This window comes from Carya illinoinensis, chromosome 3 (assembly GCF_018687715.1).
Source record: "Carya illinoinensis cultivar Pawnee chromosome 3, C.illinoinensisPawnee_v1, whole genome shotgun sequence".
Taxonomy (NCBI): domain Eukaryota; kingdom Viridiplantae; phylum Streptophyta; class Magnoliopsida; order Fagales; family Juglandaceae; genus Carya; species Carya illinoinensis.
The window spans coordinates 20,188,179-20,299,040 of NC_056754.1; the positions used below are offsets into that span (position 1 = coordinate 20,188,179).

At 34.2% G+C, this 110,862-nt stretch overlaps 7 protein-coding genes, 2 long non-coding RNA genes and 1 other non-coding gene across 23 annotated transcripts; 2 read left to right on the plus strand and 8 right to left on the minus strand.

Moving 5' to 3' along the window:
• Positions 1-12,803: 12,803 nt before the first annotated feature.
• On the plus strand, positions 12,804-14,858 carry LOC122303705. The gene is made up of 3 exons (XM_043115607.1): positions 12,804-13,013; positions 13,646-13,923; positions 14,452-14,858. The coding sequence occupies exons 1-3, from the start codon at positions 13,009-13,011 to the stop codon at positions 14,496-14,498; spliced, it is 330 nt and encodes a 109-aa protein (XP_042971541.1). The 5' UTR covers positions 12,804-13,008; the 3' UTR covers positions 14,499-14,858.
• A 132-nt stretch (positions 14,859-14,990) lies between these two features.
• LOC122303704 lies at positions 14,991-17,999 on the minus strand. 10 transcript variants are annotated; one of them, XR_006240796.1, is made up of 4 exons: positions 17,308-17,859; positions 16,860-17,086; positions 15,468-15,563; positions 14,991-15,358 (listed from the first exon to the last, which is right to left on the minus strand). XR_006240796.1 is itself a non-coding variant. In XM_043115606.1 (3 exons), the coding sequence occupies exons 1-3, from the start codon at positions 17,531-17,533 to the stop codon at positions 15,354-15,356; spliced, it is 342 nt and encodes a 113-aa protein (XP_042971540.1). In that variant the 5' UTR covers positions 17,534-17,855; the 3' UTR covers positions 14,991-15,353. The 10 variants fall into 10 exon arrangements, 1 of the variants encoding a protein (XP_042971540.1); XR_006240801.1 differs by having other exon boundaries at positions 16,860-16,974; positions 17,312-17,858; XR_006240799.1 differs by having other exon boundaries at positions 16,860-16,974; positions 17,308-17,857.
• An 838-nt stretch (positions 18,000-18,837) lies between these two features.
• On the minus strand, positions 18,838-29,229 carry LOC122303706 (transcriptional corepressor LEUNIG_HOMOLOG-like). Of its 3 annotated transcripts, none has more exons than XM_043115610.1 (19): positions 29,038-29,229; positions 28,766-28,872; positions 28,375-28,455; positions 28,138-28,235; positions 27,789-27,898; positions 27,402-27,691; positions 27,180-27,234; positions 26,949-27,060; positions 25,388-25,437; positions 25,028-25,291; positions 22,581-22,640; positions 22,182-22,403; positions 21,733-21,871; positions 21,537-21,646; positions 20,972-21,121; positions 20,619-20,774; positions 20,349-20,465; positions 19,988-20,185; positions 18,838-19,248 (listed from the first exon to the last, which is right to left on the minus strand). In XM_043115610.1, the coding sequence occupies exons 3-19, from the start codon at positions 28,404-28,406 to the stop codon at positions 19,105-19,107; spliced, it is 2,307 nt and encodes a 768-aa protein (XP_042971544.1). In that variant the 5' UTR covers positions 28,407-28,455; positions 28,766-28,872; positions 29,038-29,229; the 3' UTR covers positions 18,838-19,104. The 3 variants fall into 3 exon arrangements, with proteins under 3 accessions (XP_042971544.1, XP_042971543.1, XP_042971542.1); XM_043115609.1 differs by having other exon boundaries at positions 22,581-22,637; positions 27,159-27,234; XM_043115608.1 differs by having other exon boundaries at positions 27,159-27,234; positions 29,038-29,228.
• Positions 29,230-34,786: 5,557 nt separating this feature from the next.
• Positions 34,787-38,402, plus strand: LOC122303708 (desumoylating isopeptidase 1-like). 2 transcript variants are annotated; one of them, XM_043115611.1, is made up of 5 exons: positions 34,787-34,936; positions 35,973-36,054; positions 36,156-36,253; positions 36,842-37,158; positions 37,820-38,402. In XM_043115611.1, exons 2-5 carry the CDS (start codon positions 36,046-36,048, stop codon positions 38,230-38,232), a joined length of 837 nt encoding a protein of 278 aa, XP_042971545.1. In that variant the 5' UTR covers positions 34,787-34,936; positions 35,973-36,045; the 3' UTR covers positions 38,233-38,402. The 2 variants fall into 2 exon arrangements, with proteins under 2 accessions (XP_042971545.1, XP_042971546.1); XM_043115612.1 differs by having other exon boundaries at positions 34,829-34,936; positions 36,010-36,054.
• Positions 38,403-39,030: 628 nt separating this feature from the next.
• On the minus strand, positions 39,031-43,081 carry LOC122303709 (thiamine-repressible mitochondrial transport protein THI74). The gene is made up of 4 exons (XM_043115613.1): positions 42,880-43,081; positions 41,851-42,607; positions 41,337-41,754; positions 39,031-39,608 (listed from the first exon to the last, which is right to left on the minus strand). The coding sequence occupies exons 2-4, from the start codon at positions 42,415-42,417 to the stop codon at positions 39,289-39,291; spliced, it is 1,305 nt and encodes a 434-aa protein (XP_042971547.1). The 5' UTR covers positions 42,418-42,607; positions 42,880-43,081; the 3' UTR covers positions 39,031-39,288.
• An 11,783-nt stretch (positions 43,082-54,864) lies between these two features.
• Positions 54,865-55,898, minus strand: LOC122305593. The gene is made up of 2 exons (XR_006241170.1): positions 55,563-55,898; positions 54,865-55,428 (listed from the first exon to the last, which is right to left on the minus strand). It is a non-coding gene; the product is annotated as an uncharacterized LOC122305593 (long non-coding RNA).
• A 752-nt stretch (positions 55,899-56,650) lies between these two features.
• Positions 56,651-59,648, minus strand: LOC122303920 (probable serine/threonine-protein kinase PBL26). Its single transcript, XM_043115911.1, has 6 exons — positions 59,488-59,648; positions 58,849-59,021; positions 58,207-58,409; positions 57,917-58,106; positions 57,327-57,718; positions 56,651-57,191 (listed from the first exon to the last, which is right to left on the minus strand). The coding sequence occupies exons 2-6, from the start codon at positions 58,991-58,993 to the stop codon at positions 56,814-56,816; spliced, it is 1,308 nt and encodes a 435-aa protein (XP_042971845.1). The 5' UTR covers positions 58,994-59,021; positions 59,488-59,648; the 3' UTR covers positions 56,651-56,813.
• A 334-nt stretch (positions 59,649-59,982) lies between these two features.
• On the minus strand, positions 59,983-60,704 carry LOC122303498 (basic blue protein-like). The gene is made up of 2 exons (XM_043115303.1): positions 60,487-60,704; positions 59,983-60,379 (listed from the first exon to the last, which is right to left on the minus strand). Exons 1-2 carry the CDS (start codon positions 60,665-60,667, stop codon positions 60,180-60,182), a joined length of 381 nt encoding a protein of 126 aa, XP_042971237.1. The 5' UTR covers positions 60,668-60,704; the 3' UTR covers positions 59,983-60,179.
• A 4,658-nt stretch (positions 60,705-65,362) lies between these two features.
• Positions 65,363-82,924, minus strand: LOC122305660. 2 transcript variants are annotated; one of them, XR_006241194.1, is made up of 3 exons: positions 82,707-82,924; positions 82,406-82,593; positions 65,363-65,591 (listed from the first exon to the last, which is right to left on the minus strand). It is a non-coding gene; the product is annotated as an uncharacterized LOC122305660 (long non-coding RNA). The 2 variants fall into 2 exon arrangements; XR_006241195.1 differs by lacking the exon at positions 65,363-65,591 and adding an exon at positions 79,430-79,489.
• TRNAM-CAU lies at positions 82,875-82,960 on the minus strand. Its single transcript is given in 2 exon segments — positions 82,875-82,910; positions 82,923-82,960. It is a non-coding gene; the product is annotated as a tRNA-Met (tRNA).
• Positions 82,961-110,862: the final 27,902 nt, after the last annotated feature.

Genomic DNA, 110,862 nt, shown 5'->3' on the forward strand with positions numbered 1-110,862 from the left:
ATGTCAAACAAAATGAAGAAGCTAGGGCCTCCTGATGATCCTACAGTTGGCAAAGCTCAAGAGGCCTTAGACCTTGTATCAGCACTTAGGGCTCACTTGTCAATAGAAAGCGTGTGGGAAGGATTAGACCAGCTTGAAGAGTTGATGTTATACATGTTAAGGACGTGTTCTTCTATCACAAATGCAACCGCTCACTTGCAAATGTTAAGAAGGCTCCGGCATGCTACATAAACACCTCGATGCTTAAGTCAGTAAGTGTATTACTCAAGTAATTCAGAATTTAAAGATGAATAGTCTTTAGGATTAGCTAGTATATATAAAGGGTTCCTATTAAATTAAATCAACAATATATGAGACTACTTTCATGTGATGTCTATCATGTACTGTGTTTATCAACTTAAATAATCTCTAAGCAACCGAAACAATTACGTACGTGCATGAAACTCACTCCTTCCTAAGTAAAGAAGGGTGTAGTGTGCAGATCCCTACTGGGCCTGGGCTATTTAGTTTAGGCTTGCTTACAGAGGGCTTTTATATTGGTCTTAAATATAAGGATCCTCTAGCCACCCGCTAATTCCCTTCGCTCTATGACGTGGGGAATTTATGTTGATAAATTTTACAAACGTATTTTTATTATTTTTATAGATATTTTCTTGGCGTATACCTTGCTATGGACCCCTTTTCATTTCAAGCCCCATTTTTAAGCAGCCCATATCCCATCTGCAAACTGCGAAGTACCCCGCTATCCTTTCACATTTCTCTTTTTACGTTGTTTCACATTTTCAAAAATCGAAGAGCCCTCATGATTTACTGTTGACGTAGCGTCGATAAGGGTTTCGTGTGACGGTTACTTTTTTGTTCCAGTGTTAGGTCATGATGTCTACAGCTGGCGTTTCGTATTCACCCCTTTTAAATACCCGTATGCCAATCTCTTTTATTCTTCCCCTTACTTACTTCCTTTCCTTGTTCCCATTCTTGCTTGTGCTTTCTCTCTGTTCTTGTTCCTTGGCGTTTGTCCATCCCGTCTTCTTCATTTTCTTGTCATTCTCTCTCAAATTTCCATGGCCGAATACGATGGCAACTCTAAGCAACCTTCTCCAACACCAAACGCCCCAGTCTTTGATGGGTATGGATGGAGTTTAGCCCTAAGACAGAAGAATCTTCCAGCGATTCGAGATGAATTCTGCATCCCTGAAGATGTAGTGCTGGAGGTTCCTCCATCTGGATGCTGCGATGACGAAGGGTTCGTAGGCAAAGTTACTCTAACCACATTCCTTCTGTCTCATGGGCTGAGACTCCCTTTCTATCGCCCTTTTCGCAACGTTTTGGATTTACTCGGTTTGGAGCCTGCTCAACTACATCCCTTCGCATTGATGACTTATCTTTGCGCCTGCATAGTTTTTCATATGGTCTTGGAGCCCCTCAGGGATATTTAACCCGACTTGATTACTCAAGAATTCTTGTCCTTTTATAATGTGAGGCCCACCACCAAAGGTAATGTTGCTAGCTTTTGCAAGAAAAATAAAAGGCAGACGTTGGTTCGATTTGAGACTCGGCACTCGAATGTCAAAAACTAGACGAGTAGGTTTTTCTTCATCACTAGCCAGGGTTGGGAGGTTCCCTCCTTTGAAGCCCCTTTAAGAGATTTTCCAGTTGGGGTGATTTGGGGTGCCCTTCCTGATGAAAAGAGTTTGTGGGCAAATATGGAGCCTTTGTCAATTCGGGAGCTTACCCGAATTGAGACTGTCTGCTCCTGGGTTCAGGCTTACCCTGACCAGCTTTGGACTGATTTCCTGCTGACGCTCACCCACATTGATTGGTTCCTTATGTCCCAACCGCTCCCATGTTCAGGGGCGCTCATTCTTGATTTCAGCCACAATTCCTCTCCCTAAATTTGACAAACTTTTAGAGAAAGGTAAGAAGAATGGTCAAGCCGCACAAGAAAAGAAGGAAAATAAAAAGGCGGTCTGAAAAGGAAGAAGGCGAAGATAAAAAGGAGAAGATGAGCAAGAAAGATAGGGAGGAGAAAAAGGAAAAGAGAGAGAAGAAAGAGAGAAAGGAGAAAGAAAAAGAGAGAACAAGCAAAAGAAAAGGGCTCGTGCCAATGACTCCTCTCCCCTTGCGCCCAAGCAAAAGGAAACTCTGGCACCCTCAGAGGATGACCACATCTAAGCACCTACCCTGCCAGTCACTGCTACACTCCCCGTGCTTGGTGGTTCTCCCATGCGGCTACATTCTCCTAACTTGGGAGATGCTGAGGGCTTGGCTAGTTTGGCCCACTCAGATCTAGCCGCCACCTTCTAGCTTGAGCCCCCAACAGGTGCGCACCCTGGCGTCCAGCCCTATATTTGAATTCCCCATTTTTAAAAACCTGGTAGGGGAGGGCGAGTTGGACGCTAAAGTTGCGATTGCCCTCAAATTGGACCCTACCATGGGCGAGGAGGTTCGTTCACCTATGGCTAAGGGACAACAAGTGTCCTTCCTACTGATGGGGAGAACAGAGCTTCTGCCCCCACAGAAGACCTGGGAGATGCTGAAAACCTGGGTGACATGGTCGGGGGCACCCCCTTGCTATGAGGAAGTCTGCGACGAGGTGGGCGCCAGCTCACCCCTCTCAGAGACCCCGCCGATCATTGTCTCTGGGGGCAATACCCCATCGTTGACCGGCAGCAATGAATGCCTCTCACTTGCTTCTCTCTTCGCTCCATCCTTTGGCGGAGATACTGAATCCCTCCTTTTCGAGGGCTTGGGTGGTTTGCTGGGAGAAGACGTTCGCCTAATCGAGACTGACTTGGCCTTCACCAGGACCTGCCTCACATCTGCAAACCTTAGAGATCCCCCAGAAGGAGTGGTGGATTCAACACCGAGGTTTGACAAGATCTCCTTGCCAGGGGGTGTTCCTAGCCCTAAGGAGATCTTTGGCAGAGAGGCCAGCAAGAGTGCCTCCTCTTCTTCTGCCAACACCCAAGCTAAGGCCGCCGCCCAGATTGCTAGCTGTTTAAAAGATTTGCTTTCTAAGGTATCACTAGCAAGCGACTTGTTTTCCTTCTTTATATGCTCTTATGAAATTTCTTACTTGAGTGCCTTTTTTTTTTTAAACTTTTGTATGGCATTAATGATCTGGCGGCGCGAATTATGGTGGATCAAACCAGTCTTGAGGAGGAGGTCAGAAAGCAGAGAAAATTATGCTATATTGCCAAACTTGCTTTTGAAAATTGGCAGGTGGATTGATCGGAGATGGATATTTTGGCAGAGAAGAAGAAGGAGTTGAAGATAGATACTGCTAGAGCAGTTGGAGGGCTACTCCCACTCCTTGCATGTTGACATGGAGATTCTCAAAAGTGAAGTCCTCAACCTCCGCAATGATGTACGCGGTGCCCAAGAGGCGAAGACTATGGATGACTTCACCCTGAGGCTTCTTCAATCAGAAAGGGACTTTGCAAAGTCCCAACTTTCTGATGCTTGGAAAGATTTCGAGTCGGACCTCGCTCGCCTTAATTTTGACCTCCTCGTCCGCAGTAGGGAGTTGGGCTCAACCCGCGAGGAACTGACTCATTCACAGAAGCACAGTCAAGGGCTAGCTCGAGAGTTGGCGGCCGCCTTGAAGAAGACCAGCCTTACCGCCCATGACCTTTCTGAGGCACAGGGGGCCTTGGTAGAACTTCACGAATGCCACCAACAATACAAGGACAGCTACAAGAATTCAGATGAGCAGCTTAGAAAGTCAAATCTAACTTTCCTTGCCAAGGACCAGTAGCTGATCAAGAAGAAGAATGAGCTAGCTACTACTCAGGTGGAGATTGCCCACTTGCGTGGCCAACTAGCCCTGGCCTCTGCTACCAGGGATCATGCCTTTGCTTTTTGCTATGGAGCTGCCATTTTGAGGCTTAGGTCCCACCTCTTGACCGACCCTGCTATAGACCTCATGACTCTCAACCTAAACTTATTCTTCCTTGAAGCAGCTTCCCATCGCCGAGTTGATACCTTTGGGTGAGACGAGATGCTAGACACTTTCCTTCGCGTACCTCCATTGCCGCTGCCCACTGGGAATGATGCCTCCGCCCCTTAGCTTCCTGGCCCTTTCTTCTCGTTTCTTAAATATTTGTGTATTCTTAACATGTTATACGTACTCTTTGTATTTTTTACTTTTGACACTTTTTGTTAATAATAGACTTTGGTTTACCCAAGCCTTGGTGACGAGTATCTGTTATTTTTGTGTTGTGCATCCTTGGCCCTTGGCCTTTTGTTTTATTTGGATTGCTTGTTCTTTGCCTTCTGTTTTATTTGGATTGCTTGCTTTTGGCCTTCTATCTTACAAGCCGCTGAGACTCATGATAGGTACTTAGGGGGGACGTGTTCTAGTGACCTCTGCGCCCTTTTTCATGGCACCGCAAGTTGCTAAAACTTGTCATAGGCATTTAAAGGTGGCGTGGTCTAGTGACATCCGCTCTCATTTTTCATGGCACCGCAAACTGCTAAAACTTATCATAGGTGTTTAAGGGTGGCATGGTCCAGTGACCTCCCCTTATATCACCCTCTTCGCGACATCTTGGATTTACTTGGTCTGGCACCTGCTCAACTCCATCCGTTCGCATTGAGATCTTATCTTTATGCTTGAATAGTTTTTCATATGGTCTTGGAGCCCCTCCGGTATATTTAACTCGACTTGATTGCTCGGGAGTTATTGTCCTTTTACAATGTGAGGCCCACCACTAAGGGCAATGTTGCTAGCTTTCGTAAGAAAGATAAAGGGTAAAAGTTAGCACTCGAATGCCAAAAACTGGACGAGCAGGTTTTTCTTCATCACTGGCCAGGGTTGGGAGTTTCCTGCCCATGAAGCCCCTTTAAGAGATTTTCCAATTAGGGCGATCTAGGGCGCCCTTCCTAGGTTTGACTCTACATTGCACTGCACCTCTCCCTCACCTTGCTCACTATGACCTAGTACAGTGCCGCTGTGACCAGGTATGGTGGTGTCGTTAAATTCACCATTCTTCCGCCGCAAATCGTCGTTTTCTTTTTTCAGGATTTCCATGGCCTTCAACGCCTTTTTTAGTTTTTCCTCAGTTGCTGCTAGTCGTGCTTCCATGGCTGTTGGCAATATATCCATCTCTTGGTTTGCTAAGGAACGGGTTACAATCGGCATGTGAGAACCACGTTGGTCTGTAATGAGAAACCAAATTCCCCGATCCCACAGAAGGCGCCAATGTTAAGGACGTGTCCTACCACCACAAATGCAACCATTCACTTGCAAATGTTAAGAAGGCTCTAGCGTGCTACGTAAATACTTGGATGCTTAAGTCAGTAACTTAAGTAATTAAAAATTCAAAGATGAATCGTCTTTGGAGTTACTTGGTATATATAGAGGGTTCCTGTTGAATTAGATTATCACTATATGAGATTACCTTAATGTGATGTCTATCTTGTGCTACGTTATCGACTTAAATCATCTCTAAGTAACCGAAACAATCACGTACATGCATGAAAGTCGCTCCTTCCCAAGTAAAGTAGCATATAGTGTGCAGATCCTTGTTGGGACTAGACTCTTTAGTTTAAGCCTGCTTACATAGGGCTTTTATATTGGTTTTAAATACAAAATGGGCCCTCCAATGTATGTAGTCGTCAGAGAGAGTTTAACACGGTGCTGGGGCAGCTTATCTAGGGAGTGTGTGAGCTCTACATGCTAATTGGACGATGATGATTTTGAGCCTTTTATGAAATATTAGGGTTGATTTAGTTACATAAAATCAAGTTATCTCATCTTATATAATCATTATAATTTTTTAAAATTTTTACACAAGATTTAATAAATAATTCAACTTTTTCAAATTTTCAAACAAAAATAATATTAAAAAATAATATTATATAATAGGTTTACTTAGGCGTGGGCAACGGAGTCCCACCCCCGCTGCCCCGCTACTACACCACCCTACCCCCGTGTGGCGGGGTAGGGTAAGCTACCCCGCCCGGCCACACGGGGGCGGGATTTCCCCCGCCCATATTTTGGGTTGTGGGCGGGGACGGGGGCATTTTCTCCTTTATTAAAAAATCCCACTTATTCTTTCTTTACTTCCGTTATATTGTTTATGCCAACGTGAAAGAGTGGCTAAACTAATTGGAGAAAAAATAATAAAATTGCAAAGCAAAAGAATACCATTGATCGCAATAGAAACAGTTAGCCACCATTGATATAGACCTATTGGTTTAAATGGCACATAAATGGTTCTTCCCATGTGACCTCGAAGTCTGAGGTCAGTGGTTGGCTATGAACAAAGTGACATTATAGTTGTTATACAATTCATTAGTGTTCTTGTGTACCAAAAATGGTAAGAAAATATAATTCCCACAATGTCATATGCGTTCCTCAAAAGTGGCATTTTCTCCTTACTCCAAAAGGAAATATACCTTCTTGTCACGTCCAGCACTAGCAAGCAACTTCCCATCTGAAGAAAAATGACAGCAAGTAACTCTGCTGTTTCTTGTCCGTATGCAACCAACTTCACTGGTGGTAAAACCTGAAACACAGAATGTGGCCATGGGTACCTTGGAGAGCAAATCAATTGCCACAAGCCTTCATGGATGCAATATGATGATGAGTTACCTTCAGAAGACTCTTTTTGGTGTTCAGTTGGATTTTACTTCAACGTCCCATATAAGTTCCCTCCATCACCATCATGAGACAGAAATGACTCCACGTTATCATCTAAAGCACTGACATTTCCAATATAAATATTGTCTATTGGGATAACAATATAAATATTGCCTCTATCAATGAATTTAGAATAAACTAATAAGATCTACTCGTTTTCGTCAGAAATAATCATTTTGATTGTAAAATATTGATCACAAATACTAGTTTTCTTATAGCATCACTGCTCAAAAAAAAAAAAAATTATCACTATCACTCGAAAATCAAATAATTCAATAAAGAAATAAATTGCTACTGATTTTTTGTCCCTGCCTCTCTCTTCAATTTCTACTTGATGCAAAATTGGAAATAACATTTCATTATTTCTAGAGGCTTTAATCGGATATTTTAATGTCTAATTTATTTTAAGGTATTTATTATATTATTTGGTATGATTTTTTATTTTTTACAATAAATAATTACTTAAAATAGGTGAGATTATGCCATAGAAATGATAGCTCTTGAGAAGTAGGACAACCACATAGAATTTTTTTTAAAAATAAATTTATATAATAAGTTTATTTATTATTTAAAAATAAAAAATATATATTTATAAATCTTTTGGAAACATTTTCCCTCAACTTTTTAGGATGTTATTTAAGTTAAGTATTTCATCACTTGGTGGGGTTCTCTACTTCTATTGCATGAAATTATGAATCATCAAATACAATTACAAAATATCTATATTTCATTTTATTTTATTTTTATTTTTTTTTAAAAAGAAAGCAAAATCACAATAGTTTCTAATATGCATTGAAATGAATTAAGTGCAGGAAATAATTAATGTGGGCATGCATCATTTAGGTTGAATTAAAATCAAAGTCAAGAATATAAGATTTGGAGCAAATATTTCTTATTTTTAAATTAAACTAAATTTGTTTATCTGATTTAATAGCAAGTAACATCTACATATTAAATTAAATCATATTTATTTATAAATTAAATCATATTTAGTTGGCAATCAGTGAGATACAAGTTTAGAGGGTGGAGAAAGTTTTATTTTTCATCTTTAAATTAATTAAGCCATTTGGACAAACTCAAAATATTTTGATATTTTATTTAAAAAATTACATAGTTTTTTAGAGAGCAGTAGCAAATACTTGACTATGGTACGTACACAGGTACGCCTTTTATTTTATTTTCTTTTCTTTTCTTTTATTCGGTGTGTTTTGAGAAATTCTTTCTCGTCAACTAAACAAACTTTGATCCGTGTGTTTTGAGAAACTTCTTTTCTCATAAACTAAACAACTTTGATTCATATAAAGTTTCATTGATCATGGCTCTGGGTATATAAATTCTCTTTGAAAGGATCCCGGCACTAAAGTTTTGGCCAGAAATTTGAGGAGGAGACCCAAGGAAGATGAAGAATGGCCTTGGAACGAGGGAAACACCTATGGCCTACCAAACAAGCTTTTATATTTTCAATTATTTCTCTTTTCCAGAACGCAAAGGGTCAAGATAAGGTAGAGTTAGGTCACCAATAACCGTTTGCTTATAGCGAAGGCCGTAACGATCATTTTAGAAAGAGAAATGATATTTATAGTGATAATAATATAAGTGACGTACAGTTTTTTTTTAAAATAAATTAATACGAAATTTATATAAAAAAAATTAATTTTTTAATTGTGAATTTTATTTTTTTCAAAACGATTGCGTACGTTTACATTTTTTTTTCAATAAACAAAAAAAAGTCGGTGGTACCTAACAAGACTTATTTGTATAGCTAGGCAATAAGCTATATTGAATAAGCCTTGCGTAGTGTTTACTTAATTATGAAAGAGACTACGGTGGGAACAAGTCCAGTTTCACAAGACTAATACTTATATGAGAAGAAATTGTTTGATTTGTGTAACCAACCAAGCTTTAAAAATAGAGAAAGAAGAATATTTCTCTATCTTCTATATTAATTTGTAAATATTTTTAAATCTTGTCTTATTTAGTTACACGTGATGACGTGGCTTATTTTAAGTGGATATAATCATTGAGCATAATTGGAGATGACTCTAATTTAAGACGAAGAAGAAGTACATTACTCGTCAAGAAAAAAATGTTAAGGATTAAAGCCCAAGCTGCTAAGCACAATAGCCCACTGACGGGGACAATCTGCATAACAATCCACAGCCCAAAATACAAGGATATTGTCCTAAGCCATGGATAGATTACGAGAGTAATGTAACGTATAATTATAAAATATATAAATATTATATAATTATTTTAAAAATAGGTAAAATTTATTATTAAAAATTAATTTTTTTTAATATAAATATCATATTTATAAATTTTATTTTAAAAAAATTATACAATATTTATACACTTTATAATTATAAATATTATTTCTATTATGAGAAGAGGTGGACTTTCCATGATTATATGTCGGGCCAACGCTACTTTACTATCCAACATTTACTATTGGGCCTGCTGTCCAAGTTAAAAAAATGATAATATATTTAAATATTTTTAAAAAATAAAAAATATATATTAATATATTTAAAATTACTTTTTCAATCACTAAATATATATATAAAAAAAAAATTAACTAACAGTCAACAAAAAGGGTCAAATAGGAAGGCCATAGAAGCTTTATCCTTCTATGGCTGTCTATTCAGCAGGATGGTTGCAAGCCAAATCTTCGATAGTTGTGATGCAAAGGACGACCGTATCTACATCGAATTATACGCAGTGTTTGTACGTAGCTTCCATTATGTTGAAAGTACCACCATCTTCTCTTTCCTTAAACATTCAGCGTTTTCGTTGAATTATACGTCACCTTATATATTTTTAAAAGAATATAGATGGAACCATAATTATGTATTAATATATATATTAATTTAATATAATTAGTTAAAAAATAAATTTTATTAAAAATAATATTAAATTAAATTTTAAATATAAATAAATCAATATTTATATACAGATTAGTACTTGAATTTACTTATACATAATAAAACTTTATATTTTAAAGAAAAATCTAGTTACAAACACAACTGTAAACTAATATGTATATCAATTTAATGTGATTGATTAAAAAGTAAATTTTATTGAAAATAATACTAATTTAAATTTTAAATATGAAGAAATCAATATTAATATATAAATTAATACGTAATTTTATTTATAAGTAACAAAACTCATATTTTAATCAAAATACCCCATTTTAGTTAGGGTGGGTCTAGAGACCGTTAGGGCTTTCCCTGGGAGCTTTCATTAGGTTAAAAAAAATTATATTATTTTTAATATTTTTAAATATATTTTTTTAAAATTATGTTATTTTTTAGTATTTTTTAAATATTTTTTAAAAAATAAAAAAATTTATAATATTATTAAACAATATTTTCTTAACGACTAAGTTAAAAAAAAGATGGAGCAGTAGGTTGGAACGGAATCTCCCAGGATCCCTAGCTTTTTTTCCTTTTAGTTATTTACTTCGGTTTTATACTGCACTCCTAATACACCTGTATTACTAGAGTTTCAATTTTTTTTATGTTAAGCTTACCGCTAGACTTCACCACTTTTCTCATCGAGGAAGATGATAGATGATTTAGTAGACCTATTTCTTGGAAAAATAAAGATCAGAATATAGTGAGAAGTCCCGTTAGGGTATCGGTCTCATGGGTCGGCGAAAGACACATAAATCAAAAAGATATCTTATAGTTACACAAAGGGCTTTATATAGATCCATTGGCAACGGTTAACGACAGGCATAGCCGTTAGGATATAATCAAAACAGTTGTATCTCTCCACACACCTTCAAACATCACCCCCAATGACAAAACGTCACTATGAAGAGAATGTACATGCAGCTAGATGCACACTGTTATTGTGCTATCACTAGGGCTGAGCACCGACAAATCGGAGTCGGTATCTGGGTCCTCCGACTCCGACTCCGACTTTGTTGGAGGCCGAGTCCGACCTCCGACTCTAGCTCCGAAGGCTATATGCTCCGCTCCGGCTTCGGCTCCGACTCCGACTTGTCGAAGCGGAGTCGGGACGAAGTCGGTGAGACCGTGGGAGGGCAGTGGGCACCGTGCGATAACCCAGATCTACGATGGCGTGGGGACTCGGGGCGACGGCCGACGGGGACTACCAATTACCGACTGGGGCACCTAAAAACAGAGTTTCAAAAAAACCAAAAAACAAATCAACAACCAAAAGGTCCAAAACCATAACAGATAAAAGAGAAATCAAAGATTCAAAACAACTAAAACAGATTTCAAAGTTTCAAACCCAAGAACGAATCAAACGATTTCTGTTAGAGAGAGAGAGAGAGGAGATACCGGAGAAGCCGTCGGAGGCTAGGGCTGCGCCGTTTCGTGGTGGCTGAGAGGGTCGAAGGCTGGGGCTACCGCTGCGCCGTTTCAACTTCCGTGGACCGTGGGGGCTGCTGCTGAGTGGCTGAGTTTAAATATAAACCCTAGGTTCCTAACCAAAACGGCTAGACTTCAGTATTGGGGGGGGGTGAATAAACGGCCAGACTTCGTCCTGACTGAAGTAAACAGCGTCGTTTGCCTCCCAAACGGCGCCGTTTTACTAAAATTACTTTGTTTTGGCAACCAAAACAGAGTCCAACGACGCCGTTTGGGCTCCGTTTTGGTATATTCAGCCTCTTTTTTTTAACTCTAAATCAAATATTAATTTTGTTTTAATACTATATAATATAACTATATATTATATAAGTATAACTATATATATATATTATATAAGAGTATAGTTAATTAGTAAGTTAATATATATATATATATATATATATTATAGTATATAAGCATAACTATATATATTATAGTATATATATATTATATATACTATATAAGTTACTATATATATTATATATACTATATATAAGTTACTATATATAGTATATATCATATAAGCCCTTAATATATATAGTATATATATAATCTATAATTATATATAATATAACTATATATTATATATTAACTTATAGTAAACTAGTAATGTAAATTGTAAAATATAAAATAAGCTATAGTAACTTATATAGTAACTTATAGTAAATTAGTAATGTAAATTAACTAAATAAGGTATAGTAACTTATATAGTAACTATATTATTATATAGTAACTTATAGTAAATTAGTAATGTCAATTAACTATATAAGGTATAGTTATATAAAACATATAAATATATATGATTAATGCATAAAAAATACATATTATAGTAACTATATACTATATAAGCCCTTAATATATATAGTATATATATAACTATATATTATATATTGACTTATAGTAAACTAGTAATGTAAAATATAAAATAAGCTATAGTAACTTATATAGTAACTTATAGTAACTTATATAGTAATTTATAGTAAATTAGTCATGTAAATTAACTATATAAGGTATAGTAAATTATAGTAACTTATAGTAAATTAGTAATGTAAATTAACTATATAAGGTATAGTAGCTTATAGTAACTTATAGTAAATTAGTAATGTAAATTAAGGCACTAGGTATGGTAACTTATATATATTATATAAGTATAAATATATATTATATAAGAGTATAGTTAATTAGTAAGTTAACATATAACTATATATATTATAGAATATAAGTATAACTATATATATATTATATAAGTATAGTTAATTAGTAAGTTAATATATACCTATATATATTATAGTATATAAGTATAACTATATATATTATATAAGTATAGTTAATTAGTAAGTTAATATATACCTATATATATATATTATATTATATAAGTATAACTATATATATTATAGTATATATATTATATATACTATATAAGTTACTATATATACTATATATCATATAAGCCCTTAATATATATAGTATATATATAATCTATAATTATATATAATATAACTATATATTATATATTAACTTATAGTAAACTAGTAATGTAAATTGTAAAATATAAAATAAGCTATAGTAACTTACATAGTAACTTATATAGTAAATTAGTAATGTAAATTAACTAAATAAAGTATAGTAACTTATATAGTAATTATATTATTATGGAAAAGTCTGAATGCAGGCATGTAGCGGACGGATGTGCGCACCAATGCTGATGTGGATTAAATAAAACGATACGTTTTACTAAAGCGGGAAGGGTTGAAATTGCATTTTTTCTTTTTCGTTTCCCTCTTTTTTCGATCCGAGTTGCATCATCTTTGACTTTCCCCGTTTGAAACTCTTCATCCAGATCTCCTCCCACATCAATCTTCCCCCACACTCACTCTTGCTGAAGACTAACGTTGTAAGACTCCTCCCCCATTTGGTGGTTTCTTCTTCGGGATTGTTGTTGTTCGTGGACTCCGCAGCGTAGATCCGAGGAGTTTGGGTATGTGGTACGGTTCTCTTCCTCTTTTGCTTCTCTATTTTGGGTCCGTGTATTGCAAAGTTTGCCTTGGATTTCTCTTTCATTTGTTCCTCTATTTTCTAGGTTGTGTTTGGCTCTAGAGAAATTTGTAGATATTAGGGTTTTAAAACTAAAGATTTTATCTTTATTCAGATTTTATCTTTGTAGTGAGTTCCACACCTGCACATGCAGATTTTTAGTCACGTTCACGTTAAGATTCAGTGTTTGAATTTTTGAATTGTGTCCATCTGTTGGTACTTCTTCTGGATGGTTAATTTGGGTGTGGTACAATTCTCTTGCTCTGTGTTCTCTATTTTGGGTTTGTGTATTGCAATGTTTGGCTTCAATGTTTCTTTGTTTTGTTCCTCTATGGAGTATTACATAGTAAGCAAACTGATTATTTTCTTTATCAATGGATCATAATGATATCACCATCAATGTTAGAAATGGGTTAATTCATTTTCATGATTTGTGTGGAAGCGCATGGAGTGACATGAATTAAATTGCTTGCAGCATAATTGATTGAGTGCCATAAATATGTTGCTCATTGAAAAGAAGCTGGAAGCTATAGTACTGTATCCTAGAAGATAAATATCTGATTTTAATCTGTTCATCATGCAGTAAAGTAGACAAGTCTACCACAATAGAGCCTAAAAGAGCCCGAATGACAATATGCCAGGAAAGTAATCGTGTTCAACGAATTTCCATAAGGAAGTCGTGCTCTTTGCTAGCTGGGAAAGCTCTCAGAGCAATCCCAACAACTAGAATGCATTTGCTGCTTCTAAGTTGGCTAAGATTGATTCTAGCAGTTCAATTGGTACTAGCTCTAGTTCCTCCTAGCTTGGGCAACAAATCGATTCATGAACACATTCAACCGCCCCCTCAACCACTTGCTAATGGTAATTATTTCTTGTGATTACTAACTATTTCTTGGTACAAAAGATGGAATGTTCAAATCACTATGTTGAATATCATTTTAGAAGGATTCTTTGTCCCCATACGTTCTGCTGAATGTAGCTACTGATGTATCAAAGAAACTGGTTCATTAGTTATATTGGTTATTGGAGTCATTTACATATAAATACACAAACATACACACACACACACACAAAATGTTATTTTTTCAATTCTCAGTGGTGGGATTGACACATCCTTGATTGTCACCAAGAAGTTTTGTTGAATTAGTAGATTTGGGTCGGGTGGGGGTTTGGGTAGGTTTATGTTTTATAAGTCTTCCTTGATGAGATTGGTATTTTTCATCCTCGTATTATATCAAAAAGTGAAGGGGGAATTTTCTTATCAATTTAAAGTTTCTTTATGTCATCTCTGCTGCTGTACTCCATTTAAGCAAACTGAATAACAGTGACATTATAATGGTGTTTCAATGATTAATCTCTATTATTTTCTTTTTATGGCATTTTTAACAGGGTCACAACAAGAGCACCAAACCATTAGTAAACAAACAAGTCAGTAGCAGCCTCTCCCTCCAAGCTAGTCGAAAGCAAGTCATATGTTTATACTGGCTGCGCAATCACCAAACTAGTTTTAATCATATGTTTATACAGCCCACCAAAATTAAACAAAAGGATGAAAAGCTCGAATTATATTTGATTTATTCAGCATCCTTTGGATGTGTTTCCCTCTTCAGTATCGCTCCAGCAAAACTAGTCTTCTCGAGGCCTAACTTTTGATGATGAATCATAGTTGCTGTAATTATGTTTTAATGTGAGCATCTTTGTAACTGATAAATTTTGAATGAGTGAGACTAATTTACATTTTAACTGAGTCAATGGATGTCCATGTTTAACGCATGGGGAAATTATTTGTTGCAACATATTGCTGTGTATGAACCATGGGGTCTTTTTGGTTTTTGGCACTATCTCACATAGAAAATTGCACACTCTCAAAAGTTTGTATCCCCTAAATGGAAAAGAAATACCAAATCAATGTCACAAGAGCAGGAGAATATGCAATCAAAATGACGATCTCATTCCAAGTTCATATCTTTGCAAACTGACATCTACCAACCTGATAGCACTTCAGGATGAGAAGCTGTCAAATACAAAAGCACATCCACATCTATCAACCTCATACTCCTGATACTAATATAAAATCACACCCACATCTATTAAAATGAACTCATAAGTATTTTTTACAGCCCATGAAGCAAATGTAAAGTCCAAACCACACACTACATGGGAAAACAAATAAATATTTTTTACAGCCCATTATTCATGAAGTATATTTACAGAAATTAATAGTTCTATATCCCTGAATGCTTCACTCAGCTCTTGGTTGCTGTACTTGTAATTTCACCAACACTTGTACCTTAATCTGCAAGGTTAATATATTGCAATTAGCAAAATTGACGAAGTAAATAAATCAACTACTAATTTAAATGAGCAACTTTATACATTTTAAGTACATTTTTAAGAATACATACCAATGATAACAAAACCAAAATCCCCAACTATAGCTCAGGTTGTGTTCATCCACCCCTGGTTGTATTTCATCCACCCTAATTTGCATCTATGAATACCTGACTTGATGAATTCTCCATCATTTATACATTGTAGTAACTAGAATAAGGAACTCAAAACTCTTATTCTGCATCCTCTTTCTTTTTACTTTTGGCTGTATGAACACATTTAACTCTTTACAAAAACTAAAAGTGCATATACTCAATTTATTGAAACAGGTTGGCTACCAAATGGTGGGTCCAAAATGCTCTAGTGAGAAAAGATTAACAAGTGGGAGATTGGCTCTGATTAACCATACATCAGTGGCTACTTAATTTCCTATTGGATATTTGGCTGCATTGTGTTAAATATTCTTGACCATGAACCTGAAAATAGTTCATCTATTGAGACAAATTTCTTTGTTTTCAAATTAGTGGCTTTACCCGAACGCACAAGATCATCTAGAGAAATAGCATGATTAAGTAGTAGTACTACTACTACAGGCAACTAATTTTCTTCTTGGCATGATTAAGTCACAAATATTGGTTCTAGCGATACTATCCTATGTGTAATTGCTACCACATTCAATTTCATTTTATGACCGTACATGTATTCACAAATATAAGTCAATGATCTGCAGTTCATAGTGAAAAAACCAAAACAGAGATTACAAAAAAAAAAAAAAAGAAGGTAAAATCGAAAGGAGATCAGGAAAAATCACTTCTTTAAGCGCTGCACCATAAGCAGTGTAAACAAACAATTGTTTTACTTAGCAAGACCAGGTTGTTGGAGGTTTCAAATTCTCATATGTTCGTAACAATTTGGTTGACCAGATACATCAAGGATAAGAAGAAGAAGACAACATATAGGAGAATAAGAGCTCTGAAATTAAAATATATGTGGTTATTGACCACCTTGTATTACCTGTTAACCCAAACAAAATGGTTTTAGGAAGTTTTCCTCATTAGAGATGCGATAGTTTTACAGTGTAGAAGTTGAACCTCTTCCTTTTCTATCCATTCATGCAAAATATTGTGCCTTTTTTAAATAATAGCTTCTTAAGTACGTGGCGATGAGTCGTATGAAGAACTAGAAATCCTCAAAGATGTTAATGCTACCATGTTTTTTCATGAACTACCTCTTACTGAAGATAAAATCAGTAGAGTGCACGCCGCAAGGAGGTATTAACTAGTAACATTGCTTACAAATTTACCAATTACTCATAAAAAAAATAAATAAATAAGTTTACAAATTAGTCACTTGAAATACTGCAACAAAAAGTCAGTTGGTAAGTTGTTGAAGGCAAATCATGTTATTTTCTTACTAATTATTAAAAAGAAAAGGCTACATGTAGCGATAGGGATGGCAGGGAATACCAAGTTCAGATAGAGCATTTCCTTTGCTTTTTGTCATGTGCAGCTGAGAAGTCACAAATTTAATTCTTGAGGCTACATTCTCTTCTCCTCTCCCATCGATTCTCGTTCTCTCTACCTAAATCCATCCCACTCCCAGTTTTTCAGAACACCAAACTAAGGCAATTACAACAGATTTTAAGCAAATTGGTTGAGGTAGGTCTCTACATTGCAGCTTCAGGAGCGATCATCTATCAGGCTAAATGAGCATAGATCAGATCCCATACGAAGTCGAAGAAATGGGCATAAAACTTGGGCAAGAGAGGGCATATATGATGGAATGGACATAAATAAAACGAAAACAAGGGTATAAATCAACCAAATATGTTCGATAAAAAGCTAAATAAAATGCTACATCTCCAGGAATAAAATAAATTGGGTATCAAAAGAAAAATGCATAGATGGAGCATACCTACTAGAGATGACGCAGAGGAATTCACGTAGTGGCAGAGCCGCAGAGTAGTGTAGACGAGCTTCAGGATCTGACGCTTAGGAGGTAGGTTGCGGAGGAGATCGGCCAATTTGCAGTGGAGGGAGGAACAAGGGGAGACGAAGAACTTTGGTCGGCAAACTGCGGAGGAGATCGGCCAATCTGCAGTGGAGGGGAGACAAAAAATGGCTGAGGAGATTTGCGTCATATTTTCAAGTGGGGAGACAGATGAAAATGGTTGAGGTCGTCCAATCTTCTTCTCTTCGTTTTTTTCTAAATGAAAAAAAGTGTCTTATTGCAGGTGCACAGCGGACTAATCACAAAGACAAATGAGAGATGAAAATGGAGAAAGTGAGGCAAGAGTTGGTCGCGACACTAAAAATGGTGGAGAAGATCTGTGAAGTGAACTCGGAGGACGTGGTCGCGGAGGATGTGCTCGCAGAGGTGCTCAAAGAGGCTACAGCGGACGAACGGGAGAGATGAAACAAATCTTCTGAAGCACGTTTCGTGTTTTCCTCTTTTTATTGTTTTGCTTCCCTCCTTTTTTTTTTTTTTTTTTAAACTTGCCACATCATCAATAGTCCGCATTTTCGCCCGCGGTATGCTTGCATATAGAAAAACTCTATTATTATATAGTAACTTATAGTAAATTAGTAATGTCAATTAACTATATAAGGTATAGTTATATAAAACATATAAATATATATGATTAATGCATAAAAAATACATATTATAGTAACTATATACTATATAAGCCCTTAATATATATAGTATATATATAACTATATATTATATATTGACTTATAGTAAACTAGTAATGTAAAATATAAAATAAGCTATAGTAACTTATATAGTAACTTACAGTAAATTAGTAATGTAAATTAACTATATAAGGTATAGTAACTTATAGTAAATTAGTAATGTAAATTAAGGCACTAGGTATGGTAACTTATATAGTAACTATATTAACTTATAATAACTTATAGTAAATTAGTAATGTAAATTAACTATATAAGGTATAGTAATTAGTAACTTATAGTGTAACTAATAACTATATTAACTTATAGTAACTTATAGTAAATTAGTAATATAAATTAACTTATACTAACTATATTAACTTATATTATTCATTATAATGTTTATACATTATTATTTATTAGATGTTAATATATTGATAACACATATTTTTATAAAATATGCAAAATATCGAAGTCGGAGTCGGTGTGTCGAAGTCGGATCGGAACGGAATCGGAGTTGGGACACCTCTACCTCCGACTCCGACTTCTAGGGGAAAAAAAACTCCAACTCCGACTTCAATTCGTCAGAATCGGAGCGGATCAAAACCGGAGTCGGATTTTCAAATTTCTGCTCAGCCCTAACTGTCACCCCACGCATTCACACTATTAACACATGTTATATTATTAAAGAGGTTGGGCTCTTTAAGACTGTTAATCACTCTGTCTACTTGGACTTGTGTTCGGTCAAATAAACTCATTACAAAACTCGGGCCCAGAAAGCAAAAGCAACCGAATAAAATATCAGAATTCAGTTCATATTCATAGCTCCTCGATTTTCAGCTCATTCCAAGCAGAATAAGCACATTTCATATTTGAGTTACAAAATTAGCACATTTAACTTAAAACATATTTGGGAATCGGAACACAGAACTACTGCAATCATATCTGATTAAACATGCTGCTGCTATTTGGTTTTCCCGAGATTTTGTGGAGGATTGAAAGCTACGCCGCAAGCTCCAAAATATTTGGAGACTAGTTCGAGCTATTTCCATAACTTCACAGTGTTGTCATGACTTGCTGAGGCAACCATTCCGGTGACAGGTGATTGTGCCAAAGCCGAGATGATGTTCTCGTGTGCTGAAATTGTCATGCTTTTGTTCTCAGCCATGTTCCATAACTCCAATGACTGCAACCCATCACCCACGGTTTGCAAAACAACAAATAGTAATAAATTTAACCTTACTTGAAGCATGAAAGCTCCGTTCCATATGACTATGCATGCATTTTTACAAAACCAGAAGGCAGAATCACTTTGTCACAAGAATAAAATCATAGCAAGGAGACAAAAAGAACCAAGAAGCATATTACACACACTACATAGAGTCATGCGTATGCATTATACCTCGAAGGGATGCTCAAAGCTCAAAGAAAAATAGCCATTAGGTTGATAACCGGCCAAGTCGAAGTGAAGTGCAATACAAACTGTGCATGGTATTACTTCCATTTCCAAGGGATTTACAAACACCCAAGCAGAGTTAGTGTGAACGTTGCATAGGGATAAAAGTATACATTTTCACCAATAATTAAAACTAATCCCCACCTCCCGAAACCAATGGGTTCAATGTTTCAATGGTAAAGGGGTGGAACGGAATTGGGCATTAGGGCTGAGCCAATCTTAGCAACATAAAACTGCCAACAAACAAAAACAAAGAATCCAGGGTAGCAACCTCCTCATTACGATCTGAGGACTGGCAGCAAATGGAATGAAACCTTTGATGTGAGGAAAAAAAACATGATAATGATACTCCTGCAACTCTTTTATGACTATTTTATAACTTGTTTTACACTAATCTGTGTAGTTGTACCATCAATGCAAGTTATTTTATTTTCTAAAAATTTACTCCATGAAGAGTACTAGGAATTACCGAGATTCCTCCAATGACCAAGAGAGTTGAATAACTAGGGTGAAAGACACAAGAGTGGAACTGATTCCCATTAGAGCCGAGCTCCTGAATGCACTCTCCTGAAACTAATGACCAAATCTTCACCAAGTTCTGACTAACAGATGCCAAGTAATCTCCATTTGCATCCCAGCAAATATAATTTACCATTTCCGAATGTCCCTATGAGGAAGATGGAGGATTTAGATATATATATATATATATATATATAAAAACAATTAAACCAGGTGCTACCAAAAGAAGTGACACAATCAACATCTCAAGAGGAGGTTGTGTCAGTTAGTCAACCTCAGCCGATACTTGTCAGCAACCACATATCCCTTACCTGGAATGAATATGTTTGCCTGTTAGTTTCAACATCAAAGATGGACACCACTTGATCTGAAGCTGCTGCCAACAACTGTCCAATTCTTGGTTGAAATCTCACCTGTGTCATACCTCCCTATACCAAACAATGGAAGATTAGATGTTGCACCTCTTGTTTTTTGCTTGTCAAAAAAAAAAAAAAAAAAACAATGGAAGATTAGAACAAATTAATAACTTCAGTGCAGCTTTAACACTGAACATAGACCAAAAGTGGAAAGAAAGAACCAACCTTGGAGACATGAGTTCGGGAGAATGGATTAATGTTCCAATGGTGTATTTCATTGTTATTATCACAGAAACAGAACAGATCAGTCTTCTTTGGGTGGAAATCAAGGGACATAACAGCCGAAGCGTGTGCAGTATATGCATGCAGACAATAGCTTGGCTGCCAGGATATCTCTTGTAAGTTAATCTTGGGAGTAGAGTAGAAATTGAATATACAACTTATTGAATGAGAATACATATTATAAGAAAAACACACAGCACATGGAAAGCAATGCCTCTGAAGTCTAGAAAAATGTTGCAAATTAATATTAAACCAAAACCCACGTTTTAGGTGGAAGAGAAAGATGGTGACATTACATTTGCTGCATCCCATAATCGCACAGACTTATCCACTGAAGCTGTAGCCAGCTGAGATGAGTTCGGCCTAAAGCGAACATCTGTAATCAATGATTTGTGTTCTTCAGGGGTGCTTTCTGTATTTAGTGTGTCCATGTTCCAGAGGGCAACCTAATACATACAGCAATGTAAATATACTTTAGAATTTATTCTTTCTTTACTTCCATTATATTGTTTATTCCAAGGTGAAAGAGTGGCTAAACTAATTGGAGAACAAATAATAAAATTGCAAAGCAAAAGAATATCATTTTTTTTATGAGTAAACAAAAGAATATCATTGATCGCAACAGAAACAGGTAGCCATCATTGATATAGACCTGTTGGTTTAAATGGCATATAAATGGTTCTTCCTGTGTGACCTCCAAGTCTGAGGTCAGTGGTTGGCTATGAACAAAGTGACATTATAGTTGTTATACAATTCATTGGTGTTCTTGTGTACCAAAAATGGTAAGAAAATATAATTCCCACAATGTCATATGCGTTCCTCAAAACCGGCATTTTCTCCTCACTCCAAAAGGAAATATACCTTCTTGTCATGTCCAGCATAAGCAAGCAACTTCCCATCTGAAGAAAAATGACAGCAAGTAACCATGCCGTTTCTTGTCCGCATGCAACTAACTTCGCTGAAGGTAAAACCTGAAACACAGAATGTAGCCATAGGTACCTTCGAGAGCAAATCAATTGCCACAAGCCTTCATGGACGCAATATGATGATGAGATACCTTTAGAAGACTCTTTTTGGTGCTCAGTTGGACTTTGCTTCAATGTCCCATATAAGTTCCCTCCATCTCCATCATGAGACAGAAATGACTCCACATTATCATCTAAAGCACTGACATCTCCAAATCGTTCCATATCTTCCTGAAATAAAAATAACTTTCTCAGAAGCATACTAATATTCCACTCTATTTGGCTTCTATGTTATGGTACCTATATGGCAGATACATCTCTACAAACTCAATGCTCAAACATCTGTTTATATGAGAGCTCAATTGAAGATGATTTCCAAGAAGATGTCATATATTTATTGTGAAACAATAACCAATAAGTTACTTATACACTCAGAGATCAAGAAACCAGATCTACCATATATCTTAACTAAATTGATGAATAAGATGTCTACTGAATGGCTCTAAAATAGGTTAAAATCAAAAGCTTAATATCAACATACAAGCAGATTAGAAGATGATGCAAGGCCTGCCGTCCCCTCAGGACCATACATCATCAAGCTTTTAGGCACACTGTTAACATGCTGGATGCTACTTGCTGTTGTTATTCCATCGCCAGGTGTGTGGGTGGATGGTGGAGAACTAGGAGAAGGGCCAACCGTATTTCCTGTACCAGTGCTGTTTGCAGCTCCAGAAGAAGAATGCTGTTTTCTTTTTCTGGAATTCTGCAACCAAAAACAAAAAGCTAACGACACAAGTCTTCTAATTGAAAATGTGGCAGCAGGAATCCTTTGAATTGTAAACAGTATATTCCCAGGAAATAGATTACAGTGACAGTTAACAATTTAACCCAGACAAAAAGATATCTAGTTATCTGCATAATCTGAAAAATTAATTATAACCTGTTGCAATTGGTCCTGTTGTTGAGATGAAGAATGTTGCATCTGGCCCATCTTCATCTGCTGAATGCCCACCAAAGGCTCAGAAAGACTATTTACACAGATAACTAAGTGAAGTTGAAAATACTAAACTATTTCATATGGCCACTGATGACACAATTCAGAAAATCTAGAATAACATATAATCTGCTTGAAAGAGAGCTAGTATGGTTATGCATACACAGACAACAGACATAGGAATACTTATTTTCTCTGTTTCTGTTTTGGATGGGATGGTACATTCATAATCTTCTATAATTGAACGAACATTTAAACATAAGTAACATGGATGGAAGTGCCTTATATGCATGCACTAGAATAGGCACACACCCTTGCATTACAGAATCAATTAAATTATTGATCCACTCAGAAATTTCCTATGTGATCTCTCTCTCTCTCTCTCTCTCTCTCTCTCTCTCTCTCTCTCTCTCTCTCTCTCTCATACACGGGTGTGCATAGGCACCCATGCATATGGAGCTTGCAAATATAGATTTATCTTTTTGGTTGTAAATGCCTCTTCCTAGCAGTGAAAAAACCAATGCAAATTAGTTCGAAAATAAATCAGGGTCTACACTCAGGCTTCAGCTTCTACTCCTAACAAACAAACCCACTAGGCAAATTAGGCAATACGATGTATATTTGGTAATTTATTATATCTGGGAGTCATTCCCACCCTTTTGGTCTCCTTTACCTATATATAACATTTACATTGGCTGAGAAAAATGTTCCTTTGTGCTGAATTCTCACAAAGAGATGATAACTAACTCCAAACGATTTTCTTTATAAGCATAAATAACGCCAAATGTACAACCTAATTAATAAAGAAAATTACCAAAACTACAAAAATATTGAATTTATGATTAAGAAACATCTAGATTAGAAAAAAATGGTAGTAATAAAATCAACTATGCCCTGGACTGTGGAGTTCCAACTTCCAAAATCACATTTATCCCTTCTGGCCATTATAGAAGAAAGTTACTTTTATAATTCTTAAGGCTTTAAAAACAATTGATGGGTGACAAGTGATACTCTGGATTGTCATGAACGTGTTAGGTCACACATTGGGAGAGTAGATCATGAAGATGTTGCACAAGTGCTAAATCACACATTGGATATTTACTAGGTAGAACTAACATTATAAAATTTTTTTATTAAAAAAACATTTACAATATTCCAGAGAACTCCAATTAACTTTGATTAATCTTTTTGGAATATAACATAGATGAGACTGTTACCGTATACAATTTTAGGAATGTTTTATTATTAGCTATACATATTATCTTACCATGTATAGATGCTGAATATTAGGAATCAGTTAGACTTATACTTCCATGTATAGATGGAATTTACAATATATATAATGAAGGTGGCCAAATCAGATGGCAACTTTTCCAAAACCTCTCTTCGTATATTTCTGGTCTCTCTAGTATTTTGACAGAGACTAGCAGATCCCTAGTTCATCATATAATGTGGTATCATGGCACTACGCAATGAGAGCCTTGACAAGCACATCAAAGATTTGGGTAGGGTAGATTGTGAAACCAGGGATTATTATAGATGCGTTAAGTCCCACATTCGGTGGGTGGATTATGAAGGTGTTGCAATAGGTGTAATCCTCATACTGAATTTTCATTAGATGGAACTGGGCTTTAAAATATTATTAGGGTGTTGTTTGGAAAAGGTTTCATCTCATCCCATCTCATCTCATCTCAACTCATTCCCAGACATACTTAAACACAAATACTTTTCAATTTAAAATATTCAACATTTTCATCCAATCATTACAATGTTCCCAAACTTCCAAACAAAACACAAAAAACAATTCAACTTTCTCAAATCTCAAAACAAATATAAAATTATATTCTAAAAATATTTTAACTTTATAGTATTTTTATTCAAATTTTTCTCCCATTTCCCAAAACCCAATAAACATCATAACTCAAATCATTTCAGTAATATTCACAAACCATTTCACCACTATTCACAAATTTCTCATCTCATCTCATTCCCTAAGCATCCCCTAAGAGTTCCAATTGTAACTTTGACTCATTATTTTTTGGTATAGTGCAGATGAGACTAGTGCATCCCTAAGTTGTAACATGAAAAGTCTACATCTTCTAGATCAAGTTATTCAAGGCTATCATACCACATACAATGTAGTGCAGATGCTAAATAGCATCAAAAGCTTGCACATATTCCCTTTTGTAATTAGAGATGTTATCATAAACTGTGGAAAGAGAACTGCCCAGAGGAAAATCTCCAAAAATAAAAAGATAACAATTATGTATAAATATTTTAGAAGAGAAGAGCTTAGAGTCGATTGTACCAATATCCTTTGTGTTCACATTTTTGTGCATGTATTGAATGCTAGTCTACCTAAGTTTGCATCTGATTTAGTAAAGTATTCTAACCTTTGGTGAACTTGCTTGCGCTGGAGAGCATATAGACCCATCATTTCTAGTGGATTGACCATCTTTTGCATTCAAGCTACCCCTAGGCAGTCCACAAAATCGACGTGGATCCATATCTCCATAGTTAGATGAATTTCCAAGGTTGCTTTGTGCCTGAGCCTGTGCCATGACCTGCTGTTGTGATGCTAGAAGAAACTGACTTTGAGTTGGTAGATTAGGTTTCTGTACTTGTACGCCTAAACTTGGTCGTAGCTGGTCAAATCCCTAAATACAACTTGGCAACATTCAAGGAATAGCCCAAAATTCATACTAAATGGAAGACTAGAATGGGCAACATATAGAACACCATTTACAACTTACAGTTAAAGGCCAACCCTTTAGCGGAAGACCAGTGATGCCTTGACTCAATCCTGAAGGAAGCAGGGAAAGAACACCATTGGGAAACTTTAAAATGATGATGATTTTACTCATGACTTCAGAAAGTTTCCTAACCAATTCCCAATTATAATGACAGTTAAGTAAGCCTCCTCTTAAAATATTCATAAAGTTAACATGTGGGTGAGGAATTTTAAAGAAAGTCCAGATCATTGGGAATATTTGCTAAAGTTGAATCTCTCTAACGACTGGCTTCTCGTTTCTAATACCAACATTAAGAGAAAACAGGCACACGCATAAAATTAAAGCAAACACACAGGCGCGCGCACAAAACGTGCACGATATTTATTACATCTCACAACCACAGAATCAACAATTTTGATGTAAAATAAAACTGTATCATATTTGCATCTCATCTCCATATATGTGCTTCGATAATACCAAGATACATGGATGCAACAGTTTATCCACTAAGGGATAAATAACTAGGCATTCACACTTTCATAAATAGTTCCCCTTATATTTTAGAGACAAAGTAAGGGCATTCTAGATGCATCATCTTGGGCTGATGATAATTCACTTTTAAAGACTAACATAGAAGCTATCGACTAAACTATCAAACTTAAAACTTATTTTTAAAGGGATATTACCTGAAATGTGGATTGCTAGAAGATACAGGTTATGAGTTAGAACTTGGTATACTAGTTATCTCAAAATATGTCACAATGAGGGTAGCTTTTTATATTATACATAGATTTTTGATGCAGGAATGTCTTTTCGTTAGAAATTAGAAAAAGACAACATCCAATCTGAAATATTGACATGATTAAGATGCACCAAATCATAGCTGCTAAATGTTACCATAATATCCCATAATAAGGCATACTCATAATTTAGCCAAATGCAATTTGGTCTTATCACGAGTGATATCCACTTTCTAAACATGATTTTGTTTACATTATAGCCTTAAACTATGTGATGCAAATCTGGAGGCTGATACCAATGCGGAAACTGCTCCTTGAATCGTGGATGATGGAGACTCATCTAGTTGTTAAAATTCTTATCTATTTATTTCAAAATTCTGTTGCTAAGTTGGTAATTCTTTCCTAGTTTATTTCCTAAATTATAGCATCATATGTAATCCTTTTAAAGAAGTGGTAATGGAAGGAAGAGGGCAGTTGCCATTTTGTTGATCAATTCGAAGTTGGAGAGATTCTGTTTTTTTTTTTTCTTCCCTCTTGGTAGTCACGTGAGGTTGGCCTTGGAGGATTTGCACCACTATGTCTCCAAAAATATTTCATTTCAAGTTTAATCAATCCCTTCTTTCAAAGATGTCATTGGGGTCTCAAAGTTTACTGATTTGGAATAGAAAGTACCACAGCCAGGTTGGTACGGTATTCCTAAATGGTGTCACTAATACAAGCCCAATGAGTTCCCCTGGAGAGAGGGGGCAATGAGAATGACATTTCATGCACTAATATGAAAAGTGTGACAATGTAGCTATGGTATAGATTGTTTCAGTTAATAGAGGGCCAGGAAACCATACCTGCACCACCTACTCCAGATTTTGACTGAAAAATCGCTTGTCCATAAACTGATGAAGGATCCATTGGCAAGCTTTTTTGGCTTGCACCCAAACTGACCTCACTTTTGATGTCCTACAAACTCCACATATAAAACCCTCAGCATGTCTTGGGAGAAAGGGAGGGGAGAAGGAGAGCCAAATGTAACTAGTGCATATAGTCTGAGTAGTTACAGTTGTTAAAGGACTTCGTGCCTGGATTTGTTGCAAAGCTGCAGACATGTTCCCAGAAGTACCTTGTACCAACTGGCTGAATCAACAACAATAACCACAGATGTAAGAGCCGTACAACCATGCAGAAAGAGAGAATTAGAGATCTGGTAGATATATATATATATATATATATATATATATGCATTTACATGAATGCGTGAATGTACATATATACATGCATACATGCAAGTGAAAAAAATTTACCCAGGATGATTGGTTGCTGATTTGAGAAGTGCCATCCTATTTGTATCAATTGCTGGGGGTGTTTCTGAATCCATTGAATGAGGGTGTTTCATACGTTCCTCGTACATTTTCATGGCCAATATGCTGGCTGATGGCTGCCCCATCATTCCTTCAGAGTTCATACCATTCATAGAACTGCCAATGGCAGGATGATTAGGATCTCTGCGTTGTAGCTGTGCATTGCGCTGTTGGATGAGTTGCAATTGCTGCATTTGCAGTTGTTGTTGCTCCCTTGCCTTAATTTGCTGGGCCTAATATTAATGAAATAAAAACATAAAAAACACTGAAAAGCCAAAAACAAAAAGAAACAAACAAAGAAATCCAAGCAATCTACATAATGCAGAACACCTCAATGTAAGCAGCAGCAGGCTCAGAATGCTTCTCATTTGTCCTTGCAATGAATATGTCCCAAAAGACAGACCACCATTCAAAGAGAAATCCTCCAGGAGCATCAATTGCTGCACATCCACGATAAAACTTAAAAACCAGATCACTCTCTTCCTTACTAATATAGACCAAAACTTTTATTTTGGAATGGGTAAATTATAATGTAAACCGTGATTTTACTAACAATAAAATGAACCACAATAGTGTCATTATTAGCAAGCAGCGTGGATCAACAAATTTACAACAGTATGACAACCTAATACATCGGTAGTCAAACTAGGGTTTTGACAGGAATGAGCTTTCAACATACCTACTGGATCTGTGGCAACTTTCCCTTCAGTCATAAAAGCTTTTGCAGAAGCATGCAATTTTCTTTTCAACAAATAATCATGAATGTAAACATCGAGCCTACAGCAAGATAAGCAAAGCAAGGCAAACATAACTTTTCAGAGCCATGATTATTCCAAACCATTAAAACTACAAGAACAAAACTCAACGACGAATCAACAAATTGAACACCATGAAAACATACAAACAGTATACATACATCTTGTCGGCTTCCCAATTACTCTGTGCCATGTTTATTTCAAATACAGAACAAATAATTACAAATAACCTCCGTTAGTCCCTGCAATTGAGCCATCCATACCATCAGATCATTAAACATAATTCCAGAATAAATAAAACCACAAATGGTCCAATTGGTTCCCGAAGAAACAGTTGAAAAAAGCCGCAAACATTATATCTTTCGCTGTCTCAACAGTATCAGTTCAATTTTGTCTTGAGCCATTATATTGCTGAATTGAACCGAACCATCGGTGTTTTCACATAAGAGAATAAAGCAAGCACTCCAAAGTTATTTTCCTCTTGCTTCTACAGCTTTCTCTATAAACAAACACAGCGAAATTCAGGAACTAGATCGCAGGATTCAAACTCACCAATTCAAATTGAACGCAAAAAGTTGCCAAAAACCATAGCAGTGGAAAGGATCAAAGCCTACAACAACATCCCACAGGATCTCCACCTCACAAAAGCCTTACTTGAACTGACGCAAACAAAAGAAACTGAAATTAAACAAAATTCAAGTGCCAAAGAAATTAAAAACCTGCTCTTCCTAGAAATAGATTGTGCATTCCGCACAGAAACAGTGATCTAAAAACCATAAATGGTTACATATCATATGAATAATGCGAATTGTTAATACTCTTACAATGGTCTGGACAGGCTAAAATTTAGTTCTTCTCGAGAAAGTGACGGAATTTAGTGGAGTGTGGATGAAGCAGAACACAGCTGGAGCTTTAACACTGAAAGAGAAAAAGTGTACGGGAATCGGAACAACGCAACGGGGAGATATTTATGAGGGAGGCTTTATTTATACAGGGAGCCAAGTCTGAGGCTCGGAGTGAGTGAGAATTGACGAGGCTCGGTTGTCTATAAAGTTACCAGCGGTTATGGTGCGGTTTGTCTGAGATGAGATAAAAAATTTAAAAGTGAATAAAATATTATTATAATATTATTTATTTTTATTATTATTATTTTAAAATTAAAAGAATTAAAATATTTTTTATAATTTATATAAAAATTTATAATAATAAAATAAAAGAAGATGAAATAGTTTTATCATCTAAAACAGTGGCACATGTCGAACTAGTCTTGCCAGGGAGGAAAGGTATTGATGAGTAATATTGTATACAGTTATAAAGTGTATAAATATTATATAATTATTTTAAAAAATAGTATGATCTATTATTAAAAAATTAATTTTTTTCATATAGATTCTTTATTAATTTATTTTTTTAAAAAAAACTGCATCATACTTACACGATCACAATTATAAATATTATTTTTCTTTTATTTAACGTGTAAAGGATGCTGTGGGATAAAGTGTACGGTGCTTAATGGATATTCGAATTATAGGAAAGTTCGAGATTTCACATTTTTTTTTTCCATTTTCTTTTATTAGAAATGAGAAAATATACATCATTTGAGAAAAATAATTTTATTGTTTTCAATCGATGTATTATATTTTAAATAATTTCTTACTTAATAATTCATTTATAAAGTCATCAGTTTTAATTAAAAATTATATATACATATATATATATATATATATATATATATATATATAATAAAAAATAACATTACTCTCGACTTAGGTGTTGAAGACGCTTTCGTGTTTTTTATATAACATAAACTAGTTTATAATTAAAGATTAACATTTTAAAATTCAAATTTTCTCAATATAATTTGTAAATAATGGTGTGAGGGCATATCCTCAACCCACTATTAACCATCTATTTAACCATTTATCTGTTAATCCTCAACCGACACGATGTCATGTGATTGGAAATTTATTATTATTTTTTACTAATCTATTGATCAACTAATATCATATCAAAAAATTTAAAATGATAGTCATTTCGTTTGGTTATATATATAAGATAAAAGTTAAAAAATTAAATAAAATGTTATTAAAATTTTAATATTTTATATTATTTTTATTTTAAAATTTAAAAGAATTGAATTATTTATTATATTTTATATAAGAGTTTGAAAAAGTTATAATAATTATATGATATAAAATTATTTAGCTTGTTTATTATGAATAAGCAGAATCACTTACAATTAGATTTTACCATATAAATAAAAGAATATTTTGAGTAATGCTATATACAATCATTTTTGCATACTCTATGCACACTATATTGATGTGATTGACTGTATTAATTTTTTTAATATATAATCAATTATATCATTGAAGTCTATAAAAGATTACATAAAAATGACTGTACATAAAACATTTTACTCTAAATGAAAAAGAGTAATGCTATTTTACATTTCAAATCTTATCATATTAATTACACATGATAACGCGGCTTATATTAAGTGGATATAATCATTCAGTGTAATTGAAGATGACTCTAACTTAAGACGAAGAAGAAGTACATTACTCGTCAAGAAAAAATGTTTAGGAACAAAGCCCAAGCTGCTAAAGCACAATAGCCCACTGATGGAGATAATCTGCATAACAATCCATAGCCCAAAATAGTTTCTCTTTACGTGAATATCGTATTTTTCATATTTTTTGAAAAATTATACTGCATTTACATTTCTCTGCCACAGCTAGAGGTGGACTTTTCATGAATCTTCCACGAATGTTTGTCTATTCAGCATAGTGATGCGATGATGAACGCAGAACGTACAACAAGAGCCGGCAATGGTCAGTAATTGACACAAATTAAAGGGAAGGGAAAGAAAAACAGAAATCAGCTTCAAAGATAGACGTGGTGGTAAAGGCCGAGAGCTAGGGATGTATAGGAATCGAAGAAACTGGTTGAAAATCGATCAGATTGGCCATTGAAGCTGGAAACTGGACGAAACCGATGAAGAACCGATAGGCCGGCAATAGGATTTAAGTCAAACTGACGTCGGCCGGTTCGATCCCAGTTTGATTCAGGGAAAAATTGCCGAATTGGTTGACGTCTTTTCCTTTTTTTTTTTTCCATATATATAGGCCCAAAACAACTCCTTTTCACTTATTTTAGTGAAATGGTATGGCTAGATCCTACAGTTTTTAACTAACACTAATGAAACGGCGCCCTTTGGTTGATACCAATTGGCATCATTTTGGCTAGGATTAGGCTTCTTTGAATGAACCTTCATCTTTCTTTATTCTACGACTCCATCATCACTCACCCTTGTTCGCACAAAGACTTGCTCTTGACTCTCACCTCTATGCTCTCTCTCACCATCGTCATGAACTCAAGTCCTCCTCAGCTCCTCCTCCTTGATGTCACTCACTGCTACCAGCCACCATCTCCTCTACTCTCACCAACGAATTTCACTTCTAATGTAAGCCTTCGAAATTCCGAATCTCACTTCTTCAGTTCCACACTTCCACAATCATTCAGTTCCCATTGTCATCCCTAATTTCCTTCTAGGGTTTATAATGCCACACACAAACTTCCTCTCATCTCTCTATTGTTTGCCCGAAATTTGTTGATCTAATTGTTCATTGCTGAATGTTGAGAAATTTGTTGAATTTTATTGTTAAATTTTAAGAATCGATGGAATGCCGATGAATCAATAGCAACCGGCCGAAACTATGCCAGTTGGTCCCACCGTTTATCGATCTGTTTTTGGTTGGCATCCTCTCTTAAAAATCATGTTGGTTAGGTTTTAGTTAACACTAAAACCGAAACCAAACTGTGGTGATCGGTTTTCACCCATATGGGGGCCAGATGAAGGTCACGTGTACTCATGATATTGCATGTGCTGACACAAAAATCCAACAAGATTTTATAAAAAGTTTTTTTTTAATCAATAATTTTATAAAAAAGTTAAACCTAGATTATTGATGATATTATTACGAGAAATAAAAGTTGTAATTGTGACTGCGTAAGTGTCGTATAATTATTTTTAAAAAATGAATAAATATGAAATTTACATGAAAAAAATTAATTTTTTAATAGTAGACTCTATTTTTTTTTTTCAATGTGATACATAACACTTGCGTACTCTACAACTATATGTAGCATTACTCTAAGTGCATGTTTGAAATTATGGTGGAAAATATAACTTATACCTTTAAGGATTATAACTTGTAGTTTAAATAATAAGTTTTATTATTAAAAAATTATTTAATATTTGGTAACCATATGTTTAAAACACTTTTAAGAATATTATATTTGTTTGGAAATAAATTAAAAAAGTAATTTATAAGGTAGGAATAATGATTATTTGATTTTTTTAAAGATTATAACTATGTCTTTAAAAGTTTAAAAGTTGTGATTATGTTAAAGTTGCATGAATATTTTTGTACATTAACAGTCTTTTTAAAATTTGAACTACATTATAAATTATTTGGAAAAACATGTTTTTTTAAACGTACTTGTTAAGGATATATTTCACACCACCAACCATACGGATGATCTGCAACGAACAAATAGATAGTACTGGTTGCCTTGGGGATACTCTGATGACAAAGTTAGAATAATAATATGAGAATACTCCGATGACAAAGTTAGAATAATAATACGAGAATAAATGTATGTAGAAAATAAAATAAATCAGGTAAAGAATTTGTTATCTTTTGTAGATTATTTATAGTAATTATTTTTTAGAATGATAGGAATCTAATTAACTTTGTGTAAACTTTTCTTTTCAGAAGTTTGAGCCTCTCTTCTATTAGAAATCTGAGTTTCTTTTCTCTCAGGAGTCTGAGTCAATTTATCTTATTTCTTCTTACTTTATCTCTTAGCTAAAACTGTGGGTAGTGACCTTGATTATTAGAGGGTACAAATATCCCTTCAAGTACTTTTTAACTTAATTGATATTAAAAAATACTATAATATGTAATCCCTAAAAATCTTAATTTTTTCGTTAAAGTTTTTTAAAACCCTTTAAGCATTTTTTAAAACTCCTAACACAATTTCAACAAGCTTAAAGTATTAATTTTTAAGGAATACTGCATATCCATATTCAAAGATTATTTAATAATAACTCCAAATTTTATTTTGGACGTCAAGTGCAAGACTTGTGACATTGTTAGGTAGCACTGCGCATTGAGTAAGCAGATACGCAGCGTAAAGAAAGGGAAAAGTAAACAAGTTTCGGTTATATACAAAATTAGATCACGAGGTTTCTTTGAAAATCAAATTACTCGTGTTTATAATTGAACTTTTTACTCCATATTGTTCTTAGAATATCAATAAACTGTTTGAAGCATCACACCAACATTCATTCATCGCTCAACATGTCTTGCTTAAAAAATAGAAATTTTATTTACAGTATTCACTTTGGAGATTATATGTATAGCCTCTTTAGTAAATAAAAATAAATATTATTTTAGAAAGAATATTTTTATAATTTTAAAAAATTTTAAAGATAAAATTACCTAGACCTGCTTTACAATTTCTAAATAAAAACTATATCTAACATTGATCTTTAAAAAAATATAAATAAACTTAAAATGAAGATTTAAAAAACTAAAAATTAAAAATGTTAATTTTGTTTAGAAAATGCCACCCCCCATAGGCGTGGTGGTCCAATTGGAACCATAATAGAAGGAGAGAAAAATTAGGAAGCAAAGGAAGAGGAAGGACCTAACAAAGTTAGAGCTCCACTAGCTGTTGGCGAAATAAAAAAATAATAAAATTAAAATTCAATCGAAATTAGTTTGAACTAAGATATAGATATCTCATTGTCTTTAAGAAAATTTAAATCTTATGTGATATACAAAATTTTAACTGGTGTAGTAGATCTCTTCTTAATAACTTGTTTATTCTAAAATATAATAACTCAACTTATCATGGTATAACTTAAACTAAGTCTGTATAAGTGATTACTCACAATTTTACTAGAAAAACATCTCTTATCTGAAAAATTCTTAAAAATATATACACACTTATTTTGTTTTTTGTTTTTTTATAAATAAAATGAGATAATTTTAAATAAAAATTAAATAAGATATTGTTAGATTATTATTTTTAATATTATTATTATTATTTTAAGATTTAAAAAAATTAAATTATTTATTATATTTTATATACAAATTTAAAAGAATTATAATAATAAAATAAAATGAGATACTATTTAAACAGTACCTAACACTGCCATTTATATTAAAACTTTTGTTTTTGAAAGTAATGGGTTTCAATGTGCTCTCCTGTCAGATTTGGGCAAAGAATTCGCGTTGGTTATCCAAATTAAAAATTTTTATAATTTTTATAATATAAAATATAACAAATAGCTCAATTTATTTAAATTTAAAAATAAAAATAATATTAAAAAATTAATAATAATATTTTATGATTTTTTTATTATTATTTTAACAATGAGAGAATAAAGCAGGCATTTACTTTTTAATGTCAAACAACGACCGCGCCACGTGGTTGAAGGAGAGTGGATGGTAGATTCTAGAAGGTCATAGAATTGAATGGAATAATGTGGACCGGAGCGGGACTGGTAGGGAAACTGAATACCCACTATATAAACAGAGAGGGATCCCAACTTCCCAACCGCTCTCGCATTTTGCCTTGGCTGTCTCCGGTTTACTCCCCATCGTTTCCCGGGCAAAGCATTTCCAGATTCGCTCCTCCTGGTACGAGGTACATTTTCCTTTCTCCCTTATCTTTACTGGAATACGTCAAACCCTAGTTGATCTATCAGATTCGTCTTCTGCGATCCATTATAAAAGTTATTTTCATTGTTTTCTCCGAGTTCGGAAATTTTAATTTGGTTTTGCGAGATCCTTTTTCTTTTGGGGCCTATATAAAATCTGGATTTTATGGCTCTGTCAGCTGCAATGTTTTGAATATTTTACTAGATACCGTACCGTATCAATTAAAGTAATGAAATATTTTCATATCAATACCATTTCATAACATTTCAAATAATCGATATATAAATATATGAAAAATGCTACACATCATTTCACATTACACATTTTATATATTAAAATATTATTTTTTATTATTTATTATTTTAATTTATTCTTATTAAATTAATTAAATTATTCTATTTATCTTCTACACATTACATATTTATTATAAAAAAAATGAAAAAAAAATTAAAATAAGTGTGATGTGTGAAATGTGAGGATGACAAGAAGATTTTTCCTAAATATATATAAATTATAGTTTCAAATAATAATTTATATTTAAATTAATTATACATATATATATAAATTATAAATAATTTGATCTGATGAAAAAAATAGTTTGTAGATTGAAGAAATAATAAAAAATAAAAATTGAAATACCGGCCGGTACATAGGCCAGTACGGCTGGTATTTAGACCGATATGAAATAAATAAAATACCTGTATTGAACCAATAGCTAATATGATATATACCATTCGTACCGGCCGGTACAGTACGGTACAATGGTTCAGCTAACAATATGAATGCAGAGTCAACGGAAGCTTTAATCGATGCAACATTTTCTGTTGTTTGCTTTAGCTTCTAAAACCTCACTCTATCAAAGTCATAATCGTTTTTATATGCAATTTTTTCCTTGATCCCCCGTATTCAATGTTTGATAATTGAATAAATGGGATTCTGAATTTTTGTAATTTTCATGACTGGTTTTATGCTTTGATTTGTTCCATTGGCCATACTAATTGGTCCTCGTTGTGATTGTATAGGTCATCTATCTCGATTACTTACATTTACAATTTACAGTGCTTTGTGTGCTGAACGTTTTGAAATATTTGTATCATGGCCGAGGTATGCAGTTGTTTTCCACCCCCCCTTCCCTCCCTCCAGTTTCTGTTTGTGTCATTGTGTTTTGCAAGCTTTAATGTACTCATTCATTGAATTTGTGGCAGGAGGGTCACAAGGTTAACTTGAATGTTTATGACCTAAGCCAAGGACTAGCTCGGCAGCTTTCCACAACTTTTTTGGGGAAGGCTATTGAGGGTGTATGGTGAGTGTTTTAGATTGAGGGAGGATGTAACAGTAGGATATCTGGATTTATGAAGTTATTGGAATCTTGAATGCTCTGTTTACTATAATAGCTATTGATGCTTTCTTTGATCGAGGTGTATATGGTGGTTGAATCCAATTGCTTTTTCTGGTAAGATTACAATTTTATGGGGACAGGAATTTTAGGTGCTTGACTGTCTCAATAAGGTCGCCATCCGTCAGCCTGTTACCATTAGCAATTGAAGTGTGTACCAGCAAAAATCAGCGTTTTACTTTTCTTGATACAGTTGGTGTAATATGTTTTCCCAAAAATTTCTTTTTCTTCTTTCAAGATGAAAATTAGTATTGATGAAAGGGATGAATTGTTAAAGGATGGAGCATTGGAAACTTGGAATATGTGGGTGGCGAATCCAGTGTTGAGCCGTGTTTTTCTTCAAATCATTTCTTTTATTTTGGCTATATTTGCTTCTAAGGATATTCGTGATGGCCATTCGATTCGTATTTCCTTTATTTTTTTAGGGGAAGCAAGTTTGTACTGTGGTACTGTGGTTTAATCTTAGTGTTTTATTTAATATCTTTTGCACAACAGGCACACAGGAGTTGTTGTTTACGGTAATGAATACTACTTTGGGGGTGGCATACAACAAGCTCCTGCTGGATTGACACCATATGGTACTCCGATAAGGGTGTTCGAATTGGGAGTGACACATGTGCCGAAGGATGTATTTGAGATGTATCTCCAGGAAATCAGCCCCAGATATACGGCCGAAACATATAGTTTGCTTACACACAACTGCAATAACTTTAGCAATGAGGTTGCTCAGTTTTTGGTTGGTGCAACTATTCCAGACTACATTCTGCAGCTTCCAAACGAAATCATGAATAGTCCAATGGGCGCTCTTATATGTAAGTTATCTATCTCATTTGTTCTCTTTACATCGAGATATTAGTGGGATGTTGCAATCTGTGTGGATTCTTTTTAAAATCCCAAGTAACTTAGCCAGGCTGGTTTTGTGTATTCCTGTGTTATTAATAAATCCAACAAACCACTGATGGCTTATGTAGTAGTTAGTGTTTCTACACACTCCCCTTAAACCGCCTTCCCCCTCCTCCTTTTAATAAGCCAAGGGTGACCTTTGGATGCTATGATGCATTGGTTACAGAGGTTGCCGGGGTCTAGGTTTATGGATGGATTCTGTCAGCAAAAGTCCCTCACACTTATCCACATCAACTTTACGTGACCAGTTAGGCTTGGTTGATTTTGTTAGAAAAGAAAGGTTTCAGGGCTTAATCAAAGGGTCCGGTTGCTGGTAGTTTTCTGTTTGAGGCAATCCTTCTGCCATCCTCTTGCTCAGAGGTATTGGATTTTTGCGGTTCTTGTTGATTCGAAGGTTAGAGGTTTTCTAGGATTGAAGAATGCGTATACTGGAAGAATAGATTTCAAAGTCTTGTCTTGTTGTTAAAGAGATTTATTGTATTACCAATTGAGGAAAAGAAGGTTTTGTATAAATGGTTAACCGGTGGGAGTGTTGTTCAATGTCGTTAATTACAAGAATGTGTTTTGCAGTGCCTATGATACAGAATCTGGAGACAACAATGAAATCTGGTGCTGTCCCCCAAGTTCCACAATTTAGGTCTCCAATGACCCAGCCCTTGCAACCGATGATGACCACAGATCGCAAAGAGAGTTATAACAAAGTGAAAGCTGAAGTGCACTGCACCAAGTCTGAGAAGCCAAAGACGGTGGAAACTGCAGTGCCACCGGCTGTTGAAATTGTAGAACAGAAAGCAGCAGCCAATGGGGTTGTTGGAAACGACCCCCTTGGAAATGCGAGAAGCATGGTGCAGGAGGAGATAAGCAAAGAATTTGCTGCAATCATGGCGACTGGGACATTACGTGCAAGTGAGGCTGCTGCACTTGCCACTAGAAGGGTTATGCAAAGATACGGGAACCTGAATGCTGCAATGCCACGGAGTTAGCATCTGGAGAAAATATTCTTTCAAAGAGTTGTACTCTTATTTTTCGAAGAGTGGGTTTAAGAAAGACCCAGTATCTGTATTGACCTTTTAACAATTTGAGTCGATCAATTTGTGACCAATTGTGGGTGTGACTAGCTTTATTTTATATTAAGTTCTTCTATTATTCTTAATTCTATCTTATCTAATTATTATAATTTTTTTTAAATTTTTAAATAAGAATGTATGAAGTTTGAGGGGGCGATTGGCTCAATTGTTAAACGGCTTAACCATAAGCTCCCTCAATTTCATCCCCAACTCTCGAGTGTAGACAAACTTTTGAGATGACACCTCTATTTAAAAGTTAATTAAGCTATACTAGATTTATACATAGATTTTATAAAAATAATTTTATAATGAGTTATAAAATATTAAGTACATTTTATAATAAAAATAATTTTATAATTTAATACACAAATTTTTAAAATTTTTCATTAAACTTATGAAAATTCTTTCACAAAATATATGAATTTTCTCTCTATGAACCCAACATAAGTATTTTGTTTGGTTTCTTGAATGTCTTATCATTAAAAAAAAAAAAAAATGCTTGACAAGGTCTCGCGTACATTTCCTAAATAACGAATAGAAATGGGGTGAGCTAAAAATATAAATAAAAAATAAAGAAAGAAGATGGATGGGCATGAACTCTCAAAAATAAAAACTATGGAAAATAAAGAAATGTCTCCCTATCGGGAAAATAATTCATGAGGAAAAAAATAAAAGTTAACCCAGAGTATTGCTAATTTGCTACCAGATCCATGATTAGTATACATCCATCCACTGTTTTCTCTTATTGTGCTAAATGAGAGGAATCAATAACGAGTTATAATTTCTTACACCCATACTGCCCATGATTCTCTATTTTCACCCCCCCTCTAAAAAAAAGAATGTCGGGGGCGGGGGGCTAAAATTACATATATATACATTTCTGTTAAAATGGTATAATAGAATATATTTGCACTTGCAACATAACCTTGACTCTTCACTGGCGTAAACGCTAAACAGAAGCGCCACAACATGCTATGAAATGGTCGCTGCAGCTTGACTGACTGATGGCACGCGATCTTGATCCGTAGAGGAGCTGAAATTTTCAGTTTCTAGCTCAACACTGGCGTCTTTTGATCTGCCACATGCATCAGAAGGAATGTTGATGCCAGCAAACCCAATAATGACGGCAAGAGCTCCAAGGTAATCCATGAGATGAGGGGCATTGCCCATTACAGAGTCGACTATAGCTGCTAATGGGATCTGAATTGTTAGTCCAGCCGTTGCTACTGTGGTAGTCGTCAGAAGAACAGCCTTGGCCCATAAATAATCACTCAGCACATTATCTAACAAACCTAAACACCATGCAAAAAATCAACGTTATTCAGTTTACATTGAATGCATTTTTGTAAACCACATGCGATAAATAAATTCTAAAATCAAATCCCTTGATAAAAGGAAAGACTATTTGCTATAGTAAGCAAATAGCAAATACTGTATCTGCAATGGCCACAGTTCTGTATCTGCAAAACAAAGGAAAATGGCATCCCTTCTAACTCATTGATGCGACTTGAACCTAGGATCTCATCCACAACCTTATTCTAGTCAGGTGTGGCTGGTAAAAATGGCGTCAGTTATTATGTTCTCCATTTGTCAATAGAAGCTATTTTCCTTGTACAACTGATGAATAAAACAACGAACGCAAACAGGATACAAAAGCATTTGTGCCCTCCCTGTGTCATCTTATGCCTTCAACCAACATCATCTCATTTCTTAAGAATGCAATTATGGATTTGGTATCTTGGTTGAAATACTAATATCTTTCTATTTTTTGGTATGAGATCTAGGCAGTTGATTATCAAAATGCATTTATTTCTAATCCTAGAATTTTTCTAGCAAAGCATCATTATTGCTTATAAACTATCTTCTCACTTCATATTCTAAAATTATGTTTTTTCCTACACAGTTCTAGTAGAATCCACCCCTCTAATCTTATGGGTAAATCAGATCACATATCAAACCTTAACCTCCACCAAAACTAATAACACACTTTGTAGCTAACCCTAGCCGGAATTGCAGCAATGTATCTTTAATATTGGTGTTTACTTGAGAGGAACAGCGTGCAATGATTGGTGCTTTGACATCTGGACTTGGGAGTAACTTTCTAAAATTGATTCCCCAAAGCAATTTCAGAAAGACAAGACACAGTTTACTCTGCCAATATAATATCAAAAAAATAACCCCAAGGTTAGGACTTCCAAAGTACAAACTAATAGAGGATGGAAAGAGCCAGGTTGCAGGAACCGTAAATCACCTTGGCTTGATAATCAAGCTTCTAATTTCCAATTAAAATGTGTAGATCTACTTGAATTTTGTCATCGACAATTGAAATAACATGACGACCGTCACCCAGCATCCATCAACGGGCCAATTCTGAGATTGGTCACAATAGTGCTTCATATGGCTACAATTTCAGATCACACCGAAGGATAGATAGAAAATCTTACACTACATAGCTTTTCCCCGGGAATTATCCTATACAAATGCCACTGCCCAAGTCCTTCTAGATTGTGTGTCTGAATTTTGATGGTAAACCCATAAGAATACAAGAGAGAAGTGGTTCCTTGAGAGGATGCATTAAGTCATGAGTTCACTTACAATGGTGTCCTGTGGTAATCCGGAAAATTAATGTTCCTAACAACATTTTTAAGAAAGTCCTCCTACCATATCATCATTTTCCAACTGTATTACACATTACAAAGTACAATCCCAGTAGCTGGAGATTAAAACAAATGGTCCAGATGGCAAAATAGAATCAGAGACACTAATTTGGGCAGTTATGTACCCAGTAATTACTATGTTACAAGGATAGAGAATATACCCGATAAAAAATGCTCTGGTATCTCCAGAACATAAAAACAGGGAAGACAGACAAAGGTATGACCTACTTATTTACCATAGCCAAGCACACCATTTCAGACAACTTTTCTTCTTTCAAGACAACCGATTATAAAGCAACCGCATCATGTAAATGAACAAAAAAGAAAATGAGATAAAAACAATGATGATGCTTAGACACGAACCTTTTCCAACAATTAGACCAAACTGCTCCCAGGTAAGCAGTTCAAAAGGTTCCAGCTTGGTGAAATTAAGAATAAGGGCCACAGGAAGGAAAATCAAGAGGTTAAAAAGCCCTAGAAATCCGAGGAACTGTGCCATACTGGCATGTCCACTTTTTCCATCATCATCAGGTAGCTTCTTGCGAATAAGGGTAATATACACAGCATATAGTGCTGATGATACGATTGCCAGAATGTCTCCAAGAAGGGGGTTTGAAGCTGCAGTTAAACTGGTTTGAGAGTCCCCTAAGCTGACAACTATTGTTCCAGCCATACAAAGAAGAACACTGATGAGCTTCACCCATGTAAACATCTCACCCAAGAATGCTAGAGAGACCAAAAACGTAAAAAGGCTGGATGCACTGCTTAAGATGGTATTTGACTGCAAGCAAAGAAGAGGAACTAATTAGACTAGAAGGGGAAAACATGTGCACAAATCAGATGTGAGATGTGGAATACAAAATTAAGAAATGCTTACCGTGACTGTTGTATACTTCAGCGAGAAATTAAATGTGAGCTGCGCAAAAAACCAAAATGGGCATATCAATAAGCTAACTTTTGCCACTCTAGTGCGTGTCCAACGGCCTTTTGCATCAACTCGTTTATCGAAGTTGCCACTGGCTTTATCTTGATCTGGTAGAGAAGCTTGAATCTCATGTGATACAAATTCTGCTTCAGAACCAATACCTTCTCCATGATGGCTAACTTGCCCCGCTTCCAAAAGCACAGATGGATTTATGGCTTTTGCACCTAATTCACTCTCCCCAAGAAGAACAACCTGCTCTGATTCCCGTAAATCTTGCAAAATGCCACTTTTCTTATTTTTCCAAAACCATAAACTTCCGTACGTATCCTCCAAATAGCGCCCAATCTCAACTAGGGGAATGTAAACCACAAATAGTGAATTGCAAATGTACGTTATGAGGAATGGTGAAACCCCTGCATCTAAAACGGACTGAACCACATAACTAGCAGCTATCCAGATAGATGCAACGGCAACTATGTAAATCAAACCCAAAAGCCATCTCCAAACCTCATGTGTCATGCTTTTGGAACCCAATAATACACCAAACTTGTTCAAGATCCCCCCAATGATTCGCTCACCAATCTCTGATCATTAGAGAAGCACTAAGCAATCCATAAAAAAGGAATCAACTTCTACAATACCCACCAAGGAAATTCTCCTCCAAGCAGAAAATTTGGAGTCCCCTAGTCCCAATTCACACCAAATACACCTAAAAACGAAAAAAAAAAAGCATTAAGGACACAGAGAGAACATAACTCTAAACCGGAACGTTTACCAATAATAATAAACTTGCGGTATCAAGCACAAGATCCTAAATAACAATACATATAAACAATTCGAAAAGATCTCACTGCAAAAACTTGTCGGATCAACCCCAATAATATAAAAAATAGAACTGACATTGATGCAACGAAACTTAAATTAGAATTCGACAAATTTATAGAGCAGATAGAAGAACAATAAAAAAAAAAATAGAAGTACCTGGCCAAAGAATAAAAGTTGATTTTGATCTTTGTAGCTTGTCGATGTTTTGCCCCGATTTCTTGGTTGCTGCATTCACGCGGATCTCTCAGTTTAAACCATTCACTCAAATGTTGGGCCAATTTACAAGGACAAGTTAGGGTAATAAATTCGGAGAGAGTTTTTTTGGTCCGACGGGCTCCCCTGAGAACATAAAACGAAAGGTAAAAACAAAAAAAAAGTAAATAGTAAATTACACTTTTGCCGTTGGATTTTACATAGTTTGTACGCAGCAGCTGCCAATCGGATTGGGTCGGGTTGAAGTTGTTCCTGACTCCTGAGTCCATTTGAATCTGACCCGACTAATTAAATAAGTCAAATAATTTTTATCTTCAAGTCTGACATGTTTGTTTGAGGAGAAATAATATTTAGAATTATGAATATATAAAAATCGTATAATTATTTTTAAAATGTAAATAAATATATGATTAATATGAAAAGAAATTAATTTTTTAATAATAAATCTTTAAAAATAAAATAATTATACAGTATTTATACACTTTATGACTATATATAATATTATTCTCATTTTATTATTAGTTGATATGACTTATTCTTATAGGATAATGCTTAGGGCTAGTTTGGATGTTGGATTGCATTATGATTAACTCAGTTTAATTTAATTTTAAACTGAGTCTAACATCCAAACATATAACTCTTAAATTATTAAACTTATCTCAATTGAAAATATTTTTACACGTGAGATCCACAAACTTTTTCAACTCAACACATCTGTTGCCCAGATGACTAACACAAGAATGGGGTGAATTGAGTTGTATTAAAAAAAATAACAATTATAAATCAAATATATAATATAAAATATAAACAAAATATGAAATAACAATAAATATAAAGAGTAAGGGTAAGAGAGAAGCAAACTCAATATGTTAACGAGGTTCGGCCCCACTGCCTACGTCCTCGCCTCAAGCTACCCCTTGAGGATTCCCAAATTCACTATTCAACCTCTTTCAGGTGGAGATAAAAACCTATTACACCTTTGAACAACACCGCTACAAAGGATCCGTGTAGAACACCCTCTACACTTGCAATCACCTTACACGTGGTGATTCAACTATTCCCCGTGTAGAATACTTTCTACACGCACAAGGGTTATACACACTCTTTTTCTGATACAAAAGCTAATAGTAGGTAGGTTATCAGAAAACACTCCTCAATGAGTGAAATAAGAACAATACAGCGCAAATTATATCTCTCAAAATGAACAAGAATTAATGCTCAATGCTTAGAGAAGAGAGAATGAAAGCTTTGAATGAATGTTGTATGCTCTTAGTGTTGTGAATGTGAAGCTCTCAAATGATCTATTTATAGACATATGAGACTTCATATTCAAATTTAAAAAGATTCACATGTCAAAGACAACATCATTCACTTTTTCAAAAAATTCAAATAAAAGGTTATTCTTTTTCAATTGTCAAAGACAACATCATTCACTTTTTCAAAAAAATCAAACCTAATATTTTACTTTTGGCATATGACAAAATGAACACACTTTCCTTTTCAAAAAATTCAAACCTAATCTTTTACTTTTTGCATATGACAAAATGAGCACACTTTACTTTTCAAATTTTTCAAACAAAATCATCTACATTTTGTATAAGTCTAAAAAAGCATCAATCACTTTTGAAAATATTCAAATAAAACATGCACATGTGAAAGAATTATTTTAATGTTTTATGATAAAATATTAATTTTGAGCATTAATCCTAATTTCGAATTTTGAAGAGATTTACAACATTACTCTATAATTTTAATGTGAACTTGTTCCATTCTTGCTCATACTTGTTTTCTTGATGTGCTTGACTCCATTGTGTAGACAACTTGAGTTTGAGACTTCTTTATTCTTTGAATTCATTTGTTATCATCAAAATCCATGTGTAAATATATAATTACACAAAACTTGAAATCTTAGGTTCAACAATCTCCCCCTTTTTTATGATGACAAATACTTGATAGAACTTGAAAGCTGTATTAATACTTAAGCTCCCCCTGAGAATGTGCGTTAGTTTTTCAAGCAAAAGTATAAATAGAATTCCAAGCATATATAATAAGTTTAGCAATTCAAACAATGTTAATGTTCTAGTCTAATACTTCTCCCCCTTTTGGCATCATTAAAAAGGATCCGCAACAAATAAATGGATCTGAAGAAAACGGTGCGTTAGTAGATACTGTAGATAGTTAAAAAATAAATAAATAAATTTCATCCGTCCATGACCCGACAAGTGCGGCTGGAGATTTGAAAAAATCGCCTGATGTTGTTGACAAACGAGATTGAAGGCTCCGAGTTTCTAAAAAAAATGTCATTTTCACCGATCGAGAAAAAATACATTGCTTTTTGACTTGGATGATAGCTTGTCTTGTTCTTTATGCTATCTCTATAAAATCAGTCCTGAAGTTCATCCAATCCGCATCAAGTTTTCTTCTCATCTCTATAACTCATCTGCATTCCTTCAACATTCTCGTTTTAAGCCTTCTATTCTTTTCTCAATGGCTCATTCTTCTAACATTTCTCTAGATCCATCCATGAGGCATTCTGCATCTCAACCTCATGTCCTTTCTGCAGCTGCCATTGGTGCCATATTGCAGCAGGAAAATAATAATCTGACTAATAAGTCAGATTCTGATGCTATTTATGACTTGGTGAGTCTTGGGACTCGCTACTCTTCCTCTATTGTTGCTTTTTCTCAGCGGCTACAAACCAAAAATCATGAAGTTGAAAAGCTCAAAGAACAAATTGTTGTACTTCAACGAATTGTTCAAGAGTCTCACACAAGGGAATGAATCATTCGGCAGAAGAATAAACAGTTGAAATCTTTATTAGATTCTTCATTCCGCTTGCCGGTTCCCATGGATAAGAATGACATGATATTGTATGAAGAGAATGAGCGTCTCAAACATGAGGCTAAGAATTTCAAGTTTATGTAAAAGTATTTAAAAAATCTATCTCTATTTTTATTGACTCTAGTCTATCTTTTAAGAAATATTCATAGCATGCATCATACCTATTTCTCTTTTGATCATACATAATCTATTTTCTGGTAAAGGCTTTGTGAAAATATCTGCTAACTGATCGTGTGTATTTGTGAATTCTAGTACTATATCGACTTTCTGCACATGATCTCGAAGAAAATGATATCTTATTTTAATATGCTTAGTTCTAGAATGTTGTATTGGGTTCTTTGAAAGATTTATAGCACTTGTATTATCACATTTGATTGGAATGTGATTATACATGAGTTTAAAATCTTCAAGTTGTTGCTTCGTGTAGAGAACTTGAGCACAACAACTACCCGCAACAACATATTCTGCCTTAGCAGTAGATAGTGCAACAGAATTTTGTTTTTTACTAAACCAGGAAACTAGTGCATGACCTAAGAAATGACATGCTCCGTTAGTGCTTTTTCGATCTATTTTATAGCCAGCATAATCTGCATCTGTGTAGCTGATTAGATCGAAAAATGTGTACTTAGGGTACCATAACCCTAAATTAATTGTACCACTAAGATATCTAAGAATGCGCTTAACTGCAATTAAATGTGATTCTTTTGGAGATGATTGAAAGCGTGCACATAAGCACACACTAAACATAATATCTGGTCTACTGGCTGTTAAATATAATAAGCTATCAATCATACCTCGATATATTTTCGAGTCAACTGGCTTACCGGATTCATCTTTATCAAGTTTAGTTGATGGGCTCATTGGTGTTCCAATTTCCTTAGCATTTTCCATCCCAAACTTCTTCAGTAATTCCTTAATATATCTTGATTGATTGATGAATGTCTCACTTTTTGCTTGCTTAATTTACAATCCGAGAAATAATGTAAGTTCTCCCATCATGCTGATCTCAAATTCTTCCTGCATAGTCTTAGCAAAAACTTGACACATATTTTCATTAGTAGCACCGAATATTATATCATCAACATAAATCTGAATCAAAAGAATATCATCATTTTTATATTTAATGAAAAGAGTTGTGTCGATTTTTCCTCTTGAAAAACCTTTTTCAATCAAGAAACTACTAAATCTTTCGTAGCAAGCTCTAGGAGCTTATTTAAGTCCATATAGTGCTTTTGTGAGTTTGAAAACATGATTTGGGGAAATATGATTTTCAAAACCTGAAGGTTGCTCAACATATACTTCTTCATTTATAAAACCATTTAAGAAAGCACTTTTAACATCCATTTGAAAAAGTTTGAAATCTTTATAACAAGCATATGCAAGTAGCATTCGAATAGCTTCTAATCTTGCGACAGGTGCATATGTCTCATCATAATCGATTCCTTCTTTTTGATTAAAACCTTGGGCTACAAGTCGAGCCTTATTTCTAGTAATGACTCCGGACTCATCTTTCTTGTTTCTAAAAACCCATTTTGTTCCAATAATAGTATGATTTTTGGGTCTAGGAATAAGTGTCCAAACATCATTTCTTTCAAATTGATTCAACTCTTCTTGCATAGCTAGAATCCAAGATTTATCAAGAAGTGCGTCATCAATATTTTTGGGTTCAATTAGTACTTACACCTTGTGAAGGTTCTCCCAAAATTTGTTCCACTGGATGATCTTTCACAAATTTCCACTGTTTGGTTGCATCTTGTATTAAATTTTGATGATCTTTCCTGATGGCTCCATGTTGAACTTCCTCTATTGTTTTCTCTTTGTTGAGATTGAGACTTCCGTATTATTTATACCTCCTGTTTCTTCATCAATAGATTTCTTGGAGAGTGAAGAATTAGATTCATCAAATATTATATGCATAGATTCTTGTACAGTCAAAGTCTTTTTATTGAATACTCTATAAGCTTTACTATTAGTAGAATACCCGAGAAAGATACCTTCATCAAATTTTGCATCAAATTTGCCTAAATTATCACTGTCATTCAAAATAAAACATTTGCATCCAAATACATGAAAGTAACCAATGCTGGGTTTTTTCTCATTCCAAAGCTCATAGGGGGTTTTATCTAACTTAAATCTTAGCATAACATTATTTATAACATAACATGCAGTACTTACCGCTTCGGCCCAAAAATAACTAGGCAAGTTGTTTTCATTGAGCATTGTTCTTGCCATCTCTTGAAGAGATCTATTTTTCCTCTCTACTACCCCATTTTGTTGAGGAGTTCGAGGAGCAGAAAAATTATGTACAAAACCGTTTTCATCACAAAATGTTTCAATATTTTTATTAACAAACTCTTTTCCCCTATCACTTCGGATACTTGAAATAGTATAGCCATTTTCATTTTGAATTCTCTTGCATAACTTGGTAAAGACATTATGTGTCTTATCTTTATGAGCAAGAAAGATGACCCAAGTATATCTAGAGAAATCATCAACAATAACAAATGCATAATATTTTCCTCCTAGACTTGCAACTCTATTTGGTCCAAAAAGATCCATGTGTATCAGTTGCAATGGTCTAGTAGTGAAAATATGTTTCTTAGTTTTAAAAGAAGTTTTTGTTTATTTACCAAATTGACATGTATCACAAATTTTGTCTTTAAGAAAATATGTTTTTGGTAAACCTCTCACAAGATCATTTTTTGAAAGTTTGGAAATAAGTTCTATATTGGCATGACCTAGTCTTCTATGTCATAACCAACTAGTTTCATTTTGAGCTGAAAAACAAATTGCATCTTGTGGGGTAATTTCTTCAAAATCGATTGTATAAACATTGTTACTTCTAAAAGCAATAAAATAAATATTACAATCATGATCATTCAAAATAATGCATTTATCCATTTTGAAAGTAACTGTAAATCCTTTATCACATAATTGACTTATGCTCAAAAGATTATGTTTTAGACCTTCAACAAGTAGAACATCTTCAATTATGAGAGAAGATTCATTACCAATTTTACCTATTCCCACGATCTTCCATTTCGAGTTGTCTCCAAATGTCACGTGTCCTTCTTCTTTAGATCTAAGATCAAAGAACTTAGTCTTGTCTTCCGTCATGTGTCTTGAACATCCACTATCTAAAAACCATTTGTTTTTGCTTGTGGAAGACTTCATGCATACCTATAAAAACAATTAAAATGATTTTTCTTGGTACCCAAGTTCTTTGGGTCCTTTATTTATTAGTATTAGAAGAAACAAGATTTTTAGGTATCCATATGGCTCTAATAGTCATTGTATGATTTCTTCTAATAGCACAAGTATGATAATTATGACCATTTCTATTACAAAAATTGCAAATAGCATGTGACATATATGAAAAACTTGAATGATTATAATAATATCTTTTTTTGACAAAATTATTTTTATAAAAAGAATTTTGAATATTAGTCTTTGATATAAAATGATTATCAAAGAAATTTTTATAAGATTTGTATTTTTATTTTGGCATATATCCCAAATCTGCATTGTCAAAAACACATCTTTGACAACCAAGAAGTTTTTCAAAATTTCTTTTTCCATTTGTAAAGTTTTCAACAATATTTTCTAAATCGGTTTTCTTCTTATTCAATTCAAGATTTTCATCTTTCAAAATGATACTTTCTTTTCTTAAAATTTCAATTTCTTTTGTTAAAGAAGAATTTTTCTTTTTCAAAGCAGTATACTTGATACCCAATTTTTCAAATTCCTCATATACCTCTTCTAAAACATTTTGCAATTCTTCATATGAAGAATCTTCAATATTATCAAGATTTGTTGCCTCAATGTCATCTTTAGCCATAAGACAAAGATTTGCTGATTCTTCATTGCTTGCTTCACTATCTGAGCTACTTGAATCATCATCCCATGTAGCTTTCATTGCTTTCTTGTCCTTGTTTCGATCTTTCTTTAGTAGAGGACAATCTGGCTTGATATGACCAGGTTTATTACATTTATAACAAATTAAAGTGTCATTTTTACCTGAATCTTTCTTGGAAAACTTTTTGAAGGATTTCCTCGGAGGAGTTCTATTTTTCTTCAAGAACCTCTGAATTCTTTTTGTTATCATCGTAACTTCTTTATCTTTATCGTCACTTTCTTCATTTTCATCACTTTCACTTTCATGAGGAACAGCTTTAAGTGTTAAGCTCTTCTTTGGCTTTCCTTCTTCTTCTCCTCTTTTCAATGTGTACTCATGGGTGATAAGTGACCCGATGAGTTCATTGACTTCGAGTTTCTTGAGGTCTCTAGCTTCAAGAATCGCTGTAACTTTTGATTCCCAACGTTTTGGTAAAGAGTTGAGAATTTTTCTTACTATCTCCACCTTGGAATAAACTTTGCCAAGAGCTGTCAAGCTGTTTATGATATTAGTACAACGAGTGTGCATACTAGAAATATATTCATCATCATTCATCTTAAACATTTCATATTCATGAGTAAGAATATAAATTTTTGATTCCTTGACTTGCGAAATTTCTTCATAAGTTACTTCCAAGTTATCCCAAATTTCCTTTGCCGTAGCGCAATTTATTATTCTATTAAACTCATTTCCATTAAGAGCATTATATAATAAATTCATAGCAGTTAAATTTAAAGTATAAAGTCTATCGTCTTCACGATCAAATTCTTCTTCTTCCTTTTTGACCTTTACTCCATCAACCACTTTTGTTGGAATATAAGATCCATTTACAATACATTTCCAGATTTCTCTACCTTGAGCTTGAAGAAATATTCTCATTCTAACTTTCCAGAATGAGTAATTATCTCCACAAAAGAGTGGAAGCCGACTGCTAGATTGACCTTCACCAAATGAAGCTGCAATGTTAGCCATAAGATCTTAACTCAAAAGATAATTAATCTTATAATAGAGCTCTTAGCTCTGATACCAATTGTTGCCCAGATGACTAACACAAGAAGGGGTGAATTGAGTTGTATTAAAAAAAATAACAATTATAAATCAAATATATAATATAAAATATAAACAAAATATGAAATAACAATAAATATAAAGAGTAAGGGTAAGAGAGAAGCAAACTCAGTATGTTAACGAGGTTCGGCCCCACTGCCTACGTCCTCGCCTCAAGCTACCCATTGAGAATTCCCAAATTCACTATTCAACCTCATTCAGGTGGAGATAAAAACCTATTACACATTTGAACAACACCGCTACAAAGGATCCGTGTAGAACACCCTCTACACTTGCAATCACCTTACACGTGGTGATTCAACTATTCCCCGTGTAGAATACTTTCTACACGCACAAGGATTATACACACCATTTTTCTGATACAAAAGCTGATAGTGGGTAGGTTATCAGAAAACACTCCTCAATGAATGAAATAAGAACAATACAGCGCAAACTATATCTCTCAAAATGAACAAGGATTAATGCTCAATGCTTAGAGAAGAGAGAATGAAAGCTTTGAATGAATGTTGTATGCTCTTAGTGTTGTGAATGTGAAGCTCTCAAATGATCTATTTATAGACATATGAGACTTCATATTCAAATTTAAAAAGATTCACATGTCAAAGACAACATCATTCACTTTTTCAAAAAATTCAAATAAAAGGTTCTTCTTTTTCAATTGTCAAAAGACAACATCATTCACTTTTTTAAAAAAATCAAACCTAATATTTTACTTTTGGCATATGACAAAATGAGCACACTTTCCTTTTCAAAAAATTCAAACTTAATCTTTTACTTTTTGCATATGACAAAATGAGCACACTTTACTTTTCAAATTTTTCAAACAAAATCATCTACATTTTGTATAAGTCTAAAAAAGCATCAATCACTTTTGAAAATATTCAAATAACACATACACATGTGAAAGAAGTATTTTAATGCTTTATGATAAAATATTAATTTTGAGCATTAATCCTAATTTCGAATTTTGAAGAGATTTACAACATTACTCTATAATTTTAATATGAACTTGTTCCCTTCTTGCTCATGCTTGTTTTCTTTATGTGCTTGATTCTATTGTGTAGACAACTTGAGCTTGAGACTTCTTTATTCTTTGAATTCATTTGTTATCATCAAAATCCATGTGTAAATATATAATTACACAAAACTTGAAATCTTAGGTTCAACAACATCTTTATACATGTGACTCACAATTTTTTTAACTTTTTATAACTAATATTAACATCTAAACTAATTTTAGATAGACTTTTACTAAACTCATTCTATTATCTCAATTTATTATTGTTTATAAAAAATTAAATTCAACTCAACATTCAATCACAGTTTTAGTAAACAGACGACTTTGACTGTAACGTGACCCGACACAATATATACCCATTTGATCTAAGAAAAAATAATAATGAAAAGAATACTAAAAAATAAAATTAAAATCTGTTATAGATATAAAATGATTATATAAAAATAAATTACAAATTGATATTACTTCGTAAGATTTGTTAGATCTATTTTATAATAAAAATAATTTTATAATTTAATGTTTCATATCAAACTATATTAATTTTTAAATTTATTGTTACGTAGTCACTTTATAACTGAAGTAGTTCTCAATAATATTTGATCCTTCCGTTGGATAACAGGGCAAAGGCTACGAAGAAAATCTCAAGAACATGTTTAAATGAGTGCTTCACAAATGCTTGAGAAAAATCAAGTGGCTGACCACTAGGGAAAAAGGCTGACCACATTGATCCGAATGACTTTCTTTTTGGCTAGGAAAATTTTATGTGCAGTTATTTTTGCGGACTTCTTTGTACACTCCAGTAATATGATTGGTTGTGTATTAAAAAAAAATTAATCCAGCCAATCATATCAGTGGAGTGCGCAGGGAGTGTGAAAAAATGACTGTATGTAGCATTACTCTTTCAGCTAATCCATCGGATCAACTCTCGTAAATTTGTAAGTTGGTCTAATATGACTTAATTATTAATAGAGTTAAATTAAAGTCAGTTTAAGGATTCTTTTAGATTCGGAGATAAGATGAGATAAATTAAAATGATTTATAAATAATAATAAGATTGAGTTGAGTCGTGATAATATAAGGTAATTTTTAAAAATTTTGTATATTTAAATTAAAAAATAAGATGAGATGGTTTTAACTTTTTAGAGATTTAATAGATATAGGTCTCACAAATTATTACATATTATTTGTAATCATTTTGTTTTATTTATAAATAATAATATTAAATTATAAATTACCTTCTCAAATATAATTTTTTTATAATATGTTTCAAAATAATATTATAAGATGACAATATTTTTATTAAAATATATTAATTTAATAAATTTAATTTTTTATTTTTTGCCAAGAAATAATTAAATAATTAATTATATATTTATTACTCTCGATTGTGCCCCTCCCCGTTTTCCCCTGCTCTGAATTCCCTTCTCCCCCTTCGTTTTTTATTTTATTTTTTGTTTTCAAATCTTCTCCATCTCACTCCTGACTGTGCCCCTTCGTGTTTCCATCCTCTCTCGTTCTTTTTTCGTTTAACTTAAATTTAGAAATAAGATTATATGATGAAAATATTTTCATAAAAATAAATTAATTTAAGAAAATTGAAAATTTCTCTCTCTCTCTTGTTTGTGCATAAAATGTTTATTAAAATGGTGAAATGCTTAAAATGATTTTGTGCTTAAAATTTGTTTACGCCGTCTGTATTTAAAATGTTTATTCAAAGCTTCATTAAAATATATTAAAAATTTTATGCCCGTAATTTGTTTATTAAAATATATGAATTTAATATATTTTATATATTTATAAAATACTTTTTATCAAAATATTGTGCTTAAAATCATTTCCCATTTTCAAGTACCGATGGTCATTTTGCCCAGCTTTAAAACTTATTTTATGCAAACACCGTATGAATCCACATTCTTAATTGAAAATTACTTAGATTTGTTTGTAAAAATTTCTATCCTATAATGTTCTCAACAACTCGGCATATAGCAAAGAAAATGTTGAATCTATGTATCTATTTTATAGTCTATCTCATATAAAGTCACATTATTTTATAATTTTATTATTATAAAAATTACTTATGGACCAATCATTTATTAAAATAATTATTTTGAGTTGTAAATAATTATTCATCTCTAATTGCAGCCATAGCTCAGATTGATTCTAAAGTCATGTCAAGATGATATGATGAAACTGCAGCGTCACCATTTGCATGAATATATTATATATTAGTAATACACTAATACTAAGACTATTAATCTATTAGTATATAGTAAATTAGTAATAGTTATTAACTTAGTTATATGTATTAGTAATATATAATAGTAGATATTTATTACTAATACATATAACTAATAATTATATCTAATAATAGTATTACCATATCTCTTCAAACCCCACATATTTATTAATACTCTATGTCATACTATATTAAATAATAGTAAAATACTCTTATTATTAATACTCTATGTAGTTATAGTGATTTAATACTAATATATTACATATTAAGTTAACTATACTAATACTATTATTATAAATTTATACATATACGATATATTATAATTTATACCATAACTCTTATAATATGTTAATATACTGATATAATACTAAATATATATAGTTATAGACTTATAATGATTTAGTTATTATAAATTTATGATTAGTATAACTATATAATAGTATTAGTATTAGTGTATTATTAGTTATAGAAAATAAGTTAATAACCATTACTAATTTACTATATACTAATAGACTAATAGTATTAGCGTATTACTAATATATATATATATATACCATATATATATATTAAATATATCACAATATAATTACATTAGTATTAAACAAAATGCCATTCGATTTTTTTTTTAAAAAAAAGTCAAGGGTGGACCGACCGGACCAGACCATCCCAGTTCTTATAGAGTTTGGTCTGATCCAAGGTGGGAAAACCATGGATCGAATAGGTCCGGTCTGGTCAACAAAATCTCCCCGGACCGGACTAGACCAAACTCCCCCTAGTTCAGCCCCCCTTCATCAAACTAGTCATAAGTTCGTCTCTTTCCTTCAAAGTATATACATTTTACATATACATTTACATCCTCAACAAGCAAAATCATTCAACATATACATTTATATCAAACATGTTGTAAAATCATATACATTCATTGAGTATATACATTCACGTCATATACATTTATATCATTGGCTCACATTAAAGCATACTAACACAATTTCTAGTTATTTGTAAACATTATAACCAGACAAGAAGTTGTTGAGAGCAGAGAAGTAGAACAACATCCCATAATGCATGATAGTTTCAAGGGGTCTCAGGCTTGTTCTTGATCCATGTGATCACAACCATCATAAAAATAATTAAACCAAAATTATGTCATAAATATTGAGCAGATAACACAACTTGTTAAATTAACCACACCCAAATTGCCAGCATATAAAACCAACCACACCCAGATCCTTAGTATATAAAAACAATCCTCACATACCTAGAAGGAGAGTGTCCTTAGAGCCATGGGGGTCACAGTATGAGACGAACGACCTCTAAACTTAGATCTGGTGATTGGGCTACAGTGTTTGCAGGGAATTTGAGTGGTGGGTTGCATTGCTTTCGGCATGATGTATTTGTAGTTGAATTTTCCGTATAAGGTGCCAAATTTGACCACTGTTCAACATATTTTGAAAATCAAGGTTCCATACGGATACTAGCTTCAGGGCAGGGAATCTCTTGTAGGAGTTCTACCCAATGTGAGATTACAGAGTACTTAAAATGAAAATGGTAGACTAGACAGAACTTACAATTAACGAGTGAGCAGAGCAACGATTGAGGAATGATCAATGTCGTGGCCTTCCTAACCACCAAGATGAATGCTGTGTACCGTATTTTGTAGAGGTAGTTGCCTCAGATAATGGGTTTTGTAGTGATACTCCACGGATGAAATAGGGGCAAACAATTTATAGAATAGCGTTGAAAATTTTTCTTTGGACGTCAAAGGGGCAAGATGAGGTTTGGGGAACTCCTACTTTGTGGGACAGAGAGATCTTAAGAACTTTTGCTCTTTGCAGAGGGATCTGAGATACAGAGATGGGGTGCTTAGAAGGAAGGGCACGAGCATCCCACAGGGATTCATCTCTCTCTAGAACATAAGCAAAAAATTCTCTGCAAAGTAACGAAAATATGAGGGCATTTTTGTCTTTTGGCTAGTTTGTTTTTAGTGAAAATATCTCAGTGATTTGAAAACTTGCGTTTGGATTGAAAAGTGTTTTACCATACAAGCAGCGTCTCATCCCCAAATCCAAACCCGTCCTAAATTAAATTGAACTCTATTATACATAATTTGTTGCATTTGAGTATTGAGACGATCTTAGATATTCTATAAAGAGTAGTATAAACTAGTAAAAAATAGAGTATGGTGATATTATTCCACTATCAAAACCAACCATTAATCTTATTATTGCATTTGGTGTGTAATGTGTTTATATGTCCGGCTGAAATTAGTACAAGGGGTCACCACTCCTATACAACTACATCACAATTATTATTCAAAAAACTTTTAAGTCAATCAAATCATCTTACAATTAACAGTTCAAACGCATTAAAATAAATTTTAATCATATTGCGTCAAAGTTGTCTAAAGATTATAATTCTGTCATTAATATTTTCTATTAATGTTGAGCTGAACTCTGCTGAACTAAGCTCAGCTTAACATTCCTTAACTAGTACTATAGACGTACGTACATGTTATTAGATTTATTAGATAAGAATTTGAAGAATTCGGCCTTGAAGAATATATCAATTGCGACCAAAAAAAATAATATATATGCCCATTTTATTGAAAGTTTATCTCCTTTTCCACTTATTTTCCATTTGATTTCTATTTTCTGAATAGAGAGAAGGGGTAGATGTATATCCGATAAAGCAGTAATTCAATCTCACATGATACATGCATGCATACATTAGGACCAACGTACGTACTCCTACAGACAAAAGTTTGTGCTCAGGATTTGAAGGATATAATATTCCGTTTCCATGCAGATTTTAGATCTGAATCACAATGAAGAAGCACTTCCACTACGTGATGCATTGCGCCTGGAACTAGAACCCCATTCTATGGCTTCTGCCACGGCCTTTTGTCTTTCCCTTATGCTTTCTTCATCATGAAGATTCCCATTTCCGCTCGCCATGTTGTGATCAGATGGTGGAGAAGGACTGGCGCCGTTAGATACGGTGCCGGCACTAGGATTATCGCCGAGGAAACTGAGAGCAGTGACTACATCAGTCATCAAGGGACGAACCGCTTGTTCCTCTTGCAGACACATGGCTGCAATTGCTACTGCTTGGTGTAGTGCTCTCAGAGGAAATTCACCGTGAAGAAGCGGATCGGCTAGTTCTGGGAATCTCTGTGGATCCTTGAATACAGGCTGTGCCTGGTGAGAGAGAAAGAGAGAAGAAAAAAACAGTCTTGATGAGAAGTTCAGAAATATTAGCAGTGAAGGGACAAAATGACAAAAGTTTACACAAAGATTAATGCATGGCCCAAGTACAGAAACCAGGGAAGTTACCCAAGTGACCAGATTTTGCTCCTCGGTACATCTTGTTGTGTCAATAACTCTCCTTCCAGTAATCAACTCCAAAAACACAACTCCAAAACTGTACACATCCGACTTCACTGTGAGTTGTCCTGTTCTTTGATACTCGGGGGCACAATATCCGTATGTTCCCATGATTCTCGAAGAAACGTGTGACTTGTCCCCGACTGGACCAAGCTTTGCCAATCCGAAATCAGAGAGTTTGGCATTGAAATCGTTGTCCAGCAAGATGTTTGAGGATTTTAGATCTCGATATATGACAGGAGGGTTGGCCTTCTCATGTAAATATTCTAGGCCCTTGGCAGCTTGCAAAGCTATTTTCATTCTTGTGAACCAATCTAATGGCTTCTTCCCCGGTGCTAGATCTGAATATCAATGTTTAGTTCACATAAGTTTATACGGTGGTTGGTTTTGTGATGATATTTATCAAAGATGCAGGGTAGAGATATGTTTATAGTTGGGAAAAATAAGTAAAAATTGATAAACAATAAATGGATTCTCAAACCCCATTATCGATATGTTTAGAGTGTCAATAAACAAATTTGAAAAAAAGAAGGTGTTACCAAGTAGATGGTCCTCCACAGATCCCAATGGCATGTACTCGTACACCAGAAGTCTCTGCTCTCCATCGGCACAATATCCGATCAGATTGACTAGATTTTCATGGTGTAAGAGGCTCAACATCAACACCTCAACAAGAAACTCTCTGTTTCCTTGCAATCCATTCCTGTCAAGTTGCTTCACAGCCACATCCTGATCAATAAAAACTACCACAGGATCACAACTCAAAATTCTCTACTAGTTTTGACTTGAACTATCTAGAGGGAAGAAATCAAACAGGACTGCCTTTTACCAGGCCAGTTTTGTCCAGTTGTCCCTTGTAAACTCTTCCAAATCCACCTTCACCTATTAGGCATTCTTGTCTGAAATTCTTTGTCGCCGTCGCCAATTGGCGGAAATTGAAAGTTTGGGCGGCAATGTTGTTGTTCTGAGCTTCATTATTGGCATCCTTCTTGTTGGTGGTCTCGACTGGAGCGACCTTCTGATTATGGTTTCCTGTACAAGATTTCTGTTTTGTGAATATGGTCTGGTATTTGTAAATAATGTGTTAAGTCAGTCATCTATCTTTAGAGTTATAGATTAAGCTCTTGGAATTTTAGAGATCTAGTACTAATTAAATAGTGAATCATTTAGAATTAGAAACCAAGAAATCATGCTATGATAGAATGTTGAATCATTAATTATTCTAAGAACTCAAATTAAGGGGCAATTTCATTCTGCATTCTCAAAATCACATCTCAAACTACCTAAAACCAACATTTTGTACCCCATACTCCTAAAATATCCTCTTGTTAGATTTGGTAATTAGATGTGCAATTTAGAAAATATAGAATATTTGGAGGATGCAAAATGAAACTTCCCATAAATTAATAAGCCTAGCTAGTAAATAATCCTTATTCCATGCATAAAGGAACGACGAAAGTGATGAACTGACCAGGCTGTGGCTGTGGAGCAATGGCTGATTCTGATCTACTAGGGGTATCAGCAGGCAAGTCTCCCTTCCTTCTGCCATTGGTCTTCTTAGATACTTTCTTCTCATTACTCTCACGGGATGTAAAACATGAAGAAAAGCAACTCATTTCTTGAACAAATCAAATCCAGAAAAACCTGCATTAAACTGATACTTTCAATCTTATATGTATATCCATATATATATATATATATGCTAGCTCCCTCTCGTACGTACGTTCAAGCTAGCTAGCTAGCTGTTACAATCCCACTTCTGCGGCTGCATGCCCGAAAAATCAAGTACTAGATAAATTGTTTGAAAATACAAACAAAAGTTGTACAACATGAACACAATACATAAACGATTAATGTTTGTAGAACTTGTGGATGCTTTTATAGACATGATGATCGATGCATACACCTACGTACGTACGAAAGCTTTCGCTGAATCAAATTGCCAATGCTTATATATATATATATTAATTAAAGAAGAAAGTTGAATTCCTTGAAAAAATTTGATGGAATGCAGATTAATTCAAGCTCGCTCAACCAAAACCCTAATACCAGAACCAACATGAAACTCTAAAGACTCGACAAATTAATTACACCAAATTACTCGGCAAACCTGGGAAAGGGAATGGAGGAGGGAGATCAGGTGCAACAGAATTGAAGCTAGTTTTTGGTGTTGCCGCAAAAGAGGGAGAGAATTTGAAGGTTTGAAAGACACAATATATAATATTATAGGGTATGTGGGAACCAAATTAGCATTAACTAATAATATGGTACTTTTGTGGAGGCCATATATATATATAGTGCCCTCCAAATGTGATAAATTTAGCTAATTCATGCACAAAGCTTGAAAGCTATCCTAGATCCCATTGCCTTAACTAGCTTTTCAAGCTTCTAATTTTTTTTATATAGATATAGACTGTCATATCAAGAATATCTAAAAGATGAGTACACACATGCATGCATGGAAGGGAGGATGGAAATTATTGTAAGCGCTGAATTAACAAGCTGGAAAAAAGAACAATATCAACAAACATTAACTCATTCATTCCATTGATTACAATCAACAGAAATACAATGAATGATTTTCTTTATTCTAAATTCCCCGCAGACAGTTCTTCCCTATTTTTTAAGAGAATTTTAAGCTGCATATATATAGTGTTTTAGGAAGCATAAACTGCTATCCTCATTCATTCCATTGATTACAATCAACAGAGATACAATGAATGGTTTTCTTTATTCCAAATTCCCCGCAGACAGTTCTTCCCTATTTTTTAAGAGAATTTTAAGCTGCATATATATAGTATTTTAGGAAGCATAAACTGCTATCCTCATTCCCTCCTGGCAATGGCCAGGAATGCTGCAAATGAAGTAGTTCCATCCCCTTAACAGTATCATTCGATCGTTTCCACTAGTGGAAGTTCCAGAATTCGAAGAAGCAGTGCAACTTGTGTAGCCGTGGACACCAACATTTGCAACATTGTGGAATGATGGATCGTAGTTGAAAGCTGCACACAACAAACACAAACAAGCTTGTGACAAGAAGTTGAAACAATATTGGATGAATGCTTGGAAGAGAAGAAACAATTAAAAAATATAGGTTTTCCCAAGTTACCAAGTATGTCTCCAGCCTGGAACCTCTTCCCTCCGGTCCATCTTTCCACGTTGAAAGTCCAGCCAGAATCATCGCCAACGGTATGAATAGTAGGTCGGGCAGATACAGAGGAAAGTGAGTTCAGAGTGATGAGGAGAGTGATGGCAAGTAGTACAGCAGTGCATCTTCCCTGGTGAGACATTTTGGAAGTAGAATCAGAAAAGAGATGAAGATGCAGTTCTTATATGAGGAATTGGATGTGAAGATTGAAGGAAAAAGCTGCATGTTGGTTGCTTTATATGGAGGGGTTTTCCTCCATCTCGATTAATTTAACAAATACAGGAGTTGCTGCTTATTTGCATGCAAGCTGGGAATCTTAATTTATTGGATTAAGGTCCAATGCTGGTGGTTGGAACAGAAAAATCAAGTGATTTGAACGCCTGGAAACTTCCTTGGTAAATTTTTTAATCTATATTTTCTCCGCCAGTTTTAATATATATCGAGATTAAAATGTACCATCTCTAAGATAAAATTAATGAGCTGGGTTGCTTACATTCCTCGGGAATGCATGATCTTAATAGCAATATCATATATAAATGCAACTCGAATGCTGTTCCTACCAGGCAGTTGAAAATTCTTCATACCCTTTTTTCCTGTCCTTTTTATACTGTTTTTTTGGGTCTTTAAGCAAGCTTCATTTTGTTCTTCATACCCTTTTTTCCCTTTTTAAGAGCTCACATTCACAAAATGTGAAGTAATATAAATATTGCTCTTCTAATAAAATTTGATGTATTATTATTATTTTTTTTTTAAAGAAAGTTTAGCTAACTATGACTGGACCCTACTTGATAGAGCCCATGCATTTAGATCCTTGGAACTGTTGGTTCTGTGTAAACCTGATGCAGCAGGAATACAATCACAATGCATATGACCTGGAACTGTGAAAAATGTGTGACAAAAGAATCTACCAATTGCTAGAGAAGTCTCATCTCTACTCACAAGTAATATGGATTACAAGTCTTTATAGCCACAACATGCTTATTTGATAACTCCAGTTACAGATAAACATGAAAAATATGGATGATGATAATGGAAAGCCCAACAGGGCTCTAAAACTCTGATAGTTGTTTAACAGTAGGGAATGTTATGAAATGGGTAACAACTCTTACTTTTCAGTACTTGCAGAGCATTTGAGTTGGCATTCATGTGTTCCCAATTCATCATTACCTTTCTTAGTGAATACAATAGGTAAGTTACTAACTATAATCATATTTAGATTAGGACTATAAACTTACAACCAATATTACACTTCATCTTGAATTTGATAATCTCCAGTGGTGATATGATATATTTTAAGTAACTTAAGTCAACAACTTAAAATATGACACATCAACTCATGATTTGAGATAATAAAATTCAACGTAAAAAAACAGTATTTCTATCAACTTACAACTACAATCGCCTAACTATCATTTTTCTCAAGAACTAAATCACCCCTCATTTTCTTGTGAACTTTTTAACTCCCTCCCTCAGTCCAAAAACCGCCGTGGTTAAGCCAAACCGTTCCTTTGTAGAGTGAAGTAGGATTTGGAATCCACAAATTGGTCTTTCAAAACTCGAAGTAGGGCTAATAGGCCGCCATGAAGGATGTGAGCTTGGAACATGGCAATTATGCATAGACGTGTTAGTTGCGGAACATGGCAGGCGATTGCTGTTTGCCATGGGAAAATATTCTAAATTTGGGAGGTTACATTTACAAGTAAAACAAAGCAGCAATTTCATTGGCAACGGGAACAAAACTTGTTTGATATAGGATATACTTTGGACCGTTGGTGAAGAGCTTTGGTCAAAAAGCTATGGGGACATAAATTACAACCATACAAAAAGTTGACCAGTCTAAAATATGGAATTATCTCTGCCAAAGAATGAAAAAATGGCGCGTGTAGTTAATTTGAAGATATCCAATGGCCTTTCCAGTCATGGTTGAGAGAACTCAAAACCAGACATAGCCATAGGCACCACACCAACTATTTGATTGCCATCATCCTCATCATCGCTTCCCAACACCAACATCCATGGCAGATTGCTTGTTGACGTAGTCCACTTCGAAGTCGTAATCATCATCGATTGCATTTTCTGAGATTGATTTTGTCAGCTCTTTTCCTTCTCTTCTTCTCAGCTCTCTCAATTTTGTGTTAGGTATACTTTCAACTGCATATAGTTTCTCATTCTGGCTGCTAGAAGCAGTTTATCTTTGCCTGATCTGAAGGTTCTCCTTGATTCCTAATTGAGGGGCATGGTATAATACAAAATTTTACCTGCACCAAATAAAATAATGAAAAATTACTTTTGGGTTCTCGTTTTGTTTTGTTTGATTATTGTAAGGCATGCATACTAAAATAAATGCCTAGACACACGTACCCTCATTCCAGTCATGCAGAATAATTCTTGCAGCAGCTTCCACATCCACAATGCCACCCTTTTTCAGCGTACCCCTAACAGTAGCCACCTTTTGCAGAAAGTTTTCAACCGAGTCAAAACTTGAAAGCTTGGACAGTGTTACCAACAGTCTGGCTGGACAAAGCTTTAAGACTTCCTTCACTGCACAAATGGGGCATGAGGATGTGGGTATGAAATATAAATATTTAATCTACAGATAGAACTAATATAAAAAACCAAGGAAACTAGAAACCATGGGCGTATTCCTGTAAACTTGGGATTTCTCTCTTCTTAGATTTACTAGTCAAAACATGGAAACCACAAAATTCAAAATGCAAAGGACCCCTTCCTAGAGAAAATGAACCAATATTTTCCTTCACTACTTCACCTTGTGGAGCAAGGGTAAATGTAATATAACTTTACATAAGTGTGGTTTCATTAATTCACACTCAATTCTCTTTTGAAAGTATATATCAATTCCAGATATAAAAATGCAAATGAGGTACAGTGGCTACAAGCTCTCTTTGCCTGGAATGGAAAAACTGGAAACATATCCCTATCCTACAAAAAGTCGAGAATTAAAAATATTTACAGGAAAATAAACAAATAGAAAAATGTCCAAACTGTCAATCAGGTGACAATATAGTTGAGTTCAACTTGTCTTTAGCTAGGTAGACAAATAAACAATGAAATTCTTGCCAGAAAAACCAACCTATTAAGCAATGATGATCAAAACTTGGAGTAACAATGGGTAAGAATACTAATTCCTCTTTTTACATATCAAAAAATTTAAAAAAAAAAAGAAGAAAGCCTCCCTTTTCCACAGTGGCATGGGAGCCTGTAGGCATACCTCATACAAGGTGCTACCCCAGGTCACATTCCCACCACCATAAAAGATAAAATAATAATAATAAAAATAATATCCCCTGGTGAAGTAGGATTCAATTTCTGGTAACGATGCTAATAGACTTTACCAACTACATAGGATGGCACACATTATAGTGATTATATAGTCAAGTGATAACAAGTCTAGGGATCTCCCATCTTAATTTCAATCAAAACACAACCACAGGGCGAGGGGCAGGGAGGAGGGCGGACCAGTAACGGGGCAGAATGTTTTATAGTTAAGCATTCCTTAACCACATGAAAAGGCACTTAAGCAGAATAGCAGATAAACCAGCCAAAACTTAAGGATGAGTTCAGTCACCTGGACCAAGTGGATCATCCAACTTCTTGATTCTTTTGCAATTTTGAAGAGCAATAAATATATCATTTGCTCCAGATATAAACATTATAACACCAGGGCAGTCCAGCAATTTGACATCTTTGTCTAATCGAACTTCTTGCATTGTTCTCGTTTTTTTTTTATCAGTAAACAAAATTATTGACCATAAAAATAGACAATGGCCCAAGTATATGGAACATATACAAGAGTATCGCCTATGCATGCTAGTTTAGTGATACATCAAGTGATCACTGTCATAAAATTTTCTCCTTAGTCATGTAAAAGTTTAATGAGTTGCATCAAATTACATCTATATCCATGCGAATGACAATCGGCCAAAAGGAAGGTTGTTATTTGGCCGGATCATAGATGGTATAAGGTGATTATTTGTGAATTGCATAGTTTATTTATTTATTTTTAAAGCTTATGCATTCAATAGTCGGCCCAAAGGAAGGCTAGTGTTTGGCTAAGCCAGTTTTGCATTATTCACGATAACCAACCTTATTGGGAGAGGAACACTTGCATGTTGTAGTTACTGTCCAAAGACTTGATTGCAATGGTGCACTAGGTCTCTCATATAGGCCCACTTTTATAAAACCATAATTTCTGAATTTAATTTTGTTATATTGTCTAATTGATTTTGTTGTTCAATTGGATTAAAGTTTGTATGACAAAAATTCTGGTTTGTTTATTTATATTTCAAGATTAATGGGATGTTTATTTATTGTGAGTTTCTTTTATTTTCTTATAGTGAATGCATACTCAATATTTGCCAATTTGAATAAAATTCTAGTACTTACTGGATCAAATTTTACAAAATGGAAAGAACATGTTACTATTGTTTTTGGGTGTATGGATCTAGACTATGAGCTTCGGGTTGATGAGCCTCTTAAGCCTATTGATTAGAGTTCTACTGATTAGATGACAGCTTAAGAAAAATGGGAGCGCTCTATTTATTTAATTTTTGTGCGAACAAAGATAGAAAAATTATCTTTCTTTCCAAGCCATTTCTTGTATTGGAAACAATTCTTCTGCAAATGACCATCCTTTTTGCAAAAGTAACAGGTAAAAACCTTATCATGTTCTTATTGCACAATTGGCTGTGAAGTTCTAGCATCCGCAGTTACCTTAACTTTATCATGAGGGAAAACTGTCACGTGAGCACTTTATGTTCTTTCTTGTTTCAATCTCTCTTCCTCTTGCACATAATGAACAATGAGCTAATTAAAAGTCCATTTCTCCCTTTTGAGTATTATAAATAATTTTTGAAGGACAAACTTGTGTAGGAAGAGAAACTTGAAACTGAAAATAAAGTAAAACATGAGGTAGTCTTAAAAAAGACTAGTTATTGAAATGACGTAAAAGAAAGCTTAATCCTTGTGTAAAAGACACTTATTCCTCTCTAAGTCTTTATACTAGAACTGCTCCTGGCCATCCAGCTTTGCATCATCATAATCAACATCTGTGACAATCAACATAGAAAAAACAAAAAGACAAACAACAAACAAAATGAGTCGAATACTCAGTAAATAGTACATCATATCGTAAAATATTATTTAGCTTAGTATAAATTTGATTTTTAAAGCCTCATCATAACTTTCATATAACATTCATAGATTCTTATAACATGCTATACATCATTAACATGAGTGGAAACATATAAAATCATGGCAAACATGAAATGTGAATGCATGAGTAACTTGTTTATCTTGAATTTTACTTATTACATAGTGAACCACGCTTGATTCCATGACATCACATAACTTGTCATGTAGTGAAACACGCTTGAGTCTGTCTTTCACTTAACTTGCATAACATGGAGTGAAACACGCTTGAGTCCGTGTTTCACTTATCTTGCATAACATGGAGTGAAACACGCTTGAGTCCGTGTTTTACTTAACTTGCATGGCATAGAGTAAAACACGCTTGAGTCCTTGTTTTACCTATCCTGTATAATATGGAGTGAAACCCACTTAGATCCGTGTTTCACCTAACTTGTATAACATGGAGTAAAACACGCTTGAGTCTGTGTTTTACTTAACTTGCATAACATGGAGTGAAACATGCTTGAGTCCGTGTTTCACTTAATTTGTTTAACTTGTACATGGTATTTTCTTGTACGTAGTGTAGCATAACATGACATGTCCTAACATGATCTAAACATTTTATAACATTTCATGGCATGCATGATTTGAGAACTACATGAATATGGCATACATGATCTGGCTATTTATTACATGGAATACTTGATTTAAGCTATTGCATGCACATTACATAGCATACATGGTCTAAGTACTACATGAATATAGCATGCATGATATGGCTATTTTAATTCATAGCATACTTAACTTAAATTATTATATGATCATATCATGGCTTCCATGTAATTTTAGTAACATTCAATCCATCAATCAACAATCCATAATAGCATAACATATATAAGCTTACTTTTATGTAAATTGTCTTAATTCATATAAGTTCGTGAAAGCGATCTAACCTTGACTTAGCTCTTAGCGCAATGTAGATAACCATCAAAACTATATCATATTATCATACCCAATTATAATATTTTCATCAATTCTTCTATGTACAATTGTTACCTATAGTCAGTAAGCAATCGGTGAAGCCACATCAGATTAAAACAAAAAAAGACATAATAGAAAAGAAGCCCTGCTATAAATTGAAATAAGAAAGAAAGAAAAAACATTGAGCTCGGCTTCTTCTAGATGTTTGTCTTCCCACTCGTTTGGGCTTTCAGTTGTGTGTTCATGTTAGTCTTCATCTTCCTTGCTCATTTGATTTGGGGAGAAATAAGAAAGAAAGAAAAAAGACGCTTTTCCAGGAAATGATTTCTTAGGCTTAGCAGAGTGTCCAATGGCTTCTGCTAGCAATGTTCAAATACTCCCATCATCATCTGATCTTTCCTCTCCTATTTTTGAATCACCATGGAAATACAAAGTGTCCTTAACTTTAGAGGTGAAGACACTCATTATATTTTTACTAAATGTCTATATGAGGCCTTGGTTGAGAAAGGGATTGTCACCTTTAAGGACGATGAAGAACTCGAAATAAGGATGAAAGAGAGGGATGAAAAATTTTCCCATCTTCTATCATGTGGATCCAAGTAATGTTCGGCATCAGAGGGAGACTTTTGCAGGAGATTAGAATCAAGATGGGGAAAAGCCAAATTGATGAAAATCCATTGAAATTGAAGATGAAAAAACTCGAAATCGAAATCCAAAATTAAAATAGAACAAAACCCATGTTGATAAACTAGAAGAAAACCCAACCAAGCTCCAAAATTGAAAATTAATTATAAACCAAAACAAAGCTACGGAGAAATAGAACTTAGAATTGAACTCCCAAATCTAAAATCAACCAAAACTTAGATAAAATAACTGGGAAAAAACCCAAAGCCACCTACCAAAACAAAAAAGAGCCAATCGCACAAGGCGCACCCTATGGAGTCAGGGACCAGTCTTCACAGCAGACAAGAAGAAGAAGAAATTCATGAGAGAGAGAGAGAGAGAGAGAGAGAGAGAGAGAGAGAGAGAGAGAGAGAGAGAGAGAGAGAGAGAGAGAGAGAGAGAGAGAGAGAGAGAGAGAGAGAGGAAAGGTAAAGCTTAATCGGTTGCATGGAGAGGGAGGAAAGCCTTCATCTTTATGAGTTCAAGCTTGGGGGCAAATGATATGGGATGATGATTTGACAAAAGCGGCCAAGAATTTCTCCTTTTGCAGATGCCTGGCGAGATGCTTTGACAGAAGTGGCCTATCACTCCAGATACTCCCTAAAGGATGGATAAGATTTAACCATTTTTTTTTTTTTTTAATTTTTCATTTTCCCAATGGAAAAGTAGACTCTTAATATTGCAAATGCAATTCTTTGACTCTGCAGGAAATGGAAGGGCTTCGAGGGAGAGAAACACAGAATGGAGAGAAACACAGAGTGAAAGAAGAAAGAGTTGAAAATCTGGGAAAATGAGATCAAACATTGAAATGGTGCGTTTTTATTTTTCCACATCAGACAATGTTTGCCCCACGCTTGCACCAGCCGACTGTCTATAGCTTTTTTCTATTTTCATTACGCATACATTTATATGATCATACTATTTACCTTTTAGCATTGCTTCCGAAATCTTACGTCGTAGCTCGTGACCTATACGAGGCACTAGACGTTACTAAACTTTCTAGAAAACGTGTCGTAGCAATCTAATTACTTAAAATCTTACCATAGAGATAATTTAACAAATATTCAAATATAAAAAGATTACATAAAAAATATTATTCCAAAACTCCTATTATAATCTTAATAATTTTATAAAAATTAGTTAAAAGTCAATTGGAATATTAACTAAGATAATAAGTTGAAACAATATAAAAGAATACTTTAAAATATGCTTAAAATCCCTTCAATATATTCTATAAAAGAATGAGTCTAAGACTAATATATTTATTTAAGTGAAACTTTGGTCTCCCCAATTACAGAAAACATATAAGGTTGCTAGAATAGTTTCTGTTGGTCAAAGAAGGGGAGAATTGAATTTATAGCCAAAAACCTCTCAGTGCCTTCTCTCTAAGAAACCCTACATCCAAACCCACTGCTCCTCGACTGGGGGGAGGGGGGGGGGGGGGGCGAACTTTTCTCTTCCCTCCCCCTCCCCTTTCTCTTTTCTTTGTTCTGAATTCTGTTTTTCTCCATTAATTTTCGTTTGTAGTTGTGTTTTCAAGCAAATAAGGGGGAGTGCCAATCGGGTTGCCTTCTAACTGCCGTCCACCAATACGCGTCCCGCCAGAATGTTCGCCAGCTGCCAATCTTCAAGTCCACCGAACACGGCGCCAAACGGAGTGGCGCGTAGCTCGCATGCGTGGGACGAAGTCTCGGACGCTCCAGTGCGTGGCCGCCACACACCACCGGGGAGCTACCGACCGATTCAAAACTGGGCTTTCCTGGGACCTCAGACTTCGGGAAACCATAGTCCGACCGTCGGCTCTCCTCCAGCTGCTCTTGCACCATAACCTCTATTTTTTGTGTCTTTCGTCCCTCCGTTCAGTGGATCTGTTGGTGTTTGTTCTGTATTTGTATTTTCACTGCCTCTTTTGTCATGTTTTGTGTTTGTTTTGGTGTTTTGTATGTTCCCTTTGAAGTCCACAGTGAGGTGATGATGAGCTGTTGGGCGGCCTCAATTTGAGGCAAAGAGCTAAGAGCAGCGGGCGATGCTACGGTCGGTGGTCGTACGGCCGGCCTTCGCTGTGGAGGTTGCTGTAGTCCGTATGCAAGCTGGGTGCTCGTGTCGTTAGGGCTCGTAATGCCGATTGCCTGTGGAGGGTGTGCCATCGGAGCTCAAGCCGTGCTCGTGGTTGGTTTGTTTTTGTTGGTTTTGTTTTGTGGGTTGTCTGTTTATTTAGTTTTAGTCTAGGTATATGCTATTGGACTATTTGTACATAGCATTTGTCTCTGCATTCCGCCTCCCTAGAGGTTGGAGGGGTCATCCAGTCTCTGGTCATACAAAGCGTTTACTCTCTCTTTTGAGAGTTTTAGAACTTTTAGACAATGTCCGTCACTTTGTGTGCGGGGAAGCTCTTGAGCAGTTGCGTTAGTTGATTTTATAGTCTGGTTCTCCTGACTTATAAGTCATAGTTGTAACTTCATTTACTGAATAAATGCAATGAAGCATATTTCTATATATAAAAAAAAAGAATAGTTTCTGTAAATACAACCAGCCCAATAAAATAATCAAGCCTACAAGAAATTAACTCACTTAACTATTAAGATAAATTTATGAAGTATATTAGAATCAAGCCCAATTTAAAACAAAAGTCTATATTAATGAAACATGTCTAATTAACCTCAAGCCCAGCCCACAAGGAAAAAAATAACCCACGTATACGATCAGGTTTAACATAAAGTCTGCCTAGTTACTAGAGGGTAAAGAGGCAACTTCACCAAAAGTTCTTTTATAAGGCAGTTTATGGAAAGTAGGGATGTAAAAAAAAAAAACCGATAAATCGGTAAATCAGACCGGACCGTATCAAACTAGTGGGATTAGTCCGGTCCCAAGCTTAGTTCGGTCCGGTATCGGTTTTATTTTTCTTAAAACCGGTTAAAATCAGTCCGGTTCTGATTTTTCTTTTTCTAAAACTGGACTGGACCGAACCTGACCGATTAATATATATATATATATATATATTAATTTTTTATATTGTATATAATATTGTATATATAATATATAACTATATATAAATTAGTTTTGTATTATATGATAAATTACTAACTAATATAATATTAAATTTTAAAATCTTATATCATTTTATTTATTGTATTAATAGTTATATTAATATTATATAGTGAATATTAATAGTTATACTAATACTATATCATTAGATATTATAATATATTATTATATTATATTTTATAATATATCATTATAGCCTATAATACAATTATAATATATTATCACTATATTATTATATACTATAATATACTATATTAAAACCGGTAAAACCGGAGTACCGGTTTAGGAGTGTAACTGGTACGTAATCGGTTTTAAAAAATACAAAACTGGTGCATACCGATTCGGTCCTAAATTTTATATAAAACCGGACTGTTTACACCCCTAACGGAAAGGTTAGGTGCAGTGGGTTGAAGGGCATTTGTGTAATAACCAAAACTTGCATGTGCTTTTCAGTAAAGTAAAAGAAATAAAAAGACATGAACAAAGGAAATAATCATTTACTTAAGAAAGAAGGCCATGCGATAGGATCTGAGGCTTGTTAAGGAAAAGTAACGTGCAACAAGAGAGAAAAATTGACAAGCCGAGAAACACTAGAGAGAGAGAAAAGGTGGCAGATTGCAGTGGGCTTACCAAATAGTGGGGTGTTCGACGAATTGGGTTGACTAGCAGTGTCTGTGCAGATCTGAAGGTGCTCCAACGAGGTGGCTGGGTAAAATGAAGGGGCTGCGTGAGTACTATCTTTTCTTTTCTCTCTTTGTCGACTAAAATTCTAAATGATTAATCTAAGGGTTTGGTGGGATTTTATAAAGGTGAGGGAAAGGGTTTTACATGAGTTTTCATGAGATTAGCTAGATTTAATTTGGTTATGATTTTAGAATCTTTTCAAAAAATTTGAAACCCATCCGATAATAACAGAGAATACAAGATAAAAGAAACTACCTTAAAAACTATAATTAATCTGGTTTATTATCTCATTTAACAAAAAAAATAATTATAAGCATCTGATAAAAATATAAGTAAATAATAAGATGAATAAATAAAATAATAACATAATAATTATAAATAATCAAATAAATAAATAAATTCTAACTGAATTAATCTAAAGTCCTATTCTAGGTTCGTATGTTATAATAATATACTCCCTTATGTTCCCTTTGCCATTATACCGCATTGAGGCAAGTTTGCTAAGAAGCATACTTGTCTCTATCTTTTTCGATGCAACAAATCGGTATGTTATTTGGCTCAGGTACTTTTTGGCATTTTCCTCTTCAGGCATTTCACCTCGAATAGAATCAGGAATAGAATGCTTCAGACTCATGCGATTAGAGCACTCCCATTTTTCATAAGCTGTTCTTTGATCAGTAGAACTCTAATCAGTAGACTTGGGAGGCTCATCAACCAAAAGCGCATAGTCTAGATCCATACACCCAAGAACAATAGTAACATGCTTTTTCCATTTTGTAAACTTTGATCAAGTAAGGATTGGAATATTATTCAAATCAGCAAATATCAAGGATGTATTCACTATAAGAAAACAAAAGAAACTCATAATAAATAAACATCTTATCGATCTTGAAATTTAAATAAAGAAACCATAATTTTGCATGCAAACTTTAATCCAATTGAACAACAAAATCAATTAGACACTATGACAAATTTAAATTCAAAAATTATGATTTTATAAAAGTGGGCCCGTATGAGAGACCTAGCGCATCATTGCAATCAAGTCTTTGGACAATAACTACAACATGCAAGTGGTGTCCTCTCTCAATAAGGCTGGTTATCATAAATAATGCAAAATTGGCCTAGCCAAACAATAGCCTTCCTTTGGGTTGACTATTGAATGCATAGGCTTATCTTAAAAAAGAAATTATACAAATAACAAATAATCACCTTATATCATCTATGATTTGATCAAATAACAACCTCCCGTTAAACCGATTATCATTCGCATGGATATAGATGTAACTTAATGCAACTCATAAAACTTTTATATGACTAAGGAGAAAACTTTATGTAGCATCCAGACCCCAAAAAGTGTGTTTTTTTTTTATGATTTAATTTTTTTTGTTATTTTGATTTGTTTCATTTTTATCTATTTTATTTTTATTTTTATTAATTCCGTAATTTAACAATGGATCAGATTAAGAGGGTTTGTATTTCATTAGGAAGTTTCCTTATCAATATAGTTATCTTTAATTTTCAGTTTGAATAGATTCCTAGATTAGAACCAACACTTCAATTCAAACTTTATCCAATCTCCAGATCACTTATGTACTCCCTCTTTTCCCTCTCTATAAAATCCACGAGACCCTCAACAAAAATGAGAAAATATTATACACACCAACCCAACATAATAGCCTCTATAAACCACAACCGAGGCACTTAACTCGCCAGAAACAACCACAGAAATCACCTACCAGCCCAACTCTTACAAACCCACTCCTTCCGGTAAGCCCACGACGGAATCTTCCTCCCTTCTCTCCCTCTCTATGATTCTCAGCTAGGTAGTTTCTCTCTAACTCTCTGTTTTGTTTTTCTCTTGTGTCGCACCACCATTCTAAGGAGTTCAGTGGTGTCACTGACCACTCTCAGCCTCCTTCTCTTGGTAAGTGTCGCGCGGCTTCTTCCCTCTCACAAGCTCTCTGTGATGAAAAATACTTCTTGCAAACTCAAGGGGGAGTCAGCGTGCAATCATGGCCTTCTTGGAAAATGAAACATTTTTGGAAAAACACATCGTGAGTCCGTGACCCCCCTTTTTCCTTCTGCTCTCTTTTATCCCAGCCCCCACCCCCTTCTCCCCTTCTACTTGTTTCTCCTTCTCCCCGTAACTTTTCTTCTTCTCTCCCACAAAGAAAACTTCCTTCCCAATCACCATGGCCTTCATCTTAGCCATGCTCAATCACCACTACCTTCATCTTTGCATTGCTCAAAAAACTTCCTTCCCTTCCTCTTCCTTCTTCGCGACCTAATCCTTTCCTACCCTACCAAGATGTAGAACTATACATATGAAACTCAAGTTTTACGTTTTCATCATGTACCAAGCTTCTATACCTCCAAGTCACAAGCAAAACTTAGATAACTTCCATAGAATTCAAATGTAAAGGGAACAAGATATAAACGATGAACACTTTCTCGTGCTGAAACTAGTTCTGCATTTTGCCTTTTCTAGCCTGCTGTGACTAGAGTTCGCTTGGAAATATCATCATTAGAGTATGAGCCCCTCCAAGTTCACGAGGATCTCACCTACGAGGAATTTCTAGTTGGGATCCTTGCATAAAAGACTCAAGTACTCCGTAAGAAGACCATTCCGATGGTCAAGGTATTTTGGAGCAACCACACGGAAAAAGAGGCTACGTGGGAGCTAGAGGAAGACATGAAGATCAAGTACCCATACTTGTTTGATTGAGGTACGTAATCTCGAGGACGAGATTTTTCTTGGGAGGGGGGGGGGAGATTGTTACATACGAACCTAAAATAGGACTTAAGATTAATTTAGTAAGTATTTATTTATTTATAATTATTATATTTATTTATTTCATTTTATTATTTACTTCTATTTTTATCGGGTTCTTATTATTATTTTCAAATGGGATAACAGATCATATTAAGTAGAGTTTTTAGCTCATAGGGTAGTTTCCCCTTATCTTGGTTCCTCTGTTGTTATCGGATGAGTTTCAATTTAAAAAGATTCCTAGATTAGAACTAACACTCAAACCATACCTTATCTAATCTCCTGAAGACCCACGTAAATAAAAAACTTCTTTCCTCATCCATAAAATCCCACGATACACTCAGATTCATCACACAAAAAAGAAAATAAATAAATCTAGTTTACACGGGATGGAGAAAACTCACGCATAGGCTTAGTTTCCTGCACCCACAGCCGACCACCCCCAGGACACTGGAAAACCACTGTTAGCCACAGAAATCGCCGGCCCACCCAACCCCATCAAATCCACTTCCTCCGGTAAGTCACTGCTGCCGCACTCAGTCTCCTCTCTGCTTCTTTTTGGTTTTAGCCTATCTCACTCTAACTCCTTCCTTTCTCTCACTTTGTCGCATCACCCTACCCAAAGAAGACCCATTACATCGCCGGTCACACCCAGCCACTAGTGTCTTCATTGTAGCTGGTCCCTTCCCTCGGTGAGTTGCTTTTTTGTCGCACAAGGCTCCTCTTAGGAGTCTCTATTTTCAGTTTCAGCCCGTGTGTTTTCCACACATAGGGCTTCAATTATCTAAAGCTAAAACAGGCCTTTGGGCCTTAGGCCCATTCAGCCTAGAGCCTTTTATTTTACAAGGCATAGTCATAACTTAATTTAATACATGCATATATCATCACAGATTTACATAACATGTCTATGCACCATTAACATGAGTGGAAAACACACGAGCATAGACCTAAGCGTGTTCATCACAAGATATGTTAAGGATGGCATGGACCTAAGTGTGTTCATCACTAGTTATGTTAAAGATGACACGGACCTAAGTGTGTTCATCACAAGTTATGTTAAGGGTGACACGGACCTAAGTGTGTTCATCACAAGTTATGTTAAGGGTGACACGAACCTAAACGTGTTCATCACAAGATATGTTAAGGATGACACAGACCTAAGCGTGTTCATCACAAAATATGTTAAGGATGACACATACCTAAACATGTTAATCACAAGTTATGTTAAAGGTGACAAGGACTTAAGCGTGTTTACCACAAGTTATGTTATGCGGTGTCACGGACTCAAGTGTGGTTCACCTTATGTTAAGTGAGACACGGACTCAAGTGTGTTTCACTCCATGTTATGACAAATTATGCATTCAAGTTATATGTTTGCCATGATTATGTATATTTCCACTCATGTTGATGATGAATAGATATGCTATGAGAATCTGTGAATGATATATGTTTAGTTAAAGAGTCTTTCAAAAATTAAGTCTTGCCAAGTTATGTGTTATGGTATGATATGCTATTTACTGAGTATTCAACTTATTTTTTTCGTTTGTTTCTTTGCTCTCTCCTACATTTAACTGTCACAGATGATGATTGTAATGATGTAAAGCTGGAGAACCTGGAGTAGATCTAGTGCAAGGACTTAGTTTCTTTTATGATTTTTGGATAAAAAGTCACATGTAGGATTAGTCTATGTTTTTACTTTATGTTTTCAGTTTCATGTTTTAAAAACAGTTATGTTCAGTTTAATTAATGTTTTCAATAAATGAGGTATTTTAATATAAGAATCTCTTTACCGAGTACTATGCTATGAATGTTAGTAATATCTCTATCCTACAGGAAGAGGGTGTTACAATTTATTCATAGAAATAAGACAATATAAAACAATATGTATATAGTAGAGATATTTCAGATTTTTTTAATATATATATATATATATATATATATTTTAAAATATTCAAATAATATATAATTCTATTATTATTTGTTGGATCCTAACCCAGATCTGGATTCAGGTTAACCCAAGTGGCTCAAACTGGATGGTCAATAGGACAAGTCAAACGGGTTAGTCAACAAGTCAACTGGATGTGTCAAAGTCAAATGGCAATTCTGATTCATCCCATACGTATAAGCTTTGTCCACAGATTTTTTTCAATTATAATTGCCTTATGACATGGGGTAGAGTAACACACAAAACCCAATCCTTCATTCAACCCAATTCACCTTATTTTCACAGAAGGAATGGACCTAGTGTAATATACGAACCTATAATAAGACTTTAGATTAATTCAGTTAGAATTTATTTATTGATTTATTTATTTGATTATTTATAATTATTATGTTATTATTTTATTTATTCATTTTATTATTTACTTATATTTTTATCAGATGCTTATAATTATTTTTTTGTTAAATGAGATAATAAACTAGATTAATTAGAGTTTTTAAGGTAGTTTCCTTTATCTTGTATTCTCTATTATTATTGGATAGGTTTCAAATTTTTTTTGAAAAGATTCTAAGATCAAAACCAAATCAGATCTAGCTAATCTCGTGAAAACTCACGTAAAACCCTTTCCCTCACCTTTATAAAATCCCACCAAACCTTTAGATTAATCACTCAGAATTTTAGTCGACAAAGAGGGAAAAGAAAAGATAGTACTCGCGCAGCCCTTCTTTTTACCCAGCCACCTCGTCAGAGCACTTTTAGATCTGCACAGATGCTGCTAGTCAGCCCACTTCGTCGAACACCCCACTATCTGGTAAGCCCACTACAGTCTGCCACCTTCTCTCTCTCTCTCTAGTGTTTCTCGGCTTGTTAGTTTTTCTCTCTCTTGTTGCATGTTACTTTTCCTTAGCAAACCTCAGATCCCATCGCATGGCCTTCTTTCTCCAGCAAATGGTTATTTCCTTTGTTCATGTCTTTTTATTTCTTTTACTTTATTGAAAAGCACATGCAAGTTTTGGTTATTACACAAATGCTCTTCAATCCATTGCACCTAACCTTTCCGTAAACTGCCTCATAAAGGAACTTTTGGTGAAGTTACCTCTTTACCCTCTAGGAACTAGGCAGACTTTATGTTTTAAACTTGATCATATACGTGGTTTTTTTTTTTTTTTTCTCCTTATGGGCTGGGCTTGAGGTTAATTAGACATGTTTCATTAATATGGAATTTTGTTTTAAATTAGGCTTGATTCTAGTATATTTCAGAAATTTATCTTAATAGTTAAGTGAGCTGATTTCTTGTGGGCTTGATTATTTTATTGGGCTGGTTGTATTTACAAAAACTGTTCTAGTAACCTTAAATGAGTTTTTCTGTAATTGGGGCTGGGCTGAAATTTAAATGAGACCAAAGTTTCACTTAAATAAATATATTAGTCTTAGACTCATTCTTTTATAGAAAATATTGAAGGGCGTTTAAGCATATTTTAAAGTATTCGTTTATATTGTTTCAACTTATTATCTTAGTTAATATTCCAATTGACCTTTAACTATTTTTTATAAAATTATTAAGATTATGATATGAGTTTTGGAATAATATTTTTTATATAATCTTTTTATATTTGAATATTTATTAAAATTATCTCTATGGTAAGATTTTAAGTAATTAGATTGCTACGACACGTTTTCTAAAAAGTTTAGTAACATCTAGTGCCTCGTATAGGTCACGAGGTACGACGTGAGATTTCAGAAGCAGCGCTAAGAGGAAAATAGTATGATCATATAAATGTATGCGTAATGAAAATATTATAATTAGGTATGATAATATGATATGGTTTTGACGATTATCTACGTTGCACTAAGAGCCAAGTCAAGGTTAGATCGCTTTCATGAACTTCTATGAATTACGACGATTTCCATGAAAGTAAGCTTATATATGTTATACTATTATGGATTGTTGATTGATGGATTGAATGTTACTAAAATCACATAGAAGCCATGATATGATCATATAATAATTTAAGTTAAGTAAGCTATGAATTAAAATAGCTAGATCATGCATGCTATATTCATGTAGTACTTAGACCATGTATGCCATGTAATTTGCATGCAATAGATTAAGTCAAGTGTGCCATGTAAAAAATAGCCAAATCATGTATGCCATGTTCATGTAGTTCTCGGATCATGCATGCCATGAAATGTTATAAAATGTTTAGATCATGTTAGGACATGTCATGTATGCTATGCTACATACAAGAAAATATCATGTACAAGTTACACAAGTTAAGTGAAATACGGACTCAAGCGTGTTTCACTCCATGTTATGCAAGTTAAGTAAAACAAGAACTCAAGCGTGTTTTACTCCATGTTATACAGGATAGGTAAAACACGGACTCAAGCGTGTTTTACTCTATGCCATGCAAATTAAGTGAAACATAGACTCAAGTGTGTTTCACTCCATGTTATGCAAGATAAGTGAAACACGGACTCAAGCGTGTTTTACTCCATGTTATGCAAGTTAAGTAAAACACGGAGTCAAGCATGTTTCACTACATGAGAAGTTATGAGGTGCCATGGACTCAAGCATGATTCACTATGTAATAAGTAAAATTCAAGATAAACAAGTTACTCATGCATTCACGTTTCATGTTTGCCATGATTTTGTATGTTTCCGCTCATGTTAATGATGTATAGCATGTTATGAGAATCTATGAATGTTATATGAAAGTTATGATGAGGCTTTAAAAATCAAGTTTATGCTAAGCTAAATAATATTTTACGGTATAATGTGCTATTTACTGAGTATTCGACTTATTTTGTTTGCTGTTTATTTTTCTGTTTTCTTTTATGTTGATTACCATAGATGTTGATTATGATGATGCAGAGCTGGATGGCCAGGAGTAGTTCTAGTATAAAGACTTAGAAAGGAATAAGTGTCTTTTAAACAAGGATTAAGCTTTCTTTGACTTCATTTCAATAACTAGTCTTTTTTTAAGACTAGTGACTCACTCAAAAATGAGTAGCACTAAAACTATCCCAAGTGCAGGAAGATGTCGTGTAATAATTAGGAATAAATTCCTAGATCGTCTCCTCAGGGAAAGTTATTTAGAAATAAACTCATTGAAAAAGGTGAAAAACTTCACAAAGAGAAAATAAAATGATGGTATGTGCAATGGATGAGAGAGGACACTAGTCTTGGACTAGATTCATATTTTTGGATTTTGATTGTCGGATCGGAATGTAAAGGACTAATAGATTAAACTCAGAAATTAATAAAACTAAATTAAGAATTAAACTAAATTAGGAAGTAATTGATAAAACATGCACTGAAAATTGAAAAGCCCCAAATTCAATGTTCTAGGGTTCATCATTATATTCAAATCACAAATTCTCAAATTAAATCACCGTAATTGTAATCACTCTTAAATTGAAAGCCTAACGAAACAATAAAAATAAATAACATGAATTAAATGAATAACAAATAAATTACTTAAACGTCTAAATCAAAATTCTCCAAAATAATTCAGAAACTTAAAACTGAAATGAAATAGCAAGTAGGGAATTGAAAAGATCAAGCCAGTTGAATGGAGATGAAGATTCGAAGTGGTGGAGGAGGCTGAGCTGCAGTGGCAATTGGACCCCTCAATGAGTTCTTCAATCTGCTGCAGTGTGAGTGAATGATCCAATGGAAATTGTGTAGCTGCGTGAATGATCGATTGAATAAATCATTCTCTTCGAATCTGAACGAAAATCAAAGGAAAAATGAATTCTAAGTGTTTCTCTACTCAAAAACCGAGTTTTCCAGCCCAAGAGACGTCCTAAGATGTAAAAAAAACATATATATACTCTGACGACGGAATGAACCCTGATCTGTAAAAATGCGATATTCGCTCGAGCGGATTGTCGAGCGAACATCGAGCATTCGACTCTGCCTAAGTTCGCTCGGACGGCCTGTCGAGCGAACATCGACTCTGCCTGAATTCGCTCGAGCGGCCAAATGCCTCCGATCGAGCGATCTCTTTTCCCGCATCTCGCTCGAGCCCACTGTCGAGCGGAAGTCGAGCGTTTGAATCTGTCTGACTTTGCTCGAGCGGCCAGAAGCCGCCGCTCGAGCGAAATGTACCATACTCCATATTAATTGGCAGTTGATAAAATTAGAGCAGAAATTCATGCTTTTAATCAATTAAAATCACAACTTTGATTTATTCATTTTTCCATATAAAACCAATGATAAAGTAATGAAAGAATTAATATATATTGGTTCCAAAAGCATTAAAAATGTAATAATTCAACTCAATCAACTAGCTCATGTTTTACTTTATTTTCAGTTTCAAGTTTCAAGACTATTTATGTCATTTCAATTAAGTTTTCTTTTCAATAAATGAGGTATTTCAGAATAATAAGTCTCTTTATTGGATATTTTGTCATGTATATTAGTAACATCTCTATCCTACGGGAACAGGGTGTTACACCCAGGAATTAGACAAACTAAACCAAGCCCATGACTTGTTTTAAAAACCCAAATCCAATTCACACCAAAACCCTACCCGAATTTGAAAACCTTATGCTACAAGCACTATAGTAGAAAAAGACCTTGGCGGTGCCATTGTTCTAGCCACCGGTCCGACCAACCGGACCACTTTTCCGGCAGATCTAGATGAGGTGATGTCGGTAAGTACATTTCTAGCATCCTCTCATGTCTCTAGCAGTCCCTTTTAGTCAAAAAGCGAGAATAAAGAAAATAGAAAAACAACTTTTGCCACTAAAAGTGTTGGTTTTTTATAGTTCCGATGAGCTACATACCAATGACAGCCACAAAAACTCAAAACAAAATTTCATGGTCACCCAAGAACTCCAAGAAATCGAAACTAAATGAACTTGAGTGGTAAAAAATTTACAAAATACAAAGAACGATTTCACAAATACAAAACCTTATTTTCGCACAGATCTGACAAGTTGCTCTGATAGCACTTGTTGTATCTTGAATAAAATCCGAAAATACCAAGATTTTTTGTCAAATTCGTGTAGAAATATATCAAAGAGAGTATACCTGTAGCCACTGGAGAAAAGCGCATAGCAGTATGATCTTTCATGTCCAATATTCACTCTTTAGTAAGAACTCACAGAAATGGGATGTGTAGAGTAGAAAGTGTGAATATGGAGTGGGGACCATGACCTGATATATAACACCCCGAATTCCAATTTTGCCCATCAAAAAATAATGGAATTACATAGGTCCTTAATGGGTCTCTACACATGAATTGGGCCCGTACCACTTTATGTTCATGACCTGACCAAAACCATGGGCTTCTAGAAATGTGTTGACCCCATTATGTCACTTTATGGATCGCAGTTATTAGGCCTTACAAACATTATCCAAACTTTATATTAAGCAATTATACAATGTGAAATTCCTAATCTATGTAGGTCCATTAATTTTTAATAATGCTAACAGTATGCCCTCTTTATTATATTTCTACATGGATTTGATATGAGATCTTAGTGTTTTCGAATTTTATTCAAGATCCAACAATAACTTGTTGCTAGCTTGCACAAAGCATAACCCAAGTACCCAAAAAGCATAATCCAGGTACCCAAAGGCATGACCCAAGTACGTAATATGACACAAGAAACGCCTAGTTGGAAATAGAAAAGGAAAATACTAGGCATCTTGCTGGGGGATCCCACTACAGCTTCCCGCTCTATTTTTTTTTTTTTTAGTTTTTTTTTTCCTTAGTGGTTAACAAAATATTATTTAATAATATTATAAATTTTTTATTTTTAAAAATATTTAAAAATGATGTAAAAAAAAAAAAAATTAGAAAATGCCTAGCGAGAGCTCTGGCGGTGGGCAAGTCCCAATAAAAAAACATACAAGAAAATCCTGAAATTCAGCCAATTAAATCTATAACAGTGTGAATTAAAAAAAAAAAAAAAAAAGAGTTTATAACAGTGGTGTACTTAGGCGATGGTAGTGTGATGGCCTTTATATCAAATAAAACATTACTTTCACTTATTAAAAAAGTCTATAACAGCTGTCCAAAGAAACAAAGTCTTGAAGAAATAAGTTTTTCTTCCATTGTGCTCAAAACTTCTATCATTCTTTTTCCTCCAAATCACCAAACCAGGAAGAGAGAATCATCTTCCTCTCACAGTTCTAAAAGCTCCAAAACTAAATATTCTCTTCAGTACCTTATTGATATGATCTACGTACGGATCTACGCCATCTCCAAAAATCCAGACTTTAAGCTTAGAAGCAACTTATAATCAAGTTAGAGGAGAGGGTCCAGAATAGTGCACACATTAGCCTCAGGACACGTATGCACTTTAACAAAACATCAGACTAACCTCCCTCTCTTTCCTTTCAATGCTTACCTTTTCAAAACTATTATATAAGACCCAACTATTATATAAGACCCATATGCAGTCTGGGCACAGAGAATGAGAAGCAAGCACACAAAATCCATCTAAACAAACATTGGATGTCACCAATATCTCTCGTGGGTAGGTATAATTTGCTCCAGAAACGCCCAATCCACACCGAGAAATAAATATAACGAGATACACATGTGCAATAGCGCAAGGATAAAAACTAACCGATTCAGTCATAGAGCAAACTAACACGTAATAATGTGAAGACAGGAAATGGGGAGTACCCTTTCTTTGCGTGCGGCTTTCTTTTGCTCCAACTCTTCGAGGGCGAGGGCACGGCGGGCTTCGAGGGCCTTGAGCTTCTGTTGTGCTTAAGGGAGAGCTTCTTGGCTTCCTTGGCCTTCTTCTTGTGGTGCTCCTTCACCTTCCTTACGATATTGTATTCAGCGGTGCCATTTTGCTCTTGCTCTCTCTGACAAACAAAAATACGACCGAGTAAAAGCAACAATTAACCTCAAAAAATAAGTCGGAGAAGAGAAGGATATCAGAGATGGGATTGAGGAATGGGAAAAGGGTTCTGCTTACCTTTGCTCCTCTCCACCACCTTTAATCCTAGTGCGATGTTCGACGATTGGTAGAGAAAAACGTGGGAGAGGTTGAAGGCGGCCTACTGTGTCTGTCTGGGTTTTGTCGAGGGTTTAGGGCCTTGGGCCTAATTACGAAGTGTTTAACTTGCAGGAAAATTGAATAACGTGGGGTGAGAGAGGCTCGAACTCTCGACCTCAGGATAACTCAGATAGCTATGAGACCTACGCGCTAGCCAACTGCGCCACCACCCCTAGATGGTCCTTTAGAAAGACTTAATAAATTTGGCATAAGTTGAAAGGATTTCTTTTTTAAATTCTAATTTTTTAATGGCATATGCAAATTTATATTTGAGAAAATCTAAGGGACAAAATTTCTAAATATATATAAAAAACAAAATTTTCTTTCTTTCTGTTTTAATAAAAGGATTTTAGCATGGATGAAGTTATATACATATATATAAAATAAAACAGACATGTTGTCTAAATTCAAATTTGAATGCATCTTAAAAAAAGGGATAAAATATAATCAATTATGCTAATTAAACTCGTCTATATTTTATTGAATAAAATTAATCAACTATTGCAACCGGGCTAAATCTTCCAATAATGTCCTTTTCAAAACATAGACTACCAAATAATCTCCAAGAATCCATCCTCTATTTTTTTTTTTTGAAGCCTATCTTAACGATATTTTTATTCATAGCCAAAAAGTTCACTCAGTAGTTGTTGAAATTGGAAGTGTCAAGATAAGCCAATCAATATGTTAACCAGATAATAAATCTTGGTCTTTCCGGTAGTATTCAATACTTGATATAAATTTGAAAGTTTGGACAAGTCTTATAGATCTAGATGATAAGGCACATTGGCCCCTTGAAATCAATTGGAGAAACAAGAGAGAGAAGCTCCCACATCTCACTAGAAACCTAAATAGAAAAGCTATCCCCGCCTCCCTCCCTCCCTCCCTCCCTCCATCATTTATTCATGTTTTTCTTGTTTTATCTAGTCGTTTCTTTGTTTCTTTGTTTATTTTCCCGTTCTTTTCTTGTTTTACCCTACCTTTCTCTGTTTCTAGTTTGTTTTGGTGTTTTGAGAATAAGGCTTTGGTGGGTGAGGTATGGTGGCTTAAGGGCGACAGGCGATAGGCGTCTGTTAGGTTGGTATCGTCGTGGCTCAAAGTGGATTCCTCTATTTTGAACCTAGAAAATAGAGTCGTCGTGGGTCAGGAGTTCAGATTCTGAAAGGCTCACACTGCCTATAATGATACCCGAATCTCTCCCGTCCCCAAAGGCTCCATTTTAAAGATACTAGATCTTCATATGCCCCTAAACCAATTGGTATGGAGAAAACTACATGCAACTTCTTCTGGAAGAACATACATTTAGTTTGGTTGCACTTCAGAGATGAGATTTAGTAGTCGGTTCCCTGGCTAACCCCAAAACCAAGCCAAGATCGCACAATCATTCTTGCAGCGACGAAATGGAAGGCAGACTTGAGAATGGGGGGAGGGGGGGCGGCGTGATGTTTAGAGATGAAACCCTAGGGCTGGGCCCACGTGTCCTCTTCAATCCATGTGTCCCTTTATTTGTAGTATTTTGTTGTGCTATTTTGATTTTACTGTTTTAATGTTTAATAGTGTAATGTTGTTTTAGATTAAATAAATAGAAATAGGCTATTGGACTTATTGTCCCTAGTAGGCTTGTCCCACTCCTCCTTTGGAGGAGGAAGGTTTGCCCCTCTCCTCCTTTGGAGGTAGAGGTTTTTCTCCCGCTTCTCCTTTGGAGGGTGGGGTTTAGGTTGTGTTTTCTCCAACAAGTTGAGATGGACACTTTTGTTGTTTACAGAGTCTCGTATCTCACAAGGTTTTGTCATTAGAGAGTTTACTTGAAGTTCAAACAATGTTCGCCACAAAAGAATTTGTGCGAGGGGAAGTCCCACACAGATGAGTAGTTTAGCTTGTAATTGGGATTTTCTCCCTGTATTTATCAATCATAACTGTAACTTCCTTGATGAATGAATTGAAATCTATTTCTCAAAAAAATAAAAGATGATAAGGCATATTGTGCTTGTAATGTTGAAACTTAAATTTTAGTTAATCTTTTTATTGTTCAATAAAAGTTTTTAGATAAAAACTTCACTACAAGATCACATATATTATTACTATTAAACTATTGATAAGTATTTTTGGGATCTAGAGAAAAACTAAGCATAAGAACTCCATTCCCTTTTCACTAAATTTACTATTAAACGCTTGCAATTAACAGTCTATAGTAACAATTAAAAAAATTCAGTCATTTAAACAAATTAAGTAAAGACAAATATCAGCGTGTGGAACTTACGTTTAAAGGCCAACCCTTTAGGCTTATGATCATGATGTGCATTTTTCAATCTCATAAGTGCAAACCTGTTGATAACAAGCCCACTAATGGTATTTAATATAAGAAATATTTCAAGGACTCACACCATATCGTATATGTAAGCATAATAACGATTCAAAAAATGCGAAATTAACACTTATTAAGAATTGAAAACTGAAATGCACAAGAAATCGTATCTCTGGCCATTGATGCTTACTCACACTTTCTCATTGTATCTTTATCATTTTGGCACTTCTAAACTCTATTCACTCTATTTAGATGGTATAAGACTAAAAGGGATTGAGTTAAATGAGTTTGGGGACCAAACCGTAGTATTTATAGCCAAAACTTCCAACAAGCTTTGGCAGCTACGCGTCCTACAACTTTAGTTTATCATGGGGGCATTTCTAACGTTCTACAAATGTAATGAAGACTCGGAGTGCACCACTTCAATTAAAATTAAGGCGAGCTGAAGAACCATTCGTAAGACTCGTTCTTACGAACGGTCTCCTTGAGAAACGGTCAATATTCTCCCACTTGATCCACACTTCTAACCTAATGTCTCATCTTAAACTCATCGATAATTTATATTAATTAATAAGTACATGAATCATGGTGATAAGTCCTCCAATGATGAGCATTACCTTCCATGTATTACTATGTATTTATTTCTTAAATATTATAATTTACGTGGCAACAATTTCTTGATGAATAAACCCTATGTTTATTATTGGTCCAACATAGATGAATTTTTTCAAAATTAAATTAAGGTGCACATCAATATGAGAAAAACATAAGAATAATTAAGAATTTCATTAAAATAACATTGCTCATATAATGAAAAATTACATAATAGAACCAAATCCCATATTCACTACATGATCCTTGAATTTCAATGGTGGCATGCCCTTAGTCAAAGGATTAGCTATCATTAACTTAGTGTTGATGTGCTCAATGACCACTTTCTTTTCTTTAATATGTTCCCTTATGGCTAAATACTTAATGTCAATGTGTTTATTTCGACTCCCACTATTGTTGTTCTTGGCCATAAAAACAGCAGTTGAATTGTCGTAATACATTCTCAATGGCCTAGAGATATAATCCATAATTCTAAGCCCAAAAATAAAACTCTTAAGCCATACACCATGTGAAGTAGCCTAAAAAATGGAGACGAACTCGGTTTCCATAGTAGAAGTGGCAATCAAAGTCTGCTTGGCACTCCACCATGATATAGCTCCATCGGCCATCAAAAAATTGAATTCTGATGTTGATTTGCTCGAATCAATACAGCCAGTAAAGTCAGAATCTGAGTAGTCAATTACTTCCAGATTATTCGTTTGTCTATACATAAGCATGTAGTCTTTGGTTCCTTGAAAGTACCTCATTACTTTCTTTGTAGCTCTCCCATGGTATAAACCTAGATCACTCTGATATCGTCCCAATTTACATGGTCACTCTGAAATTTGGCGCATTCCTTCTTTATGTGGCCATTTTTTTTACAGAAGAAACACTTGGAATCTTTCTTGATATCAGCTTGGGGAGGTATTTTACCTTTCCATTTCTGATTGATTTGAGATTTGCTCTTTCCACGCGTTGCCAACATTGCATTTTCTCCCTGTTCCATACTAGTCTCCTTTCCACTTAAACACACATGGTCATGAGTTTATTAATTGACCAATTATCCTTATGCGTGTTGTATGAGATTTTGAAGGGTGCATATTGGTATGGAAGGGTGTTCAAGATGTAGTGCACAATGAAGGATTTCGACATTTTAATCTCAAGTTTATTCAATTGAGCCACATTGTCCCTCATTTGCATGATGTGCTCGCCCACACCTTTCACACTGGTGAGCCTTATGGATGAGAACTTCATGATTAGGGTGCTTGCTAATGTCTTGTATGAAGTGATAAATTGATCATCAATGGCTTTCAGCAAGTTTGGACCTATTCATGTTGATCAACAAAACCACGAATACCAACAAAAATTCTAACCTTAATGAACATCATGTTGAGGCGATTAGATCGCTCCTATCATTCATAAAACGCGATGTCCACTGCAGTGTTGGTATCAGTGAGTGCTGATGCTTCGTCTTTCCTAATAGTATAGTCTATGTCCATCCACCCTAAATGAACAAAAACTCTCTCATTCCAGACCTTATAGTTATCTCCCTTAAGTTCAGGGATATCATAACGAATATCATAGAAATTTGTAGGTTGTACAATTGCATAAAATTATAGATTACGCATGTTTATGTTAAAACTTAGGCCTAAATAAAATTTTATAATTTACCAATGTAAATTATGCTTAAAAATTGAATCTAATGACATAAAAATTGCTTGTGAGCTAAATTTTTAATCCAAGCCGATTCAATTATTCTTTATGATAGAATTTATCAAATTATTTACTTAATACATAATTCTAAAGGGTATATTATGATTATAATTTAATATATATTCTATATTAAATTAAAATTTATGATAAAACTATCAAATTATTAAATTAATTCATAATTCATGTTGGTAAGTTTTGAATAATTTGATATTTTACCCTAATTAATCACATAAATATAATAAAAATTCATGTGGGATAAAATTTATTATATTAAGTATGATTAATTATAATTAATGTCTAAATATTACTTATGTGATCCTAATCAATCATAATATATAATTTTTATTTATTTAAAGATGTTGTGGCTATTCTCTAATTAATTAAAAATCATATTGATCACTAGACATTATATTTTTTATGCATAAGGATTAACTAAATATGAGAATAATTATAAATTGCATAATTTTAACTAAAATTAACGTGTTATTATTATGTACATAATGTTTTGACAATTTAAGTATAAACATTGCATAATTAAAACTATAATATTATGCATAACATTTAATTTCATGCTTTTAACTATATATATACTCATCCAAAAATTGCATATATTAATTTAGAGCAGAAATAATCAATTCATGCAAACTAAATATGGGCATAATTATTAAATTTTCACAACAATTATCTAAATTGCACATAATTAAATCAAATAAAAATTATATACAAAAATTGAGCAAAACTTATAGCATAGCCAAATCGAACCAATTAAACATGTTAGACATATTATAAGCACAAAAATATAGCACAACAGTTATAAGTACAAAGGGTGTGGGAACTAAATTTCATTTTTCATACTTTTTTTTCCCCTAAAATGACCTAAATAAATAACATGTCATTTTTCCAAAAATGAAAAACGTGTCGTTTTTCTCCTTTTATAAAACCAGACCCATATGTTTGACATGTCGTTTTCTTTGATACCAAATGTAAGCATAATAACGATTTAAAAATTTGTAGAATTAAAACTTAATAATAATCAAAAACTAAAATACACAAGAAATTGTACCTCCGGCCATTGATGCTTACTCACACTTTCTCACTGTTCCTTTTTTGTTTTGGCACTTTCAAACCCTACTCACTCTATTTAGATCGTGTAAGAATGAAGGAGATTGAGTTGAATAAGTTTGGGAACCAAACCATAATATTTATAGCCAAAGCTTCCATCAAGTTTTGGCAGCTATGAATCACACGACTTCAGTTTATTATGGAGCAATTCCAACGTTCTACAAACTTGATGAAGACTCGGAGTGGACCACTTCAAGAGCTCCTAAAATTAAGGGGAGCTGGAGACTCATCTTATGAACGGTCTCAATGAGAAACGGTCAATAGTATGTACTTACACTAGTCCATATATCTGATTCCTCGTCATCTTACCGTGCAAACCATCAAATATCAATTCTTTTTAGCATCCATCAAATATCAATTATTACATCATGCTTTGTAAAGTGAATTTTATAGAAACTTAAGAGTGCAACTAATACATTTAGAGACCAAATTCATTAACTGCATAATTTTTTCCACTTCATGTTTTAGAAGCAGTATATGAGTACTCTTGCCTTATTAAAAATTTTATGTAGGTTGCACCAAATCAGCTTTCAAGATGTGTATTTTCTTATGTGTGTGTGTGTGTGTGTGTGTGTGTGTGTGTGTGTGTGTAAAACTTAAGAAATATATAGATAGAAAATGAAGTAAGTTTAAAGGAAACAAGAGTTTATTTAAAAGGAATATTAGTTGATGTTAAGTGGACTTAATTCAACACTAAGCTTCGGTTTGCTTTTTGAGTTTCTACGTGAGGATTATTGTAACACCCCACTAAAAAAAAATCACTTTAGAACTTGAGTTTAGCACCTAAGATTCTAACTAGTTTAAGATATGATTATTTTTAGAGTTTAAGTTGGCATGATATTCACAAATTGGCTTTAGTTAGAATTATTAGAAGAACTTAACATTTTTTTAAGAATTTTTTCTACCAAGTCTGGCTTGGTTGCTTCTTGCATCCATGTCCTCAATGATAAGCCCACAAGGTGTGGTCCTGGCCACGACCATGGTTGTTTCCGGCACCATTTTCCTCCTCGTGCTTTGTCTCCAAAAGTCTCTCCCAACAACCCAATTTCCCATCAATAAAGTTCCCTAGTCCTCATCGCCAATTTACTTCCTCGTATCTTCCGTAATAATGGTACACAAAAAATAAGTCCTCTTTGCATTAACTCTTTCGCATACATTCAATTCTTGTTGTCTATGCTAAATGTGTTTTTTTTTAGTTATTTTGTTTTTCTTTAATTTGTGTTTGGTGGGTGTATAGAGGGAAAGAAGAGAGAAGAGAAGAAGAAGAAGAAGATGAAGAAGAGAGTGCAATTTGCAAAAGATGTGGTGGATCCAAGTGGGGATGGGAAGTAGTATAGAAGGCAGCATGATGCAATTAACAGTTGCTCTTCTTATTCTTCTTCTTCGCCAGCAACACCAACAAAGTTAGGAAAGAGCAACAGAGGTGAAATCAGAAGAATGCAATTATGCAAGCCAATAGGGTGGCTCTCTACAATGGAATTCTCAGGGATCGTGGGGTTTAGCAATTGCCCAACTCTTTTTGATTGACCTTCTATATAAAATAGGAAAATAACACATGGCATATTGATGGGCAAGGCTAAAAGACTTAATGTGGATGGATTTAAAAGTAGCCAAGCATGTCAATTTAGGGCCCTAATTCACTAAGAATGAGATGGGCTAAGAATGTGTACCACAATACCTAGACCCATTTGGGAATTATAAGATTCAAGGCCTTTCTTGAAAAACCTTAGAAATTAAGCCCAATATATGATGAGCATGAAGTCATTGGGCCTAACTTATTGAGAGTAAAAGCCATTGGCCCAAACTAAGAAAGACCTAAGATTGGGACCCAACTTAGTAGGCCCTTGAATCCATAGATAAACCCTACAAATCTGAACATAAGGTCTATATAATGACCCACACCAAAGCCCACACCCAAGACTACACAAATAGCCTAACAAGCCCACCCCTTAAAGCTCACAAGCCTTGTCTTTCATTTTAGCCTTTCAAATGAGACCGACATACACAATATTATTGGTTTCCCTTAAGCCCAAGATGAACCACCCACCCATAGGGCTCCTACTCAACCATGGTTAAGCTTCTAACTTGAGTTAAGAAGCACTATTCATCTCACGCATGATTCAAATCTTGATTTTTGCATGGTTTTCTTTAAAATATTTGCTTCACATTTATGATCTAAAATTTTTGGTTTTTATTATTAATTTGCATTCTTCTTAGACTAACCTAGAAAGTTAGAATTGATCTAATACATGTCAATTGGATCACTAATCGGCACCTAGGTGCACCACCATTTGCACTTTATCAAAGCAACCCATAGTCCATGCCATTTCCACCAAATTTGTAAGGGCAATTTTACTATTCACACATCACCATATCACTTAAGGTTCAGACCTGCCACTGGATGAAATAGCTCCAAGAAACCAAATCAAAATCCAACTTTTCCCTTAGGAGGTATAGTTGAGACCCAACCGAAAGACCTTAGTGACGTCATGAATTATATGCTCTTCCTTGAGCCCCCTCCACATGCCACCACATTTTCTCCAATCCCCAAGAGGTCCCTTAAAGCACTCATGAGCTTGTTGACCATTTATTCTCCCAAAAAAAAAAAAGCCAAACCCATTGGCAATAGGAAAGGTTTTACTCATGTCACTCGACTACCCTCATCTCTTTGTTTCTCTTTCATTTTCTACACATATATGATCACTTGGTAGCCAATCAAGCCTCCTATCCTCACTTGAAAAGGCTTCAAATGAAGGTCATCATACTTGCAAAACAGACCACAAAGATGAGACAAACAAATAAGCATGGAAGACCCCAACCCGTGGGCTAGCAAGATCCCTTTTGGAATTGTGTTTTGATTTTTGCTCTTATTTCTTAACCAAGCCTACTTCTGAACCAAGCCAGCCCTTGCAACCATAGACACATTGCAACACTTGGCCTTGAGGGCATTATTCACTTGAACAAGTACAACACAAGTTGGATTTTTGCACCTCTACACTTCACTGCCCACTTCCACCAATCTCAAGCCTCTCCTTCATCCAAACCCACACCCCTCACCCTCCATGAAGCCTTATAAATTTCCCATTCACCTCCTCACACCACTCGTCAAAGCTTGTGTCAAGCAGAATGAGCTCACTTCCCCCCATCTTTTGTTAAGTGTTAGAATGGCATGTTAGGTTTTAATTTATGGCATGAGAATGAGATTTTGATTGAGTTTAATTAAGGTTTAGCATGAAAGATGCAAACCAGGTCACATTTGATGTTTTGAATGAATAAATTGCTTTGAGTTGAATTTTTAGCCATGACATGTCTTAATATGATTTTATATGATGTATTAATGTCTTGCAATAACTTTTGAAGGTTTAAACTTGAGGTTGAAACCATGCCATGATAGGTTATAAACTCATATATTGCATTGATCATCTAGCATGCATCAGTTTTTTGTTGATTTAAGTGTAATTCAAGAAGTTTTGATTAATTTGCCTAGGCTTCAATAATGAGCATTTAGAGCAGCCTTGTGATTGGGATAAGAACGAAAATGCATGATTTAGTTAGGTTTTAAACATCTCTACGTAAAAGAAAGTTAGAAACATCATACATATGCTTAATGGATGGTTTAGTAGTAATTTGGCCTTAATCCATGCTTAAGTGTTGTGATGAACTTGTATGACCCGAAGCTAAGTTGTTAAATTTTCCCTAAAGTTATATTTATAGTTGTCACTTGATGCAATTTGGGCACACATGTATCCATAGAGGTTTTAAACTTGAAATCACTTACAGGCCCATAAAAGATGCATGTCACGAGTTGGGTAAGTTTGACATATTTGTGATTTGAATCTGGAAATTTTAAGGACATAGACGACTTTAGATCATAGAAAACATGAGGTTTGTGAATTTTGGTCAAGTTTGGAGCTAAATTCTTAATAGTGAAAATTTAGGGCCTTAGTGGCAATTTTGAAAAGCTTAAAGGCAGTTTTGTAAATATTAATTTTTAAACCCTTTTGATTATGAATATCTTTCTTAGTGGTTCAAATCTTAACTTAGAATAATTTTTATTATAGCCGCAACGATTCTCTAACTTTAGAAAGTTTATAAGTTAGCCTCTAACTTATACTTTGATAACTTATTTATGATTTCTTGGTAAATGCCACATTTATGATATAAATGTCATTTTGAAACATAGCACTATGCATTTGATTTTTTCTTCACATGATGTGTAATACTTACATTTGAGCATATTATATGAACTTCCATTTTCATACTTCACAAACCCATGTCATGAAAAACATTTTCAAGTATAGCATGAAAATATAAATTTTTGTCACAACCCCAAAGATTAGAATAAGGAATTATCTTAGTGAAACTTCTCTGTCCACTCCGGAGAGTAAAAATAGAGTGGTAACCCTTAGGTTGACGAATGATTGTCAACGGGTTTCAAATGATTTTTTTTTAAAGAATACCGAAGCGAAGCCAACTTTTATGGTACATAAGGCTGGTGGGTGCGTATTTTATGATATTATGATGAAATGTTATGTTACCAATACATTAAGAACGAGTTTGCAGGCAACGTAGTTTTAACATGAGTTGTATTATAATCACCAGCAGGTACTCATAATGCTTATGGGGAACTGTGATGATACCATACGTTATGATGTTAATGTTAATCATGGCTTTAGTGATGATGAAATGTTATATTTTTTAAATATGAATTATAAGGAAATTTGCATTAATATGTTTTTTGAATGACTTGAAATAATTTTTTAGAAAAGTTGGATGGGAGAATAATACAGATTTCTCTACATATATACATGTCATATTCATCATATGTCATGCATAATTTATCTTTGTACACGTTGGTTATTAACTTATTGAGATTTTAAGGAATATCACTGTGGTAGTTCCATTACCATCCCCCCAGAATTATAGAAGTTGTATTATGAATGGAGGATATCGACCAGGATGGACCAATAATTCCAATTGATTGAGGAGGAGTCAGACCAGGAGTGGATATTAGATTTTATTCTGATTTTTATAGCACTAACTCTTCATACCTTAGAGCATATAAAAGAGTTGATCTAACAATTGAGACTTGGTTTTAAATACTTGTATTAAATATGTGTTATCTTTAAGTCTGAACTTATGATAGTTATTAATGCAATTGAGATATTTAGTTCATTATCGTATGAGTTTTATTTTTGTCACCTTTATTTCATTGCAATTATTATATATTGCTAGTTGCATACTATGATGCATTACATATTAATTGTCATGAATTAGGGTATGTAACCATGTGTTACATGTCTCGACACTCAAAATCTCCGTTGCATCCCGAACGGTTGGGGCGTCACAATTATGTTCTTGTAAAAGATAAAGGAATAAGTTATTTGAATTTAGGGTTTGTGTAAGTGAAATAAATAAATAAATAAAAACATAAGATTGCACATTGTTTGTTATGTCTAGATGGAAAACATAGATTGCTCAGTAATTACACAACAAATAAATAAACAAACTTAAGGTTCATTTTTTATTTATTTATCACATGTTTCATAGTTAACAAATACTTTTAATGTAATGAAGGAAAAATTTAAAAATCACAAAAAAAAAAAAAACAATAATAATGGATGTAAGACATCCATTTGTAGGCATTTAGCTTTTAAAAAATGGTCTCAATGATGGGAAGCATGAAAGAATTTATTTAATAAAAAAACTCATCCATCACTTCACCAGATATGAACTAAAGCCTAAATTATAATCTAAATGAAAGAATATGCAATATTTTTTTTCGCTTTCCAAAAACAATGAATACATGGTAAAGCGTTAAAAAAAAAAAAAAACCGCCTTTAGAAGATTTCCAGTCATTTCTTTAACAAGTCACCATCTGCAAACTACATCTAACCAAACACAAGAAGGAGGAAATCATTGAGAGAGAGAGAGAGAGAGAGAGAGAGAGAGAGAGAGAGAGAGAGAGAGAGAGAGAGAGAGAGGAGTTGTACTGGGACTGGGTACTGGGAGTTATCTGAGCACTAGATGCTTGAGTACCAGAGAACAAGGAAAAAGAAAGATTTTAGAAATTTACCTTAGAGCATATTGAATACCTTGTGGGAGTGGACAAGTTTTGACTAAGAGGAGATCGAAGAATAAGGTGTTGAGTAGAGAAATGGGGAGGTGGAGAGTGAAAGAAAAGATGAGTAAGAAAATTAGGGTTTCAAATATCTTATTTATATGTAGTTATTTACGGCAATTCTTATTCGCCACAAAAGGTCTAATCTATTGTTGTTTTAGCAAATTTTTTTGTGGTAAAGTGTAAATGGACAGGAATAAGGCTTCTTGCGATGAGTTTTTGATTGTTGTAAAAGATTTTGCTAGAACTGCCTAATATCAATGATGTTTTTCCTGCAGCTCACTCTTTGCTACTAAAATCAATTTTTTGCTATAACTTTGAGATCACTGCATGACTTCTTACAATAATAACCAATATTTGTTGTAATGTCCATTTTTTCTAAATTTACCATTTAACTCTTACAATTGATAGTCTATAGTAGCAATGAATATGTCTACTCTATAATGATGTTTGGTTGTAATTTTCTTGCAAATTACGACGGCTGTGACTAGCAATAAAATGAGTATTCATATTAGGGATTTCAATCTCACAATCTTTACAAAATAAATACACAAATTCAAATAATGTATCCCAACCACTATCTCTCAATTTTTAAATAAGTTCTTTTGTACTTGAGACCAAATTCATGGCATTTTAAATGTTATGAGATTTTTATTGTAAACATTGACAAAGAATATTAGTGATCCTCATAAGCTTCTTCATTAAGTGCAAGATAAATATATATTCTTATGATATTATCGTATCATAAGCCAATGAAGCAATCACACGTTACCTATAAAAGCTTCCTTCATCAATAATATTTTTTTGAACTGAATAAGTTGTATCAGTGATTCTTATCAAGCTGCAAATTGATTGAAAATGGGAACCCCACCTTATATATCCAGCGCTCTATAAAGTTACAACTTAATTAAGCCTAGTACCAATCTCAACTTCATTAACTACAATCAATTTGGTACTATCACTTACATGAATAGCATGTAATTCATCATTATGTTTATAGGAAACTCCAATAATATTAACAATGAAAGTTAAATTAGAGAAAAATTAGACGATAAGATAACTTCCCTTGCAGTTGCAATCAAAGCTAAGCATAGACTATGTACTGCCTGTAGTATACATAATATGCATATGGGCAATCATGTAAAAATAAAGCTTGCAAACCATTCTATTCACCTTTATACCCTTTACCTTGGATATTTTGAATGTTGAGATTGTGATGAGATAATACATTAGATATCTCATTCTTTACAGTTGATGCAACAATATCCTTAACATGCACAAGATTAATAAATCACATTCGAATAAATCATTCTCTGTCAAATAATCTTAAAACAATAACAATCTGTTATTTTTTGGACTCATCATAGGCTTAGCCTACGTTTGGATACCAAAGACTTCTCAGGTATTCTTGAGCATGTTCGTACAGGTGAGAATACTGATGCATCCAAACACATCTGAAATATTCAAGACAGTTCTGTCAGACAGCATGTGCATTTGACACTGTTGAATTGAAAAAATAGACCAAAATTATTCGCAGAACCTACCTCTCTCCTTTTGTCTAACGGCCTCCTTATCATTACCTTCTTTCCTCTTCTCTTTCTTCCCCAATGAGCCTTCTCCCATCACAGTCCAAGTAGTCTCCACACATGGTGCAGTCAACCATAATCCCACTACAGTGAAAGCTGACCAAATTCCAGTGAGCATACCTTGACCAAGCTCTCCCTCTCCCTCATCACAGACGCAACATATTTTCTCCCACACCATTTTCTTCTCTTCCTCTGTGTTAGTAACAACCTTTCCCTTCTTCCCCAAATCACTTTTCTTCCATCACAGTCCAAGCCATGGCTTCCTTGAGAGAATCCCCCCATAGTAAAAATTGAAGCATGCCATAGTTTGTACCCTGACTTCACTTTCTCTCTCTCTATCTTTATGCAATGCTATCACCATACTTGTTCTCTCTCTCTCTCTCTCTCTCTCTCTCTCTCTCTCACTCTCTCTCTCTCTCTCTCTCTCTCTCTCTCTCTCTCTCTCTCTCTCTCTCTCTCTCCCATCGAGGTGAATCCAAGCCACTGTGTCCCTTTCAACTCCTCAGGCCTGTGTGATCCATGAATAACCCATTGTTAGTGTTTTTGGATTGATTTACCACTGGCAAGAAGCAAAGGATTTTGTGAGCTCATACCCCATATTTCATTTATTCTAGGCATGCCAAAAGGCAAAGTACGTACCACCGAGACTCGGCTATGATTGCAACAACACCCAAGAGGTGCAATGATCAAATTGGTCATCACGGGGCTGAGAATGCGCTCATTTAGGGTATGCAAAAATAAACTCCCCGCTCCTTGTTATAATTTGTCGATTATTCTCTGAGTTACACTTAATTTATTATTTCAAATGGATTTGTTTGCATGAGATCAAAACTGTTTGGTAGCTAAGAATAGTTCCTAGGAAGAAGTCATTTCGGGAATGTACTCTGTAAAAAAGTTTGGGAAGTTAGCATGCAATTTTCTAAAGAACTATGCATTATGGGGAATCCTGCTAATTTGTTTGGAGTTATAACTTGGAATAGAGATCCTTTATTTTTTGTTCAAGTAATTAGAATACTCATGCTTGGATCCCATGTCATCCTCTCTCCTGCCTTAAAAAAAAACAAAAACCAAAAGGGGGATGCATATCAAGTGTTCGACACAATACCCAAGAGAAATATTATATTTTCATTCACTGTTCTTTCATAATGAGATTGTTTATTTATAGACTATATATAGACAATTATTGTTCCTATCTTTTTTCCATAGTGGTAGGATTAGATGACACTTATACCATACATTACATTTATACACGGATTTTCATTTCTCTGTTGTCTATGCGTGATCTTTGCTATGAATCATTTTCTCTTCTATGCATGTATGGTTTTTGCTTTGAGGGACTCTCTCTGCTGTGCATGCGTGGTTGCTATTATGGACCTCTGTTTTGACAGATTGGATGCTATCATTCTCAAGTTCATTAATAGGCACTAAACTTTCATTTTATATTTAGGGGATAGAAGAGAGAAATTCTTGCATGTTGAAGTTCAAACACGAAAAATTAGTAGCCCCTCCAATCCCAACCCCACAAGCATGAGCAAAAAAAAAACACACACATTATATATATATATATATATATATATATATATATATATATATATAATATATATATATAATTATTTGTGTTAAACAAAGGAACTATTTGGAGTCTCGTGAATAGACTAAACAATGTGGACCATTTCGTGTTAAATATAATGACATATTTCATGTCATTAAATATATATATATATATTTATATATAATTATTTGTGTTAAACTATGAAACTATTTGAAGTCTTGTGAATAGACTAGGCAATGTGGACCATGTTGTGTTAGATGTAATGGCATATTTCATGTCATTCTAATTAAACAAATTTTACTCATTGTTTTGGTCTTTTTATTTTGTTCTTGCATATCATAAAATTTCACCATTTTATGAACCTTTCATACTTGCTATCTTAATTGAAATTGAGTTTCAATTACTTACCCAAGTTGTTAAATCACCTTATTTGTGTAACACTATGGCAGTCGAGATCAAGGTCAGGGAGGCAAATACCATTCAGATAGCCTTATAGATTGCTACAAAACTAGATCAGTTGCTAAGAATTATACCCAAAAGAAAGGACTTCATTTTATAAAAGCCCTCTCATTTATTGCTAAGCTTACAACAATGCGTGAGTAGTTTTAGATCAGAAACTTGCCTAAGTTATTGAATTGATTTTCTCCCATGAAAACAACTTCGACTACAAAATTAAATTAATAAAGTTTACGTTCATGGTTGTAATTAGTGTAATGTGAGGGTATAATTGTCAATTGTATCTTTTTGCTATGTGCTAACCAAACACAAACCAATTTTTCTTCCCTTATTGGATCTTTTTTTCCAAGTACTAGATGTTTTTGTTGTATACATTCTATTTGCTGACTAAACACAATTGTTACTTGATGATATGTTTTGCCTTTTATCTACATTATAGCCATACAACCTTAGATCTTCCACTCGTGCATGCCGAAAGGTATTATTTCTTTTTGTATGGACCATTTTCAATTATCTTTTGGCCATATTCATTATTACATTGTCATAGTTTCGTATGGATTGAAAATTCTTGTATGTTTTACCATGTTCCTGATATTCTAGTTTGCATTAATATAAGACTTTTTATTATACAATGAGTGTTTAACCGAGATACTTTAGAAGTATTAAACTGCTAACCATTAGTAGCTAAGGGAGATTGGATTTTGGATTCTTATTTATGCATTGAGCAACACTTGATGGAGGATCCTGAGGGAACTGTGGACCGCTGATATGGAGGAGTTATTGGTAGACATTCTCTACCAAGAGACCCTTGAGGGAAAATTGGTTGGGTAAAAAATCACCAACCAAGACTACATCAGACTTGCACAAAAGATGACTCAAGTTGGAAGGAAGCTGGTTGATCCTAACCACATTCAGGGGAATATTACTCGACTGCGACAGAGGCTACAACTGTTCACTGATTTGCTAAGCCAGACTGGAATGGGCTAAAATTAGCAAACATAGACTGTAGTTGCCACGGAGGAACATTGGGCTAGGGCAATATCAGTAATCAATTAATTGAGCTTAACTTACTCAACATCATTTATTACGTAGGACATTTCTTTGATTTCTGTAATGTTGTGCATGTATACTATACTAACATAACCGTGTCCTATGGTTAGGTGCGTGGCCAGTGGAGGAAATTTAAAACTCATGATTGTTCAAACTACGATCTCCTATGCACCATTTTCGAACAACCTATTACCACAAGGGTCCTCTATTATGCGTCCATGCAAGAACCCCCCATGTTAGGTGATGAGGACAGCCTTAAGAAGGAGGCAAGGGCATGGGATCCTGTACAAGGAACTGATACGGATACAACCATTGATATAGACAACCCAAACATGAGTACACTAGGTGTGACTCAGAGAAATTCTTCAAGGGTCACTCATTACAAAGCAAGGGAGCCTATTTGGGGTAGCATTTCCCCAAAATTGAGTAGAGCTCTTAAAGTGATGGCCGCCAGTGTCATCACTAGGACTGAGTTAGAGCAGAGGATGTTTGGCCAAGCTAGCAGAAAGCGTAGCAAAGGCAAATGCTCAAGTGGATCAGATGAGTCATTTAGTAAGCTGTCGCAATGTATGAAAATTGTTGAAGGAGTTGACCCCGCGGCTGCCGGCAGAAGTATATAACAAGGCATCAATGCATTTTCTACATAAAAATATGCAAGACATGTTCTTTTTTATAGCCCCAGATCTCAGATTGGATTGGATCTGGGGGTTGCCGTGACATGCATTTGAGGATTGGCTTCCGATTTGTCTTTTTATTTTACCATGTTCGATTGTTTTAACATTATTGTTATTTGATTATTGTTGAGTTTCTATGTTTGGTTGTTGCTAGGATTGTTGTTTGTTTGTCTTTGAGTTTTATTTTAGACAATTAAATTTGAGACGGTTATTTAATGTTCGGGGATTCTATGTTGAGAAGAATCAGTCTTCAATTGTGAGAGAATTTTAGGCGTGTAGTGATATTTAAAAACTGTTGTTGAAAATTTTGGTTGTTCAGCTAGTGTTCTTCTCATTTATGGAGCCACTTTACACTCAATTATTCAATATTTAATGGGCAAAGAGCCAAAACTTTGGTTCATGCTGAATTTTAGGAAAAAGTTCCAACATAAGTATTTCTCGTATGTATATTCCCTCTTACACTCATTGTTTATAATTGTTATATTTCTTTCATACCTACATTGGGAAAAGGGGAAGAGCTTTTGCCAGTGTCATATGCTCATGGTTGAATGAGATAACTACTCGTTAAGAATTGAAACATGCATCAGGTAAACTATATCAATGGATGTGATATCTTCTATTTATGTTAATAATGGTGTGTACCATATATGATTAGCATAGTTTGCTAATGTTTTATTATCTATGCTATGCACAATTCAGATAAGGACTTGCATAATTTGATAACTATCTCTTTTAATTCCTAATATTAGTACCAGATGGATTCTTTAGATAAGTCATATAGGACATAATTTATAAACTTTTTCTAATATTCATTGCTAATAACATAGGAATTCACACTTTTTGAACTGTATGCAAATGGAAAGATAGACTTGGGCTAATTGTTTTTGAAACTGCACAATGGACAAAGGAAGTGGGTCAAATGATGAGTATCACATGGATCCAAACAATGAGTCAGATGATAATCCCCAAGTAGAGGCAAACAACGCCAACAAGGGAGGATCTGGTAGCTCCTACTATCCAACGTGGGAGGAATGGCAAGAATGGCAAAGGAATGATCCTAGTCGGTTTAATAACATAGCCCTGCTTATGGCTGCCTCAGAATAGGAATTTTCTAGGCTAGCGGTTGGGCGAATTTCCTAGCTAATATCGGAATATGCGGACGGAATTATATCAACGCAATTCTTAATGGACATCCTTAAAATTGTCTGAACATGTTTTAGATAGAAGTTTATGCATTCCAAGCGTTATACAATACATTACGTGTGGATGCCATTCTCGAATAGATAATGAAGGTTTCCGTGAAGGAAGCCATTACAATATTTGCATACACCGTCGCCCATGGCTCAACTCAACGGATCACAGCAGACCAGTTTTAACATTTGGTTGAAACCAATAATCGACATCTGCTCAAAGTGATGAAAGCACTATGTCGCCTTGCTTCTAAAGTGATAGCACTAACACACGGTGATGGGGTGACACCTTATATTCTCGACAATCTATGACATTATCTATAGTTTGAGATAACAAATTGTTCCTCTTCCATAAGAAAAATACAGTTGTGGTTGGCACAATCGCAGTGTGATCAATCCCATTTACTATACATGCATAATTCAAAATTAGGGAATATACGTGTAGAGATATTATAGTGCAATCAAGATGACTTTTATCAATGCAGTGATGCAAGTAACTAATGCATATATAACTCGGCATCATCGAATTAGCCACAATGTCCTCGCAGTGTGTGATTTCAATATGATATTTACATTCGTATAGTTTGGGTGGGAGGGCACTGCCCACGATGCTCGAGTATTATGATGTGTTGAGTTGTATAGACACCTAATTCCCACGGCCTCCTGAGGGTAGGTATTCTATATTAATTAATTTCTAGACAAGCAGTATTGTGTAATTTTAAAAGAAAACATTTTTAATGGAATGTTTATATTTTTCAGGTAGATATTACTTAGTAGATTCTGACTTTTCATATATTAGGAGATTTATGCCGTCGTATCCAAGGGTGCGATATCACAGGTCTGAACATCACAACAATTGTTCATTTCAAGGATATCAAGACTATTTCAATTATCGTATTCTTCTCTACGGAATGTTATTGAGCAGACATTTAGTGTTCTAAATAAATGGTTTAAGATATTGCGGTACATGAATGGGTACAAGCTAACCAGGCAACGATATATTATTAATGGATGTTATGTCAAGCAAAATATTATTCGAAATACTACACCGAATGATAAATATTTACGTAAGTTTACCAATTCGGATTGCTATCCAGGGTAGACAATTGAAGATGATTTGGACCAAATGTTGCGCGTTCCTGATATGTCATCTTCATCTGCATAGGCCATGGCAGCAACAAGGAACTCGATCGCACTTAGCATGTCGGCGAGTAGGAGTGAGAATTAATTCTTGCATTAAATTCTATGGTATTGTATGACTCTATCTGGTGAAAGTTAGATGTTTTGAAAAAATTTATTAGCTTTATGTCATTACATTTTTTTAAAAAAACCATATGCGAAATGACGCCGTTTTGCATCTGGAATGGTTTCCATTGACTGACTAGAATGACGTTGTTCCATTTAAATAGGAATGATGCCGTTTTAACTCATTTCGGTCTCTCCTCATTTCTTTCTTCTTACCCTTTCTACCATGATCCATTTGCTTCAGCCTTCATTCTTCCGCACGAGTCATCTTCAACTCTCAGCCTCTCATGACACCACGGCTCATGGTCACTCAGTCACTCTGCCCATCCGTCGTTGATTACTTCAAGCCGCAGTGCCTTTTTCCTGCTATTTCTTTTCAACTGGTAAGTTTATATTTTTTTGGGTTTGAAATATGGGAATATCCTCTGACTTTTGGGGTTGGCTAAGGTTAACATAACAGATTGGAGAAGAGATTAGAATGTTAGGGTTGGAGGGATACGGTGGCTTGCGGCGTTGGCTACCGAGGATCTAGCTATGGAGGCTTCAAATACTGACAGGGGATCTAGCTAGAGTTCGAGACTGGTGAAGACAAAAACGTGATCTATTGAAACTGCTGCACATTGATGCTAAAGCAGTTTTTCAATAAACTCTATTTTTATCTTTTTGTTATTTTTAGCAAACTCAGTTAACATTTTGCTTTGAAACAACCTATCATTAATTGTTGATAGTTTCAAGATTAATTATAAGTTGTATTTGGTCTATGGCATACGGTAGAATATATTTAGAATCAGTCAAACAAGTGTTGGTTGAAGTTCTCGTCTGTTTTTTTTTGTGTCCCATTTAACTTTCGATGAGATTATAATATAAAATATTCCTATACCATTCACCCCAAAAGCTGAAGCCTATGAGTTTAGACCCATCTATGCAAATGTTAACCACTCACTCACACGATATACTTCCAATGTGAAACTTGATATGTTTGACTCACAACATGGGTACACTCCCTCTTGAGTGGAAATCACTTTACTAATCCTTCTACATTGCTTCAAATCTTTATAGGCCATTCATTTAGACAACCAACATATTATGAAACGCTCATCATTTTTTGCAGCCCTTGTCGGTGAGAGTTACACCTCGAAGAGTGTTTTAGTGGACCATGGTATGCACTACAACATCACTTAGGCCCGATTTGGTTTTACAAACCTTTCGAACTATTTTATTTTATCTCATCTCATTTCAACATCCAAACACCATTCAAACTCAAAACATTTTTCAATTTCAAATTTTTAACTTTTCAATTTTTTCATCTAATCATTACAATTTTTCCAAACTTCCAAACAAAACACAAAAAATAATTCAACTTTTTTCAAATTCCAAAATAAAAATAATATTAAAAAATTATATTCTAACCCTCTTTTAACTTTATAATTTTTTTATTCAACTTTTTTCCTCACATTCAAAACCCTATAAAAATATTAACTCAATCATTTTATTACTATTCACAAATTATCTCACTACAATTCACAAATTTATCATCTCATCTTATCTCCACAATAAAGAGAAGAAAGTATAGGAGAAAGAGAAAAAAGAAACAGATGAAATAAGAGAAGAAGAAGAAGCAAGCGAGAATAGAGATGAAGCTCTGGAAAGAGGAAGAGAATCACTTTCTCAACCAATTTTATTCCATTCAAAATTTGCCTCTATTGAAGTATAAATGAGGCTTAAATTAATAGGAGCCCTAATAATATACTTAGAACTTTTATTTAAATAAACTCATGAAGAGATAAAACACTTAAATACAAAATTCCAACCCTAACTTGGCTCTCCCTGAACCTAATCCTAATTGTACTCTAATAGACTCGTTTATTCAATTAAAAAATAACAATTATCAAAATATATAACTGAACTTTAAATAAACTGCAAGTTAATGCGCTCAAAAATTCATTCCACATGAGAAAGACACCCAAGGTGATCATTAAATTGATGTTGAAGTTGGGTGGAAATAGATGGAAGTTGGGCGGAAATAGATATAGAAGAATGAAATTGACTTTTATTGCTTGTATGAGCACACTAGTAAGAGCCAAAATTATAATTGGGAGAACATAACAATCTCGTATTAAAAAATGAAAAACATTTAATTTTTTTACAAGATTGGAATTAAACAATTTCAATAGTTTTCGAATAACAGCATTAAAAAGAACTTTTTTTTTTCTTATTATAATTTTGAATGGATTTAATTAAATAAGTCTCTATACCGAAAAAATCCAAAGAATGTATTTCGTGTTTAAAAAATATATATAATCAAAACTTGGCTAAAAATTTTCTTTTTAGCTTAATTTCGATTTAAATAAAGTGTTTTTTAAAAAATTGTGTGCAACATTATTTTTAAAAGATGTTAGTAATTGTTGTTTCTCATAATTATTCTATTTATTTTAAATAACATATGAATAAAATCATCATTTCACCATCATTATTAATAAATTATATCATTGATGAGACCCACACTTTTTTCACATTCCTATTCAAATGTCAACAACTTAATATAATTCATACATTCAAACAACTCAAAACACTCTTAATGGGACTCACAAACCCACTTCAATTTTTCAAGTATTCTCACTATCCAAACATGCCAAAAATCTTAAAACAATAGCAATTTGTTCTTTTTTGGACTCTTCACAAGCTTAATCAACAATAATACAAAATCTTACACCTCCAATATCATCGTGAATCACATTTCAAACTTTTCTTATAAAAGTAGACAAAATCTCTTTATGAATTTAAGGTGAGATATATTTGACATTTTGTTGGGTATTTTTCAAGATAACTTTATCATCTTTATCATATGAGGCTAAAAGTTTTAACATTTTGATAAAATTACCTTGATTTTTGGAATATAAGCTTTCATCTTGTCCTCTGAAAGCGCATGCTTGAAAAGTGAGCCATCTTATAGCATCTATCAATGTCTAAAGCTAAAGTCGAATATTTAAAATTTGTTGTGTTATTTTCAATGCATCACTTTGTCAATATGTTGCAATTGGTTGATTAAATCTTTACAATTTTTGGTAGCAATATTTACAAGTTTTGGTAGCAATATTATGTGGTAAATTAAAGTGCTTATCCACCTGATACAAAGAGACACAACATTTTCTGTTATTAACTTTTTTCAATTGTGAAAAATCTCTACGGGAAACACATTTGAGCTGAGCATCCAGATGATTTTTTGTAATTTAACAAAGAAGACAACACAATATATTTTGTTGGTGAATACTCCAACCAATTAAGGAATATCTTAAATGACTCAAATTGAAATTGACAAGAATGGTCAACTTTTTCAAAATATGGATATTTTCCATATGAAATTGATATGTGTCAGCTTTGAGATATTTTTTGATATGAAATTGATTTTAGAGGATGTAGACGAAGGTCACACACTAATATAGAAATATCAATTTCTTCAAGTTAAACTCTGGATATTTTTGGAAAATGTTGCATAGAAGGATCATTTGAAGTGTTGACATTTGTAATAGAAATAGATTCAATATGTGAAATATCTACATATCTTTTATGAAAAAATGATTCAATAGTTTTTTGTTTGCCCACATCATTTAGCCTAAATTTATCAAAATAAAATAAATAAAAACGACCCATTAACAACTCATAAAATAAAGTGCAAAGCTAGTTTAATTAATTTTTTGATATGGTCGGAGCAATTTTTTTTTTTTGGTACGGTAAAACTTTTAATACATATAGGACATATTTTTAGCAACTTAAATTTCATAGAGCTACTTCTTGACATTTTTTTTAATTCATATCCAATGTTAATCATATTAAAAAAATAATGAAATACTAGTCATAATTACAAAGGAATAGATGCTTTAGCTATTTTATTTGACATGCTTTAGTAGCAACAAAACAATTGAACAAGGTAAAAACATGAATACATTTAAAATAAAATGATATAATTAACCATTTATCGATAAGAATAGACGACAAATATCAACTAAAATGTAATACTTTATTACGAAGATTATGTGAATGTATACAAAACCTATAAAAAGAGTGTTGCCAACTAATAAAATATGAAAAACTATAAAAGAAATATTTATATGATTTAGTCATTGTACTTTTAGAATTAAGAACTTGTTTTTATTAATCAGTAGAAATTTTTTAGACTTTTACTTATCTTGTTTCTGATTGACTCACTATTAAAATAGTAAGATACTGAATTCCGTAAAGAGAAAAAATATGGCAACGTAGAAAAACAAAAAGCAACCAACCACTAATATGTGCAAGGCATAAGAGAACATAAATTTTAAGCCTTGAGCATATAGAACTGAATTTTAAAATTTTACTGTTGACTGTTTTCAAATTGTATATTAAAGTTGCAGCCCGTACATGAGTTATACATTCAAAATACCAAAATTCAAAATTGGGGGCCCCATGACGTTGTTTTATTAACTTTTTTTTTTTTTTTATTAAAACTTTGGGGCAAGGCAACTGATTTTGTTAAAATTTGGGGGGTAAATTTTAATGAACTTATTAATTTCTTTTATACTTCTCAAAGGAATTTTTTATCTAAAAACTTTGGAAGGCCTTGGCCCCCCGACCCTCACATAATTTTGTTTCTCAGTTTTAGGATTTGATTTGTTATTTGAATACAAAACTTCAATAATGTTTCTTATGGTTACCGACATAATTGCCTCCTTACCATAAATTCATATTTTTAATCACTTGCCTTTACAATTTTAATTATACTATGCTTTCTTTTCTAATGTGGTAGAGACCTTGATTATGAGAAAACCTATAATTAAGTTTAAGAAATATTTATTCTCTCTCTCTCTCTCTCTCTCTCTCTCTCAACAATCTATCCTTGCATGTGACTCAAAATTGTTGCATATTAATCATATTCAAATTTCTAAAGATATTTGTCTAGATATTTGATGTGTCTTGAAATTTTTCTATATATAAATCGGTGTGTTAATATATCATTTATTGAATAATTCCTTATAATTTTAAAATAATTAAAATATCAATTATTTTTTAACATGTAAAAAACTTCTAGACATGTAAAAAAACATCTAAGTCAAAAATAATTTTACAAATGAATTTTTTCATTTGGGAAAGACATAGGATCAGAGTTGAGAAGAAATTGGTACAAACACTTCTAAATTTTCAATCCTTCATCCTGGAAACATACTTAAGCTCCTCTCATGTTTTGTTTGGTGCTTAGCTCGGCAATATCTCTTATAATCCTTATCCTAAAGTTGATTTCAAAATGACATTAACTCCAATTCACTTTGGCCCTTGATCTTTCTCACATTCTCTATGTTGGTGGGTTGGTGTCTAAATTATTGCTTTTCATTACATATGTCATTAATTGCTGAATTTTGTGCATATCGTATAAGTCACTTAAGGCTTATGTATTGATATCTTAGGGAGGGTAGCAATATGTGACACGGTCCGTTAACTTAATATTAACACGACACGATAAACATGGGTTAAGATTTAGTCTTAACGGGTTCGGGTCAAAATGGGTTGACCCGTTAAGACACGATTGCTTAACGGGTCACTAACGGGTCAACCCGTTATGACCCGTTAAGAAAATTAAATTTACCTTTATACCTTTAAGACCTAAACTGAAAAATGAGAAAACCCTAACTCTAATAACTCACGGGCCACCACCCCCCAATTTTCAAATTTAAGGGTTCTTGGATTTCAGTTTATCCCTGCCTCTCCGAGTCAATACCGACACCGCCCCCTCCAGCCAGTTCGCTTCATGGTGACGTCACGTCGCCGCCCCTCTTGGCCTCTTCAACCCAACAACTCAAGCCTGTCGTCACCCATGCAGAGACTGCAAAGTCATAAACTCGTCACTCTTCACCCTAACTTCGTCGTCGACTCACCCACACAGACTTGGACTCACGCCTCTCGTCGCCCACGTCACCCACACTCGTTGACCACTGTAAGTCAATTTAGTTGAGTTTTCTACTTTATGGTCTCTGTCTTTAATTGTTGATTACGTATTGTTTGTTTGTCGAGAAAGAAGAAGAAAAAATGGGAAAAGTTGAATATGATGTGAATCTTTGTTTGTGATAAACTCTTTAACTTTTCATCTTTAGTGCAGTTTCAATTTCATGCATGCTCTGTTTTTGTGCTCAACTTCTGGGTTTGTGACATTGTGTGCTTTGTTTTGTTCTTTAATCATCAATACTAGTTTGTCATGAATTTTGTATCTGGTAGATTGAGATCATACAAAAAAAATTATACATGGTGCCTATATATAGAGAGAAGTTGAGGTAAAATGGATAATTAAAGTTGTTAGAGAAATGTATCTAATCCAACGAATCGCTTGATGTATGATCTGTTTGTTAGCATGCATATATATTTGGAGATATTATATGTAGATTCATTATAAATCATCTCTTAATAATTAAGCCATATCCATATTATCATGTCATTATTGTATAAATATTAATTATTTAATTAGTAGATAATCAAGATCAATATATATCTGCTAGCTAGATATTGGTCTAGAACGTACAATATATGTAGGATATACACCAATTAATTAATTACTTATTGTGGCCCTTGATATTTCCGAGCACGTAAGTTAGTTGTCACCTTTGTAAGTTTTGGCACTTGACACGACTTGATTATATATAGAAACGGAAAGAAAATGAAGGCAGTACTTAGAATTACACTAATGTTTACAAGTTCTAGACTACTTTTTTATGAGCTTAATTTAAATTCTTTTTTCCAAATCATGAAACCAAATCTTATTTTTAAGTTAAGTAGGTCCTTTAATTTAGAACAGAATGAAGAGTACTTAGTTTGAAACTCTCTCTCTCCACACGTTTATAAATCTCAATTAAAATAAATAAATTATCTAAATCTCAACTAAATAAATTCAAATATATATAAATGCTATCTTAGAGGATAATTATCCTGCTCAACATCTTTATCAAACAGTCATGAATTGCTTGATCAGTTGTTGTGTTTGACTGAACTTTATAAATTCTTCGACACTTTAGTTGCGGTGTTTGACTGAACTTTGTTCTTCAACATTTATATGAATCGATTATAAAATGGTCGTATATATATATATATATATATATATATATATATATATATATAGGCAGGTTGGTAATTGGTATATTTATTTTCTATGTTTTTTGGAATGATGTGAATTGTAGTATTTGGTTAAGTACTTATTTAATTATTGATTTTCATGTTTGACTTTTTAAAAATGTTAGATGAGTGACATAGAAGGACAAGATGAAGATTTTGTTGATTTAGACCCGTTGGACTCAGAAAGTTTTCAAAATGAGGAGGTTAAAACAAAACGAAAGAAACGGTCAAACGTGTGGAGTTTTTTTGAAATGGCTCCTGATTCTGAGAAAAAGGATGGCAAACCACGAGCCAAGTGCAAGTTGTATGGAATTATTTACATGGATGCGAGCAAATATGGAATTGAAAATATGAAGTGTCACATTGACATATGCTCTAGGAGAAGTTCACGAGATATTGGTCAGTATTTGTTAGCACAAAATAGTGGATCCAGGTCTATTTTAGTAGGTAATCTTAAATTTGATACTAATGAATATAGAGAGTTGTTGGTAGTCGCTATTGTGAAGCATGAACTACCTTTTCGATTTGTTGAATATTTAGGGGTGAGATCTTTATTATAATATTTGTGTCCAGATGTTCCAATTATTTCTAGGAATACTACCAAGGCTGATTTGGTTAAGATGTATCATCGAGAAAAAAAAAGAATTAAATGTTTCTTAAATGATTCTCCTAATAGAATTAGTTTGACATCTGACTTGTGAACTTTTATAACTACTGATGGTTATATGTGTATTACAACATAGTTTTTGGATAGAAAATGGCTTTTACATAAAAGGGTTTTGAATTTTTCCTTCATGCCACCGTCACATAATGAAATCTCTTTGTCTGAAAAAAAAAATTATAACTTGCTATGTGAGTGGGGAATTAAACACAAGATTTTTGTATTGACTTTAGACAATGCTTATTCTAATGATGTTTCAGTAGAATTTTTAAGAACTCAGTTGAACATTAAGAAAACTCTTATTTGTGATGGTGAGTTTTTTCATCTTTGTTGTTGTGCTCATATTCTTAATTTAGTAGTATAAGATGGGTTAAAAGAGATTGATCATACTATCCAAAAAGTTCGTAAAAGTATTAAGTATGTCAAAAGATCACAAACAAGAAAAGTAAAACTTTTGTATTTAACAAATCAAATGTCTTTGGATAGCAAGAAAGGGTTGAGACAGGACGTCTCCATTAGATGAAATTCTACTTATCTTATGATTGAGAGTGCTATTTTCTATCGTCGTGCCTTTAATCATTTGGAGTTGACTAATTTCAATTTTAAGCATTGTCCATCAAATTCTGAGTGGGAAAAAGTGGAGAAGATTAAAGGTTTATTGAGTGTTTTTTATGAAGCCAC

Bases quoted from the DNA above. Each gene is read 5' to 3' on its own strand.
- LOC122303708 (XM_043115611.1), top strand. The intron at 36,254-36,841 runs GTGAGTGTTTTA...TTTGCACAACAG, and splicing joins AAGGCTATTGAGGGTGTATG to GCACACAGGAGTTGTTGTTT. The intron at 37,159-37,819 runs GTAAGTTATCTA...TGTGTTTTGCAG, and splicing joins TCCAATGGGCGCTCTTATAT to TGCCTATGATACAGAATCTG.
- LOC122303709 (XM_043115613.1), bottom strand. From the start codon at position 42,417: ATGACACATGAGGTTTGGAGATGGCTTTTGGGTTTGATTTACATAGTT. The intron at 41,755-41,850 runs GTAAGCATTTCT...CTTTGCTTGCAG, and splicing joins TGAAGTATACAACAGTCACG to TCAAATACCATCTTAAGCAG. The intron at 39,609-41,336 runs GTTCGTGTCTAA...CATGGTGTTTAG, and splicing joins TGGTCTAATTGTTGGAAAAG to GTTTGTTAGATAATGTGCTG.
- LOC122303704 (XM_043115606.1), bottom strand. From the start codon at position 17,533: ATGACGCAAATCTCCTCAGCCATTTTTTGTCTCCCCTCCACTGCAGAT. The intron at 16,975-17,311 runs GTAGGTATGCTC...GGATGGATTTAG, and splicing joins ATTCCTCTGCGTCATCTCTA to GTAGAGAGAACGAGAATCGA.
- LOC122303705 (XM_043115607.1), top strand. The intron at 13,924-14,451 runs GTAATTATTTCT...CATTTTTAACAG, and splicing joins CCCTCAACCACTTGCTAATG to GGTCACAACAAGAGCACCAA.
- LOC122303920 (XM_043115911.1), bottom strand. From the start codon at position 58,993: ATGAGTTGCTTTTCTTCATGTTTTACATCCCGTGAGAGTAATGAGAAG. The intron at 58,107-58,206 runs GTAAAAGGCAGT...TTTATTGATCAG, and splicing joins AACTGGACAAAACTGGCCTG to GATGTGGCTGTGAAGCAACT. The intron at 57,719-57,916 runs GTAACACCTTCT...ATTGATATTCAG, and splicing joins TGTGGAGGACCATCTACTTG to ATCTAGCACCGGGGAAGAAG.
- LOC122303498 (XM_043115303.1), bottom strand. From the start codon at position 60,667: ATGTCTCACCAGGGAAGATGCACTGCTGTACTACTTGCCATCACTCTC. The intron at 60,380-60,486 runs GTAACTTGGGAA...TGTTGTGTGCAG, and splicing joins CCAGGCTGGAGACATACTTG to CTTTCAACTACGATCCATCA.
- LOC122303706 (XM_043115608.1), bottom strand. From the start codon at position 28,406: ATGGCACAGAGTAATTGGGAAGCCGACAAGAT. The intron at 21,872-22,181 runs GTATGTTGATAT...TTTTTATTTCAG, and splicing joins CATCATCTTCTAATCTGCTT to GAAGATATGGAACGATTTGG. The intron at 19,249-19,987 runs GTAATTCCTAGT...GATGGGTTGCAG, and splicing joins TGGTCATTGGAGGAATCTCG to TCATTGGAGTTATGGAACAT.